The 134,150-nt window shown below is 32.3% G+C and overlaps 6 protein-coding genes and 1 long non-coding RNA gene across 12 annotated transcripts; 5 read left to right on the top strand and 2 right to left on the bottom strand.

Moving 5' to 3' along the window:
- The first annotated feature begins 2,471 nt into the window (after nucleotides 1-2,471).
- Nucleotides 2,472-11,865, top strand: LOC132729344 (voltage-gated hydrogen channel 1-like). The gene is made up of 3 exons (XM_060715107.1): nucleotides 2,472-2,590; nucleotides 3,231-3,732; nucleotides 4,322-11,865. Exons 1-3 carry the CDS (start codon nucleotides 2,585-2,587, stop codon nucleotides 4,609-4,611), a joined length of 798 nt encoding a protein of 265 aa, XP_060571090.1. The 5' UTR covers nucleotides 2,472-2,584; the 3' UTR covers nucleotides 4,612-11,865.
- Nucleotides 11,866-32,306: 20,441 nt separating this feature from the next.
- On the bottom strand, nucleotides 32,307-37,969 carry LOC132729350 (fatty acid-binding protein, adipocyte-like). Its single transcript, XM_060715116.1, has 4 exons — nucleotides 37,806-37,969; nucleotides 36,671-36,843; nucleotides 34,564-34,689; nucleotides 32,307-33,729 (listed from the first exon to the last, which is right to left on the bottom strand). Exons 1-4 carry the CDS (start codon nucleotides 37,885-37,887, stop codon nucleotides 33,664-33,666), a joined length of 447 nt encoding a protein of 148 aa, XP_060571099.1. The 5' UTR covers nucleotides 37,888-37,969; the 3' UTR covers nucleotides 32,307-33,663.
- A 7,601-nt stretch (nucleotides 37,970-45,570) lies between these two features.
- LOC132729349 (uncharacterized) lies at nucleotides 45,571-46,921 on the top strand. Its single transcript, XR_009625602.1, has 2 exons — nucleotides 45,571-45,703; nucleotides 46,683-46,921. It is a non-coding gene; the product is annotated as an uncharacterized LOC132729349 (long non-coding RNA).
- A 4,179-nt stretch (nucleotides 46,922-51,100) lies between these two features.
- LOC132729347 (fibropellin-1-like) lies at nucleotides 51,101-68,828 on the top strand. Of its 2 annotated transcripts, none has more exons than XM_060715114.1 (12): nucleotides 51,101-51,193; nucleotides 51,977-52,035; nucleotides 52,988-53,200; nucleotides 53,515-53,625; nucleotides 54,205-54,315; nucleotides 54,598-54,708; nucleotides 54,989-55,102; nucleotides 55,817-55,911; nucleotides 65,918-66,008; nucleotides 66,835-66,928; nucleotides 67,447-67,569; nucleotides 68,612-68,828. In XM_060715114.1, exons 2-12 carry the CDS (start codon nucleotides 51,987-51,989, stop codon nucleotides 68,652-68,654), a joined length of 1,155 nt encoding a protein of 384 aa, XP_060571097.1. In that variant the 5' UTR covers nucleotides 51,101-51,193; nucleotides 51,977-51,986; the 3' UTR covers nucleotides 68,655-68,828. The 2 variants fall into 2 exon arrangements, with proteins under 2 accessions (XP_060571097.1, XP_060571098.1); XM_060715115.1 differs by lacking the exons at nucleotides 65,918-66,008; nucleotides 66,835-66,928 and adding exons at nucleotides 56,234-56,324; nucleotides 56,977-57,070.
- Nucleotides 62,679-97,584, bottom strand: LOC132729346 (uncharacterized). Of its 3 annotated transcripts, none has more exons than XM_060715112.1 (17): nucleotides 97,505-97,584; nucleotides 92,243-92,311; nucleotides 90,233-91,068; nucleotides 86,983-87,762; nucleotides 86,237-86,340; nucleotides 83,838-83,943; nucleotides 82,992-83,093; nucleotides 77,455-77,553; nucleotides 76,836-76,913; nucleotides 76,248-76,279; nucleotides 75,594-75,648; nucleotides 75,128-75,186; nucleotides 74,755-74,815; nucleotides 73,239-73,363; nucleotides 72,430-72,598; nucleotides 71,704-71,790; nucleotides 62,679-65,023 (listed from the first exon to the last, which is right to left on the bottom strand). In XM_060715112.1, the coding sequence occupies exons 2-17, from the start codon at nucleotides 92,259-92,261 to the stop codon at nucleotides 64,862-64,864; spliced, it is 2,874 nt and encodes a 957-aa protein (XP_060571095.1). In that variant the 5' UTR covers nucleotides 92,262-92,311; nucleotides 97,505-97,584; the 3' UTR covers nucleotides 62,679-64,861. The 3 variants fall into 3 exon arrangements, with proteins under 3 accessions (XP_060571095.1, XP_060571094.1, XP_060571096.1); XM_060715111.1 differs by lacking the exon at nucleotides 62,679-65,023 and adding an exon at nucleotides 68,820-70,643; XM_060715113.1 differs by lacking the exon at nucleotides 62,679-65,023 and having other exon boundaries at nucleotides 71,710-71,790; nucleotides 72,426-72,598.
- A 15-nt stretch (nucleotides 97,585-97,599) lies between these two features.
- On the top strand, nucleotides 97,600-101,773 carry LOC132729345 (uncharacterized). Of its 3 annotated transcripts, none has more exons than XM_060715108.1 (4): nucleotides 97,600-97,668; nucleotides 98,825-98,961; nucleotides 99,371-100,296; nucleotides 101,323-101,773. In XM_060715108.1, the coding sequence occupies exons 3-4, from the start codon at nucleotides 99,400-99,402 to the stop codon at nucleotides 101,392-101,394; spliced, it is 969 nt and encodes a 322-aa protein (XP_060571091.1). In that variant the 5' UTR covers nucleotides 97,600-97,668; nucleotides 98,825-98,961; nucleotides 99,371-99,399; the 3' UTR covers nucleotides 101,395-101,773. The 3 variants fall into 3 exon arrangements, with proteins under 3 accessions (XP_060571091.1, XP_060571092.1, XP_060571093.1); XM_060715109.1 differs by lacking the exon at nucleotides 97,600-97,668 and adding an exon at nucleotides 98,180-98,263; XM_060715110.1 differs by lacking the exon at nucleotides 97,600-97,668 and having other exon boundaries at nucleotides 98,732-98,961; nucleotides 99,346-100,296.
- A 19,662-nt stretch (nucleotides 101,774-121,435) lies between these two features.
- LOC132729351 (ras-like protein family member 10B) lies at nucleotides 121,436-123,196 on the top strand. The gene has a single exon (XM_060715117.1). The coding sequence runs from the start codon at nucleotides 121,768-121,770 to the stop codon at nucleotides 122,419-122,421; it is 654 nt and encodes a 217-aa protein (XP_060571100.1). The 5' UTR covers nucleotides 121,436-121,767; the 3' UTR covers nucleotides 122,422-123,196.
- Nucleotides 123,197-134,150: the final 10,954 nt, after the last annotated feature.

Raw genomic sequence — 134,150 nt, 5'->3', positions numbered from 1 at the left:
CTTGTTTCAAAATCCGAAAGTTTGAGTTATAAAATTTGAGTTTTATCAGAGACATTAGTAGACGAAGTGTCGTATGTCCAAGGTATTTGTTTGTTTTTCTTATTCTGAACATTTTCCCTTATTTCCAATGGATTAGACCTTTGCTTCTGAGAAATATCAGAAAGGATATTTTTATTTATTTATTTATTTATTTATTTATTTATTTATTTATTTATTTATTTATTTATTTATTTATTTATTTATTTATTTATTTTTTTTTTTTTTTTTTTTTTTTTTTTTTTTTTTTTTTTCCTTCCTTCCTTCCTTCCTTCCTTCCTTCCTTCCTTCCTTCCTTCCTTCATTCATTCATTCATTCATTCATTCATTCATTGTAAGAAGGCGAATATTGATGATGACAAAGTTGAGGAGCTGCTGGAAGAAGCAGAGAACGAGCTTGGAAAAGAATTGGCGAAGAAGACGCGTACGGACGGGCGTCTTTAGGAGATAGACGTAAGAGGTTGTTCCAGGCGGAAGGACGGAAGTTTCAATCGATCTAGCTCAATGCTATCCTACCCAGTTTAGAATACCCATGAACATTTTTTGTATATATTTGTGATATACACCATGTAGTATACAACACGTATATATGTACGCTTTTATTTGCGCACATGGACACGTATTTCTTTAATAATTAACACTATTTCAATTGTTTTCTCTTAATTTATTACAACACACCTCTGTCAGTGGCGTCCTTAATTTGTCACAGAAGTTCAACGAGGGAAAATTGACACATATAACAAGAAACAAGGAAATTTAAGTCACTTGAAAGTCAGGCGTATAATTGCCGGATAGATGGATACCATCTGATCAGAAAAAGGAGCGAGGAAATGCGCTCGAAAATTACTGAAACTGTTTCCGAAATATGATACGCGCCGTTTTTTCTAACATTGCGACTGGTAATGAAAGCTGGATTGACTACTTTACGACAGTTCGCAAGTGTAACAGTACATCTGTACGATGTGAGTCTCCAGAAATATTCGTCGACCATGCATTGCCGAGCGATTGCCAAACTTGTCAAGAAAGCAAATTGTAAATATTTGCTCTTTCGGTAAATTTATTGACCTTAAATATAAAATAATTAACCACCATGTTGCGATTTATCTCCAGAAAATTTAAAACTACTTATAATCAGAGAACAAGACAACGCTGTCTGCAAATTTATAATACACTATTAACCACAGACACTTGGGGTGTGGAGCTCAAAACGCCTTTAAAATCCAAATAAAATGCATATTTGTCAATCCCAGCACATGTACTGATCATATACTGTATATATAAAAAAACTTAATATTTTTATAAGTTGTTTTGAAAAAAAATCATATTTCAACGTATATAATAATAGATTTTTTTCAGAACGGCTTATATCAAGTTTTTTTATATATATGATCATTACATGTGCTGGGATTGACAAATATGCATTAATTGGATTTTAAAGGCGCATTGAGCTCCACATCCCAAGTGTCTGTGCTATTAACTAGAACAGTTAGTCAATGCCTCATATTACCACCTAATTAATGCGCATTTAAGTCTAAACATTCAAATAAATTTTCACTGTGCCTCCACGGGTCAATAAATTAATCAACAATCGTTTGATATACACATTTTTAATTGTTCATTCTGGCATACATCTTAATTAATAAATTAAGTTCTACAAATTTCTTAATCGAAGGATGAGTTATGGAAGAAAAAGTTAGTGTATGACTATCTGTATGTTTTGTTTTCATAAATTAAAAAAAAAAAATATTTGGTAATGTCATTTTAATTGTAACACGTGCATGGAGATTTTTTTTTAACGAAATTCGCGGGAAAATGTTTGCGTTTTATATACGGTACGGTACGTCAAGGACTGAAATTTTCATTGCGTACTTGCGAATTCTCGTTTTACGCGAGATTTCATAAAAATAAAAACAAAGCTTTTCAAACTCCTCGCAGCGGTTACTTCCCCTGATCTGTACAGTAACCACTGCCACCACAAGTAAATTCGGTCGAATATAGCCGGATATATTTTTTCACTTTTAATTTTAAAATAGAATACTTCATATCATTTTAGTTTTCTTTCGTTAAATAGTTATGCTTAATGTACAAGAAAGTAAAAAATTATACGTATAAAAATTATTTTGTAAACATAACGAAAGATATTTTCACTGTGACACCGTATGCATAGTAAACAATGGCAAAATATAAACAGTTATTGAACGATTGCACAAAAAGATTTGATCCGGCACTTGTTTTAAAGTGATAACAAATTGTGTGCCTTGAACTTATTTTGTCTAGTAAGATGTAATTATAAATCTGCCAGTTTGATATGGGATCCTTGGCGTTCTGAAACTGGCCGCCATGTTTTTGTCACATGATACAACTATCATCACGTGATTTCAGTGGTGGCAGTGGTTAAAGTAGCAAAGCGTGACGTAACCGCTGTGAGGAGTTTGAAAGCTTTTGTGTTGATATCTTTACACGTTTATTTGATAAATTTTACATTTCCTGACATTCCTGACAGTTTAGGCTTTTGCAGTTCCATGCGAATTAGCAAAGAAACAAGAAAATGAAGGTAATAACATTTTATTGGTTTTGAATCGTGTTTGTAAAAACTTTAAAAAGGGGGTGTTGTTTAGTAGAGGGGTGTTTAACACCAGTGCAACTGGCATTGGCACTGCAATTATAATTACTGCATGGGATTCTTACTTACAGAATTGTGCAATAGATAACTGATGGGCTATTCCAGAAATTATACGCTCCCATGGAAGGCACTTTCTTTTGACCTTTTATACAGTGGTGTAAATGTGTAAATTGAACAATTTTGTATGTCCACTCTGACAAGATAACATATAAGAAAATTAAGTTTAACCCAACATGTCTGCTTCCAAATGCGAATGGTGATATGCAATTATCATGATATAAGTTTCTAATATTAGATCTAAATACATTTGGCAGCGGTAAAGGGTCAACTCAGCCCTATACTTACTGGGCACAGGTCTAATCGGCATGGATCAACTCGGCCCATAATAATTTTAAAGACCTATAAATTAGGATATAAATTGTTTAGTTAATAAGCTTTGTTAAGGAGTAAATTACATACATACACTATCTTGAGTAGGTCTGGGACCGTTAATATATAATTATATTTCTTGTTTATATAATTTGGTTGTAGTACTTTACTGTAAACTGAATCAGTTTAACAATTATTTCAGATTCAGATGGAAGGGTTTCACAAACTCCAGGATGACTTTGAAAAGGTCATAGAGAAGGATGACTCTGCCAGTTCAATCACAACTGATTCTGAGGAAACGAAATTGGAATTTCGGAATTTGAACGAAAGACTTAAACATATTTTTCATACAAACAAATTCCAGATTTTGATAGTGTGCCTCGTTATTTTAGACTGTCTACTGGTAATTACTGAGCTTCTCATAGATCTTGAAGTGTTTCCACACTCGACAAGTGAATCCCCTGCCCCACACATTCTTCATTATGCAAGTATTTCTATTCTTGGACTGTTCTTGATTGAAACACTTGTAAGACTGGCTGTTTTCAGACTGGAATTTTTCAAGCACAAGCTGGAAGTTTTTGATGCTGTTATTGTGATTGTGTCTTTTGTTCTGGATATCATCTTTAGAAATCAAGAAGGTCCTGAAAGTGGTATTGGTCTTCTGATTGTTCTTAGACTATGGAGAGTTACCAGGATTTTAAATGGTTTGTATTTCTAGAAAGGGGGACAGTACCCTTATGGATAAGGTGTCTGCAATTAAAACCAGGGATTGTTGATAAATTTAATAATTTAACTTTTAAGCCCTATTTGGGTGACATCCGCTTTTTCTCATATTATTCTAGTATGGGTAAGGCCATGGCAGCGCACTGAAAAATCAAATGAAGTAATTAATAATGATTATTAATGTACATGTTACATGTTGCAAGAATTTATTACTGAATCATTTAAATAAATTTTTGATAAATGATGAAAAATTAAGTTTATGAGAGGTAAAGCTATAATTGATAAAAAAATTTACTTTTGAATGTTAAACACATTGTACTAGATAAATTGTATATTTTAATACCCATTTAATAAAATTTGTCTGACAGTGTTTAGAATTAAAATTTGGAATTCTAAAGCTACATGTTTGGGTAATATTTGCTTTAAGCTGTTGGTTAAAGATCTTGCTATTTTAGCAGCATTATATATTTTCATAGATATTTCTGCCCTTTCTCAGCTGTAGAAGCTATTTTTTTGTGCAGTTTTATTTCAATATTAACCATATTATAGTTTTTTATCCCTACTTTCCAGGTATCGTATTGTCGGTAAAGTTACAAGCAGAGAAAAGAGTTCAGCGCGAGCGTAGATTACGAGATGCTTGTGAGCAGGAGCTTATGAAATATCGTGAATACTGTGCGGCTCAAGAAAGCGAGATTGAAACCTTGCGTGGCCTTCTTAGAAAACATGGAATAAGTGACATGATTCAGACAGAAATTCCGAAACCAGCGAGTCGAATTGACGTTGTTGCAGAAGTTAATCAAGTCGATGATAACGGGATTGAAGTCAAAGAAAGAAGTCCCGACATGCCGCCTTCTGTGTAATTGGGTGATCTCCATTTGAAACTATGCTTCTCATATTCATTGAGACATACAAAAAGTCGCCAATTATATTGTTGGTAACAATACTAACATGTTTCTACAGACATGGCTAATTTGAGATATGATTTAGCATGCTTGAGATATGATTTAGCTGATTTGAGATATGATTTAGCTGATTTGAGATTTGATTTAGCATATTTTGATGATAATGTATGTTAGAATTACTTAAATACATCAGGGTTGTCATTAAAAGTTTGGTGTTTTGGATTTATAGCAAAATCACTTTGGGTTTTTATGTCTCATAAAGTGTTTTCAAAGTTTTCTACACTGTATGATTAATCTTTTTCTAACAGCTTATTGTTGGTAATTTATATTACTTCAGGTACATCACCATACTTACTATTACTGTTTCAAAGGAAAAAGTCGAGCTATTATGATTGCTGCAAAATCTTGGAATACTTTCTTATCATGACAAAAGGTAGAACTTTGTAAAACAAGAGACATAATTCTTAAAGCTATATTTTTAGAGTTATGCCCCTTTTTTAACTTAGAATTTTGGTGAAAAGTTGTTATTTCAACAGATGGGCATTAACACCTCATGCAGTTCTCTTATTTGTTATTTTAAACAATCTGTTGAATGTAAAAAATGTTAATATATTTCGATAAAGTACATGTACTAATGCCAGTTTGTAGCTCAAATTAGCCAAATCTTTAGAAACATGCATTTATATTATTATGCATTTAACATGAATGTGCTATTAGAATTCTATAAAGGGAAATAGTCGACCTTTAATGATAATCAGTAATACTAATGAAGATGCAGCATTCTAGGGTGTTTTATTTATATCTAGAGGCCTTTGTGTTACTTAAAGAATGCAGTATTTAGTATTGCTGATTATCATAATATGCTCATTTCAAGATGGCCGACCCAAATGATTATCTTGGTGAAAATTCTACATGTTCAAGGCCTCAAGCAACTTTTTGCCAAAATTTTCCACCTTAACCAACTTGCCAGTTATCTAATTGGTAATATAGAAGTTTATGAAAGGCATAATGTATAATTATTGTGTTCCTCACCTCACTCTTCATTTAACTTTGACAAAATGTTTGATTTCAATTTAGTTCTGGCTTCCAAAACTTTATATGCCGCTTTTAAAATGTCATGTCACAGTTTTATAAACGGGTACGCTGAAGACCTTTAGCTAATTTCAATTCAGCTAGCATACATATAGCATCCATATTTAACCTGAGAATAAAAAAAAATGGTTTAAGTTTGTGCTTTTTACCATTGACCCTCTCAAATAATGAAGAAAAAAAATGCAATTGTTATGTTGCCTTAAATTGAGTGAATTAGTGTGTTTGCACGATATCAAATTTGGTAAAATCACATAGGTCGGCCATCTTGATATTATTTATGAAATGAACAAGTGCATTTATTGTAATATTATAGAATCTTTAGTCAGAAGGAGAAATTGTCTGTAGCTTTTTTTAAAAGAAGTGTAAATTTTTACTTTATGATTGATATATGTTCATATTGAATCTTGCCGCAAGTGAAATTTCATTCATTTTAAATTTTTTCATCCTCATTTTTTTGCATTATGTATATTTCACTTTGTCATTCATTTTTTCTTCATTGATCATGCATTACACATACACGATATCAAAACATTATTTGCATTCACAAGAACTTAAAATTGCCTTAATATACCATTGTTTTTGCTGAAAGTTTTTTCAGTAGCATTTTTTGATGATCAATCATTTAAAGTCACATAGAAATTTGATTGTTATTTCAATGTTTGTTAAGAATGCCTAAAGAGGTTTTTGGCATAATGAGTACATGTATATCATCACCTTAGTGCAATAACTGATTAACTGCTATTAAATTTAGAAAGACTTATTCCGTTATTGCACTAAGGGGATAATATACCCTTTTGGCACAAATACATATTTGCTATTCACAAAATTTATAGGGCTTTTTGGTGCATTTGGTAAATGCACCTTTGACATTAATTGGCAAATGCCAGTTTTGCACTGTATGTTTAATGTGTCTTTTTGTTGCAAAAGAAGGTTAAAAATGTGTACATTTTACTGTATGAAAGTTTATGCCTAAGACCTTTTTGACACAATACGTATTTCCCCTCTATTACAAATATTTATATGCAAATCTGGCATATACACATGGGCTGATACCTTATAATAGGCTTATAACATTTTGGTGCAAGTAGATTTATGCCTAAATTAGCCCTAATTGACACAGATAGTGATACATATATGTTATTTTGGCAAAAATATACATAAATGCCGTGTTGGCACAAAAAGGTATAAATTATTTATAAGCACAAATAGCCTATATACATGTAGGTATGCCTTTTATCCCTTCAGGATGACAAATTTAAGCTTTTTGGGGCTATCCATTGTTAATCTGAAATATTTTGATATCAGGATGGTAGAAATATGTGAAACACAAAAATGGGGTCTAGGTAGACTGTAAATATATGCAGTCTGACCTTTCTGTACTAATGGAATGCTGGTGACATAGACCTGAATTTTTTTCTAGTATTCAAAGAGTTCAGTAGTACTTATATTACCATCTTTTGCTGTTATAATAAATGTTTTGAATGGGACCATGTTCTGATGTATATTGATTTTATTGATATGTTTACATTTTTTAATCATTTTTCTATTTAAAAAAGAAAACATAATTGATGTAGTTTGATGTTATGGCTTTTCTATACTTAAGTAAGTATATACTTGTTAAATTAGTTTGAATCTCAGCATTTTCCCAGTACAGTTTTCTGCTTTACATTTCATATGATTGAATTCATTTCTAATACAGAATGATGAGTTAAAGATACAGGGGAGATAATTAAAATTTAAAAAAAGTCCTAAAAAAAGACCAGATTTTTTTTAAGTAAACCCTACCTTGCAGAAATGGAAAATGATTAGCCTGGAGCCAGGCCAGCCTGCTTTTCCATGCAGTTTGACAAGGCTCTTTACTGTTGGCTGACTTATTTTAAATTTTATTTTTGAAATCTTCTAAATTGATATTGTTCATAATGTGTGAAGATTTAGCACTTTGTGTACAGTTTTTGGTATTTTCTGACTCTTTGAAACTTCATGTTCAGATGCAGTGTAAACACTTACTAAAATTTGGTCCTATTTATAATATAAGAATTGATAAAGTTACATAGTTGAATGGAATAATAGAAAATAATACATGTAGTTTTATCAATTGGCTTGAAATAATTTACTAACAGAATGGTAGAAAGTATTCTGATCTTTTTTTTCTCTCTGATAATTCAAAATCTCATAATATATTCGTAAATCTGTTTATCCTTCATTTTTACATGATCATTGTTTAATGTTGTATTTCTCCCTCATTTATCCTTATCCTGTTGGAACCGAAATTGATGTTCAGTTTGAACTGCAAAGTCATTATTATTTGTCCACAAAGTTAAGACTGAACAAAATTTCATTTCATCTGCTGTAAGATTATTTTGCATCACATTATTTACAATGACCTTTTGGAAAAAAAAGACTGTCCACAAATTTAAGAACCCACAAAAGTGTTCTTTGTGACAAAACACAAAATTTCATGCCCACAAAATTAAGTGAATTAGTAGCCTTTTGCCCCCAGTATACGAGTATACCAGGTCTGTCTGAACTTCCAGGCAGTTTGCCCAGGGTGTTTACTGTTACTTTCCTAAATTCTGTATTTAATTCTGAAATCCCTAAAACCTTTTAATGGACTATTCCCATTTCAAAGCTGGGTAAATTCATTACTTATATTCAGCAAGGGCAGGTTTAAAGCTGGAAAATGCTATGACACCTTGTTTAAAATCCTTCTAGAAAAAAAGAGAAAAAATTTGGCCTGTATGTTACTTGTCTATCGTTAAGTTAAATTTTTACTTTTGTGGAGTCAGAATGTACAATGTACATAGATTTCTTACAGCTTTTAAAAATGTTTTGCCGCTGTTACATTTGATAAAAGTTTATTCTTTGTTGTTGTTTAGTATTGTTCTTCTCTAGTTCTGACTTATAAACAGCTGATTTTGGGTGTTTCTTTAAGATTTCCATGTTAAAGGGTGAATACTTGGACTTGCCAGTATGACTTCTTTTCATAATATTGTTTTTTAACTTTAAATTATTGTTGTAAAGGGGTTTGTCACTAGTGTTGTAGATGTGAACTGGATTTGTGTTTTATTGAAGTGCTATATTTTCTGTCTAAATTGGTTTCACGTGTTGATCTAATCTGATGATTTAGTGCATTAACAAGTTTAGTGTTTATTTTTTTCAGTGCTAGCTATTTTTTATACAAATGTCGACTTGTTTTACTCTTTATCTTTTTATCAGAAAATGATTCTGCATGTTCAAAGTCCCACCTTAACACTCCTAAAAATATGCAATGGACTATCTGTGAATTGAATTTTGTACTATCCACTGTTACTTTAAGGAGTTTTAGCATCAATGTATGTATCCCTGGCTCTAGTATTGATGATATAGTCAAGTCATCTTCATGACTAGTGCTGAGAGGGTTTGTTGTCTTGAAACGAGTTGTAAAACATTCTAAGAATACTGATATTTGTGCTGAAAGTCCCAGGGTATGTTTTTTGAGCCTAGTTGTAACAATATTCTCACAATACTGATACACTGTATGATGAATATGTTTAGTCATATCTGATGCCTAACTTTATCATTATCATACATATATATTATAAAACAATTTCAACTAGATGTATTCTTTGACCTAATTTAATGATTAAAACAACAAAAAAACGGAAATTAACTCATTGGTAGGTGGGTCTGAAAGATACATGTATAACAGTATGTACTTATTTCTTATGTCTTTTAAGTGGGATTTTTTTCTATTTACTTATCTGATTACAGCAAACAAATTGATTTCATGTTTATTTTTATCATTTCAGTTTAGATATTACTTTCTAGAGCTATATGACTTACTGTTTAACTAAACAATGCAAATTTATGTTTTCACTTGTTAGCCAGCATGTTTGAGCACCTTTAGTAGTCAAGATTTGTGTCAACATTGTGAACAATGCAATTATATGTATTTTTTAAAATTTGTAAATTCTACTAAAGGATTGTTCTTTGAGTTGTGTGTGTTTGAAAAAAAATAATTTGAGAATTTTTTTTGTGAAATTTGTCATTTTAAGTTATTTCTTTAAATTTGAGTATTTTTTTTCTTGTTATTTGTTTGAATTTTATTGTGGAACTGAAAACTTTGTGAGAGGTCAAACATTCATATTACACTGGAAAAAAACTTGTCATAAATACAGATTATTTTTTTCTTAAATCGTAACAAATTAGATGATTTGTTTTCATTTACATTATCATACAATATATGAGCCGCATCACGAAAAAACCAACATAATGGGTTTGCGACCAGCATGGATCCAGACCAGCCTATGCATCTGCGCAGTCTGATCAGGATCCATGCTGTTCGCTTACCAATTCTATTACAAGTAGAGAAACTGATAGCGAACATCATGGATCCTAATCAGACTGCACGGATGCGCAGACTGGTCTGGATCCATGCTGGTCGCAAACCCATTATGTTGGTTTTGTCGTGACGCAGCTCATATAGAATCTACAAGCATTATACCATGGTATATAATACATGATACACTATAGTATACCATGATGTTACTTGTTCAATTACTATTTGGAAGGTTGAAACACATAATAAAATCAATATCAAAAGTAAGTTTTTTGAGAACTCGATCACTGTAATATTATCAGCACATGCATTGCATAGCTGCCTGAAGTAAATATTAATAAATATTGTGGGAATTCAAGAAGCCAAAGCAATTTGTTAATGATTTTACATGACAACAATGTGAGTCAACATCTTAAAAGCATTAGTATAAAATATTAGTGAGTAAGATATATATGTGTCTCTTGAAAGTAAAAAAAAAGTCTTTTGCAATAAAATTTTGTTATACAAAAAGTTATTTATCACAATCTTCAGCAATGATTTTATTTCACTTTTGCACTGCATATATTCGAGCAATCTCTGAAAATCTTTTTAAAATTAGAAACTATTTACACCACTTTTCACATTTATAGATACACATTTTGATCATTCTTTAAAAAAAAAAACCCACAAAATTTTGTTCTGTCCCAGAAAATTCACTTAAAAAAGCATTGTCATTTTCACATTTTGGCATTAAATATTTACATATTTTGTACTCATAATACTCTAATAGACTGTGATATATGATTATAATTAGCTCTTAGAGGATATTATCAAGTTTGTAGACAAGTCTATGAAAGAAGTGCTTCCATTGGTCAATTTTAAACCTTTGTTTAAATAAACCAATCAGATGCAAGAGATACTAGACTGGTTTACAAACTTGACAATCATCATCCAGTGAGCTTTATCAGAGATTTGAATACATATGTGTTTTTTGTCTGTATGTTATATGGTATCTTTGTGAATGTTTAAAGGCATGCAGGCATGTTAAAAAGAAATCAATTGTACAAATTTTCCTTTTGTTGTAACAATATATATATATATATGTTTAACTACTATATTGCTTTCTGCAAGTTCTTTGTGAAAAATATTAATGTGAAATTTTATCTCAATTAAAAAGATCTTTATTATGTATTAATAGCAATTATCACATAAACCGCGGCGCAGGAGTGTAATAAAGCCATTTAATAAAAACGATATTACACTAGTGTCATAACACTTTGACGTGACGTCATTTGCGCTATAGAGAAACATAGCGTTAAAGCGCGCTAATGTTATGGTTACACTATAAACGCGTCATTGAAAAATTACTCATTTTAATAGTTTACTGTTCTTATTTTATATATGTCATAAAAAGAATATTATATTCGTGTAGATTCAATACTAAATTTATTGAACTCGTTGAATAAAACAATATTATGCTCGCCAGAGGCTCGCATAATATGATTTTATTCAACTCGTTCAATAAATTTAGTATTTAACTACACTCATTCAATATCCTCTATTTACCTTTATACAGTGAATATGTCAACTATAGATTTTTGTAAACTGGTAACATATAAAGATGTTTGGTGTTAAGGTTGTTTTGTATTTTCAAAATGTTACTTATTTTCAAACAGTACCTTTCCTGAACAGACATGAAACAGACCGTTTTAGTAAATGAACAATATTTAAATGTTAACGAAAATACTATTTTAGAATAAGTCAATTTTCACACACCATGGTACAGTGGTATTAAATTTTTCCAGCATATTGTAACATTGTACATTGTTATTATAAAAAAGAAATTAATTTATTATACTGAAATTTAAATCGTGCATCTTGCCTTTACATGACCATCAATTTTTAAGTCAATTATATATGAAATTAACTGGCTCAAACTGCAAAGTTTTCAAGATGGCACAACATATGCATTTTAAAAAAGTCATTCTAGCACATGTTCATATTACAGTGGAATCATTGACACACACTTTGAGGAGGGACAAGTTTGTATATGAAAAAAATAGTAAAATAATAATCTTGAATGAAAAGTTAACTCAATATTGATTTTTTTCCCTCAATATGCATGGATTTATGCAAATATTTTTGTTTATTTTTTTTTATAATAAGCCTGATATAGGCAGATCTAAATGATTCCATATGGTGTTTAAACATTTTATTTTGAAGGGAGGTTTTGTTAAATTGTATATGTATATATACACTAAATGACTTTTTTATACATGTAGTTTGAGCACATTTTTGATGTAAATATTGTTTAATTGAACTCTTATAATCTCTTTAAGTCTATTTCGTTGGAAAATATACATTTGTTTATGTTATATGATTTACTTAAAATGTAGTTTACACTGATTAAGAAATCAGAAGTTGTAATATTAAAGGGGCTTCACTGCGGGATTTTTGACGTGACGGAACTGGAAATAAATTTTCGAGATTAATGTTCCATTTAATGTAGAACTATAGAATAATATCTTGCGTGCAGAATTTTAGATCATTCACTAGCTCGGGTTTTCCAGAAGAATTATTCTGAGAACTATTCTTATTGTGAAAACTGACCCAAGATTGAAAAGCGTTGCAACGTTTTTCACTGAAATCTGGCAAGAATAGCTTAGAAAAACAATTTCAGATTGATATCCAAGTATATTTCTTAATTAACTGTTGCATATTTTTCTTTTTCAATGCCCATGCTGATCAAGTAAGTAATTTAAATTTTATGTTTTCAGGCTTTTGGACCTCAGTGGAGTCCTTTTAAGTTTGCAGTCCATGAATTCGATCTGGATTCATTTGAAACTTAATTTGATTTGGAAACATGAATGTCAGAGATAATCTGTAACTCCTTGATATTCAAGTTCAATTTTCATACATAGTTACAGCCCCTTAATTTCAAATGTTTTTTATTTACTTCTTATTTCCCTTTCACTCTGCATATTCAAATGTAATTAAGATTCATTTTTTGCCAAGAGTTACATCACCTTAATTTTTTTATTATCACATCTACTTTGATTTAAATTCTCCACACAGTTTTGCCCCTTAATGTTTGAGTTATCAAACCTAATTTGATCTGTTTTTATTCAGAGTTACAGCCCCTTTGGTGTATTTTAAAGGATTTACATAAGTATGTATTCTCTATCTTTTTTAGTTATTTTGAGAATTGGTTTACAAGGAATTTAATATGGTTTGGAAGTGCAAGCACTATATTGCATTTAATAATCATTTGTTATATTTATGTATAAGTAGGTATTATGCTATATATAATGTATTTGAATGACAATTTATAATGATTCATTTTGATGACATGTACAAATTATGATGATCAATATCAAATAAAATATTTGAAATGATAATTAAGTCTTAAGTATTTTATTAACCTGTACCATCCCAGCAACTGAATCTAGGCACGTGTCGACTGATAATGGTCTGCACTGGTCACTATTCGGCTTGTACATATTCTGTAAATTTTCCTGTCTAAATATGACGTATGATTTTGTCCAGAATAAGTGATGGAGAAGTCCGTTCTAGATATGAAGCATGTTAAGTTGGTAAAGGTTTAAGTGGAAAGATCTAAAAATGGGCACATTTTCCGTAAGTCTTTCAAATATTGATAAAAAAAACATGTGTAGAAATATATGTATTGATATTATTATGAAATATTGACTGAAAAAAATGTTTACGTTCTAAATGATTCAGTATGAACATTAAAATATGATGAATGATAATATTCTGTTTTAGAAAAATTTATCTGCTATATGAATATATGTAATATCGGACCAAGTATCTCACACTTGCCAATAACATCCATCTATAATTCTTACGTGGTGAGTTGTAAAGTCTGATACATAATGCTATCAGCATAGTTATTTATTTGATTACAGACCTTCCATTATAGACAAATTCACTAAAATATTTTGTAATGCACATGTAAATTTTGGAAATATCTTTTCCAACACTTCAGAGGGACTTACCGACTTGCCTATTGCTCGTTGACAACTTGCAGGCAATTCATTTTCACCTGCAGAGTTAGAAATAAATATTCCTTATATGGGTAAAAGGGGGATAAAGAATTGTTTATTCATCTAGTACTTTTATGGGTGTTAGACATAAATATATGGAGATATTGAGTACCAAATAGATCTATATACTATACTCATATTTACTCGAATTTCTCCAATTGTTTACGGTACAGATGTTCATAATGATTACTGGAACAATTGGAATTGTTGACGGATGAGGCACTACAACTATGGGAATCGTACGCCGTCAATAACATAACAACACTGTCAATCAGAACAGAACACATTGTTGGTATCATAATTGCTTGATAGCAACAATGGAAATCATAGTAACATCATATGCTGTATGGGAAAAAGGAGAACCGGAAAACTCATTGTTTCCCTCTTGATCTTGCTTTCATTGTTGCTATGCGAATCTATTACCTTAATCATTCGATCTAGCTTGCTTTCATTGTTGCAACGCAGTCATCTATGGCCTTTAACACTCTATCATCTTGCTTTCATTGATGCTATGGGGAATTATGATCTTAACCACTCGATGTAGCTGTCTTTCATTATTTCTATGCAGCATCTCTGAACTTGACCACTCGATCTAGCTTGCTTCCTTTTTGTTGCTACGCAGCGTCTATGAACTTTACCACTCGATCTTCCTTTCATTGATGCTATGCAGCATCAATGACCCTTACCATTTTATTATCTTGCCTTTATTGTTACTATGGATCATCTATGACCTTAACAATTCGATCTTGCTTTCATTGTTGCTATGCAGCATCCATTACTTAACCACACGGTCTAGCTTACTTTCAGTGTTGCTATGCAACATCCATAACCTCAACTACACGATCTAGCTTGCTTTCATTGTTGCTATGCAACATCCATGACCTCAACTACACGATCTAGCTTTCTTTCATTGTTGCTATGCAACATCCATTACTTCAACTACACGATCTAGCTTGCTTTCATTGTTGCTATGCAACATCTATGACCTTTACTTCACGGTATAGCTTGCTTTCATTGTTGCTATGCAGCATCTATGACCTTTACTTCACGGTATAGCTTGCTTTCATTGTTGCTATGCAGCATCCATTACCTTAACCACACGGTCTAGCTTGCTTTCATTGTTGCTATGCAACATCCATGACCTCAACTACACGATCTAGCTTGCTTTCATTGTTGCTATGCAACATCCATGACTTCAACTACACGGTCTAGCTTACTTTCAGTGTTGCTATGCAACATCCATAACCTCAACTACACGATCTAGCTTGCTTTCATTGTTGCTATGCAACATCCATGACCTCAACTACACGGTCTAGCTTGCTTTCATTGTTGCTATGCAGCATCTATGACCTTTACTTCAAAATATAGCTTGCTTTCATTGTTGCTATGCAGCATCCATTACCTTAACCACACGGTCTAGCTTGCTTTCATTGTTGCTATGCAACATCCATGACCTCAACTACACGATCTAGCTTGCTTTCATTGTTGCTATGCAACATCCATGACCTCAACCACACGGTCTAGCTTGCTTTCATTGTTGCTATGCAAACATCCATGACTTCAACTACACGATCTAGCTTGCTTTCATTGTTGCTATGCAACATCCATGACCTCAACTACACGGTCTAGCTTCCTTTCATTGTTGCTATGCAACATCCATGACTTCAACTACACGGTCTAGCTTACTTTCATTGTTGCTATGCAGAAAATATGACCTTTACCTCACGATCTAGCTTGCTTTCATTGTTGCTATGCAGAAAATATGACCTTTACTTCACGATATAGCTTGCTTTCATTGTTGCTATGCAGCATCCATTACCTTAACCACACGGTCAAGCTTACTTTTATTGTTGCTATGCAACATCCATGACCTCAACTACACGGTCTAGCTTGCTTTTTATTGTTGCTATGCAACATCCATGACTTCAACTACACGATCTAGCTTGCTTTCATTGTTGCTATGCAACATCCATGACTTCAACTACACGGTCTAGCTTGCTTTCATTTGTTGCTATGCAACATCCATGACTTCAACTACACGGTCTAGCTTGCTTTCATTGTTGCTATGCAACATCCATGACCTCAACTACACGGTCTAGCTTGCTTTCATTGTTGCTATGCAACATCCATGACTTCAACTACACGGTCTAGCTTGCTTTCATTGTTGCTATGCAGAAAATATGACCTTTACCTCACGATCTAGCTTGCTTTCATTGTTGCTATGCAGCATCCATTACCTTAACCACACGGTCAAGCTTACTTTTATTGTTGCTATGCAACATCCATGACCTCAACTACACGGTCTAGCTTACTTTCATTGTTGCTATGCAGCAACTATGACCTTTACCTTACGATCTGCTTGCTTTCATTGTTGCTATGCAGCAGCCATTACCTTAACCACACGGTCTAGCTTGCTTTCATTAATGCTATGCAACATTCATGACCTCAACTACACGGTCTAGCTTACTTTCATTGTTGCTATGCAGAATCTATGACCTTTATCTCACGATCTGGCTTGCTTTTATTGTGGCTATGCAGCATCCATTTCCTTAACCAAACGGTCTAGCTTGCTTTCATTGTTGCTATGCAACATCCATGAGCTCAACTACACGGTCTAGCTTGCTTTCATTGTTGCTATGCAACATCCATGACATCAACTACACGGTCTAGCTTGCTTTCATTGTTGCTATGCAACATCCATGACCTCAACTACACGATCTAGCTTTCTTTCATTGTTGCAGCATCTATGAACTTTACCACTCGATCTTTTTTTCTTTTTTAATTTTCAGCGTCTATGGATCAGGGGCCACTTTGTTTATGAAGGATTTTTTTAAGGGGTTTAAAGGGCCCACAATTTTTCAAAACAAATTCCCAACTTTGAAAGTAAGCCCAAAACACAATTAGTTAACCTTTTTGAATCCCCATAGGCCCACAATCATTAACGTCATAGACGCTTTGTAGCAACAATGACGTCACGTCACAACCAGTTCACGTCATAGACGATGTGTAGCAATAAAGATAATACGTCAAAGACGTTAATTAGGAACAATGGCAATACGCCACAATTGTAACGTTTGGGACGGTAAAAAACATTTAAAATTAGTTTAATTTTATCAATAATGGCAAACACACACAATCAGTTGACTTAACACACGTCATACGACAGATACTGCCGGTTGGTGCCGATTTTTTAAATTTTTATTTTATTTTTTCGAGGATTAAAAAGGGTGACGAAATACATGTATTGATGAATATCTTCATTGCATTAACAGTGAAGATATTGAAGAGCTGTTGTATTAGCTATAAGTCATAGACATAAATATTTAAAGCAATGACTTACTGACAAAAAATCTTTGGAAATATATGAGCAGCAAAAACTTTATAAAATGTACATCTAAATTTGTTTTATTCTCATCATATAATACTATTGTATACAGAGCGATTTTTTTGCTGAAATATGAAAAGTTGTCGTAAAAGATTTTGAATCACATATTCATAATATTATGTTTTATTTAAAGATTTGCATTTTTATCGTATCGTTTTCCACATTGTTACAGAAGTTTCATTACGTTACAATATTGCACAATTTCACTTTTAAAAACATTGTTCTTTTCAGCGTGAGTCGCACAGTCGTCTCCCCTGAATAGAATGTCTGCATTTCAGGACTCGTCTTTCTTGAAGTAGCGTTTACATGTGATATTTTCATTTGGAAGAGTCACTTCCTGAAACAGAAATAAAAAATATCCTCATGAAAAACCATGTTATAAGAATGGACATCGACAGACTCTTTGACAGCGACAATTAAATATTAAAATTCGCACAATTTACTTTTTGTGCTCTGTTAAAGTTTAAAAAAAAACAAACATTGGGTCAAACTGTTGTTTTTTGGCAAAAGAAACGGGAAATGATTTTAAAAAGTACTAAAAATACAAACTTTTTTAATTTCTACTTTATCAAAAGAAAATTTCAATTTTTCCCCGCGCTTTTTTTGTTCGGGGGGGATAAATTCTAGTAAGTTTAAAAACCATTACAGGGTTTTTTAATCACAATTAAACCTACTCTTTTTTTTCTCAAGAAAAGGAAAAATTTTCTTTTGGGGGCGGCATAAGGGCCTTAAAGTAAATTTGTGGACACTTTTCCCAGAAACGTTTTCATTAAACTGCAAAAATTTATTCATAAAAGTTGTGGTCTTTCGCTTTTTTGGAATAATTAATCAATTTAATTTGACCCATTTTTTATAAAAACCCAAAACAAAAACTAATAACTAAACACAAAACGAAACAAACTGACAAACTGCTGCAACTGGACTGATTAAACTAAACTAAAAACTAAACTAAACTAAAACTAAACTAAACCTAAACTAAACTAATTTCACTTAACTTAATAAACTGAGTTAGATAAATAAAGTAGCGCCTAAAACTAAGTTAAGAGTTAAAAGTAAGTGTAGTGAGTGAGTGAGTTGAGTGTTGAGTGCATGGGTGCGTGCGTGCGTGAGTTGGTGAGTGGTGGCAGTGGAGGAAGTTGAATGTGAGTGACGAAAGAACGAACGAACTAATTAAATGAATAACTTAATGAACAAGCAATTATCATAGTTATTGGGCAAGCAATCCATAAGTTCCCCTTACCGGTTGAGCAAACCCCAATCCAACTTCTGGAAGGGGCCATTGGTCATTCCATAATGTTTCAATTTTTCTCCTATTTTAAGTAAATTTTGTTGGAAAAGTTCTTTAAAAGTGATCACAGGAAACAGTTTTATGAAAGGGACAGACAGGCGGACTGAAGGGACACTTCTAAAGTTAATATTTGAAACATCCCTGTTACCAAAATAAAACATTTTTAAAAAGCCAAAATTCTTAATAGGGAGATAAACTCTTGAACTTAAAAATGCAATTTTCATAAACCATTTTTCAAGCCTCTTATTGACCTCCTATCACAAATATGTTATATTTGCCTGTAAGCCTATTTGCTCTCGGCAACAGATATCTTTTTTCAAAATAGAAGAATAGAGATAAGACATGCATAATCTCAAGACTTGCTATTAACCCATTATGTCAAGTATTCATTAAAAAATATTTTCCAGTACTTTTTTGATGTTATCACTGGATCTTCCCAGTTTATGTGTAAAAATTGCCCATATTTTCAGTCTATGTGTTTGCCATAGCAACCCAGAATTTGGTCAAACATAGGAGAAAAAGAAAAGACATGCCCTCATCTTCCAGTCACTACCATCTACCCATATGTGCAAGTTTTTCATAAAAAATCATTTCCAAAATACTTTTTTGTGTTATCAGCGTGGGTCCAGTTTTATCGCGCGCTCGTAAAATTTTGTCCATAATTTTTTAGCCATATTTGTTGCCCATAGCAACCCGGGAAATTTTCAAACCCCATGGGAAAAAAAAAAAAAGACTCAAATTTTCAAAACTGCCATCTCCCCATAGTAAATTTTTCAAAAAAAAATTTTTCCCAAGTATTTTTTTCCCGTTATCACGGGACCCTTTTTATTTTTAAAAATTTGGGCCCTTTTTCACCTTTTTGTTGCCATACCCACCAGAATTTTCAACATAGGAAGGAAAAAAAAAAGGGCCCTGCAAATTCTCCATCCCTCCCACTTTTCCATATACCAATTTTTCCAAAAAAAAATTTTTTTCAGTATTTTTTAAAAGTTTATCGGGGGAATCCATTTTTGGGGGAGGAGGGACTAAACGGACGGATTGGACAAAAACGCGGGGGAAAAACCTAAAGTCCCCCCCGGTAAACCGTAGGGGCCCAAAAAAAATTTTAAAACTTTAACGGAGTAGATAAATAAAATAAATTTAACAAAGTAACTAACTAAGTAACCAAACCTTTAAACCCAGAGCAAGTGAATTTTAGATCTTTTGGTTAAAGGGGTTTTAAAACCCTTGACACATTTTTCTCTTAATTTTTAAAAAAGGGCATAATTATAGAAGGTTTTAAATCAATGTTTTATTTTAATTTTAAAATTTAATCTCACCATTAACTTTTTCCCCCTTTGTCAATATTTTTTTTTCCAAATTTGACTTCTTTGGGCAACAGACCCTTTCCCACCCGGGGTTTGATTCTGTTCTCATTTAGGTGGTGGGTCCTTTGGGAATTTTAAAAACCCTAAAAACGAATAAAAAAATTGTATTTTTTTAAAAGAAACAAAAAAAAAATAACCCCCAAACCCAAAAAAGTTTCAGCCCCACCCGCGACACAATTAACTTTATTTATAAAAAACCCCATTTTTCCCCGTGGGAAAACCCTTTAAATCATTTTTTTTAATTTATGTAAAAAACCCAAAAAACAAATTTTCAACTTTTTATTTTTTTCCCAAACCCCAATGAATCTACCGCATCAACTTTCCAAAAATTGAAATTATCAAAGGGATATTAAAAGGGAAAAGTGATCATTTGGTAATTTTTAAAGGCCCCAAATTTCTTTGGGATTTTTATTTACAAAAAAAGGTTTCAAGTGTTTTTCCCCCGGGGTTTAAGAAATTTGAAAACGTTTTTTTCCCAACCCCTTCGGGCCAATTTAAAAAAATTTTTTAAAAGTTTGGAAACCATAAAAAAAGGAACCTTTACCCCAGCTATATATACATGTATAGATTTTTTAAATTAACCCAAAGGGTAAAGCCCTTTTTTGATCCGATTTTACCCCCTACCCTACCACCCCCCTTTCCAGTCCTGTAAAACCCCCCATAAATATAAAAAAAAAAGGGTCTTTTTTCCAAAACATAGTAAAAACACTATTTCATAATACCATGTCCCTTCTTAAATGAAGCTTTTATTTTATTTTTTGGGGGTTTGTAGCAGCGGACAGTGAGGGCTGGACGTATGGTATGCGCAACACAAAATATACTAGACCTTTTGATTTTATTGCGAAATGGGTCAACCCTCGTCAACGTTCTTTCGTGTCGACATTTTATCTGAGTATCCATGTCTTTTGGCCCCGTTGGTAACAATACGAAACTCTGTTATCAATTGACCTTTTTATCATCTCCATCCGGTCGTCACGGCGCTTGCTATCTTTTCTCTTGATGTGTATCAATTGCCTTTACAGGTACAAATCATATGCGAAATTCATTAATCATTACAAATTAAATTTATTCAAATTTTGGGGTGTTATCCCAGTGAAGGCATAATGGTCAATAATTATTGTTGGCATTTTCATTTTGTGTTTTGTTGTTATCAACATTGATTGTTTGAGCATTAGGAATTTTCGCTAGACTAATAAAAAAGAAGAAAAGACACATAGGACAGCTAGTACGTACAGTTGTAATTTGCCCGTATCCTTGATATATTCAGCACATGTCTTTGTTATAACGTGCTTCTTGTTTCCCCAACATAAATATGTAAAGGATATTGTTTATTATGCATGTGATTTGATCTTGCATACATTTTTTTTTCTTTTTACAAGTAGAATCTATTTCACGGATTTTTAGTGGTTTTGATTAATTGTAATGATTTTTTGCCAGTAAATGTGATCTCATTCATATGAATGACGTGATCAAAATCATTTTCTTTTTTGCCAAAAAAACCCTTTTTTTTTTTTACTTTTTTAAAAAAATTGGAAAGGGGATTAAAGTGTTTCCCTTTAAAAAGAAATTTTTTACTCATAAAATTATAAAACAGGGTTTCACTGTCCCCCAAAAAGGGAAACTAGAAGAGGGAAAACTTTAGAACAAACAGCTCTGTTGCCTTTAGCCTTTTAATGTTAAAAAAAAAACCCAAACCCCCCACATGTCTCCGTGGGGGGGGGGGGCTAGGAAAAAAATAGCAAAAAAGGGACACACATATGGGCTATTTTTTTGTTTGGTTTTGGGTTTGATTTTTTTACTAAAAAGCCCGAGAAAATTGTCTTTTTAAAAATTTGCTGAAATTGGATGAGGGGGTTAAATTTTTCTTTTGCTTTACTGTGTGAGGAAGTAACGCTGGTATTTGTCCTATATTTGGAATTGCTCGAGAAAACGTCAGTACCAATGGGTGTGTGTTCCTTCTGTTTGTCTAAATTTTCTTCCATTAAATCTTCAACACAACAGAACGTCGTTTGGGTATAGGGTTGGTTTAATTCACGTTCAGCTGCATCTCCTAGCTGTTCTCATAACGTTCTTCTGTTTGTTTAGTTTAGTAGTAAGAAATATATAAAAGGGACGTTAACTAAAGCCATGTATGAGTAATTTCTTAACAGCGTCTTGATTTATTAACTTGACTTTTCGTAGAATAGGGAGAGCTTTTGTACTCACCCTGGCGTCGGCTTCGGCGTCGCCGTCACACTTAGGTTATTTTTTTTATTTATTTTTTTTTTTCGTGAAAGTTGGATTTCAGAAACTACTGATGGGAATGATTTAGTACATTACACACTTGATATCCGTGGGCACAGATACCATATATCTTAGTTACCTTTTTTTACAGTGGTATGCCTCTTTTTTAAATGTGAAGCACTGAAACGCACGGTCTTGGATATCTTATTATATGTATATAGAATGCATAAGGAGGAATTATTAAACGTCAACATATAAACGTTTTCCCCTAGTCTTTTTCAATCAAGTACCTCTACACCTTTAAATAATGAACTTCAAAATGATAAAGTGGGTTTTAAAAGACAATTTTGTAATTTTTGCGTTGTTCAAATAAAGGTTAAAATTTAGAGTACGGATATGTACGCATACTGTGCGGGGTCCTACATTTTAACAATCGCAACTCGGTCCTTTCCGTCAGTTTTCGGATAATATTATTACGAATAATAGACGAGATGATTTCTGTCCAGACGGACACTAGTCCTATCTTATAACCAAGCTCATGTACATGTATAAAGTATGCATATGGACTTTTATAATGTTAAGATTTAACATAGACATGTTATCTAAATCTTCGTTCAAACTAGGATAATGTACTCATATAAATATAACTGCATAGGGCAATTGTTTTCCTATCTACTTATGTACTGTTCATTGACTGAATTCATAATTACATGTACATATACTAGTAGTATATCGAACTCTTCATTCGTATTACAGAGAAAAACTTGCTTTATTCATTTATAATTTATAATTACAAATCTGTGGTAAATAATTGCGGACAAAACTCCAATTATGCATTGATTAAATACAACTCCTTAATAGTGTGTCAATACAAATTTAGAAAAATATGAATACAAATTCAGAATGCTATGAATACTAATTTACTTTGGTATGGATAGAAATTTGTAAAAATTTCATGTTGCAAACACTTTTGTACGTTTTTTTTTACGTTTTTAAAATAGTATTGGTAGAGATTAATGTGCTTTCCGTAATAAAGCATATTTTACTCATGAAATTATCAAAACACGGTTTCACTGTCCACTGAAAGACATGCAGTAAGATGGCAACTTTTAGAACAAACAGCATCTGTTTGCGTAGCCTGTAAATCAGTATAAAAATAATCAAAACCCCACCAATAACGAGTCTGCTTAAATGACATACGGACAAAAATGCCTACAAGGAGCGCAACATTTCGACTGTTTAATTGGTTGTTTTTTTTTGGTGATTTTTATGTACTAGAAAGTCCTGTGGATTATTGTCTGTTCTAAATAATTAGAAATTGTAATTTGATGGTTTGGAAACATTTCTTGCATAGGAAGAAGGAGGAATTTTTACGCTGGTATTTATCCTATATTTAGAATTGCTCGAGAAAACGTCAGTATCAAGGGCTTGTGTTCCTTTTGTTTGTCTAAATTTTCTTCCATCAAATAAAACAGTGTTTTTTTCAACACAAGAGTCCATCATAGTAAGAATGCCATATATCGGTATTCTAGGGTTGGTACGCTGATTTAATTCACACGCACCCGCATCTCATTTCTGTTCACATAACGTTCTTCTGGTTGTTTAATTAGTTTGGTACATTTAATTAAAAACGTATAAAAGGGACGTTAACTAAAGTCGTTTATTAGTAATTTCTTAACAGCATCTTAATTCATTAACTTGACTATTCGTAGAATATGGAGAGCTTCTGTACTCACCCTGGCGTCGGCGTCGCCGTCACACTTAGGTTAAGTTTTATTGCGTGAAAGTTGGTGTTTCAGAAACTACTGAAGAGAATGGATCAGACCATCACACACTAAAGTCTTGATAACATGATGGGCATAGGTACCATACATCTGAGTTACCCATTTTTTACAGAGTGATGCCTCTTTCTTTTTACTTTCACGGGCTGGATATCTTATTATATGTATTAAGAATGTATAACACAAACGTTTTCCCCTTGTCATTTTCAATCAGTACCTCTACACCTTTAAACAATGAACTTCAAAATGATAAAGTGGGTTTTTAAAAGATAAATTTGTAATGTGTGCGTTCTTCAAATAAAGGTTAAAATTTAGAATACGGATATGTACGCATACTGTTCAAACATTTATGGTGGGGTCCTACATTTTAACAATCACAACTCGGTCCTTTCCGTCAGTTTTCGGATAATATTATTACGAATAATAACCGAGATGATTTCTGTCCAGACGAACACTAGTCCTATCTTATAACCAAGCTCATGTACATGTATATAAAGTATGCATATGGCCATTTCAAATGTTAAGATTTAACATTGACATGTTATCTAAAACTTCGTTTAAACTAGGGTAATGTACTCGTATATAAATATCTTTATATAACTGCAAAGGGCAATTGTTTTCTATCTACTAATATGTACTCTTCGCTGACTGAATTCATAATTACATGTACATATAGTATATCGAACTCTTCATTCGTATTACAGAGAAAAACTGGCTTTATTCATTTATAATTTATAATTACAAATATGTGGTAAATAATTTCGGACAAATCTCCAATTATACATTGATTAAATACAACTCCTTAATAGTGTGTCAATACAAATTTAGAAGGATATGAATACAAATTCAGAATGCTATGAATACTAATTTAGTTTGGTATGGATAGAAATTTGTAAAAATTTCATGTTGCGAACACTTTTGTACGTTTTATTTTACATTTTTAAAATAGTATTGGTAGAGATTAATGTGCTTCCCGTAATAAAGCATATTTTACTCATGAAATGTTTTCATATTTATGAAATGTTTTAATTTTAACAGCTTCAGCTTTTCAGTTTTTGGTGTTGAATCTAAATCATTTCCATCAGTAGTTTCTGAAATCCAACTTTCACGAAAAAAAAAATAACCTAAGTGTGACGGCGACGCCGAAGCCGACGCCAGGATGAGTACGTCAGCTCTCCCTATTCCACGAAAAGTCAAGTTAATAAATCAAGAAGACGCTGTTAAGAAATTACACTTACATGACTTTAGTTAACGTCTCTTTTATATGTTTCTAACTACTAAACTAAACAAACAGAATAACGTTATGAGAACAGTTTCAGTTATGAAAACATTTATGAAATGTTTTCAGTTATGAGAACACCATCAAAAACGGTTTCACTGTCCACTGAAAGGCATGTAATAAGAGGGCAACTTTAAGAACAAACAGCATCTGTAAATAAGTATAAAATATTAATCAAAGCCCCACAAAAACGTGTCTGCTTAAATGACATAGGGGGCCTACGGACAAAAATGCCTACGAGGAGCGCAACATTTCGGCTGTTTAATTGGTTGCTTTTGGTGATTTTTATGTACTAGAAAGTCCTGTGGATTATTGTCTGTTCTAAATAATTAGAATTTGTAATTTGATGATTTGGAAACATTTCTTGCATATGAAGAAGGAGGTCTTTACGCTGGTATTTATATTATATTTAGAATTGCTCGAGAAAACGTCAGTATCAAGGGCTTGTGTTCCTTTTGTTTGTCTAAATTTTCTTCCATCAAATGAAACAGTGTTTTTTCAACACAAGAATCCATCATAGTAAGAATGCCATATATCGGTATTCTAGGGTTAGTACACTGATTCATTCACACGCAGCCGCATCTCATTTCTGTTCACATAACGTTCTTCTGTTTGTTTAGTTTAGTACATTTAGTTAAAAACGTATAAAAGGGACGTTAACTAAAGTCATTTATTAGTAATTACAGCATCTTGATTCATTAACTTGACTATTCGTAGAATATGGAGAGCTTCTGTACTCAGCCTGGCGTCGGCGTCGCCGTCACACTTGGGTTAAGTTTTATTGCGTGAAAGTTGGTATTTCAGAAACTACTGAAGAGAATGGATCAGACCATCACACACTTAAGTCTTGATCTCCGTTAAATTATCTAACATGATGGGCAGAGAAACCAAAAATCTGAGTTACATTTTTACAGAGTTATGCCTCCTTTTCATACTGTCAAGCACTGAAACGCACGGACTTGGATATCCTTTTATATGTATAAAGAATGTATAAGGAGAAATTATTAAACATCAACATAACCGTTTCCTCCTTGTCATTTTTCAATCAAGTGCCTCTACACCTTTTAATAATGAACTTCAAAATGATAAAATAGGTTTTAAAAGATAAATTTGTAATGTGTGCGTTCTTCAAATAAAGGTTAAAATTTAGAATACGGATATGTTCGAATACTGTTCAAACATTTATGGTGGGGTCCTACATTTTAACATTCGCAACCCGGTCCTTTCCGTCAGTTTTCGGATGATAATATTATTATGAATAATAGCCGAGATGATTTCTGTCTAGACGAACACCAGTCCTATCTTATAACCAAGCTCATGTACATGTATATAAAGTATGCATATGGACATTTCAAATGTGACATGTTATCTCAAACTTCGTTCAAACTAGGGTAATGTACTCATATATAAATATAAATGCATAGGGTAATTGTTTTCGTACTCTTCACTGACTTATTTTATGAACGATATACATAGTATATCGAACTCTTGATTCGTATTACAGAGAAAAACTTGCTTTATTCATTTATAATTTATAATTACTAATCTGTGGTAAATAATTGCGGACAAATCTCCAATTATATACATTGATTGAATACAACTCATTAAAAGCGTGTGAATACAAATTTACAAGGATATGAATGCTATGAATACTAATTTACCTTGGTATGGATAGAAAGTTGTAAAAATTTCATGCTGCGAACACTTCCATACGTATGATTTGTGCTAGCTGTTAAATGAATATTAAAACAAAAACAATTTTGGTAGCGTACTTTCGACCAAAACTTATTCAATACACATTTGTATATCCATTTATGAAAATTTGACGTAAAGTAAGGTCAATTCTTTTCAAAAACAACTGATCATTAAGTGTTTTCCTTAACCATTCAATTTGTTACCTCGATCTACATACATGTATTTGGTCCGGCTAAAGTTCAGCAGGTCCGGATAGATAAAAAAAAAACTTTACTGGCCCGAATGTCCAGTGCTTTTTTAAAGTTTTTCGTGAAACAGCCTGACATACAAGTTTTATGTTTTAAAATCGAAATAAAACCTTACAGTAGATATTTTGTAAATTTTATCTCTTGATTTTAGATAAAACAATCACATTGTTCAGATGTCCCTACCAGAGTAATTACCAATTGTTGCTGTCTAATTAATATTCAACCCCTTGGGTATATACATTTATTTTAAGTTATTACAATGTACGATTATTCAAATAGAATTTTGTCCAGGGTATTGTTGTGTAAATATCTAACGATAAACCATGGTATAATATGTACATTTAATTAAACATTTTTTGGTCAATATCTCAAAAATGTTAAGTGGCAATATGATATATTTTATGTTACTTTGTTGTCCGGTAACTGTCATTGTGGCTTATATAGTTCATGACTGTAAATATATGTAGTGCGTGCAGTGGTGAAACATGAAACCACACAATTAAAACACGGTTGCCTCCCTCAAAATTTTAATATTAGTGCGTAACAATATGGCCCTGTGCATGTATTCATTAATATTTCAAGTACATTTTGTATTCATTTCAGAATGCCAGATACACGAATTCATTTTTTTAAATACATTTGAATAAAATTTTCAGTAATTTGTCAACAAATCATTACAAAATTTCTAAGCTTCATCTTCATTTTTTAAAATACATTCCAGGAATAGTTGCTGGAAGTAACTGCTAATCTAACAAATCGCGAACCAAATAGACAAGCATTTTAAGACGTTTTTAGAAATGCTCATAATAAGCCAGTTAACACGGGTACATGTCTATTTTAGAAAAATGACCCAATCCTGTACGTACCGTAACACGTTACAAAAATGTATCAGAAAATGCCATTTTAACCAAATGACCATTAAAACTACGTAACAAATAACAAAGATAATAAAATATATCTCACCCATTGCGGTAAGATATTCATCGAATCCTTCATTCCTCACCAGAATCCATTTTCCACCCAAGCTTTCTTCAAATCCTTCAAGAGACATGACTAAATTTTCCCCGGTGTATTCTATCGATTATCCACTCTTGAAGCACACTGAGCAAATGTTTTACTTTTCAACACTGCACACCTTTATAAGTAACATACTATTATCTTCATCCTATCTTCTCTAACGTTCAAAAGTAAATAACCATTCCCTTTATCTATTTATACAAAGTGAAGAGATAATATTATCACTTGTTCGGTACAAGAAGGTTTTATATGGACAAATATAGCCACCAACAATCGATAAAACAGAATCCGATGATTCTCTTATCATACTCTCTTCGTTGCATATAGAGCTGAATATAAATCCAATACTAGGGTGTACCAAATGACCCGTCATAGTTACAAAACTGTTCAATAATTTGATACATGTGATATGATTTTTTTTTCATTCTAATCTTCAAAATGACATATATACCTAAATACAAGTAGTCAGATCTGCGAATATCAAATGGGACTGTCAATTATTGGTCTTCTTCCACTCATGCGAACACAAAAGACAAATATCAACCGGCACGAAGCAGCAAGTACATATTTTTTCTCTTAAAAATGGTTTAGTCCATATTCAAAGATAGATTAAACCATTTTAGATATTTAGCATGTTGGCGGTTAATGTTGTCGAGTAGTCTTGGACTTTATTTTGGAATTCAAATCAATAGGCCAGTTCCACTTATACTAAATACAAATGAACGCATATGTTAATATAACAATAAACATACCAGGTCTTTACCACAAGTATTTCTTGGACATTTGAATATGTAAATCTTGATAACATGAACAAAAGGAATGAAACTCATCATCAAGTTTTTTACACATTGTACACTTCTTCTAACGGAATACATGTACTCGATGGAATCTACGAGACTCCTAATAATGCAAAGACACAATTAACCTAGTAAAAGCTATTCTAAATTTCTGAGTCTGACTTTCTAAGTGTATAAACGTGAATGAAAAAAAACCCCTGAAAATCCTTTTTAAGTGTATAAACGTAAATGAAAAAAAACCCTTGAAAATCAAAACCAATCGTTTCCCTGAACATGGGAAAATGTTTTTTTAAATGATTTTTCGACGATCTGCCATGACTGAAGATTGTTTTCACCCATACATTGTTTGAAAATACAATGCAAGCAAAATGACTATAGTTTTGGCTTTCAAAATTTTTCAAAATTTTTTCTTTCATTTGTTGCGGCATTATCAAAACGGGTACGCTGATGACCCCATGCTACAAAATGACCAGCCCTTTAAAAGCTACACTTCATGAAAACTAACTTAAAATAACTTGAAACTTGACAGGTATGCTCACATGAGCCAAATATGGAAGCTATATATCTTAGAGGGTATCTGAGGTAATGCTACAGTGATGTAGTATTGCTACTTACAGCTACGGTGTATCAAAAGAACCATCTTGATTGTAATGAAGACATACGGTATTATTTTATCGAAACATTGTTGAGACCATGATGCACTGGTTTAGTCAAGTAAACTATTATTCTAACACTATCGGAATGGTATTTTTTCTGGCCCGAAGCGTGCATTATTCTACAACAATGCACGCGCCGTTCTTTTTATCTCCCTGTGTGTTTTCACATTGAGGGCGCCATTTTGTTTGAAAAATCTGATAAATAAAAACAATATTTTGTCGAATTTTGTTGTGAAAACTATCTAGAATGAAAGAAAATGGTCTAACTAAGAAAATGAATCCGAACACCAATATCTTTAATTCAGTCGTTAACGCTGTACAGACGTTTAAAGTGTTGTTTACGTGAGGTAATGTAGCGCCAAACATCACGTGCAAAACAACCAAATCAAACTATTTTAATGTCGCAAACGAGTTAAGTTTTACATTTATTTCACTTTTTATAAGTTGTATTTCGCTTGAGAAGTTATAGAGTGAAATAAAATAAACAAAGTTCTATCAACGTTATAAATTCGTTATTCTGAAAATGTTTCCACACACGGTAGATTTAATGACAGTTCTGTTTCAACCCACTGGAACAGCCTTTCTTTAACCACCAAAAAAAGTCCAACTTAATAATAATAATTGTATTTTTTCTTGACGTGTTAGAATGGAAATAGATATTAATTTTTCGTGCATTATTGTATAATAATGCACGTTTTTCGTTCAAATGCTTTGTAATTAATCACTCAGGCCTATCGGCTTTCGTAATTATATTACTACGCATTTGAACTCAAACCGTGCATTTTTCTACAACAATGCACTCAGAATTGATATCTATTTCCTAATTATACGGTGTACATTTATTAACATTTTTGTGTGAAGAATGGCAAAATTTAAATCATGGTATAGTAATTATTCTTTGGAGATCTTAAGCAGCATGCCGCAAGATTTATGCTAATTTTCATGAAAATTTTGAATATACATGTATATTACAAAATAAAAATATTGTGAAGTGAACAAGAAAATAATTTTCGTTTAAATTACTGCGTTAGTAACGCAGTAGAAATATGGTGAAAAATACTGTAAAACGGGACATAAATCGCACATAACATGGAAATAATTACTTTTGTTTTGAATCTTTTTACTTTTCTTAAATCTTAGAACAATTTCCTCAAGTTTGATTTTACTTGAAATAGTTGGGTTCATCTGGAGGCATGCAGCTTTAACCCTTGCCCAGCTAAGGTTTGGGACTATCCATTGTTAACTAACATTATGGATGTTAATATCAGAATGTTAAATATAGCTTGTTTGGACTATCAAATGTTATTATAAGCTATTTTGAACAAAACCACTCATATTTTTTATGGACAATTTTAAAATACAATGTATGTACGACCTGAAATAACAAACAGTGAAGACCACGAGGAGACCACACGGATACACTGGTCGCATGAGTAGAAGTTGTTGCTGCCAGTAGCGTTATGGAGGAAATATTACTGAAGTAAAGTGTATAAGGCTACTAGTAAATATTTGCTGCAAAAAATATTGTTTGAATTACTTCTCACTTCCCCTCGGAGCGTGCACGTCGATGAGAAGGCACAGGGCATCGGCAAAAGATTAACAGCTTGGCTGGTAGCAAACACAACTGAACTAAACAGAAGCCCCCCGTAGGCTGTAACAACGGGATCGCTACTTCGTCAACAACTGCGGAACAGCTGCCAATGTCCTGACTAATGCCGAGGGGAGTGGCCCTACAAAGTAGGCTGAGACGACGAGGATGGTGTGCTAGGGTGCGTGAGCCCGTAGTACAGATAGACGGTTTGTAAGGCAGGCCTTTTGCTGGCACCAACAGCCCTTTTCAGGGCTACCCTTTCATATTGTCACAGGTTACTGTACATTTAGGTTCTCATTGACCGCCGTACAGTGACCTACTTTTGGCTCAAAATTCATATCTTTGGCTAATACTCCGTGGAAATTGCATGGAGGTAAATTATCACCACTTTGTGCTTCAAAATTAACTCTTTAAGGGCATGACTGGTGACATGTCCGGGGTCCGTACTCGACAGCGAAAGCTGCATTTTGTGCCCGAAAGGGCGGATGGACCCTCATTAAGCATTAACTACATACATACATCGTTTGAATTAAAAAAAGAATAATTCCAAAATGCTTGTATAGTAAATTGGCATGAAAGCGAATGGGAAATGCACGAAATCATTGTAAATAACAGAGATATTTTATGTTATTAATCTTAAAGTTTGAAGAATCGATCATAAAATTATGGAAACAATGAGTGTCTTTTCATTGTTATACCTTTATTTTTTGTATGTAATTAATATAACGGGCACTTTGGGATGAAGCTCAAAAACGCCATAAAATCAAACAGATAAAAATAAAAATGTGTATTTGTAAATCCCAGCACATACACTTTACCATGTTTATCAATAAAACCCAATGTAAGCTGTTTTGAAAAGGAAAACAAATCATATTTTAATGTATATCACTTTATTTAAAATTGCATATGATTAAGTCTACACGTTTTCTATATGGTTTATTTTCTTCACAACATTGAATGAAGAGACATAACTCAAATTGTTACAAGGTTAATCCATTCGAGTTACGTCCCATTCTGTAACGTCAAAAGTGCAAATATGTTAAAACCAGTAAGTAATGAAACACTTTTATATCAGATATAGATTTCTTATTCATTGAATAGACTTATACTACTTCCTGGGGAACTGTGATACAAGCTAGATCACTAAGACTACATGGTGTTCAGATGTATTCATTGGACAACAAACAAAGGTCGTTTATTAAGATTTAAACAACTGCTATCGAAGTCAATCTTTCTTTAAACTCTTAAAAGTAATAATTTTTCGGCTCTTTCCGTCAGACTTCGGTAATGAAATAACTCGATAATACCTAGATAAAATATAAAACCTTGGCAGGTAATATATCCATAAATATCACTCCAAAACCCAAATAACATATAATATGGTCATTTCTAAACGATTATCCTTATGCTACAAGTATTAAAGTATGCGTTTTTCTCTATTTAATTGATATACATGACTGAAAAATATCAAATTTAAGAAATGGTAAAATTCGTTTGATCTAATTGTACTACAATAGTCAATATTGCCAAGTATTGCAAAAAAAGTATTGAAGAATGTGACAATGTTTGGCTTTAAATTACCATATATGTATATTGCATTATAATTTTATAGTAAGATATAATCTACACTACAAAATAAATGTAAAACAATTATGTATGCAATCACAAAACAATGACTATTTGTTTAATTAATTTCAAATATGATCGTGCAACCTTGTTTATAGATTCAAAATAAATCTGTCGACACAAATGCCTTAAAATTAAGTATTCTTTTAAAAGAAAATTCGATTATGAAAATACTTCCCTCATATATAGAAGAAAGAAAAATACACCCCGCCCCCTATAATTATGTAAAAAACATTAACAAAAAACTTAACAAAGAAAAATAAATCAATACTTGAATGTGAGGATTAATTTTATCAGAAAATATTGCAAAATTCAGATTTATTTCGATAAAAACATTGCAATATATATGCGGATTTTATTATCCAAAAAAACACATTGCGATATGCGGATTTATTTTATGCAAACTAAATTATATGCATCATTAACCCTGGATACGAACTCGTTGATAAAATATCACAGATGCAATTTCCTTGAGATTACATAAAAGTCAAAATATATCGTAAATATACACACATAAACTGTCAACATCTCGGACTAGATCTATTTTCTCAGTTATTTGTAGCATGACTCTCATGTACGATCTATCTTATACATGTAACCGGTGTTATTCAACTTTTTTGAAAATTCTTCTGCACACAAATCCACCTTTTTCGTCCGGTAGCGTCACTTCCTGAAGTGAACAAAATAAATAAGAATGTAAAGCTGTTTCCAGAACTACTTTAGATTAATTAAAAATAAGACGCTATAACATTACTGAAAATCCTTTATGTTATTTTACTAATTTTACAATGGCCAATTCGATTACGAGATTTCAGCTTGAATTTTAAACTGACCAATGAAATTTTTACATATATTCAGTTCATCCCTGTACATTTTACAGGACGTCCAACCGATATCAGACCTTCAGCCGATATCAGACCTTCAGTCGATATCAGACCTTCAGCCTAAACAAAGCCTCAAAAGTAAACCATTTACAAAAAAAAATCCGGAAGACGGTCTATAAAGAATTTCCAGACATCTAAATTAATGTTTCTGTGAAAATATTCTACTTTATTTAAGCAATTGAGTAAATATTTATAAGAAAACATATGTCACATATGAGCAAACCAACCGTAAAAGCTCAAAGAGGCAATGTGGATTGTATCTAATAAGGAATGAAATGGTTTTCATTATTGAAATGGTTGACAGATGTTTTATAACATTGTACAGGGCCGGACAAATCTGATTTTGAATAATTTGTCTGTTTCATGCATATGAATCATTTTTTCACTTGTCTGTCTGATATTTATTAAGTAAATTCTTCAAAAATATATTTTGTCCGTACATGCTGTGGGACAACCCCTGCAATTGATTTCTCTAGCCCTGAATTTGTATATAACAATATATCTAAGTCTGTTACACAAAAATTTCAATCGTTTGCCAAAGCTACCAATTGTTCATATTTAACAGCAAAGACTGTGCAACACCACAGCAAACAACATTTCGGCGGTAAAGTTTTAGTTACCATTATCAATTCTTTAGTTTCTTGGTCTATTTTCCTTTCTACAAACGCCTTCTTAGCTTTGGAATCGTCAATGGGATATGACTCTGTTCTGAGTACTCTAGTTTCTGGATTCCAATTCACTTTAACCTGCAAATAATAAAATACTTATTACCTATTCTTATTACTCATATAAATTTGGATATTCATAATAAATTCATAGTAGTGGTTTTATCATCTTCAAATTTAAACCCTTAAAGGCACATTATGCTTAAGAAACGAATCAATGAATGGGCAAACATGCATTTTATACCGTCTACATAATAAGTTTAGAGCATGTTGGATGCTTATTGCCTGTTAAATGTGAAATAATTTGTCACAAATGTTGCAAAATTTAAACAAAGTAGTATTTTGACTTCCATACAAAACACTCAAACACTATTACTGTACTAAATGCCAACAAGTAACCGAATTTTAGGCAACTGGCCAATCAGTAACTTTTTGAAAACAATATACACCAACAATAAAAAAGACTTTTAAAAAACTTGTCACACATCTTCGGTGCGTGTACGTCGCTGAGAAGGCACATGGCATCGGCAGAAAATTTGAAGAACTCGGTAGGCCAGAACCTGTAACTGCGGACCAGCTGCCGATGTCCTGACTAACGCTGAGGGGATGTGGCTCTACAAAGTAGGCAGGGACGACGAGGAAAGTGTGCTAGGCTAGGGTGCGTGAGCCCCTAGCACTGAGATTGACAATTTGAAAGGCAGGCTGTTGCTAGCATAACAGCTACATCCGAAATGGTCGATAATAACGTAACATATACAACCATTTCAAATTGTACGTGAATCGATGTGCTACAAATTTATTATATACTTTTAAATGAAATGTTGAAAAATATTGATGAAATAAAATGCGTATTTTCATTTTCAGTATTTTCACTGTAAAAATTTATTTTTTACTGCAGTGAAACATATTTTCCGTATTTTCACTGGTGTCTTGCCGGACTACTTTCTTTTAAATTCTGCCAGTACTCAAAATTTAAGGGAAAGTCTTTCAAATTTTAATGTCCAGAAAGAAAAATGTATATAATAAACAGAAAATTCAAGTTTTTTCTAAAAATACATGATTTATTTTCATCTTGTGGCATGAAAATTACCATATTTCACTCATGGCTACCGCCACTCATGAAATTTTTATTTTCATACCACTCGATGAATATAAATCATGTATTTATAGAAAAAACTTGAATATCCTCTCTATATTAAGCAGTTTAACTTTATTCACACTGGTCCTTGTCAATTTTATTTACATTGTAGTGTAATTCTTTCTTTTGATTTACAATTTTAAACTCGCGTTGATATTTCAATATCGATAGAACGTGTATTTAAAAATAATGTCATCTACAAATATGATCCCTCTTTAAAGTATGAATATATATATTATCGATTTTAAATACCACATAGTTGCATAATGGGATGTGTCATGTAGTATTGTGAGAGGCCCGGGAGTTTGTTCCCATGCTAGATCAAATTTTAATTGACAAAATTTAGCCTCTTTCTACATTAAATTGCCTTGTTCTTGGCAGTCTTTACTTTAGATTTAATGAGTTAAAACAGGAGCAATAACTCTAATAATCATGCAGCTAATCATCTTAGAGTTATCTGCACTACAAGCAAGCCAAGTTACAAAACAATGTTCACTATAAAAAATCAAGAATTTTGGGTTGGATACACAATTGGAATTTTACAAACTGAACAATCTAACTTAATCAGCTCGACAAATTGAAGTGTGCTAAAGACAACAGTTTTGAAGAAGAGATCAGGATAAAATCGTTTTTCATAAAGACTTGCGTGATCATCCATTTTGTTTGTTTGTTTAATTTGGTTTTACGTCACACCGAACACATTATAGGTCATATAGCGACGATCCAGCTTTACTGGTGGAGGAAGACCTCAGGTGCCCTTCCGTTCATTACTTCAGGCACGAACGGGCACCTGAGTAGAACCACGTATTTAAGTGCCTTCACGTACATAACCGGAGAAGATAGATTAATTGATAGCATTATGCAATTAATAAAGAACTTAAATGTATTGTAATATTGTATATCAATTCATAATGACCTACTGACCTTAATTTTATTATCAAAAGGATCGACCTCCTCAACTTCGTCCCCTAAAATTACCACAGAATCCGAATGTTTGGGTCCATCACTGACAATACGGACCCTCTTATCGTCCAGTTTAGTTAACTCCATGACAGTCGTGAACGCACATGCTATTTTCCTTTTCAGGAAACCGATTCCTGTGTAAGAAGGGAAAACTTTCATTTAGAAATGTTTTATATAGTATTACGAAAATAGTATCAATTATTCTAAATAGTAATAATGACAAAGATGAAGTTTTTATGGTAACTTCCTAGCTATAGTTATATTATATTATGAAAAAATGCGTATGTTCTCTTCTATTTATTCTCACTCATGATCACGATTTTGTATTTTTAATTTTATGGACATGTTTTTGTCGTGTGAAGCACTTCTGAATACACTGTTTAAATGGCTATCGGTACAGATATATATATGTTAATTATACTCAGTTGCAAAATAGGAAATTATGTACTATGTATAACGTCTTATAGAGTCGCCTGGAATATTATTCCATTCAAATATTCAAATATAATGACGCATTCATAAAAATCATAAGTTTGCAACACGTGCACAATTTCCTTTGTAACCGAGTGTATATAATAAACCCAAGAAAGGTTCAGGTGTGTCGATCTTAGACCGCATATATCTTTGCCTGCATGGGTTGTGCTTGTCCCCAGGGTAGACACACTAATCCATTTACATGTGTATTTACCCGTTTCGATTGCCAATGAGATCGCTTATAGACCTTTAACACTTACTATTTTCGGAACCTTTTTGTGGAATTAGAAAAATGTACGCTTAATAATTTTAGGAAACACACATTTAATGAATAATGCACGAGTATATATGTATACATGTACATTATTAAAATATTAGGGGACCTACACATAACTTGAACATTCAGTATATGATTAACTATTAAACTTGTATTAAGTCAGTATGGATTAATGTGGAATGTACACCACACACGCATGTAATGTCATGTACTGCATAGTGTCAAACAAGTACAGCCTGGAGGCTTTAATAGTTTAGTTGTCAATCGATGAGAACACGCGGCCGCGTGATTGAGTCAGACAGTTCTTAATACATGTACAGAAATAAAATAAATATTCTCACTCACCCATTAGACTTAGATACTCATCAAAATTCTCGTTCCTGAGCAGTTTCCATTTCCCTCCAATACTTTCATCGAAACCTTCCATTTTGTACTTAATTTGTAGAGTTTAATTTATAACATTCGTCGACTTCAGCCAGTATGTTTACATGGAGTTACGTGTGCTAAAAATAGACCAGACGGATTTACGTCTGTTTTCGTGTTACTATAATTAGCATAAAAGCCCGTCCAGGGTGTTTTTATTTAAATGATAATTATTAGATATCGCGCTAACTGCTGGTTGAATAGACGTCTGATTTATATACTTTATTTCCTACATCACTTTACACCATTCGAATAAGGACTGTATAATACAGAAGATTTGATTTCTTGTTTGTTTGTTTGTTTGTTTGTTTGTTTCATTTTACGCCTTTTTCCAACAGTATTTCAGTCATATAGGCGGGTACGTAGTTTCCTAACCATCGTTCATGGAGAGTTACACCAGTACTAGACTACCTTCCTCTGCGCTAAACTACCAAAGCATTTCCCGGGGATCAAACCCACGCCAGAGAGGAAACTGGATTAGAAGTAATCGACTCTAACCCCTCGACCGCGGAGGCGGTCCAGGAGATTTGAAACTCTGAAACTCGCACAATAATTGTCTAAACACCTAATCTGTCTGAACTAGGCTATTCGGACTTGTCAACAAATTTTGGAAAAAAGTTGTTATCTTGTTGGGCTTATGACATAATAAAAGAAGAAGATAAAAACACGTTCAGAATCACCTATTGATTCTAGCTATTAAAATGCATAAATGCATGTTATGGTGTACATATTAAAATCTGACCATTTTTTTTCTTCACTAGTTTACTTTCATGCCAACAAGGGTTCACTAAAATGAATTACCGTAAATTTTAAAGATCACTGAAAGGTGCTATTTCAAAACTATTGGTATATAGTATGGGCGGACAGACAGACGCACGACCGAAAATATTATACATGTATATATACTGATTACATTATGTCTGATTCAAACATTACACATTATGTTTTATAATCTCTCGATCTTAAAATTATAGAAAAGTGCTCTGCAACTCATAACAATTTTTTGTTACAGGTCTATAAATCCATTTACACCTCTGCGCTGGACAATAACAGTTATAGACAAAACAACGAAATTAAATCGTTGATATAAACGCGACTCAGCAAATATCAAACTTCTGAATACTTTTTTTTTAGATTATCACATAGCCTTATCAATTTTGCTAACCACCTTACCCTGGGTAAATTTTTGTGTTACTGTGTTTTAGATTAAAACAGATCAAACAAAACTGTATCACTACAAACCTTATATCTGGTTTGTTCTAAACATCAGGAAAGTAACAAGGGTTTACGTTTTTTGTAAATATTTTTTATAATTTCATTTTGAAATATTTTAGTTACTTTTTTTTGTTCTAAAGAAAATATACATTTATGTTATTTTACCATTTAGACCTATCATATGTATATAAAAGTTTTATTAGTAGCATTTTTATGAATTTTGGAATTGGGGTCAATTATCTTTAGCAAATTGAGATTTCATCTCTATCACTGAAACTCGTGACAAGGGTCAATAACTTAATTTATGACATCACCTCCTCTCCTTTTCAAAAGACCCTGACATCAACCACATCCCTTTTCCATCACCAGGAGCCACGAAAATTTACCGCTCTTACACTGCTGACATCATTAAATCTTCGATCATCAATCATCAACCATCATCCTCTCGTAGCCAATTATCACATCATCATCCATCCATCTTAATCCTTTTCACCAAATTTGTCGTCGTCGTTGTCCTGAATTTGATGCGAGGATCATCATCAAGAATCAAAAGGCACAAAGTTTTCCAGCACCATTCATCATTGTATTAATGAAACAGCCAGCAGACCAAATTATTTTTCACGGGGTTTTATTTTCAACTGTTTTCATTACAGGTGGTGAGATATATGTTTATATACAAGGTCTGCTTTCATATTTACAGCATGGACCATAGGTATCTCATTTTAAAATGTTTCTTTAATTAGCACAACATATCCATTGTGTGTAATTTTAAATTTCACCTGAAACATCTGCCTTTTTTCTTTAGAATAATAATCTTTATGTTATTGAAACTTACATTATATTAAAAATCTAATTTTAGATACACATATAGGAAGACTTGTTTATAACGACCAATGAACAATACATTATGTATTGTTTATATATAGTTCATAAAATGGTTAATGTTCATTGTTCCTAAAGATCGTTCTCATATATGTTGTAATATCCGTAATAACACTGACTGTGGGAAAAAATTTTAACAGACGACAGAAAATATACATGTATATCTAGTGAAATATTGATTAGTGATATATAAATTTGGTGTTATTCTATATCATTCGTCAACTTTAGCATGTGAAATACTTAAAACGGGTTTTTTTTTTTTCCTTTTAAAAAATGCAAAATTCATGAGCGTAAAATTTGGAAAGGTATTTTGGTTTGTTGGTTTTTTGGATATTCGTAACCAATCCAAACCCGTTGGGTAATTTAAAAAATTTCCACTGTCCCCGCAAAAAAATTTTCCGAAAAATCATCTTTTTTTTAAAAAAAAGGGGGAACTATTGGTTATTTTTTCTTAATTTCAAAAAAAATTTAATTTTAATTTTAAATTTTTTTTTGCCCGTCTGCCACATTTTTTAATTTTGGGGTCCAGATGTTATTCGGATATAGGGGGGAGTTTGGGGGGGCCCATGTTCACCACCTGGGGGGGAGGTTTCGGGGTTGGGGCCTTTGGGTTCCCAAGGATCCCCCCCTAAAGAAAAAAAAGATTTTGGCCCGTGTCCTCCCTTTATGGCAAAATTTTTTTGGCGGGAAATGTAACTGCCGCACAGGAACGGCAGGATATTGCTGCACTGGCAAGTATCTTCCATCTTTAGAAACAGCGTAAAGGGGCTTAGAAATCAAGGGAAATTGACAGCATTCTTTTTGGTTTTTTTAAAAAGGTCGCTCAAGTTCGTTTATGGTGATTTCGTATTTTTTTTAAGATTTTTTCATGCATAATATTTTAAATAGGGTTGAAATACTAAAAAAAATGAAAATCCTGGGGGGCTTTAAATTTAAAAAAAACAATGCCAAACTGGGTTTGATTGAGTCTGTAAGCTTTTAAAATTGATATTCTTGCTATTTATTCTTCAGATGTCGCCGAATGTGCCAGCAACCCATGTAAAAATGGCGGTGTTTGTATAGAAGAAATCAACAAGTACAGGTGTAACTGCCCAGCAGGCACAACAGGACCAAATTGTGACGGTGGGAGTCACTTATTTTAATTGTTAATTTAATTTGTCTGTGCATCAAAATTATTAAATGAAAGGAAGTATCAAACGGCATTAAAGAAAAGATATTTTGTTGTTTATTCTATGATTAAGTTATAATTCTGATTGCTAATTGAGTACATGTTTATAATATACATGTAATATGGTGTGTTCTCATGCATATGAACGTATTTACCTATTGTATGTTATTATATGTGTTCAAAAGTTTTCTTTCAAATTTTAAATTTTTAAAAAAAAAGGGAAGATAAGTTTAGTTAAAAATTTTATTTTAGGGAAATTTTTGAAAGTTCGGTAACCCCTGCAAGAATGGGGGCACGTTTTCACGAAGGGAAAATCAATAAAACGTTTTGTAGTTGGGGTTTCCTGGGGGCAACCGGGGCCCAAAATGTGACGGGATTTCCAAAAATATTTTTATTTAAAACGTTAAATAAAAATAATAAAAATATTTAAAATAAAAATTTAATTTAAAAATTAAAAATAATAAAAATAAAAAAAATTTAAAAATAATAATAATTTTAATTATATGTTAAAAAGAAAATCTGGAATTTTGGGCCCCTCTTGAAAAATTTTTTCCAACTTTGTTTTGGGAAAATTTTTTTTTTTTTTTTAAAACTTTTTAAAGTTTTGGGGGGGGGGGTTTTAAAAATTTTGAAATTTTCTTTTGTTTGTTAAAATTAAAAATCCGATTTTTTCTTAATTTTTCTATTTGGTTTTTAAATTTTAGAAAATTTTGGAGTGTAAAATAATCCCTTTTTTAAAAAACGGGACATGTTTGGAACAAACGGTGGTTTAAAAAACGTGCCCGTTTTTCTTTACGGGAAAACCCCGGGGTACAATTGGGGTTTGGGTTTTTGACTTTACAATTTATTTTGGGGGTTTTTTTTTAACAAAGGGGAAACAAAATGTGCTAATTGTTTATTAAAAAAGCAAGATTTTCCTCTCTTTATACGAGTGTAATTTTCGGGTTTTGGCCTTTTTAAAAAAAATTTGGGGCACCCCTTTAAAGTACACGTGTCTTTCACATGGGAAGCAAAATAAATTTTTTTTTAAAACAAAAAAATTTAAAATTTAAAAATGAGTTTTCTTTGTCATCCATTAAAAATCGTATTTTGGGGAATTTTTTTTTCAGATATTCCCCAATGTATCAGTAACCCGGGGCCAAAAAGGCGGCACGTGGGGTAATCTAAAAAAATGTAAAATTGGGCTGCCCGCCGGGAAAATTTTTGGTGTCAAAAAGTGAGAAGAGTAAGTCAGGATTTATTTTTTATCAAAATGTTGAAATTCTTGTTTTAAAAAATATGAAAAATACCAGTTTCCATTTTTATATATGTTTTTTTTTTTCCTTTAAAGGAAAAAAAGCTTTTCCTAAAAGAAACGCAAAAAAATGATTTTAAAAGATTAAAACCCTAGAATTGTCGTAGAAAAAAAATCCTAATTCAAAATAACCCAAAACTAAAAATGCCCTTATATTTTTGTCCCGGGTGCCCCCGGGGGTTCAAATTCGTTTTCTGATGGAAATTAAAATTTTAGCCCAAAAATTTATTTATAGTTAGGAAAATTTTTCATTGAAATTTTTTTTTTTGGCCAGTTTACTTTTTTAAAAAAACACTTTTGCAATTTTCTTTGCTTAATTTTCATGTTTACAGATTTTTCCCGGCTCTACATGGGTAGTGTTTTGCCGCACCGGAAATAGGGCGGAGCTGTTTAATTGTCTTCCCCGGACCAAAGGGGGGAAAAAAGGGAAAAAAAAAAAAAAACAAAAAAAAAAACTTTTCCTTTCAAGGACCGGTTTAAATAAAACAAAAAAGATTCCCCAAAAAATTTGTTGTAATTTGTATTATGAAAAAAATAATAAAAACTAACTGTGGTTTTTTAAAGGGAAACCACGTTTGAATTGTTTTAAAAAAAAATATGCACAATCATAACCACTTTAAAATACAATGCCATTTGAGAAGTAAAATTTTTTAATTTTTAACCAGACTTTCCTTTTGGGTTTTTGAAGGTTTTTAATTTTTCCCGGGTGCTTTGATACTTTGATTCCTTTTCCCTTTTTCAGGAATTTTGTGAAGCAAGAAAAGGGAAACTTTTCGTTCCAGAAATACAGAGAGGCCTTTTTGTTGAAAACTATTGGAAAACTATGAGAGGTAAAAAAAATAATTTTTTTTGTTTTGGGGCAAATTTGGGTTACAATTGGGTTGGGAAACAGTTTTTTTTAAACGGTGTTTTGATTTCAAAAATGAACATTTCCCCCTATTTTCCATGGGAAATGGGAAAAACATTTGTAAACATCAAAGGTGGAGGGAAAAAGGGCAAATAATTAATTTACCTAAACCTAAATTGGGGAAAAATGTCATTTTCACCCCGGGGGTTTTTAAATGACGAACAGATTCGACGGCTGTTTGTTTTCCGAACAATATGTAGCGTCTGTTAAAAGAAGTAAAAAGATTTGTAACAATGGCTAGTATTTGCTCTGTACTGGGATTTCTTTCTAGAATCCCTTATGGGTAAAATTATTATGACTGATAATTTTTTTAAACATGGGGTTTAAAACATTAACGCTGCTAAAATATATAATGGGCTTACCATAAATTTCAGTTTAGAGGGTTTCATTCACAAACTACAAGTTTAATCTTTGCGATTAATCTTAAACAATTGGCGAATATATATCAGCCAAAGCATAATCAATGTGTCAGTACAAAATGACTTGAACTAACCATTATCAATGTCTGGGTTAATTAAATTGTCATAAAAGAATTCAGTTAAAATAGAAATGATCAAACCCATTAGCTTGCATGCGTGCAAGAATGTAGAAATCTACCAATCTGACCGGTGTAGACTCAAAATCAACCAGCACATTCATTTGATCATCGTCTGCAATGTTCGTTATTCAGTTGGTACTTATATTAAAAAATTTCCCTAAAAAAAATGACTAGCTGGTTAAGATAGACAGGTCCATTTAATATAAGTAGTTCGATAAAAGTTAATGAGTTTCTTGTATTGTTCAGTGAGATATCCAGAAGCTTTGTTTTGGTTGGGAGCCAAGAAGTCGGGGACAAATTCACCTCAGTGGGTACATCAGTAAACACGTGAAACACTTTCAGGTAAACTATTTATAATCAACCATAAATGAGCCGCGTCACGACAAAACCAACATAATGGGTTTGCGACCAGCATGGATCCAGACCAGCCTGCGCATCGCGCAGTCTGATCAGGAATCCATGCTGTTTGCTTACAAACCCTATTACATGTACAAGTAGAGAAAGTGATAGCGAACAGCATGGATCCTGATCAGACTGCGCGGATGCGCAGGCTGGTCGGGATCCATGCTGGTCGCAAACCCATTATGTTGGTTTTGTCATATCAACAATAAATGTTTTTTTTGAAAATCAGTAAACCTTTTGCAGAGGACTAGTATTTTCTTTCTACTGTGTAGGAATTACACATCATAAATAAAACTAATCGTACCCTGTCCAGGAAACACAATAGAATTATATGAATTACAAAAGAAATTCTCTAAAGGAATTGTGATCTAAATATTGTTGTTTCGACCAATTAAAATCGAGTAATATTCATGTATATTGAATAAAGACAGAAGAAGTAAAATTTACCTCGTGACCCCGAAATTGTAGCCAGAACTTTAGTTGTATACTAGTTACGGGGAAATTTCCTCGAAACCCCCGGGATTTGTAGTCGGAAACTAAGTTATAGTAACAGGGAAATTTCCCCGAGGCCCCCGGGATTTGTAGTTGGAACCTTAGTTGTAGTAACGGGGAAATTCCCTCGAGACCCCCGGGATTTATAGTCGGAACCTTAGCTGAATTAAGTAACAGGAAAATGTCATCGAAACCACGAGATTTGTAGTCGGAACCTTAGTTATAGTAACGCGGAAATTTCCTCGAGACCCCCAGGATTTGTACTTAGAATCTTAGTTATAGTACCAGGGAATTTTCCACGAGACTCCAGGGATTTGTAGTTAGAATCTTAGTTATAGTAACGGGGAAATTTCCTCGAGACTCCAGGGATTTGTAGTTTGTATCTTAATTATAGTACCAGGGAATTTTCCTCGAGAATCTGGGATTTGTATTCAGAATCTTATTTGTAATACGGAGATTTTACCTCGAGATACTGAAATGTGTAGTCAGAATCTTAGTTGTATTAGCGGAGAATGTTCCTCGAGAGCCCGGGAATCGTATCTAAGTTGTTTTAGCGAGAACCCGAGATTTGTAATCAGAATCTTAGTTGTAGTGGCATGAATATTTTCCTCGTGACCCTCGGCATTGTCCTCGAGGAAAAAGTTTGGGTAGCGGGGAATCTACCCCGAAAACTCGAGATTTGTAGTCGAAATCTGTTGCAGTAGCGAGTTGAGTTTACCTCAAAATCCCGGGATTTGTAGTCAGAATTTTATTTCAATATAATAATAATAATAATGTAAAGTTATTTTTACACATCCAGGTGGCCATATGGTGTATCGGATGATTTACCAGGAACACAATGTCTGGCAATGGACGGCAGATACAACTTCAAGTGGCAGGGATTCTCCTGTGACAGACCTACTTACTTCTTATGTGAAGAAAAGTAACTTATTATTATTCTTAAACTGTACAAAGGAATCAAAATCAAAATTTTATTCTCTGGCAGAACTTTTTCTTTATGTGAGAGTTTATTAAAGTAACGTAGATACTGGTATGATTTTATTCTTTAAGGCAGGTTTTAAACGATACAAATACTGCTCAAGTAGGACTTGAACTTTGAGGTGACAATTTCTTAGAAATATACCATATTTAAGTGTGGGTAATGAAACAATATTAGGTGATAGGCTGTGGAAAACCGTTCTTTGGAAAGAATGGAAATTTGTAGTAGTCTGTTGGGATTAACCTATAGTTTAGCATGGGCGTGCCCGGGGTGACTTCCGTATGGGTGAAAAAATCTCACTTTTGTACAACCCGCTTTTGGTCAATGACGACGAAGATCTAGTCGGTGCCAATAAGGTGAATTTCAGGAGTGTGGATATATCAATCCTCCATCCAAAACCATTTTTATTGAAACTCGGAACAACATAACAAAGCAACATAACAATTTAGTTTGATATAACTCTTTGCTTGTCAGTATTATTTATCTACAAAAGATTCTATTCATGCAACCAGAGCAGAAAGTGACCAAAATAAATCACATATGTGCCATCAGGCATGCCTGTACTGATAGTTATTCAATCAGTATTTTTTTTAAAAAATCTCTAAAAATCGTGGCATGGTTTTGTCTTCATGTAAAGATGGGCAAGACCATTAGATATTTAGGGATTAAATAAGTAAAACATAGCAGTCTATGGTTAAACAATCCTCCTTCCAAGATAATTTATTATTTACTCTACAAAAAAGGCCATAAATATAACATTGAATTTTACATGCATGAATTTTACATATAGTCCAAAATTATCGATATCCAAAGGAAAACTTTCTATTTTACAACTTTCTATTCAACTTTTTCTCAAAGTTATTTTACTTTTTAACCATGGTGATTTAGCTAAATTATACATGTATCTCTATTACATTTTCAGGGTACCATTCCGTTTAAACCAGACTCGTCCAGCTGTTGGCTAAAAGGAGGTATATAAAAATAAAGACATCAACAACAACAAAAAAGACAATATGGTTTAACAAATGATTTATATAGAGATTTTATTCACATCAGAAATGTCAGAGTTAATTAATAGAGTATTTGACAACAGAGAAAATATTTATTTCAGAAATGTAATAAAATAATTGTTAATATACAATAAAGAAAATAGTGTAAAAATCTTTTCTTAGAAAAAAGTCAGTAACAATATATACAAATATGACTTTAATATAAACTCAGAAACAATAATAACAACAGTATGCTTCTTAAACAAAAAAATGTTGCAACAATGACAACAACAACAATAATAATCTTATTTGGATTTCTTATCATGATTATATGTGAAGTGTTTATAGTCAGATGTTATACAAGAATTGTATATTGTCTGTTCATTTACTTTAAATAATAATAAAAATTCATGACTTGCAAGGATATGATATAAAATTGCAGAATTCAAAAACTGATGAGTAAAAATGAGAAAATCTATTGAAATGCTATTGAAAAAAAGTCCGTCGAAATGGGCGGGGCTTATTTTTGATATCAAGTTACTTACCTAATATCAAAAATAAATATCAAGCAAGTGTTATCAGGCAGTTGCCATAGCAGATTAATATCCACCGCATGGTCAGGACTCGTTAACTTAAGCATTTTCACAGTGCTAGTTCGATACACTTAATCTTTTAATAATTCAAGCTTTCTATGTTGAAAAAAATTGGCAGATACATAAAAAATTTACTTTAATGTTTAGAGATATTCCATTGTTTTCTTTCTTAGGGATCATTTCATGACAAGACTTTTTGACATAAAAAGAAGTTGTGTTGACTCTAGAACAGGAACGAATTTAATTTAGGGCACCTGAAGATATATAAATCTTGAAAAATGTTTCAATCCGTCTTCAAAGAAGCATTTATTTAATCTATAGCTGATAGCAGCCACAGAATGATATTATCAAAGCCACCAGTGCAGACCAAGATCAACCAGCACATCTAAGTTTTCTAGTTCATAGTCTGTACTGTCTGCTTTTCAGCTGGTAGTTATAATAGTGAAAATTTCCCTAATGATGATGAATGGTCATGTCCAGATTATATAATGGACAAGTCTATATAACATATTGAGGGTGAAAAGATTGAAAAAAGGAGAAGATCGAACACACCCTACTCAGCTCTATGGAACATTTGTTATAACTGCTGTTAATCATTTAACAATACAGCTTCATCAATGTTAAGACAATTCATATTTTATTTTGTTTAAATTTCATTAATTTGTTGAGATATCACAATCAATACATAAGAACCTGTTGCTAAAGGGACTTGTCCATGCCCCCGTAAAGTCATTAAAGTGACATTATGCCCATTTTTATGTTGTCAAAGTGAGTTGAGTTAGTAATATATTTCAAAAGGTTGGCAACCATTATAGTAATTCATCAATAATTGATAATGAAAATAAGTAATGATACAGTATATAAACTACCAAAAATATGAAAAATACTGCCTCACACTTTTTAGGAATTGAGTGTTGCAGATATATTCTGAACGACACTGATAGAAATTTCAGTGGTCACATGGATTATTTGCTATATTTTCATAGTAAAAAATAAAACTGAACATATTTATGACGAAATGTAAAGTGATTTTTTTTTCAACATGTTTAGTAACCAGGTACACTTGAATGGGCCAAAATGTCACTTTAATAATTGAATCAACAATTAAAGCTCACATAAATCTTCCTATCTGGTAACAGGGATGTATAAAAAATATTTCTACAGACAAGAAGGAACAATATAAATCACACTTTCCTCAAAATCAGTAATGAACTACATATACTTTTGGAATGAAACAGCGGCGGATTTAGGGGCTAGCACGTTCGCATTACCTTGAAAACAGATTTAACTGGTATTGAGAAAGTTATTTTATACAGTGATGGTTGTACTTACCAAAATAGAAATGTAACTTTATCATGTGCTCTTCGCCGGTTTGAAGTTACACATAATATTGAAATTGAGCAGAAATTCCTTGAAAAAGGACATACCTACATGGAATGCGACAGCGTCCATGCAGCGGTTGGAAGAAAAATAAAAAAACAAGGATATTTACATCCCACAGCGATACGTTGAACTCATTCAGGATTCGAGAGAAAGCCAAAATAATCCATATCAAGTGAAGTATGTTGACTACGATTTCTTCAGAGACTTCTATAAATTAAAATATTTTAAGTATCAGACAAGGTAATACCGTTGGCGAACCTGTTGTCACGGACATAAGAAATCTCAAGTATACAGTAAATGGTGATATATTATACAAACTGCATTACTCTGACAAAGATTTCAAAGAAAACAGAAAGCCCAGAAACTCAAATCCTACTTTCAATGAGTCTCTACCAATGTCATACACAAAGGCTTTCTCTCTGCGAAAGTCCAAATATAATCACTTGCAACAAATAAAATCAGTTATTCCGAAAGACTACCATTCGTTCTATGACCAACGTCCATATACTGATAACTAGACATCTTGGTCAACACTGTGTCAATCACAAGAGGAAGCAGTATTAATATTATCTCTATTCTTGAAAATACGTAGACAGTTAACTGTACAAATGAATGATAACTTTCATTCAATAACACTGACGCTAATGTCCTTATTTTGAGTATGTGAGTTTGATGAAACTAATTGGCCAGCTTAACCATTCATGACGTAACCTGCGTGGCAGTCTCTAAGTAGCGCCAATTCCCGTGCCCATACACTGTTAGAAAATAATTTGATTTGGGTTATTTCTATGTTTTAAATTACTTAATATGTATTATGTCGTAGGTGTACATTGCATGATTGTAATTAAAAATCAAACCGAAACTAAAAGCAAATATATTAGTTTAAGAGATTGAAATGTTTCTCTCACTTTTCTTAACATGATATTACTGTTAAGATATTGTATTTTCATTGTTTAAGTTAAAAATCTTATCCAAGTTTTAAACTAAAAATGTTGTAATAGTTTGTTTTGAATATTGTTAAAGTTTTCATCTTAATGTGTTGATCCTGTTTATCAAACTATAAAGTTTGTAGTTGATTTATATCAGAAGTTGTATTAAATGCTTTCAAAGTTACCTATGAATTTTTTCCTGATTTAATTTGAGAAATTTCCCTTTAAGATAAATGTATGCATACTGGTCATAAATACATAATTTATCCTACACTGAAAATCGCTGATACCTTTACAGAAATTTAGTTCTAGCTTATGACAAGAAATGTTCACAAGAAACTAAATTATAAAAAGACAAAAGAAAAAAATGAATCAATATTATTGTATATTAAGCTCACAATATCTGATTTTTCTCATAAAAGATTGTATGTGGTTAATATTTATAGTTTAGCCTGAAGAAAAATGTTCGTTTACACTAGTTTCAAACAGCAAAATCGTGTAAAAATCATTTACCTAAACCACTTCAATTATAAAATAAAAACCGAAGCTGCAACTCTCTGGCTCAAAAAGCACATCCGGATGCCGAAGCTACATTTACGTATAATAAAATGCCGGACTTGATTTTTTTGCAAAAAGGACATATATTACTTTTACTATGATATCACACATTAAATACAAATTAAATATGATGTAAATTGCAGCAAAAAAGTTTCTTATGCTTTTTGTATTTTTTATGAAAACATATTTTTCTGTTTCCTGAAAACTTTACTTTTTGTAGGTTCGGCATTTTATAGTGAGGCCATCGAATTAATATACTTATTGCATGACATTAACATTATGTCTTATAATCTCTCGGACTTAAAATTAAAGACTCATAACACTTCTATGTTACAGGTCAATATATATCTCATATACACCTCTATGCCAAACACAAACAGTTATAGACAATACCATTAAGATCCTTTAACACATTTTTTCCATAGTTTTATTTCATAGGTATGATGCTCAAATTAAGATTTGTCAATATTGTATGTTCCAATAAGCATTATTTATAGAGATATTACCGAATTTAACATTTCATGTAAATAAAGGGAGGTAATAAGAAATTTATTTTCTATAAATTCTAAGTCAAATTTCCCAATAAGGAATGAATGCATATAATTTATTGATTAAATATAAATATAATGTGCACAACTATTCGCTGTACACATTTTACATATTCTTCGATGTTTGAAATGTGTTTTATTTGCATAATCATATACATATATAAATTTTTGCAAGTGTGGTATACACACAGTAACAATATCAATCACAAAATATACAGGATCTTTAAATAGCTGATATAATAAACGCGACTCAGCAAATATCAAACTTCTGAATACATTTTTTTTTAGATTATTTCATAGCCTTATCAATTTTGCTAACCACTCTACCCTGGGTAAATTTTTGTGTTACTGTGTTTTAGATTAAAACAGATCAAACAAAACTGTATCATTACAAACTTTATATCTGGTTGTTCTAACATCAGGAAGTAACAAGGTACGTTTTCGTGATATATTTTTATAATTCATTTTGAAATATTTGTATTTTTTATATTTTTAAAATTCATTTTGAAATATTTGTATTTTTTAAGGAAATATATAGTTATTTATGTTATTTAACCATTTAGATCTATTACAATGTTCATGAATTAAAAAGTTTTATCAGTAGATCAATTCATTCGACAGCAAATTTCTGACTGAGATTTGGAGCATTGTCATTATCATTATTGTTCATCTCTATCACTGATCGTGACATTGTCATAACTAATATTATCGACATCACCCTCCTCCTCCAAACTGACATCATCATCATTTTCAATATCAGGAGCACGGACGTTACGGCCTCTTCCGCCGCTGACATCATCCAAATCATGACAATGATGCTGATGATGATGATGATCATCATCATCATAACCATCATCATCATCATCATCATCATAATCATCATCGTCGAAATCATCAACATAGTAATCATCACCATCATCATCATCATCATCATCATCATGATCTATATTGTCCTTTTCCACATATTCGTCGTCGTCGTCTTGATGAAACTTTGATGACGAGAATTACCATCATTATCATCATCGTCATCATCAAGTTTGTCCTTTTCCACATGTTCGTTATCGTCGTTCTCGTCCTGATGAAACTAATAGTGATCATCATCATCAGCATCATCAAAGTTTCCAGAACCATTTCAAAAATCATTCGTAATCATCTTAATCAACAGCAGCAGTAGCAATATTTTCATGGGGTTTTATTTTCACTGTTTTCATTACAGGTGGTGAGATATGATGTTTATATACAGGTCTGCTTTCATATTTACAGCATGGACCATAGGTATCTCATTTTAAAATGTTTCTTTAATTAGCAAAACATATCCGTTGTGTGTAATTTTAAATGATTATAATAATTCCTGAAGTATCTGCCTTTTCTTTAGTATAATATTATCTTTATATTATTGAAAATTGCACTATATTAAAAATCTAATTTAAGATGCACATATAGGAAGACTTGGTTATAATATTAGTTATAAAGATCGTTGACAGGTTATATGGCCCTATATAAACGGCTTTTTGTAAATATAACCCGAGCCGTAAGGCGAGGGTAATATTGCAAACAGCCGTTTATATACGGCCATATAACCTGTCAACAATATTTATAACGAATTTATAATACAGCAAGCATCATTTTTATAGAAAAAAAGTAAGATTTCTTCATGAATCGACAGCAGCCGTATATATAAAACTATATAAACGTCACGATTATCCAATGAAAAATGACGTTACAAACGTGCAGTATTATAAACGACCAATGAATCAACTACATATGTATTGTTTAATAGTAGTTCATAAATGTTAATTTTCATGTTCTATCGTTCTCATATATTGTAATATCCGTATAACACTGACTGTGGGAAAATTTGATACAACGACAAGAAAAGATACATGTATGTCTAGTGAAATATGATATCTAAATTTGTGTCACTCTATATACACCTTAGCATGTAAAAATACTTACACTTAAGTGTTTTTCACTTCAAGATGCAATGCTTACAATTTCATAAGCGTCAATTTGGCAGGTAGTTGGTAACGTTGTTGGTAGTACCATGTACATGTACCTACTAGCTGGTAGTTCACAAGTATTAAACAGCTGAATCTATTATCACCAGCAGGAAATTTCGAACATATCATGCATTTCTAAACATGGCAAGGAGGGAACCTAGTTGGTTATATTTTCTTCAATTCTTTAAAAATTAATATAATTTTCAAATTTTTGTCGTCTGTCACAGGTTTTACTCTTGGGTCCAGATGTTATTCTGGATATAGCTGGGGAGCTTGGGGGGCATGTTCACATAGCTGTGGTGGAGGTTTCAAGGTACGCCATTGTTACCAAGATGGCACCTATGAGAATGAAAGATGTGGCACCTTCTGCTTTAATGGCGCCGAGTTTTATGGCGGGAAATGTAACTGCGGTCCCGGAACGGCAGGATATTGCTGCACTGGTAATTATCATAATTCTGGTATCTTCCATCTAAAGGGGGTTAGAAATCAAGGGAAATTGACGGCATTCTTGAGTATGGTTGTTGATTCAGCTCGCTACAAGTTGCTACTTTCTTATCATTAATCTTTTAATGATAACTCATGTATTATGTTATAAATAGTGTGTACAAATCTGGATGAAGGGTGATCTCTCGGAAGCATTAATCACACCAAAATTACATGAAAATTGCAGAGTCGGTTTGATTGAGTATGTACATGTAAGTTTAAAATCATGGGTCAGCTTTTAAAATTGATATACTTGCTAATTATTTTTCAGATGTCGCTGAATGTGCCAGCAACCCATGTAAAAATGGCGGTGTTTGTATAGAAGAAATCAACAAGTACAGGTGTAACTGTCCAGCAGGCACGACAGGACCAAATTGTGACGGTGAGAGTGACTTATTTTTCAAATTTTATCAAAATTATTGAATGTATCAGATAGTAGTAAAAAAAGATGTTTTGATATACATTTCTGATTACTAACTTGAATACCTGTTCGTATACACATACATTTAATATACCATGGTTTCTCCAACTGTGTATACCTATAGGTATTTACCTATTATAACCCCTCACCGCTGTGGGTTCGAATCCCGACAGGGACTTTGGATTCTTTCATGTGAGGAAGCTATCAAGCTAGCTTACGGAACGTCGGTGGTTCTACTCAGGTGCCCGTTCGTGTCTGAAATAATGCACTGAAGGGCACCTGAGGTCTTCCTCCACCAGTAAAGATGGAACGTCGCGATATGACCTATACTGTCTCGATGTGACGTAAAACCCAAAAACAAACAAACAAAACCTATTGTAAATAGTTTATTGTTTTGCAAGTGCAATCTACATAAATTAACAAAAATGTGTCAAAATGTGTAAATATTTTCTTCTGTGTCAAATGCAAATTTACTTCTCAAATTTCAATTTATAGTACCAAAAGCAAGATAAGTGTTTCAGTTGAAAATTTCATTTTTAGATATTTTAGAATGTTCGAGTAACCCGTGCAAGAATGGAGGCACGTGTCACGAGCATATCAATAAATACGTATGTAGTTGTGTACCTGGAACAACCGGGCCAAACTGTGACGGTATTTCAACATATTTTTATAAATCAGTTAAATAATAATAATAATAATAATAATAATAATAATAATAATAATAATAATAATGATAAATGATGATGATGATGATGATGATGATGATGATGATGATGATGATGATGGATTTAAGAACTTTTATTGATAACCGTTCAACTTTGTATGTAATATTTTAAGCTAAAGTGGCATTTTATCGTTTGAAAATTTTCTATTCTGTTTTGTATTGAAAATCAACAATTTCTTCATTGTGTACTATTTGTTTTTAAATTTTAGATATTTTGGAGTGTCAAAGTAATCCTTGTTTAAATAACGGCACATGTTTGGAACACATCGGTGGTTACACGTGCCAGTGTCTTACAGGGACCACGGGCTACAATTGTGTTGGTTTGTGACTTCTACAATTTATTTGGTATTTTTTGTGTTAACAAAGGGAAGCAACTGTGTTTAATTGTTTCTTAAATATAGTCAAGATTACCTCTCTTTATACGAGTGAAATTGCGTATCAACGCATAATTTTCCTTTTTAATAATATTTGTGCACCGCACGTGTACACGTGCTCTCTCACTATGGGAAGCAAAATAATTCATTTTACTAACAATATGTGAAAAAAGAGAGTTTTCTTCTGTCATCCATTAAAAATCGTATTTTGTGATTTTTTTTGCAGATATTCCCGAATGTATCAGTAACCCGTGCCAAAATGGCGGCACGTGTGTAGATCTAATAAACATGTACAAATGTGACTGCCCGCCGGGATTTATTGGTGTCAACTGTGAGAAGAGTAAGTCAGTCATTATTCATTTTTATTATTGTATTGAACATTTTTGTTTGTTAAATATGACAGTACCAGTATATTTCCACTTTGACATTTGTTTACATTACATGTATACGAAAAGAGCCTTATTTGTTTGTTTAAATTTAGTTTTAACGTTACACCAACACAGTATAGGTCAAATGACGACGTTCCGGTTTTACTGGTGCAGGAAGACCTCAGGTGCCCTTCCGGTCATTATTTCAGACACCTGAGTAGAACCACCGACGTTCCGTAAGCTAGCTGGATAGCTTCCTCACATGAAAGAATCCAAAATCCATGTCAGAATTCGAACCCACGGCTGTGAGGGACAAGTGGTTTGAAGTCAACGACCTTAACCAATCGGGCCTCGAAAAAAGCTTCACCTCATTAGAAACGAAAATAGCGGTTTCCACAGATTATCCATTGCATTGTCGTAGGAAAATGCCCTACATTGAGCGAACCGAAAGCAAAACAACAACCTTATATCAAATTGTTTGTCCAAGTAGCGATTGTAGAATGAGTGTCTCGGGAGATTCGTTTCCGTTTTCTCATGGAACTTGTTATTGCGCTTTTTATGATTAACATTAAATTTTAAATTGACTGAGTATATGGCATATAGATTGCAAAGGTTCCAGACGCAACTTCTCGGTCCTTTGTTGTACACTCTAAAATTGAATATCTCGTAATTTTCACTTGCTGCAGATTTACTGGCTCTGCATGATAGTGTATGCCGCACCGGAAGTAGACCGAGCTGTTATATTGTCTTCCGGACGAAGGACTCCTGGCAAGGAGCCGAGGTAAGTATACAGTAAAGAATTTCAAACTACTTGTAGTATTATAGGAAAATAATAACTAATTGTGGTTTATACAAGATTTAATTTTAAGTATAAGCCAGCGTTTAAATTGTTAGACATAATATCCGCACATACCGTTACTTTACGCCACTTTGGCATTTGGGAATTAAAGATTTTTATTTTTAAGCATTTGACTATAAATCTTACTTAAATCAGACTCCGGTTGGTTTTGAGGCTTAATGAGGATCCATTAGGCACTTTCAGGCACTTTGAGTACGGGTGCTTTGAGAACTTTGATTCCGTCCATTTTGCGGTTTTGTTTCAGGAATTTTGTGAAGCAAGAAACGGGCATCTTGTCGTCCCAGAAGATACAGACGAGGCTCTTTATGTTGAAAACTATCTGGAGTCTATGAGAGGTAATAAAATAATGTGTTTGTTTTAGTTTCAAGTGGTTTGGTTACAGTCCTTCCCTAATGTATACATAGACAGACAGTTCTTGTTGAACGGTGTTCGATTCTGCACAAATGTAACATCCCCATTATGTCCATAAATTATTATTACTGATAACGTTCTAAACATAGATTTAAAACCCTAACACAGCAAAATGTGTATAATGGGCCTACTATAGCTTCAGTTTTAGAAGTGGAATTTGTAGGGGTATTATTAACAAACTACACTTTATTCTGGTGATTATTATCAGCCAAACAGAATAATGTGTTTGTAATTCAGTATCCGCACAAGGACTTGCATGACAGCACTACTAGTTTTGAATGTTAAGTCACTTTTGTCACAGAATAATTCAGTTAAAAAGACAATTGATGATTGAAATGACCAACTATCTGCCTGCATAATCTACCAATGCCACCAGTGCAGACCCAATATCACCGGGCACGTGACATGTGCAGACAATCTGGATCATCGTCTTGCAATGTTTTCCTAATTCATTATTAGGTACTTATTTTGCAATTTTTCTTAAAATGATGAATGGTTCTGTCAAGATTGAAAGATAGACAGGTCCATTTAGTATATGTAGTTGATAAAAGTTAATGAATTTCTTGTATTGTTCAGTGAGATACCCAGAAGCTTTGTTTTGGTTGGGAGCCAAGAAGTCGGGGACAAATTCACCTCAATGGGTACACAGTAAACACGTGAACACTTTCAGGTAAACTATTTCATTATCAACCATAAATGAGCTGCGTCACGACAAAACCAACATAATGGGTTTGCGACCAGCATGGATCCAGACCAGCCTGCGCATCCGCGCAGTCTGATCAGGATCCATGCTGTTCGCTTACAAACCCTATTACAAGTAGAGAAACTGATAGCGAACAGCATGGCCCTGATCACAATACTGCGCCAGTGATCAGGCCGCGAACGCGCTCGACGCATATCGTGCACCAGATCCACATAGAACCACCTAGCGAGTACACAAAACACCAAACAACACCACATTTGTTGAAGTTATCCTGTCACTTCTACAAACACACATAAAATCGTTCATCTTAGGAAGAACCCTCAAAGTAAAAGCCATATCTGCGCAGGCACGGAGTACTAGATAATTTTACATCTACTGTGTAGGAATAAAACCATTTAATAATAAACTATGAGAAAAAGACAATTAATCGTACCCTGTCAGAAAACAGTAAAAATATGATGAATATAGCACAACCAAATAATCTATCAAAGTATTGTGATCTAAAGTGTTTGTGGTTGTATCGACCAATTAAATCGTTGTTATATTTATGTAATCTTTAAAATAAAAAGAACGTAGTGGCGAGGAATTTGTACTCGGCAGACCCCCGGTTGTGTTAGAAAACGAGTCAATTAACAGGGAATTTACCGAGACATAAGCGATTGCTAATCGTTTTAGCTATATAATATCGGAGACTTTTACCTCGAGACCCTGAAACTGTGTGTCAGAATTAGTAGTCAGTAGCTAAGAGAATGTTCCTCGGAGAGCCCGGATTGTATTCCGATCTTGAGATTGGGAGTAGCAAGACTCCAGGATCATATCCGAGTTGTAATAGCGGGAAAACATCCCGAAGAACCTGGTATTTGTAATCAGAATACTTAGTTGTAGTGGCGTGAATATTTTCTCGAGACCCACTCGGCATTGTCCTCGAGTCTTAGTTAAGGTTGCGGGGAATCTACCAGAAAACTCGAGATTTGTATAGTCGAAATCACAGTTGCAGTAGCTGGGTATTTTACCTGAAAACCCCGGGATTTGTACCCAGCAAAACAAAGACGTTGTACCAACGTTGTACTGACGTTAGACCCTGACGTTGGGTAAACGTTGGCAGAAAGGTTGGATTTGAAAGTTTTTTAGACGTCAGAAACCGACGTCTATACAACGTCATAAAATGACCTTTATCCAACCTTTTCTGACCATAATCCAACCTTTTGCTGACTATTATCTGACCATAATCCAACCTTTTCTGACCATTATTTGGACATAATCAACCTTTTTCTGACCATAATCTAACCATTTCTGACCATTATCTGACCATATGCCAACCTATATCTGACCAAATTTTCTGACCATGATTTAACCTCATTCAAAACTTTTGGAATATGATTTTTTTCATTTTGAAGCTCTTTAATAGGGTTAATAAATAAACATTCTTATGATTTTAGCATTTATTTTATACTACGGAATCACAAGTACAAAAACAAGAAATGTGGTACTTTAACAAATGCAAGATTTACATAATATTTTTTTGAAACTATTAAATTTCGACAGTATGTACTTTAATAACGCTTCATGTATTAATTAAGCATGTTTTAGAAATAAGATTAAACAAATCCTTCTTGAATATTAACACTGACATTTTATTATAGCAAACATCTATGCATGTGTTTTTTCTTATATCACCACTGAACTGATCACTCTGAGTTTGGGATTTTTCATCACTGATTGTAGTATTTGTCTTTGTATTTTTATAACTGAATCTAGATCTGAATGTTAAATGGAACAATATTCTGAATATTTTGTTATAACTATAAAATAGCAATGTTCATGTATCTTCATTAGTATTCTAGCTTCTTTCGTCCTCCTACATTATGTCGATCTGGGGCATACTATAAGCGTATCATTACCGTCTCCAACCTGAGATTTCATCACACTTTCTGAAATTAAAAAAATAAAATAATCAGTTTACAGTGCAAGAAATAAATCACTTATACATATTATAATTAAACCGAAATTCTAACAAAACTCTCCAACTACTTAAAAAAATACTTATTATTTTTAATTTAGTTTAAAGCCATGTAGTTTCGTGTACCTACTGTATATATCTATTAATTTTGATAAAAATGGCTTCGTGAATTTCATTATAAAATCAAGGGTAATAAGATCACTGTATTTTCTATAAATATTTTGAAATATACCTGTCACAAAATCTTGTAGGTTTTCATTTTTTTTTCCTCTAAATATTTTCATCTTCCTCCTGAACTTTTGACACATGTTGAATTATCATAATTTTCACAATCTGAAAGACGAAATATAATCGTTTTAGAATTTAACCATGTGGTGGAAGGATGTTTGTCTAATACAATAGGCAAAATCCAATTACTATTAATCTTAGTTAACTCATAAGCGCATGAAAAACTGATATAACAAATACCAAAAATGAAATTAATTCTACTCCCGCAAAAATTGATATTGTTATTTTTTATATTCAATGTACTTTGTACAAATGCTCATACAACATCAAAGAAATTCACATGTTACTGTCATTGTTATAGATATTATCTCTGCCCAGCATGCTCTGGTCTGCTAAGTGTATATAGGACAGACTGGGCTTAGTGTAAAAACGTTTTATGATACGAGCATACAACTTGTTGATAAGCAGGCTAATTAACAAACTATTACTTTTATTGATTTATAACTATGATAATGTGTTTTCTGATTGATAATATGTTGTTTGATTACATTAATAAAAAGATAGCTAGTCAAATACAATGTGCTTTCAGATATATCTTACCAACGTCGTATCATTTACATGTATCAAATGCCATGAATCATTATCATAATATAAGAAACACATGGTATGCTAACAGTATGGGTAAAGTACTTTCAATTAACAACGAGTAGTTTACACAACTACAACACCGATATCAAAAATCAAACTGCATCTGATACATGTGTAAATGAACTGGCCCCTCATATAAGGGAAATTCATGTTGATAAGAAATAAGAGGAAATTTTATTTACCAGCATTTGAATTAATAAGAGTCTTACGTACTGCATTTAACTTTTTTATTGATTTCAATTGCTAGGATATTTCCTACCATTGATTGTGCATTTATTTGGCATGGCGATATAGTGTGGGAAAAAATGATCCGATTATACAGACTGTTCTATAGCAAATGAATAAAGTGTTCTTACGTGGAAACAAAAATATTTATCTCGCGAAATCACGGTTACATTAAGTTTTACCAGTCAAAAATTTCATGATCAAACCTAACCATCGAATCCATGCAAACATGCGGTAAATTAGCATTGAAAAACAATATATAAATGTATTGTCGAGCCGGTTTTCTTTTGTTTGAAGATATTACTTTGGTACTGTCAACCCTCGATTTTCTTGTTCGTCTTCATGACACATGAAGTACTATTTAGAATGCGATAACGTCGCAAATTACTATTTACTATATTATTAGCACTTGTAACATGAGCCGCTCAAGTAACATTATGAGGTAAGGCTACATGTTCATTGTAACATATATATAGACACATATCCATTAGAATCAGAGGGATAGATATAATATTGATCAGAAAAAATATACGGACAGATATACTTTCTTACTGCTCTGGACTAGTACTAGTACCGTTTATACGGAAGCGCTCATCCATAATACCGTCTATCGTTGATGATTAGGCCAACCACGTGTCATTACTGTTGTTTGATGGTAAGAAATCTATTTCCATATCTTTTTGCCGCGTTCTATAATGTAGAACTTAAAATATTAACTTCACGCTAGTTATATGCTTCATTTTATATAATAGGTGAGATGTTCGTAAATTAAGAGTGGTCAACTTTTTGTCAGCCAATTAAGACTGGATCTTACAGACGCAACAATCCGAGTCTAGATAGTACTGTGTTCTCAACATTTATTATACCGCTCCTGTTTTAGACGTCGGGATCTCAACGTCTGATTTAGGTACGTCTGTTATGCGTCAATCCGAGGCGTCCGCCAAATCAACAGTTGATCCAACGTTGGAGTTCAACGTCGCATTCATTTTAGGGGTGTTTGCTGAATTTGTTAAGTAAATAATTATATTAATTAGTGAATAATAATGTAAATAGCGAGACTATCTTTGACTCCATCCAGAGCTACGACATGAGGGCCACTGATCTCCGGAGTGTTACGTTTATCTCAGATGAACTCGGTACATGACTTCGTTGCACCATTGGCGCACGGCCATGGACTGGCATCTTCAAGTGGATGGCAGGGTATATCATATCTCTCGTGTCTAGTGATGCCTACATTACTTCTTATGTTAACTCTAAGTATCTCGTACTTGATATTATTAGTCTAATAATCCAAAGAAGTGAATTCAAAATAAAAATATCTGAACTTTGCTAGCACTACGTAATTTGTAGCTTTATTTGAGTGGAATTCAGTAACATAGATTATGATAGTTATTGTTAATGTGTACTTCAAGACTGTCTCCAGGGAATTATGGTATACGATTATCCATCATGCATAATGTAGTTTATGGAGAGCCTTTTAGAGGCGACATACAATTTCCTATCACGTCAGCTCTCTATTCAGATGTCATGGAGATAATGCTTAACAATAGACGGGGTGATATGCGACCGCTCTCGCTGGACGAAGAATGCGTTGAATTTGCTCTAGTCTTGACGGCCTCTCGCGCGCGCGCAGTGGACTGCAGATAGTTGTATCATTACATATAGCTTTACTGCATGGAGCGCTCATATCTTATATGGACAGTGCTAGATGTACTTCATCCCTGCATATTATAGCGTTATCTATTCTCCGAACCCATAAAGAAGGAGTGGAATATGCATGTATTGTTGGTCGACAGTTCTTCCCATTGCTCTATATGTTACAATCTTTAGTTAGCATCACCGAGCGAGACCCTACTGGTCATTTCGACGAACTTGATCGCAGATCCGTTGACCTTAACTTTAAGTCAAGAATTCTTTAGAACGTAGTGTTCGATCCTCGATTAATCCTCCCATCCAAAACATAATATTCCTATCCGCCGCAAACTGAAGCAACATACTAACAATTTAGTATTGATACAACTCTTAGGCTTTGATCAGTAAATATTTATCTTTAGCCTGATAGTAACAAAGATTTTACCCATGCAACCAGTGCAGACAAAGTGACCCAAGATAAAGCACGAGACGTGCCCTCATGTCAAGTCTGATACAGTTCGCTATTCAATCAGTATATATTTCAAAATTACCCCTAAAATGACGAATGGTTTTGTCCTCATTGATAGATAGACAAGTCCATTAAAGATATTTAGGGATTAAACAAGTAAAACATAGCAGTCTATGGTTAAACCATCCTCCTTCCTTAATAATTTATTATTTATTCTACAAAAAGACCATGAATATAATATGGACTTTTACACGTGTATTAATATAGTCCAAAATTCTCAATAGTCAAAGGAAAGCTTTCTATTTCACAACTTTCTATTCAACTTTGTATTAAGAGCTAGCTCCAAGTTATTTCACTTTTTATCTAATAATATAGTTATGTAACCATGGTGATTTAGTCATATTATACAAGTATCTCTATTACATTTTCAGGGTACCATTCCGTTTAAACTACACTGTTCCAATTCTTGGTTAGGAGGTATATGAATATAAAGACATCAAAAACAAAACAGACACTATGATTTAACAAATGATTTATATAGAGATTTTATTCACATCAGAAATGTCAGAGTAGTTCAATAGAGTATTTCACAAAAGAGAAAATATTTATTTCAGAAATGTGATGAAATAGTGTTTATACACAATAAAGAAAATAGTATAAAAATCTTTTCTAGAAAATAATCAGTAACAATATATACAAATATGACTTATATATAAACTCGAAAACAAAATAACAACAGTATGCGACTAAATGAACAAAAAATGTGGCAACAAGGACATCAACAACAACAGCAACAATAATATACATTGTGTAATTTGGATTTCTTATCATAATCAGAAGTGAAGCTTGTATACATATAATTAGTTATAATAAGATAAATATATGTTCTTTTTTATTAACTTTAAATAATAATAACAATTCGTCACTTGCAAGGATATGATAAAAATGTACAATTCAAAGGCGAGAAAATATAAGCTACTGAAATAAAGTCTGTCGAAATGGGCAGGTCTTATATTTGATATCAGGTTACTAACGAATAATTATCAGGCAAGTGTTATCAGGCGGCCGGCAGTTGCCATAGCAGTTGCATTATAAATATCCACAGGTTGTCATGATTCGTTACCCATAGCATTTTCACAGTGCTATTTTTATACATTATATTTTTTAAAAGTTCAAGCATTCTATGTTGAAGAAATCTGGCAGATACATAAAAAAATTACTTTGTTGTTTAGAGATATCCCATTTTATTATATACTTATAAATGAAATATTGACAAATTTTGATGAAATAAAATGCTTATTTTCATTTTTCGTATTTTCACTGTAAAAATTTATTTTTCATTGCAATGAAATATATTTTCCGTAATTTCACTGGTGTCTTGCCGGACTACTTTCTTTTAAATTCTGCCATTATACAAAAATAAGGGAAAGTCTTTTAAATTGTAATGTCAAAAAGAGACATGTGCATATGTATATAATAAACAGAAAATTGAAGTTTTTTCTATAAATACAAGATTTATTTTCATCTTGTGGCATGAAAATTATCATATTTCATTCGTTGCTACCGCCACTCATGAAATATTTATTTACATACCACTCGATGAAAATAAATCATGTATTTATAGAAAAAACTTGAATATCCCATTGTTTTCTTTCTTAAGTATCATTTCATGACAAGACTTCATGACATAAAAAGAAGTGGTGTTGACTCTGGGACAGGGACAAGTTCACATAAATCTCCCTATCTGATAACTGGGATGTATAAAAAATATTTCTACAGACAAGAAGGAACATTATACAAATCACAATAGAATACACATTACATAACAACAAGACAAGTTGAACATTTTATTTTGAGATCTGCAGTACCTATGGGGCTTCTTAACATAAAAAGTCTCACAATTTTCTGCATATTGTCATTGATTAAGAACAATTGAAATTTTCACTTTATTTTAAAGGGACTACACTGTGGTTTTTGATGTGATTTGACTAGAAATAATTTTTCAAGATTAATGTTTGATTTGATGAAGATCTAGACTAATAATTTGTTTTCCAACTAATCTATGTAAGAAAATTCAAATGTAATGTTTTATGCTTTTGAACTTCAGTGAAGTTCCACTAACATGACAAAAATGGCATAATACACGATTAACATGACAAAAATGGCATAATACCATTTCGTACAGTTACACTAGAATGTAACACACATAGATCAGTCTAATCACTTAGATCACAATTTACTCATTATCTGATAAAAAAGTCCTAGTATATATACATGTACATATAATCTCCATAAAAATATTCAAGTCAATCATTTGCAAATTTCAAGCCCCGTCTGTTATATGTAAAAGCAAGGTCAAAATATTTCATTTGCAAAATCCAGTGCCAGTCATTATTTGTACAAACTAGGTCCTAGTCTATCATTTGCAAAACAAGGCCCAACTGAAACTGCAAAAAACTAGGTCCCAGTCTATCATTCGCAAAATCTAGTTCCAGTCTAATGTTTGCAAAAATTAGGTTCCATTCCAGTTCCAGTCTAATATTTGCAAAAACTAGGTTCCAGTCTAGCATTATCAAAATACTAGGTCCCAGTCCAATCATTTAACAAGTGAGAATGAGTCATCATCTAGTGTGTCGAGATCAGATTGTGAGGCTGTATCATCAAATCCTCCTGTCATATTGAAAGGTGACATCTGTGATGGTGTGTTACTGTTTCCTGTGTTACTGAGAAATTCCAGATCCTTATCAGTGGCAGATGCCTAATATATTAGAAAATAAAATAATATTATAACAAACATAAAATCAATAAGGTTTAAACAATACCAGTAATATTTGAGCCGCATCATGACAAAACCAACATAATGGGTTTGCGAACAGCATGGATCCAGACCAGCCTGCGCATCTGCGCAGTCTGATCAGGATCCATGCTGTTCGCTTACAAACCCTATAACAAGTAGAGGAACATATAGCAAACAGCATGGATCCTGGTCTGGATCCATGCTGGTCGCAAACCCATTATGTTGGTTTTGTCATCACATGGCTCATTTACAATAAAAGCTCTTCAGAGAATTATACTTTGAGAAACAAGTTGTTGTTTCTAAGAGTGGTTGCTCTTGACAAGTTAAATTTATTGTGAAGTTTTACCTTGGGAAGAATTGATACAGTTGTTGTAAGAGGTTGTTGTTATACAGAGGGCCTCTCAGCATTGATTGTGCTATACTTGTTAAGATCCACAAACTTCATGTGTTCAACAAGAAAGTCTTTTATTACCAAAGAAATCAAGAAACAGATACAAAAGTATCACAATGGAAATCACAGAATTTATGTTTATTAACCCTTAAAAGGTACTTTATGCCACAGAAATAGTTCTTATTTTGTTTCTCAAAAGCTTCATCAATAATTCGGAATTCAGAATAATATTTGTAGTACATTTGTATTATGAAAATAAATAATGAAAACTAACTGTGGTTTTTTAAAGTAAGCCAGCGTTTGAATTGTTAAAAAAATATATGCACAGTGCATACACTTTACATCACAATGCCATTTGAGAAGTAAAGATTTTTTTAAAACTGTTTAACTCAGACTCCGGTTGGTTTTTGAGGCTTTCACATTTTCTGGGTGCTTTGAGTACTTTGATTCCGTCTATTTTTCAGGAATTTTGTGAAGCAAGAAACGGACATCTTGTCGTTCCAGAAGATACAGACGAGGCTCTTTATGTTGAAAACTATCTCGAATCTATGAGAGGTAACAGAAATAATGTCCTTGTTTGGGTAACAGTTGTTCACTAATGTATAAGGCAGACAGTTTTTGTTAAACGGTGTTCGATTCTACAAAAATGTTACATCCCCACTATTTCTATGCCAACTGGAAATCATTGTAAAAATAAATTGCTTGGATCAAAGGTGGAGGAAAAAGGACAAATATATACTTCACCTGAAGCCTCATTAGGAAATGAATGTCATGTTTCACCTGGGATTTTGACTGACGAACAGATCGACGGGCTGTTTGTTTTCCAACAATATGTAGCGTCTGTTAATAGAACTGAAAAGATTTGTAATCAATGCTAGTACTTGCTCTGTAGCTGGATTTCTAGAATCCTTATGGTTAAAATTATTATGACTGATAATGTTTTAAACATGGGTTTAAAACATTAACGCTGCTAAAATATACAATGGGCTCACCATAGTTTCAGTTTTACAGGGTTTCATTCACAAACTACAGTTTAATATTTGCGATTAATCTTAACAATTGGCAAATTATTATCAGCCAAGCAGAGCTATGTGTCAGTACAAGGACTTGCACATTGACTGCAATACCAGTTATGCATGTCTGTTCATTATTGTCATAAAAGAATTCAGTTAAATAGAAATGATCAACCCTTACCTTGCAGGCAATCTACCAATGTGACCGATGCCGGCACATTCACCTGATCATCGTCTGCACTGTTCGTTATTCAGTTAGTACTTATTTTAAAAATTTCCCTAAAAATAATGACTAGCTGGTTAAGATAGACAGGTCCATTTAATATAAGTAGTTCGATAAAAGTTAATGAGTTTCTTGTATTGTTCAGTGAGATATCCAGAAGCTTTGTTTTGGTTGGGAGCCAAGAAGTCGGGGACAAATTCACCTCAGTGGGTACACAGTAAACACGTGAACACTTTCAGGTAAACTATTTATATCAACCATAAATGAGCCGCGTCACGACAAAACCAACATAATGGGTTTGCGATCTAAATGTTGTTGTTTCGACCAATTAAAATTGTGTAATATTTTTATCTTAAATAAAGACTTTAAAGATTTTACCTCGAGATCCTGAAATGTGTTGTTAGAATATTAGTTGTAGTAGCGGAGAATGATCCTCGAGAGCCCGGAATTTGTATTCCGAATCTTTGGTTGGGAGTAGCGAGACTCCAGGAATCATATCCGAGTTGTAATAGCGGGAAAACATCCCGGAGAACCTGGGATTTGTAATCAGAATCTTAGTTGTAGTGGCGTGAATATTTTCCTCGAGACCCTCGGCATTGTCCTCGAGTCTTAGTTAAGGTTGCGGGGAATCTACCCAGAAAACTCGAGATTTGTATAGTCGAAATCACAGTTGCAGTAGCTGGGTATTTACCTGAAAACCCCGGGATTTGTAATAATATTATAATAATAATAATGTAAAGTTATCTTACAAATCCAGGTGGCCATATGGTGTATCGGATGATTTACCAGGAACACAATGTCTGGCAATGGACGGCAGATACAACTTCAAGTGGCAGGGATTCTCTTGTGACAGACCGACATACTTCTTATGTGAAGAAAAGTATCTTATTATTATTAAATAATCAAAGGAATTCAAAATAAAAATCTAATTTTCTAGCTAAGTTTTTTGCTTTAGTTAGGTTGGGAAGTAACATAGATTCTGTTAGTTATTTTATGCAATACAGATCAAACTGTTAAGGCAGGAATTAAGTTATACAAATACTGCTAATGTAGTTTTTGAACTTTGAGGCGACAGACAATTTCTTAGGAACAGGCCATCTTCAGGTATGGGTAATGAAACAATATACGGGGTTAGGCCGCGGAAAGAATGTGAATTTGTAGTAGTCTGCCTGGGCAGGGATTAACCAATAGTTTAACATATAGGCATGCTGGGAGGCTCTTCTTTATGGGGTGAGATAACCTTATATGGGGATGGAATATGCATGTATTGTTGGTGAGTTTGTACATCACCGAGAGCCTATGGTCATTTCGACGAAGATCGAATCCGTGCTATTAAAGTGGATTTAAGAAGTGTGGATATATTAATCCTCCATCCAAAAACATTTTTATGGAAATTGGAAGCAACAAAACAATTTAGTTTGATATAACTCTTGGCTTGTCAGTAATATGTATCTTTAGCCCGATAGTAACAAAAGATTTTACCCATGCAACCAGTGCAGACAAAGTGACCAAGATAAAGCACGGACGTGCCGTCAGGTCAAGTCTGTACAGTTCGCTATTCAATCAGTATATATTTCAAAATTACCCCTAAAATGACGAATGGTTTTGTCCTCATTGATAGACAGACAAGTCCATTAAAGATATTTAGGGATTAAACAAGTAAAACATAGCAGTCTCTCCTTCCTTAATAATTTATCATTTATTCTACAAAAAAGACCATGAATATAATATGGAATTTTACACGTGTATTAATATAGTCCAAAATTCTCAATATTCAAAGGAAAACTTTCTATTTCACAACTTTCTATCCAACTTTGTATTAAAGAGCTAGCTCCAAGTTATTTCACTTTTTATCTAATAATATAGTTATGTAACCATGGTGATTTAGTCATATTATACAAGTATCTCTATTACATTTTCAGGGTACCATTCCGTTTAAACTACACTGTTCCAATTCTTGGTTAGGAGGTATATGAAAATAAAGACATCAAAAACAAAACAGACAATATAATTTAACAAATGGTTTATATAGAGATTTTATTCACATCAGAAATGTCAGAGTAGTTCAATAGAGTAGAGTATTTCACATTAAAGAAAATATTTATTTCAGAGATGTAATGAAATAGTGTCTATACATAATAAAGAAAATAGTATAAAAATCTTTTCTAGAAAATAATCAGTAACAATATATACAAATATGACTTTAATATAAACTCAGAAACAATAATAACAACAGTATGCGACTTAATGAACAAAAAATGTGGCAACAAGGACATCAACAACAACAACAGCAACAATAATATACATTGTGTAATTTGGATTTCTTATCATAATCAGAAGTAAAGCTTCTATACATATAATTAGTTATAATAAAATAATTATATGTTCTTTTTATTAACTTTAAATAATAATAACAATTCGTCACTTGCAAGGATATGATAAAAAATGTACAATTCAAAGGCGAGAAAATATAAGCTACTGAAATAAAGTCTGTCGAAATTGGCAGGTCTTATTTTTGATATCAGGTTACTAGCTAATAATTATCAGGCAAGTGTTATCAGGCAGTTGCCATAGCAGTTGCATTATACATATCCACGGGTTGTCATGATTCGTTACCCTTAGCATTTTCACAGTGCTAGTCCGATACACCTTACATTTTAATAATTCAAGCTTTCTATGTTGAAGAAATTTGGCAGATACATTAAATTTACTTTAATGTTTAGAGATATCCCATTGTTTTCTTTCTTAAGTATTATTTCACGACAGACTTCATGACATAAAAAGAAGTGGTGTGGACTCTGGGACAGGGACAAGTTTACATAAATTTCCCTATCTGATAATTGGGATGTATAAAAAATATTTCTACAGACAAGAAGAAACATTATACAAATCACAATAGAATACACATTATATAACAATAATACAAGTTGAACATTTTATTTTGAATCTGCAGTACCTATGGGGCTTCTTAACATAAAAAGTCTCATAATTTTCTGCATATTGTCATTGATTAAGAATAATTGAAATTCTTACTTTATTTTAAAGGGACTCCACTGTGTTTTTTTATGTGATTTGACTAGAAATAATTTTTAAAGATTATATAATGTTTGATTTGATGAAGATCTAGACTAATAACTTGTGTTCCAGCTGATCTATGTAAGAAAATTCGAATGTTATGTTTTATGCTTTTGAGCTTCAGTGGAGTTCCATTAACATGACAAAAATGGCATAATATCCCATTAACATGACAAAAATGGCATAATACCCCATTAACATGACAAAAATGGCATAATACCCCATTAACATGACAAAAATGGCATAATACCCCATTAACATGACAAAACGGCTTAATACCATTTCGTACAGTTACACTAGACTGCAACACACATAGATCAGCCTAATCACTTAGATCACAATTTACTCGCTATCTGATTAAAATTTCCTAGTATATATACATATAATCTGCATAAAAATATTCAAGTCAATCATTAGCAAAATTCAAGCCCCGTCTGTTATTTGTAAAAGCAAGGTCCAAATATTTCATTTGCAAAATCTAGTTCCAGTCAATTATTTCTATAAACTAGGTCCCAGTCTATAATTTGAAAAACAAGGCCCAAGTGAAATATTTGCAAAAAAACTAGGTCTCAGTCTACCATTCACAAAATGTTCCAGTCTAATGTTTGCAAAAACAAGGTTCCAGTCTATCACTATAAAAAAACTAGGTTCCAGTCTAGCATTATCAAAATACTAGGTTCCAGTCTAGCATTATCAAAATACTAGGTCCCAGTCTAATCATTTAACAAGTGAGAATGAGTCATCATCTAGTGTGTCGAGATCAGATTGTGAGGCAGTATCGTCAAATCCTCCTGTCATGTTGAAAGGTGACATCTGTGATGGTGTATTACTGTTTCCTGTGTTACTGAGAAATTCCAGATCTTCATCAGTGGCAGAAGCCTTGTTAATTAGAAATTAAAATAATCTTATAACAAACAAAAAATCAATAAGGTTTTAACAATACCAGTAGTATTTGAGCCACGTCATGACAAAACCAACATAATGGGTTTGCGACCAGCATGGATCCAGACCAGCCTGCGCATACGCGCAGTCTGATCAGGATCCATGCTGTTCGCTTACAAACCCTGTAACAAGTAGAGAAACTGATAGCGAACAGCATGGATCCTGATCAGACTGCGCGGATGCGCAGGCTGGTCTGGATCCATGCTGGTCGCAAACCCATTATGTTGGTTTTGTCATGACAAAGCTCATTTACAATAAAAGCTCTTCAGAGAATTACACTTTGCAAAACAATTTGTTGTTCCTGGGAGAAGTCGCTTTTGACAGGTTAAATTTATTGTGAAGTTTTACCTCGGGAAAAATTGATACAGTTGTTGTAAGGAGGTTGTTGTTATACAGAGGGCCTCTCAGCATTGATTGTGCTATACTTGTTGATATCCACAAACTTCATGTGTTCAACAAAAAAAGACCTTTTATCATCACAATGGAAAGATGATTGGAATCAACAGCTTTGATGTTTATTAACCCTTAAAGGCTCAGTATGCCACAAAAATGTTACTAATTTTGTTTCTAAAAAGCTTTTTACTTTCCATATTATATGTTTTAGTTTCCAAATTTTTTTCATCGGCCAATTTTTTCTTATGTAGATTTTTGGCAAGTGATTTAGTATTTTGTATGGAAGTCAAAATACTACTATGTTTACACTTTTGCTACTTTTCTGACAAATTATTTCAAATTCTAAGCTACTATCTTAGAGTGGTAAGCTTCTTACATGCTCTAAAACCATGAATAAAACCATTATAAAACGCATGTTTTGAAAGGAGAAAAAATATTCTTTCTGACGCATAATGTGACTTTAACCTGCTTACCTGATGTTACAGACTTTTCTTGCTTAAAATAAGGCACACTCCAGCACAACTTAGTTTGAGTGGTCATTTGATTACTTGAATATATTATAACAACTGACCATATAACTGAGATAAATGTATAAAGAAATTACCTCCATGAAACTAGAGCTTTGTTTGGGGCTACTGAAGCTTGAAAAAGGTAAATCTTTAATCTCTTTAGGAGTTTCCTCATCATTCACCTACAATAAATCACAGAAATATCATCACTTTAAAATACATATATAGTTATAAATGAAAAAGAAACTTTTTTCCAGTTAAACACATGATTTATACCATAGGAACCACTTTCAAATCTAATTCTAGACATGACTTGTACAATAAAGAAACACTTTTCAATTCATACCATGATTTATACCATAACGAACGTTTTTTCAATCTAATTCAAGACCTTTCCAATTTAATTTTTGACTTATACCATTAAGAGACACTTTTGGTTTAATTAATGACTTACACCATTTTTCATGTTTTGTACTTGTAATAACAGAAAGATTTTGTGGTTAAATTTTCATTGAAATCGTGTTATGAACTTGTAAGTTGACAGCTTGAACAAAATTATTCTGCTCAAAATAAATTATCAGTTTTTCAATTTCTACAAGACAAAATAGGAAACAGAAAGACAAGGATTTCAATGTTACAAAAGTGTTTCATCCAAAACTTTGACAGCATAAACAGATCAGTTTAATATAAAAATATATATTTTGCAATCATAACTTGGATACACAAGTATAAATTAAATTTCTTTCACTATTTAGTTTTTTAGTTACTGTAATATTGTTCATAAACATGAAAATTAATAGGTCAAAATTCAATATACCCACTTCTACAGGCACAAAGCTAGCCTCATTAGGTGTGGCTGAACGACTTCTATATTTAGCCTGTTTTGGTAAATCTGTTCTCATGGCAACCATTTGTATTCTCATTTTCTCAATCATCCACATGGGTACAGTAAACCCTGACAGTTGCTCCACAGTAATACCTGTTGCATCCCTTAAAATAAAGAAACAAAACAGAATGTACACTTAGTTCTGTGATGTAAAAATGAAATAAATAGGATTTTCCTAACATCTTTGATTTTAGTGTTGTTCGTGTTTGCAAGACTATCTGTGTAAGATATGCAAAACAACGTCAACAAAATTCCTGGTTTGGAAATTTGTTGTTCATTTTCAGATTTATCTCTATAATGTAATCAGTATAACCAAACCAAATGCAATAAATACAGGTCTGAGCATGTTGACCATCTTTTGCTTTTATTAAACATGGGTTTATTTGGTCAAACCCCAACCCCGCCAAGAATGTGCAAGCTTTTGTTTGTTTGTTTGATTGGGTTTTACATCACACAGACACAGAATAGGTCATATGACAACGTTCCAGCTTTACTGGTGGAGAAAGACCTCAGATGCCCTTCCGTGCATTTTTTCAGGCACGGACAGGCACTTGAGTAGAACCAACATTCCATTAACTAGCTTTCACATGAAAGAATCCAAATTACCTGTAGGGATTAGAATCCACAGCAGTGAGGGGCAAAATGTGCAAGCCTACCAGGGTCTTTACTGGTGACATGAAAGCATCATTATCATCATTTAAATGTAACATTTATAAATCATTCCAAAAACATCAAGAATCTAACCTGTATTCATCGTTCAAAGCGAGCTCTCTGACATCATCCAGTACAATGAGATAAGATTTACCACCGGTTGCTGGCATGTGCTGATGTTCATACAGCCAAGTTTTATCATCCTGGTCCCCACCATACTGTAACACACAAACATAATTATGTACCGGTAATGATGTAAAAATACTTCAAAAACATGAAAATTTCAATTAGTAATATACACCTTCTTTCACATTTTTTCAAATCTTCATACAAAAAAATAGTTGACACTATCTACTAATATTTAGCTTTTTTTAAAGTAAAGATTATAAAGAGACTGTCATTTTATAACATGGGAGATTCCAGCTTTACTGATGAAGGAAAATGTCAAATAACTTCATGCATTTATATCAGAATTGAACACCTCAAAAGGACCACTGACCTTCTGTTAACAAGCCGGACAGCTTACAGATCATAGGAACTCGAAAACGGGACCGCAGATTGCGGCGCATATTTTCGATCGTGTAACGGTTTTTAAAAACGTTTCTGCTACATCTAAATATCTTTTAGTATAATCCGATTATATGGCCTCTAAAAATATATTATCAATTGAACCCAATCTGTCTCTTATAAAACTGGTCAAGTTTTACGGTATTATAAAAAAAGACAAGGAGTGACATCCCCCATTTGCCGCAACGTTTTCGGCATGAGTTTTTCCCCTTTGGCTACAATTGATTACTATTTTTCAGAATTTTGTTCCCGTTATTTTTGTCAACTATCAGGTATCGTCCGGATATAACGTTAACGGTTTATTGTTTACACGTGTTGACATGTATAGGCGGCATTATAACTGGCAAATTCGTGTATTGATTTGTTAAAATGGAGAAAACAGACACTTTAGTAATATGGTCCAACTGATTTTGCCTTACTGAAAAAAGGAATATTAAAACATGATCCATAGATAAATATTTTAGGCACTCATCTGGTATTCATTACTAGAAAAATTAAAACAAAAATCAAGCATATCAAGGGGGATAACTTACGCCGAACGTTGCGGCAAATGGAGGATGTCACTCCTTTTCTTTTTTCAATATACCGTAAATTTGACTGATTTTTAAATTAGCAGATTATATTAAATTGAGATTAGATAATTAAAGACCACCCGCTCGCATAATATGAAAAAATATTCAAAGGTCGGACAAACAATATGTAAAGCTGGTACGGATTCGGATTTATGCGCCGCAATATGCGGTCCTGTTCCAGAGTTCCTATGTTACAGATATGAAAGAATTTCTTAAAACATATTTAATCTTTGTTATAAATCAAGTTCTTGCAACTTGTATCAATCACTTTCTGAGTAGTTTCTTGGAACCAAGAAGCACTGGTGCCATATGAGGAAACACGGTCATGACCCATGTATGGTTTGAACCAACAACCCCTGGGTTGAGAGGTAAACTACTAGACCATCACAGCTCAATTTCATAATGGAAGTATTCAATGTCACTGACAAGATTCAAACCCTCAAAGGTGAAGGGCAAGTTACACAAATTACCTTGAAGAGCTCTGGATGTTTCATATATAGTCTTCCCCTAGTGGCACCAAATCCCATTGCCCTGAAAATAGTTTAACTTACATACTTTACTTGCAAATATACATCATAGAATAACTGTATTTCAAAATAACTAAAACATTTGAGTCTGAGTTGTGACGTTTTTGAATTTTAGATTACATGTTTTTCTTATCAAATTTTTTAGTTGGGTCACAACAACACACAAGTGGGGGAAGGCCTCTGGTGCCATCCTTGCATTATTTACTGTATCTAATTTTGTGACGAAATTCATACATATTTGGCAATTATGACATTTTTTTGAAGAGTTTAAAAATTGCTGAACATTTTACTATTAAGTCACAACATTAATACTCACTTGTTAGCTTTTGAGCCCATGACAAACATTGTTTCCTCTGTCAGCCTTTCTGGTTCAAACTGAATAAAAATTATGTTAAAATTTGTTTACAAATTAAAGTTAATTTAGTATTTTGTTAAATATTATATATACAATATAGTACCTTAACTTATTCAAAGATGTCAGAAAAATATAAACATTGGCTGCAAGTCTTTTTGTTTTACTGCAAAATTTAAGCTTAATATTATTTATGTTGGTAACACATTTCCTATAAAGTAGAACTGTATTTTTAATATTTTTGCAAGAAAGCAATGAAAATCATACCAGCATATATCAACATATTGAGATATGTCTAGATCTAAAATAATGGCACATGTAAGTCAGTATAACTGCTAGATCTGCTAAATAAAAATAACATATTATCTTAGAGTTTACAATATTTTCTTTTTTCCTGTTTCAATATTTTATCCTTTTTGACATATGTTACCTTAGGTCCTTCCCTCTTGGATTGTTGAAGTGCTAGTTTTGAGGGTGTTGATCTCCTGAAGATGAGAGAAACAAATAATATTAAATTAGTGTTGATTTGAGACATACCTTTCAAACTGTCACATTATAATTTATAAATTTAACATTGAAAAAAGATTTGTTTGATTTAAATAACAAAGCAACCTATTTAATTTTCTATTTTGATATTTTCATTAAAATAACCTCATTGTTTAATCTATATAAACCAGCAAAAAGTTCATTTGCTATACTTTATATACATTTTTTAAAATAATAAAATAATAAAGGTGAGGAACACACTTACAACACCAGGTCAAGTTTCAAGATTTTATTGGCTACTAGTTTCAAGTAATCATATTTATACATTTGTATAAACAACAAGTTACTTTCTTTTTTTTTCACATGACCAAACCCAATTGATTACATGTATTTGCTTTTTACAATATCTAGGTCTATTTTGCTCTATTTACCTAACATTTGGTGAGTGTAAAATAAAGCCTACACATAATTTTTGTATTTCATAATATTTTAAAGCAATTTCTCAGTGACATTGTAGACTGTGATCAAATTTTAAAACATTCCTTAATGTCAAAAAAAGTTATGATATTAATGATAAAAAAGAAAATTTAACACTTACCCTGTAAGATTCACAATATACCTTCCTTTTTTCTGAAATAAAAAATTAAGAATATACAACTTATTTGAAAAAGATACTATCTATGAACTTACATGTTCACTAATATAAAGACCAATTAAAGAAACAGTTTCAGGTCTGTTTGAAAGTGAACCAAGACAGTTTTGTTTATGCTTCATTTGCAGAGTCTTATTTAATTCAAAAAAAAATTCTTCCTTTTAATAATACATTATGAAACAGCAATATTATTTATATATGACTGTACACTATTGAAATGTGTCTGAAGTTTTCATTTTATATATTTTGCCTATACATTTATTGCCAAAAAAAAAGCACTTTGTCAACAGTCCTCAGGGTAGCAAATTCAAGCCCTGGACCGAGGCATGACATAAGTTTTAACATGAAAATAAGGTCTCCTGCCTTTAACCCTAAATTATAGATTCACTGGAGTATTATGTGAGAAGTTGGCAGTTACTTTTGGAAACACCATGTTAGTACCGGTACACTCATTAGGTAATTCTAACTGAAAAACTTTCAAACCTGGCAAATAAAACCACTTCGCTCACATCTAAACAAACAAAACACACAAACCTTTTTAGTGTTTCCAGTTGGTCTGAGGCTGGCCTCCGAGTCTGTGTCTGACGGATGTCTTCTTCTACCTAACGCTGACTGATGAACAGTGAAAAATAAATTCAGTGGTTTACAAACATATAACATATATTTAACCCTTAAATTATCCTGCTGAATTTATATTTGTAAGATGAACTGGCCCTCTTTTGAATTAAGAAAGCAGTATTTAGAAGATTCTAGATCATACTTATAAATTGAGTAAGAATGTGTTTAGAGCCTATTAGTTTTCAATTTTCATTCTTTAAATTCTAATCGCTTGCACAAACAAATTTATCAAGCTAGTACCATGTTCAATCTCAAGTCCTGTTTTGTATCTGAACTGCCAACTGTTTAAATATGAGGGATTTACTTAGTTATTATGTTTCTATGAAAATTGTTGTATGTAAATTATGAATTTTGAACAGGAGGCCTTAGAACACAAATAAAGTTATCTAAGAATTGAAAAATTTTGAATTGAATGAGCATAAAATATGGTAAGACAGCACAGATCCCTAGGCCGGACTAGTTCATGTTTTGTTGAAAAGAAAAGAGTAATTATTACTGCTATTACTACAAGGGTTCAAACATATATCAAACTTACCCTCCTGCCACTACTACCAGCCTCGGATACATTGTCTGACAGCTCTCTAGCAGGGGAGACACTCTGACGTCCTGTATCACTGAGGTACATCTTCTTTGCCTGAAAACGAAAAAAAAAAATTCCTTTATACTATATATATATTTTTTTTTTTTACCTTTTTTCATTTTATTTGTAGAGGTAAAGTAGAGGTCAAATGTCAAGGAAGAACTCATGTACTCCTCTGTGCATTATTTCATATATGGGCACCTGACAGAACCACAGCTGGCTGGATAGCTTCCCCACATGAAAGGATCTTAAGCCCCTGGAGGTGAGGGGTTTTAACTTGTGCCAAATTTGAAGAAAATCCTTCAATTGGTATAGGATCTATAGAGCGGACACGAAAATGGAGACGGACCAACCGACACCACAAAGCGAATCCATTATAGCCCCCCCCCACTTTTGTGGTGGGGGTATAATAACTTGCCTTAAAGATATACTATGCTCAAATTCGATAACAGAAAATTTGATAACTGCTACCCAGCCTCTTTGTAAATAAAAATGCTTTGACCTCACACAAAGGAGATAATTATGTTATGTTTAAAACTCTTGGTCACAATATGAATATATAGTGTCAGGGCTCTAGCAACTGGGCGATTTAGGCGATTAAGTCGCCCGATTCATCTGAACTTCGCCGACTGTGAACATCAAAGCGAAAAAAATTTCGCTGAGTATTTTGGTCTGCCGACGCTTGTAAACATGTCTACGTGACACAAGTCGCCTGTCAATAAAATTTAAGCCACGCCTCCGAGCGTTGATTGGTACCTCGCAGTAACTGTAGATCCGAAAACGTACATGATAGCGGATTAAAATATCGCTAATTGACCACAATTAACACATGTAGGTGACATAAACAGCTCCAATTGGGACATGTGTCCTTTGTTATTCGCCGATGTAAATATTGAGTAGACGGGGTAGGTATGTTTAATTGTTTTTGATTGTGTTTGATTGCATAGATTTGTTTACAATCTGGGAAATGTTTGTCACGCGGTGCGTTATGAAATAAAGGTAAGTCGGTAATGAACCAACATAATTAAAATTTTGTGATAATTGCAATTAGTTTTAAATACTTTAAAACATCCGAATCAATTTTCAAATGAAACGATATCATTTTCAAGTGAAAATTTGAACTGTAAACATGTCGCTAAAATCCTGGTTACCGGGCGACTCGCAAAAGCCGAGTTCGTTCAAACGTAAATCTCCAGAAACAGAAATTTCTGATTCAGACTCTCCTGCAAAGAAAAAGATATTTACCAAGGAATTACGGCAGTCATCTTTCGATTGGTATGTTCACGATACGAACGGTCTGTGGCATTGTAAATTATGCAGGGACAATAAGCACGATAATGCTTATGCAAAGGGACACGAAGTACCCGCTAAAGCAACAAATCACAGTCGTCATGCTAGTTGTAAGTACACATAAGTGAATTAAATTCAAAAGCAAGATGCTTATAAATTTATAATAAAAAAAAAATTGTGTACTTCTTGATCATTAATCAAACTTGTGGCGATTTTTTTATAGGTGAAACTGACTAATGGTAATAAATGTTAAATCTATTTGAATTATTTTCTTGTGTGTCTTTGAAAATTAAAGGCACAGTATACTTTGACTTCTTTCTTGTGTATAGAAAAATGGGGTCTACTTGAAACTTGTGCATTTTTGTATATCAGAAACTGATTGATAAAAAATTTATGTAATGATAGACTGTTTCACAACTTAATAATTTCTTGTGAGTCTTAGAACTATTTTTTTTATTTTCAGCACAAAGCCACTTGAATGCTGTCCAACGGTCAACAATGAAAACTCAAAAACCAATGCAAAAGCTGTTAGAAGCAAAACTTCACAAAGATGATGAAATTGCGCTAAATCTCCTGAAAACAGCCTATCATATAGCAAAACGAGAATTACCGAAAGATGAAATGAGACACATGGTAGACTATGCTTCCCTTCTTGGTGTAGAGTTGTCAAAAAGTAATTGTAATGTGCAATACACTAGTTCCCAGAGTGTGTCAGAGTTCCAGGCAGCCCTGGCTGAGGTAATATTGGATGATAAAATCAAGGCTATACAGCAGTCCGAGGAGTATTCTGTGACATTAGATGAAAGCACTGACAATAGAAACTTGAAGAGAGTAATAATGTACGCACAGTGTGTAACAGAACATGGGTTAGAATATTGTCTATTGTCCAATAAACAAATCAGTGAGGGTTCAGCTAGTGCTAAGAACATAGTATCTATGGTTGTAGAGGAACTCAAGTCAAAAGGGCTTGATATTACAAAACTAGTTGGCCTAGGGACAGATGGTGCTAGTGTAATGACAGGCCGAAAAGGTGGAGTAGTCAAATTACTCAAAGAACATACCCCAACATTAATAGGTGTCCATTGTGCAGCTCACAGAACAGCATTGGCCACGTCACAGGCAGCCAAATTAGTGCCACACATGGAAAGCTACTCAAGATCAATTGCCAGTGTGTTTAGATACTTCCATAACTCAGCACTTCAATCAAACCGTTTAAGAACAATTCAGACACTGCTTAATCTACCATCAATAAAGTTTGCGGAAGTACATTCAGTGAGGTGGTTAAGTTTAGATCATGCTGTTCAGGTTATGTACCGTTCTTACCCAGCACTGTGTATGGCACTAGAAAGGGAGGCAATCTATGAGCCGTCTGCTAAAGGTCTATTACAGGAAGTTTCACAATACAAATTTATTGCCTTTACTCACCTTATGATGGACATTCTCCCCTTCATGACAAGGTTATCTAAGAAGTTCCAGGCACAAACAGTTGATTTCAGTGTAGTGAAACCAATGATTACCAGCACTTGTGAAAGCTTACAAGACTTGCTAGAGGCACCTGGACTGTTTGTTGAAAAACTCTCTAAGTTTGTGGTTGAGGAAGATGGCAAGTATGTATACAAAAGACCATTATCAGAATCTGACTGTAAGTCTGTCAATAGTGCCATAATGGAAAATATTGAATTTGATGGATTCTCTAATGAAAGTGATGATGAAGGAGATGATGAAAATGTAGGCTACTCCCCAGTGCTTCACTACTATACCCAACAGGAGAACATTATTGAAACTGTGGCACCCATGTATATCCAAAAACTGACTGACAACTTAAGAGATAGATTTGATGAGACTGAAATTCTTGAAACAATGAAAGTGTTAATCCCTAAAAACATTGTCCAATCTGACTGTTTGTCCAAATATGGCCTCCAGGAAATAGAAACCCTGGCAGATCACTTCCACATCCACCTCCAAAACAAAGAAGAAGTGAGGTCTGAGTATCAGACTTACAAACGTCTGGTGAAAGGATCATATAGTGACAGTGACTTAATTGAAGTGATGTGTTTATTGATGAAAACAAATGACCTCCCAAACTTAATCATGTTGTTGAAATGTTGTTCAGTTATTCCAATGACAAGTGTTCAATGTGAACGTGGCTTTAGTACCCAAAATCGCATAAAATCAAAGGCCAGAACATCCATTAAGTGTAAGACCTTGGATGATCTAATGAGAATTTCAGAAGATGGACCAGACATAAAAGACTTTGACTTTCAACGTGCCCTTAAAAAATGGAAGTCATGTAAAGTGAGAAAGCTATACTCTTCATAAACAATGATTAGATATGTACATGTATGAAACTGCTAGTTATGTACATGCATGAAAGTTTTTCAACAAGAAACATAGACACTGAATTTGTTGACTCTAATGGAAGATGTATAAATATGTATATGTTTTTTAGTTATTATGAATAGCTCATTTGACATTGATTTTTCAGGCTGAAATAGAACATGTTGCATATACAATGTATATATGTGTATATATTTTTTTGTATCATTTGACAATATTTTTAGTTATTGTGAAAAGCTCATTTGACACTGATTTTTTAGGCTGAAATAGACATGTTGTATATGTGTATATATTTTTTGTATCATTTGACTTTTTTTAAAGTTATTATGAAAAGCTCTTTAAAAAATTTGACACTTTGATTTTTCAGACTGAAATAGAACATGTTGTATATGTGTATATATTTTTTTGTATCATTTGACACCTTGATATCAGTTAAACCTTTTTTAAATAAGATGTTGTAAAAAATAATATTTTTTTACTGTTTTTGAACATTTGGGAAATTGTCAAAACCTCATTTTAACACTTACTTCAGTATTTAATAGATAAATATGTTCTTGTTTAAAAGTAATTATGAAAATGTTATGATATATTGATAGTTTATAGATATGTATGTGTATTTCTAAAATAAAAATAGTTTATTTAATTTTATCCATGAAATATGGTGCTATATCAGTCAAATATATTTCATATTTTTTAAAAATAAATATGAAATATAAATATGAAATTGGGCGGAGTTAAAACTCATATTTATTTTAAGGGACTTCTTTCGCAATTTTGTTTGAAAAATCTGATAAATACAAAACAATTTTTTGTTGAATTTTGCTTTGAAAACTATCTAGAATGATAGAAAATGGTCTAACTAAGAAAATTAATCCGAACACCAATATCTTTAATTCAGTTATTAACGCTATACAGACGTTTAAACAGTTGTTTACGTGACGTCACAATGTAGCGCCAAATATCGCGTGCAAAACAAGACGCAATAATATATTACTGCGCGCTGTACAATTGCAGTTGCGTAGCAAGCAATAGGGTTCGTAACCATTTTTCTTTGATAATGAAATTAAATTCCCGGCTCGTGAAAATATGTGGCATTTTATCATGTTTCGTGAAAATATATTCCATATTTCACTCAAACGAAAAAATATCCTCTTATTATTCTTATTTGTTTATATTTTATGCTTTAGTTTGAAAGGACATTCCTTCCCTTCTTGTGTTAACATGTAGACTGCGGTCCATTTAATGTTGGTATACCCACTTCTCCCTAAGTCTTGAAACTTCTCCCTAATGTGGGCTGAGGGAGAAGTGACTTCTCCCTAAAATTTTGGTCTAGCTAGAGCCCTGAGTGTCATTAAAAACCTTGCCGTTTTAAGAAAGTACCAACTTTGCTTGACCCATAATAGGGAATGCCACTTCTCATATATAGTTTATTTATTCCCTTATTCAAATAAGAATAGATTTTGTTAAATTTCAGTGATTGAAATATTTTACTCAAGGATAAGCATAGTAAGTAAGTAAGTAAGTAAGTAAAGTCTTTATTTACTGAGGCTACACATTTGGTTTCCCAATCTTCCATGTGGGCCTCAAAACATAAATATACATAAAATATACATAATTTACATAATGGTTATACAGCAAAATTTACAAATAACATACATGAAGACACAAAATGCATAATATATACATGAAAACACAACAAAAACAATTTACATTCAAACAAAATACATATTCAAAACACAATGCATGTACATATATTACTTAATACTTAATCTATGCAAGACCAAGGTACTTATGTGAAATTCCAACTGATATAGGATAAGCATAGTTTATCTTTAAAATATAGATAACAGAGTTACAATACTTACCTCCTCTAAAATTTGTCTACAGACTGCTTGTATATGATCATCATTGACAGATGATTCTCCATTGTTTAACTTGATATTTTCTATTCCAATCTTGAAAAATTTCTGGAAATAAATGAAAACAGTACTTTATGTCAATTTTTGTTTTTTCTCAAGAAATGCAAATTGTCACAATAATGCATGGAAAAACACTGTGACAGAGGTTATAGAATATAGAACAATGGCCAAGTTCTGCTTAAGCCGGTGGACGGTAGTTTGCACTTGACAGTACCGTCCAAGAACAGGCTCAATCAAACCGAGCCTGCAACATTTTCAGTTTGGCCATGTTGGGCTTTCTTTAGGGATTCTTATTTTCTCTATTCTAAAGCCTAAATATTGACTTCCAGTGTTAGCATTGCATATTGCAATCAACAAATAAGCCATAATATATGACACTATATGTTATTCTCACAAAAAAATATATGGAGTTTTTATCGATATAAACAACAATAAAACAACATTGTCTCATATTTATCTTGTTTTCTCATATTTTCAAATGCAATAAGAGGGTTAAACTGAATGACATATTTTTGTTTACATTGACAACTGTCCGTTTCTTAGAAAGAGCGACAACCAAGATTAGCGGCGATGTCTAAATGCCGCATTTCGGACATAGGTATTTCGGACATAGGTATTAATGGCCCTCGAGTCCATAATGTCCTTCGGGCCTGCGGCCCTCATGCACATCTTTGGGCCATTATAGCATAATGCCGAGCAGCAACCAAGGATTAACCTCTAAATATAATGGCCATATGGCTATTATAACACTATGAACCCTAAAAAATAATACATAAAATATGTAATACTCACATCTAAGTAAGACTTTATGATAGCGTCTATTTCTTTATTCATACTCTTCTGTAAGGTTTGACGTAGGATATCTAAGGATTTTGCCGAGTTGACCACACATCCAACCCTAAATAAATACAAGAGGGCCATGATGGCCCTGAGTTGCTCACCAGAAACAACTGCTTTTCAGTGTTGGAAATTATCCATTGTCAATATTTTCTGATATTTGATTTAAGCCAATCAAATTAATATGAGCAAACTTGATAAAAGACTACCTAATAATGCTACAAAGTTTGGTGATCATCTATCAATTATTTCAGTAGCAAATGATGTTCAAAGACTACCCAAGAATGCTACAGACAAAATTTCATTTGATCATTCATCAATTAGTTCTATAGAAGAAGATATTTAAAGGTTTTTTTTTTATTTTTAGCTCTAGAGACCCCTAAAAGGGGCCAATCAAATTAATATGAGCAACCTTGATAAAAGACTACCCAAGAATGCTACAGACAAAGTTTGGTGATCATCCATCAATTAGTACTGTAGAAATAGATGTTTAAAGGTATTTCGATTTTTAGCTTTAGCTGCCCATCACATTAATATGAGCAAACTTGATATAAGACTACTCAAGAATGCTACAGACAAAGTTTGGTGATCATCCATCAATTAGTTCTGTAGAAGAAGACGTTAAAAGGTTTTTCTATTTTAAGCCCTAAGGACCCCTAAAAGGAGCCAATCAAATTAATATGAGCAAATTTGATTAAAGACCACCCAAGAATGCTACAGACAAAGTTTGGTGATCATCCATCAAATTGTTCTCTAGATATAGATGTTTAAAGATATTTATTTCTATTTTTAGCTTTAGCGGCCCCTAAAAGGGCCAATCAAATTAATATGAGCAAACTTGATAAAAGACTACCCAAAAATGATACAAAGTTTGGTGATCATCCATCCATTAGTTCTATAGAAGATGTCTAAAGGTTTTTCTATTTTTAGCCCTAGAGACCCCTAAAAGGGGCCAATCAAATTAATATGAGCAATCTTGATAAAAGACTACCCAAGAATGCTACTGACAAAGTTTGATGATCATCCATCTATTAGTTCTGTAGGAGAAGATGTTTAAAGGTTTTTCTATATTTAGCTCTGTTGACCCCTAAAAGTGGCCAATTGAAATGACATGAGCAAATTCAAGTGTGACTGTCACAAGGATGCTACAGACCAAATTTGAAGTAAATCAGCCCAGTAGTTTCAATGAAGAAGACGATTGTTGACTCATGACGACGGACATCAGAGTATCCCCCTTTGATACTTATAGCTCACCCTGAGCTTTCGGCTCTGGTGAGCTAGCAAAAATATAAATTAAACCTTTGTTTGTTGGAAGTGACTAATTTTACTAATGCATTCAATGCAGACGAAGATAAGCCAGCACGTCAGTGCTCTCTGATCATGGTCTGCACTGTTCCTTATTCAGTAAGTACTATATTTTGAAATTTTCTTTAAAAATGATGAATCGTTTTGTCCAGATTGAAAAAAATGACAAGAAAATTTAAGATATTTTACATGGTAAGGTAAGAAGAGATAAGTTTTCATTTTATTTTTCTGAAATTTAAGCTACTGTGAACCAAATTTGATATGTACTGGTCAGGAACCATCAACCGGACACTTTTTGAACATTTTTCTATACAAATTTTATAATTTTAAAGCTAGAGGTACGAAAATTTGACACAGTACAGCTAGGTTCTTCTCCTTACTAACAAACTAGTTTGTTTAGTTCTGATTATGTTGACACTTATATCCGAGGCCCGTCAAGGAGGGTATCAAAATTACCTAAATTGTACATACTACAGTACCATGTGTCCGGACAGATATGTAATAACGTTGATTTAATTCAGATAAAAGCTTTGGTGTTCTTTTTTTTATTTTTAACATGACACACAATATTTCAGCAGCAAATGCTGAAGTTTTGGATATTCTATTATTAACTTTGCAAATAATTATTGCTGTTATATGAGGTCAGGCATTGCTTTCTTGACCCCCAAATTTCAACGTCAACATTCTTGAAATAGATATTAAAATATTACCATTTACAGAGGTTGAAATAAATTTATTTACTTAATTATAGAAGAAACATGCATTTATTGTGGTTAAAAAAGTGACTGAAAACCACTGAACAAAGAAAATTCTAAATAAAGCATTTTCGGGGCCGTCCGGGTTTGGTGGTTGTCCGGTTTTGGTGGTCCCCAACCAGTATAGCTGTAAATATTTGTTATAACTTACAAATTCGAAGCCTTAACTTAGTTTGAATTTGCATTTGGTAAGTATCCCAAATATATAGCCACCAGAAAAATAATCACGCAATAAATGGCCAACATTACAGCAATCAGATTGGTTTTTCTGTTGTTGTTCATTTGTAAACTTACTTTGCTTTATGTATAGCTACTGATGTTGCCCTATATGTAGGTCTATATGTCGGGTTGTTAGGAAAGTTTGCCAGTGTCTGCATCCTCATGTTGTAAGCATTTGGCTGAAAAAACAGATAAGTTTTAATATTTTATTCATGAGTGTTTTGCTACCTTTGTCACAAGTGGATACTAAAATTTATTTTGATTTCAAAACATATTACAGAGTAAATACAGATGTACACCTCAAGTAACAAGTATAAAATACAATTTAGCATAGTAAGTACATTTGTACTACATTAAGTAAAAGCAACAATAGGAGATTTGGTTAAGTACTTTTTGGACCATTACCTATAAATTATTCATTCTAAAAATATTACAAGAAATATTCATTCTAACACAAGAATGAATATAGATATGAAGTTTACAACAGATAGCTTTTAACTACAAACATAGATATAATGTACATTTTTCAATTATGAAAATATTTCAACAAATGAAGATCTTGTTGCAACAGTTATAAGCCTTGTATAACTAAATACTGGTGATGTTAAGAAACAATTACTCTATTACATGTACTTTATTAAGCTTATAATTTTAATGTATTTTTCTTTAGGCTTGATTTTCTAAAAATGTAACATATTCTTCTCTTTTTGAGACATGCACATTTAACCAGAAATCTTAACACAGACTGAGTTTTCCACATAATTTGTATAGTCATTAAAACTTTAACTTTATGCAAAGAATGCACTTTATTTTCTACTTACAATACTGACAAGATTTTCTTCCTCCTCTTTCTTAATTTCCACTTTTTTCACAGGTGATAACTGTGGCATTTCATCACTACTGTGTCGTTGCTTTTCATTGGCTGATAAAGTTAATTTTGATTCTGTCTTCACTTTTGATTGGATGATAGGAATTCCATGCCCAACAATCGGTCTTTCATTGGTTAATGTGATTGGAGGTGTGGCAGGAAATGTGAAAGGGTTTCTGGGAAGTTTTTGATGAGGTCTGTCTGGGGTAGGAATTGTGCTGCATGATGATATGGTGATATTGGGGGGCCCAGGCTCAGTCATGGACACAGACTGTGCAGGTGTCCCCATGGTATGAATATAACTCACACCTGATTGGTGAACACTTGCTGGGTTATTGCTAATAGCACTTGACGATGACACGGGAATACCCATGAAATTACCGGGACTTCTAGACCTGTAGCTCTGAGACGGTAGAACCACTGGTGTGAACCCCACTGCCTGCGATACAGACATATGTGTCGCACCAATAGTACCGGTGTTTCTAATTGCCGGTTGTACATTGTGGGTCTGACTAAAAGCTGCACTACTGAGTGCATGGCCTAATGACAGAGCAACTGAAGGTACTGGCACCAACTGGGGAGCTGGCTGAGTTGGCCAGGATTTTGAGGCAACTGGGTCAGCAGGGGTTATAGGTGAAAGTCCCCCTTGCAGTAGATGAGACTGTATATTTGATGACTTGTTTATACTCTGCAGTAAATCTCCATATTTAAAGTCTGCGTCCAATAGTCTAGTCTGCAAAGCAAAACAATAACATACATGTACATAAACAAACATTTATATGATGTCTTTGTCACACTGATAATTATGCTTCAACTTTAGAAAATTTAAATTTCCCGCTAAAGCTACTGTCAGAATGTTGAAATATTTCAAATTTATGTTCTGAGACATGTACATTGTAGGAGTATTTAGAGACAAAATATATTTACATTAATGATGTTTAATTAACAAATTTAAATTAAGATTTCTTTTCTTAAAGTTCTTAAAATCACAATCATAAAACATTTTTCCCAACAAATTGTTACCTCATACATGTAGTCATATGCAATTTAAACATATCATCAATATGCATTAGGCCAAATAAATTATAGGTCTGAGTTAAGTCTCTAAAAGGGTTGGTAGGTAGGAATTTCTTTTCATGTATATATCTTATTTTTTCATACAATTTTATACCAATACTGTTATGAAAAGATGAAGCCATAAGGCAAACCAAAAGTCTAACATTGTTAGTTTACAAAGAAGGTAGAGACCTAAAACACAACATGCTGTTGGCCTTAAGGCCACATACTGTCGGTATGAACTCAATAAAGACCACTCCTAATGTTATCCTTAGTTTGAACTTATATTAATACCAATCTCATCACGTGTCTATAATCTCCATGAAAAAAGTACATTTAAAGTCATTGACCAATTAATTCTTCCTGAGTCTGTCATGTTTATAAAAGAGTATTAAATCATTAATAAAACCCAAAATGTAAAACAAGAACTAAACTGCTTTAGTTTCAAATGTTTTTAATTCAATCTTGATTGTAAAGAAGGCTTTCAGCTTATTTGAACTAGTCTTGATTCTGCTATATGTACCTGGAACTAACCCAGTACTGGATCCAGGAACTAACCTAGTACTGGATCCTGGAACTAACCCAGTACTGGATCCTGGAACTAACCCAGTACTGGATCCTGGAACTAGCCCAGTACTGGATCCTGGAACTAACTTAGTACTGGATCCTGGAACTAACCCAGAACTGGATCTTAGAACTAGCCCAGTACTGGATCCTGGAACTAACCCAGTACTGGATCCTGGAACTAACCCAGTACTGGATCTTGGAACTAGCCCAGTACTGGATCCTGAAACTAACCCAGTTCTGGATCCTGGAACTAACCCAGTACTGGATCATGGAACTAACCCAGTACTGGATCCTGGAACTATCCTGGAACTAACCAAGTAATGGATCCTGGAACTAACCCAGTACTGGATCCTGGAACTAACCCAGTACTGGATCCTGGAATTAACCCAGTACTGGATCCTGGAACTAACCCAGTACTGGATCCTGGAACTAACCCAGTACTGGATCCTGGAACTAACCCAGTACTAGATCCTGGAACTAACCCAGTACTGGATCCTGGAACTAACCCAGTACTGGATCCTGGAACTAACCCAGTTCTGGATCCTGGAACTAACCCAGTACTGGATCCTGGAACTAACCCAGTACTGGATCCTGGAACTAACCCAGTTCTAGATCCTGGAACTAACCCAGTACTGGATCTTGGAACTTACCCAGTACTAGATCCTTGAACTAACCCAGTACTGGATCCAGGAACTAGCCTAGTACCGGTGTCATATGAGGAAACATGGTTGTGACCTTGGTACAGCTCAAACCCCAAGATCTCTAGGTTGAACACTTGAAATACAGACACCTTTACCACTAAGCTCACACTTCACACTATACTAATTTTGTGTCTAATTTTTTTTCTTTCATATTAAACATAAACAAAAAATATTATATAAGCATTTTTTTTTCTAACTTTTTTTGTTACATTATTAAACCACGAAAATTATTGTAAAATAATAGATACATATGATGATGCATTGGAATAAATTTTTAATCCATAATGCTAAAATGCTTGCTTGAAAAGCAGACCATTCTACTTGAAACACTTGGTAGTGTTACTCTAATATACAGATAAAATATAGACAATTTGGGATAATTTATACCCAACATGCCCTATTAAGTCATTGATTAATTTAAATGTGTTGAGAGATTGCTAGCAGGCAGAAGGTATATAAATATATAATCATTCCGGTAATTAATAAATTTTTTTTTGGTTAAAAGCCTGTCAATCACCAAGAGACAAATTGCTTAACCAAATTTGAAAAAAAAAAATTATATGTATACTCCAATAAAACAAAAAGAGTAGATATATTACCATTAAAGAAACAAGAGTACCACATGAAGTTAATGCTTGTTTGTGAAAATTTTCAAGTTAAAAAGGGGCATAACTCTAAAATTATTGCTTTCAAAATTATGTCCCTCGTCTAACTACTGTACCTTGTCTTGATAAGCAAGTTTCAAGTTGATAACTTTTAAAATCTTTGAATAATAGGCTACTTTAAAGTTTTTTCATGACAACAATGAGGCCGCAGTGATCGTAACAGTTTGACTTTTTATTCGAAAGCAGAAACGCTAATAAAAATAACATTTGTTACCTCTGATACTGTTTGGTGAGCAGAAGTCTTTACTAGATTCACTGCTTGAGGCCTGGCAGATCCAGTGTGAGCCACAATGACTTTTGCTGTCGGATCGGCCCCAACAGGCATGTGGGCAGGCGATGGGGTTCTTCTTTTGGCTATTACATGCTGTGGGGATGGGATCCTTTGATGAGCTGGGAGAGGCTGTGTTTGTCTACCTGGACTTCTTTGTCCTACAACAACAGATTGCGCTGTTTCTTTTAAAAGATTTCCAGATGTGGGACCTCCTACTCCTTGTGCTAATTGTTGAGATTTGTACTGCTGAAATAAATCCTCGTGCGCTACATGTTTTCCGCACTGCAATGTCTGAGCTAAAAACGGCAGGTGTGACAGTAACTGACCTTGAGTTTGACGACCTTGAACTTGACTGTGAATGGAAGTTTGACCTCCTGACATACCAGCTATGTTTATGAGTTCTGTAGATCTGACATTTTTTGGTGAAGGAGATTGCCTTTCTGTATACACTGATCTAGACGGTGACAAACTTTTCTTTGGAGGAAGAGTTGTTGGTGTCCTGGACGGAGACAAACCTGTCCTTGGTGAGATTGATGATGACACAGATGGAGGCAGCGTTGTTATCACTCTAATGGGAGACTGACCTCTTCCTGTGACATGACCTGTTTCTGATATGACCCTTGCATGACTTGCTTGCAAGCTGGGATGTGGTGACCTAAGAATTGTTGACAAAATGTTCAGGGAACCAGGTACTTGACCAGGCTGGTTTGACATGCTTGCCATGGTGTGCCTGGGACCAGGTGGATGGTATCCTCTATGAGGCGAAACTGACCTTGACCCTGAAAATAAATACAATGAATAGTAAAAAAAGTAGAGGTCTACATTAAAGTTTCTGGATGGCAATGGCAACAAGAACCGGACTGCAGCAATAGCTTGAAATTTTTCTTTGAAAAAGTTGAGCTAAAAATGTCTTGTTGACAGACACTGTCATACTTGAACATTAACATAATATTTAGATCTAGTTTAAAACTAAGGTGGCACTTTGGGGTTCTTCTTTTGGCTATTATAAGCTGTGGGGATAGGATCCTTTTAATTTAATTAAAAAGAAACTAACTGTCATATACTTAAAGGTCTACTAACCAAAGCACAACATTTAAATTTTCATAAAAATACTTGAACTTAAATGAACCAAAGAGAATTAATAAAATACACTTAATAAAGAAATACTAGACATGTGTCCATAGGACACGGGTGCCCCCACCCTCCACCTGTCTCTAGGTCAAATATTGTTTTGGCTACATGTGCCAAAGTTGAAAACTAAAAATCTTTTACTTAATAAAGGGCAAATACTACAAATACTGAATAAATCCACAAGAAAACCCCAAGGTGCATAAGTACACATGCTGACCAGCATTCTTGTAAACTTTCAGGACTACAGGTCAAATGCTTTTTGAGTTACGTGCAACATGTTGAATATTGTAAATTTTTACTAAGTCAAGGGCAAATAACTCTAAAAATACTAAAAATAACCACACGAAAATACCCAGGTGCACAACTACAAATGCTGAGCAAAATTCCTGTACGGTTTCATGACTCTAGGTCAAATACTTCTTTAGTTATGTGCGACACAAGTTGAAAATTGGAAATTTTTACTAATTCAAGGGCAATAATTCTAAAAATACTAAACATATCCACACAAAAAATACCCAGGTGCACAACTACACATGCTGATCAACATTCCTGTACGGTTTCATGACACTAGGTCAAATATTTTTTGAGCTACGTGCGACACAAGTTGAAAATTGCAAATTTTTACTAAGTCAAGGGCAATAACTCTAAAAATACAAAAAGAGAACGGATGGACGGATGGATAAGGGTAAATCTAAATGCCCCCCCCCATAGTGGGGGCACAATAAACTGTAGCACAAAAATAGATTTTGATTTATTTTGTTTTTCAATTCAACTCCAAAAGATAATGTAACACAAAGATATTAAATCTAAATAACACATTACCATCTTTTCTTGGGTCCATGTTTACAGTTTAAACTGCTCTGTTTGGACCAGTCTTTTAAAACTGCTCCCCTGAAATTCAAAATGAAAAAAGTTTAAAATCTGATAACTTTAAAATTTTACAGCATGTAGATACAATTTGAAAAGAAATGCAATCAGGGCTGGGAATCAAAACTGCGTCGTATCCTACAAAATGTAAACAAACGCCGCCATCTTGGAACGAAAAACGTATGTTTTTGTTTATAACTTTTTTTGTTGGAAATGACTGAAAACCAGATATATGTATTAACACGCTACACTATTTTCCGCTTCGTTCGGTATATGTTGCTTGCACAACTATTTTGTAAAACAAAAGTTATAGCGAACTTGCATCTCGAAGCGGGGCAGAATTTTTATGAAAATGTGTGGATACGACGCAGTTCATATTGCTTTTATCTAATCGTTTTTTTTCAAATCAATTATATATTTGTTTCAATGTTCACCATAAACTTCGAAATATAATTTTTGCATCATTTACTAAAATTTCATTAAAAAGAGATGTTTATTTTCCAAGAAAATAATGATTTTTACGAAATGATACGACGCAGTTGCATTTTTGGCAGTCTTTTCAACAGGGATAATTTTGGCACAAAATATTTCTATTTTATGGAATAATTCACTTGCGCTAGATAAAAAACCCAGATCATTTGCGGTGTATAGCAATGTCTATTGCTTTTGATTATTTAGAATACATGCATTGTGTCATGTCCAATATTACATTTAATTTGAAAGTTTACATTGCGTAAGCTACTTTTCAGTTAAACATGTTACCTAATTGTTCATAATATCTGAAATGATTTCTTATATTTTCCTGAATGCTCAATATATTATCCCTATTTTTTTTTTTCGCAAAAAAAATATAGAAATCTATTAAACTTGAATTCATGTTGGCTAGCTACGCTCTAAGTTAAACTGTGGTTCTGCATGTTCTGGGTAATGACTGCTTTTTTGTGGTTTGGTTTTCCAAACTTTCACTCTACACATTTAGCTTTTACTAGGGCGAGGACCTCAGGTGCGCCTTTGTGCATTATTTCAGGCAAAATGGTGACCTGCGAGAGAACCATCCACATTTTGAAATAGCTTGATAGGTTTTTTCCACACGAAAGGAATAAAAAATCCCTGGTGGTTTTCGAATTCATTGGCAGTTCAGTTCAAAGTGATTTGAATTCAGTAAACATAAACAGCTGGTACGGTCGGACACACCTGTCTGATTTGTTTTTTCAACAAAATTTTGTTAACGTCAGCTGTACATAATAGCAGCTTTTTTATTAACTTCGGGCATAATTTTAATTATAAGATTATAAATATTTGAAATTAATTATAAAGATAATAAACATTTAAATTTTCTTATTTCGGTAATCCTCTGTGAAGTCAATTTCTGAAAACCTTTGTTTAAAGTTTTCAGGCAATTCATTATCAAATAATCCACACTTTAGTATGAAGGTATGTTAAGATGCTATGTCTCTAGTCTGTTGAAAATTCGATGCGATAATCTGACCTTAATTTTCTGCTTCAATCACAGGAGCTTGAAAGTCTATCAATAATTGCCCTAAAGTCAAATTCCCAAAAAAAAATCCATACCTATAAATAAAAAAAGTGTTTTTTTTTATATATAGGTATGGATTTTTTTGGGGGAATTTGACTTTAGGGCAATTATTGATAGAATTTCAAGCTCCTGTGGTTCAATATTGTGAAAACTTCTTCAATACTGTTGAAAGATCATGTCTGCCTATATCTGTATCAAATTTATCGGTGCATAGCGTAAAATACCTTTGCAAAACGGACACCTTCTTTACAAAATAATCTGTAGTTGTATGCTATGTAACTCGATTTTGAAAATATAAAGTTTTTTAATGGAGAAGAATGATACTTAAGTGCAAATATAGAAAATACATTCCGTAGACCTTTCCTCATCGGCGATAAAGAAATGCAATACGACAACATCAGAGGTAAAGTTCCGCCGCGCTGAACATAAAATGACTAAACGGAACGCATAACCTACTTGCAAAAATATATTGTAGCTTAACCATTTAAAATATAATTTTAAAGATTTAATGTTCAGTTTTAAATAATAAAGCTCATCTGTTCTCACCGATTATTAAGAAAATGAATACAATAAAATCGGCACGTAAAAGACATAAGTAATAACGGAATTGACGGAAATTATTGCTAATTACAAGTAACAAAGTTAGGCATGCAATTTGCGCATAGCTCTTTTCCGATAGCAAGAGACATTTTCAAAATTTGTAATTCTTTCTCTCTTTTTTTTTTAAAAAAAAAAGGTCATTTCTGATTAATACTAGTACAGGGTTCAGGAGAGGTTACACTGGAATAATGAATTTTGTATCAAAAATAGTAATCACTCCCATTTTGAACTCACGGGAACAATTTTTAGAAGCATGCTAAGGCAACACTGGAACACGTTGTCATATGGTTTGTTGCGATCACGTGTTTATTGCACAATGTATGTTGCATTTAATACGGTTTTTCGGAATTTGTAGAAGCTCAATATGATAGGTACTTAAATGCGACCGAAAAATGCAGCCTTAATAGAATTGTATAACATTTCCATTTTTATGGAACCAATGAGTGACCTCTGCTTTTGACTTAAGTTTTAAACAAGAAATGTTGTTGGACGTTATTAGCATACCTAGCACATAATGTAAATAGTTTAAAACCAATATGCAGGCCTGCAATGAAAATACAACTGCGTCGTATCATATTTTATTTTCAACTGCGTCGTATCATTTCGTAAAAATCATTATTTTCTTGGAAAATAAACATCTCTTTTTAATGAAAATTTAGTAAATGATGCAAAATTATGTTTTGAAGTTTATAGTGAACTCTGAAAACGAGTATATAATTGATTTGAAGGAGAAACGATAGATAAAGCAATATGAACTGCGTCGTATCCACACAATTTCATAAAAATTCTGCTCCGCTTCGAGATGCAAGTTCGCTATAACTTTTGTTTTACAAAATAGTTGTCTAAGCAACATATACCGAACGAAGCGGAAAATAGTGTAGCGTGTTAATACATATATCTGGTTTTCAGTCATTTCCAACAAAAAAAGTTATAAACAAAAACATACATTTTTCGTTCCAAGATGGCGGCGTTTGTTTACATTTTGTAGGATACGACGCAGTTTTGATTCCCAGCCCTGGCAATGTCACAATAGTGATATTTATGGACAACAAAATAAAGAAATTATTCCTATCATTTTAACTTCTGAATCCATTAATTATTCCCAAAATGTTAAATGATTCTTATTCAAAAAAAATTTGGCAGGAAATAAAGGTTAACCATATTAAAGATTTTGTCATATAACTATATTACCATAAAAAATAATTCACCACGAAATAATCAAGCATTCCTCAGTTCGAACCTCCCTCCACTTTCGGATTGGCGCTGGTACCAAAGAAATGGGAAAAAATGCAGTTTTGACTCATTTGGAAATTCATATAATACATCAGGTACTCAAGGGGAATTTTCATACCCAGGGAGAATTGACAATTATGCAAGATAAATAGTGAATAATAGGTTGGTGCTGTGGATGGAGAAAGTTTATCTGGCGAGGCGGAGCAGCAGAGCCAGATAAACTTTCTCCATCCACGGCACCAATCTATTATTCTATTTATCCTGTCACCGTTTTTTTTAAAGAATTTTATTAAAAAAGGAAAACTACCTTTGATCACACTATCGGAAACGTTTCTATATAAACAAAGAAGGCTCGAAGCGTGCATTATTCTACAACAATGCACTCGCCGTTCTTATTATCTCCCTGTGTATTTTCACATTGAGGGCGCCATTTTGTTTGAAAAATGTGATAAATAAAAACAATTTTTTGTCGAATTTTGTTGTGAAAACTATCTAGAATGAAAGAAAATGGTCTAACTAAGAAAATGAATCCGAACACCAATATCTTTAATGCAGTCGTTAACGCTGTACAGACGTTTAAAGTGTTGTTTATGTGACGTCACAATATAGCGCCAAACAGCACATGCAAAACAATCAAATCAAGTACCCTATTTTAATGTCGCAAACAAGTTAAGTTTTACATTTATTTCACTTTTAATAATTTTTATTTCGCTTGAAAAATTATAGAGTGAAATAAAATAAACAAACAAAGTTTTATCAACGTTTCCAAAATTCGTTATTCTACACACAGAAGATTTATCGACAGTTTTTATATTTTTTCTTGAAAAGTAGTCCGGCAAACATTCATACCACGTGATCAAGTGCCGTAGATCAGTAAAAATATACGGCACCTTGTTATCGGGTCGAAACTGATACAAGTGACAGGATAATAATTATCATACACATTAAAACCATGTTTTATTTATGATAAGATACATATAAACTTTAATGTTTTTTCTTCTGATATGAGTTCTAAAATTGAGTACTGTACATAAATAGTATTTAATAGGTGTGAAATGATGAATGTACAAAATGAGCTGGGTACTGTATGTGGTTTTTCTTGGTTTTTACTGCATTATACTTATCTTAAATAGAAGCATCTGTTAGTCTTTTTGTTTAGTACCTTTATACCAATTTTGAAAGTCTGGGGAAAAAAATAAGCATATGGGTCTGGTTATCTGACATATGCACTGGTTATGATTAAAGATGGCAGATTGGAAAGCAGATAAGCATTGAGAAAGAAATTAGATGAGATTGTTTGTCTTAAGTTTTTTTTTACTGAAAAAAGAAACCTTAGGAATTTGTTTAAAAAAACCCAGATCTATGTGATATATGTCAGGTAAAATTGGCTGTTTCTTCATTTGCTAGTTATTACTCCCAACAACTTTTAATTGGCTACAGTCAGTGTACAAAAATGCAGTTGGTGATGAGACTTTTAAAAGACATCAAGTCATGATCGACTGTCCAAATTATCTCAATGCCTCTTTGAGTTTGATAAATCTGGTAAGTCTATAGAATATTAGTCACACTCAGGATTGATAATGTACTGATTGCCTTTACAACAACTCAAAAAAATGACAATTTATTGAACCATTACATTGTCATTCATTAAGAAATTTTGAAAGGTCCTGACCATGATAATAAAAATACATAAATAAGGCCTAAAAAGTTAAAATTCTGTTCATCCGAATACTATACTACTTAACTGGAAATGAATACTGCTCAATATTATGTTTAAATCTAAATATAGAGTTGAACAATTACACGAACTTGACTTATTTAATGTCTGTAACAAATATGATAGTTACCTGTACGCTATGACGTTTATCAATTGCTAATTAACTACAACTAATTGGATCCGTCTTAAACGGTGTCGATTGAATTTTCTACACATCGTGAATATTGATAGTGGAGAATATTCCACTAAATTTGACTGATAGCGGGCTGCTAGCCAGTGAATTAGTTAGTGATAGTAAGTTGGAATTTTTAAGTTTATATATTTATTTATCAATAAATTTATTTGTTTATCTGTATATCCAATCAGTCAGTCATTCAATCAGTCATTTATCTAGTTAGTTAGCCAGCTACAGTTGTCAGTTAATAAAGTTTTTAGTTTATTGGGCCTTGAGTATAAGGGAGCCAGCGAGCCAGTTAGTTATAGTTCTTTATTAATTTAGGCTAGTTATATTTTACTAGTTCATTGGCTGGTTGGTTGGTTAGATAGTTTAGTAATAGTTTATTAGTTAGTTTTATTTGTTTGTAAAGTTAGTTAATTATCTTTGAAAAGAACAAACCTTGCTATTTTTTAAACATGTTTATTCATTGATTTCTTTCGGAAATAGAATTACAATACAATGAAAAATATTATCTCGCAACTGGCATGCACTAGACCTACTTTTAGTGCATAACTTGAGATAAGAACAGTAAATGTGCTCATTCACGATCCAACAGCCTTATCAGATATAATCCCGTTTACATGTACATACACTTAAATTCTATTGGTTAGTAGCGGTTAAACATGCACATATAAAATGAAATAGTTATACAAAAACAGAAATGAAAAGGAGGTAAGCCGGTTGCTATAATTTAAATGTTACATTCTTAAATGTGTGTCATACTTGCATTTTTTACAGAGAATGTCTATATTAAAATGCTTTGCGCAAAAGTTGATATTGGGCTAACTTTATCATTTCTAATTCATTGACTTTATAGATATACATATTGATCTATTTGCTTAGAGATTTGCATTACTTTTGCAAGTACCATGGGATGAGAAAGTCATAAATTCGTTTTCCCCTATTTTACCTAGCTGCTTACCCCAAATAATACCAATTAAAATGTGCCTAAAACGAGACTCAAAGGTATTCTTTGAACCGTTTGACCCTTTGGAGTTTTATTTTACCGAACAGATATGTGTTAATGAGTCCACGGTGCTTAAATTATTTGTCTTGTGCATTAATTAAACGACAAGAGGTTAAAGTATCATATTACACCGTTCAAATAAACCACGTATTGATCTCAATGGTATTGATTGATTGAAGCGGCCCACATACTAGTACACTACACTGCTGGGTATATATACATTCGTGTATAGGTCTATATACTTTTTATTTTTATTTTGTTTACAGAGTAGCCTACGGAGTTGTGAAGATCGAGTTATAGTATTTGTTTTCATAAGACATTAAAGAAGTTAATAGCGACACTATACATACAGTATGTCAGAATAAAATAGTAAAGTTTACTTCATGGATTTAAAACTTTAACGGTATGTTATTTTTCTTTCATTTCGTCATACATGTATCATATGAGGTTTATTACTTATTCACCGTAAAATGCATTTTGAATAGACGTATTTAGATAAGCCAATAAGCGTGAAGAGAAATTCATGAATTCATTTCAATTTCCATATTGAACACATAGTTAATGTCAAAATGATTTTAATTTAGTTAAAATCTGATGCACAGATATTTATTACATGATCACTCCTTACCAAAAAATCAAATGTGATTATTATAGGTTATATTCTTTTAATACATTTTTTGATACAAAATTTTGCATAGCAAAGCAACGCTAATCATAAGTCAACTAGAGACCAGCCTGTACTTTTAGTATATCCAGTAACAAGAGGTACATTTTCTTTATTTTTCAGAAAAAATATAAAGGTATTATTACAGATATGTGATTTGTGTACTAGATTGCACAAATGGCGGGAGAGTATCGAGGCCATGTCCTTGCTCAACAGGCTGATCTGCCGGCAGTTTCAGTTAGGGACCAGCCGTCTCCACCTGTCCACAGAGCCCAGGATATATCCCCGAAGAATGTGTCGACATCCTCTTCCGTCCACTGGTTCAGCGCGAGTCTGCCGGACGAACACCCGTGTCTGTTAACGGGAATCACGTTCGTCTCTGGGGACATTGTCGCCTGTGACAACGAGAATAAAACGCTTAAAAGATTTGATATAAACGGGAAATTTCTAGAGGAACTATTTTTACACGACCCTTGTGGCATTTGCACTCTGCCCAATTCTAGCGAAGTTGCCGTGACTGAGCCGGATATCAAGCAAATCACAGTGTGTTCTTTAGATGCTTCTCTTGAGATTTCTTTTGAATTGAAAACAAAAAAGAAATACGAATGTGTTTCTTCGTATCAAGACAAATATGTAGCAGGCTGCTGTGAACTTGGAAGTGCATCTGTAGACTTTATTGACGGCAATGGAACGGTTTTGCGTTCTATTCTAGGCAACGTTGATGGAAAGCTTATCTTTAGAAATCCTTCCGCAATAGCATGCTTACCTTCCGGCGATTTACTTATATCAGATCCCGGAAGTTGCGCATTAGTTTGTGTGTCTCAGAACAATAACACAAAATTTAAAATCGAACCTGGAGGTCGACCAAGCGGAGTGTGTTCTGACTTAAATGGTGGAATATATATGGCGCAATACGACTCGAACCTTGTTCTGCGTCTCTCGTCAGGAGGAAACATAGAGGGGGTTGTTGTTGACGAAAAATTCAAGCTGACGTCACCTCTTGCAATGACGTATGATCTCAACCAACTAGCAATAACGGAGGAGACACCTAGTGACAGAATACTTATTCTCAAGGTGATTTATGAACAAATTAATAAAACTTGTAAAAAAAATTAATAACGTTCACATTCAATTTTATGTGGACTCTTTTCTTTCATTTAAATATTTCAGAAAAAGTACACATCGTCACCTCAGTGCAGTAACCGGTTAATTCCTATTGAATTTTAGAAGGAGTTAGCCTGGCAAGATATTTCGTAGATCAGACTTAAAGTTGTTAATTTATAGTTTTGCACTTTTTAGATTAAAAGCTATACATATGTACTTCCCATTATCAAACGCACACATTTCGAGTCATGGAAAAATCTTCAAGAGAGAGTTTATCAAAATAACACTGTACTAGAATGTGAAAACAAATTTGCACAGATAAGACGTGTTGAAGTCTGATAGTCGATAAGTACTAATCAATTATAATCTTTTCACATTTGAAGTACTCTTAATGAAAGTTGTTGAACAATTTGTCGTGATTACATTTTTACGTTTATCGTCTGCCGGGTTGTCATGACCAGCAGATAAGACAGGTATCTCGCGCGTCTTGACATTTTGAAGAGCTTTCTGATAATTAAATGGCAGTACACATGCACAGCAAACTTCAGAGTTGTTGAAAATTGTATAATTATTTTTCAGATGTTCTTAAAATAATTGATAAAATGTTGTCAAGCCTTGGAACTATAAATAAAGAAATGCAGCATAAATTCAACTTAGTACATTGCATTTTCAGCAATGTTTAAATATCTAACTTAGCACTTTTTCTCTTCAAATAATCGTATGCGTCTCATTTTAAGTTTGAATCATTCTTTTTCTTCTATCAATGTTTATTTATGAATGTACACTGTCTTCGGTGACTTAAAATACAACCTCTGTCTCTTTGGCTTATTGGTTTTAATCATTTGTTAATAAGCCGATGGTAGTAGTTCGAAACCTATTCGGAGGGGATGCATTTACGTCTCTGTGCCATAGACAATTCACTCATTTATAAACCATTAACAAACGCGGACACGTATTTGAAACATTACTAATGAATTTATACATATATTTTTGCAGTTGCCTTCCAAACCAACCAAAGATGCGGACCAAGGCATGAGTCTTACAAACTTACGTGTTAGTACATTATGATGTGATTTTGTAATATGAGAAACAACGACAAACCGGCTTGTTGTGAATTACGGTTAAAATACAGCTCAATCTTGCCTCCTCTGATGAGTTAAGGGATAGCGGAACAAAATCATGCTCATGGAACAAAATCACGACTATGGAACAAAAACCACGCCTATGGAACAAAATCACGCCAATGGATCAAAGAACAAAATAACACAATGAAACAAAAACCACGCATATGGAAACATTAATTTGTATAAGGATTTGATTTATAACATTGATACACTAGTACTCCACGAAATCCGCGTGTTTCCGTAACTCAGACCTTATTTTGTAGCTGAAGCACTTTTACAAAAATATACATTGCCTTATATAAATCTTTAAACTAAATTAAAAACCAACATGTTTGTCTCAAAATTTCCAAATCTGATTGATTAATTGATTTGTTGATTAATGTTCACCTCGAAAAAGAACCATCTTTTCCATTTGTAATTATAAGCATGATTATGACGTCAAACATGTCTTTAATATTTATTTTGGAACGAAAACAAAACAAATGATTATATTAAGAGTTCACCATTTTATTATAATATAAACTCGATAATTTTAACATAAATATAGAACAATATGTATAACGGTATGTGAACCGAAAGCTCACATGTAGCCATATTTAACTCTTTATCAGATAGTGGTCGTCTTATTGCGGTTTAACTGTAATGTTTAACACGTTAAGTTGTCTCTCTTTTAATCTGGATTGATTAGGGTAAATTTCAAACTATGTACTGACTGAATGAAGAACGCAGAAACCATGAACAAACGGCATCGATGCACCGGCTGATTTTAGTCTGCACTGGTTGCATGGGTAGATTGCAGGCTAAGCGTTAATTATTACAACGATGAATCTAATATTAAACATAGTACGCTGTCTTAAGTGCCAAATAACTACTTTATAACAGTATCGTACAATTGTCATATGTTGATGGCTTTATCTGATACAACGCGGTGTCGATAAAAATCATGTATTTTTATCATAAAAATAATGGTATAAAATTTCATATAGATTTACATTATAATTTGCAATAATTTATCACTGTTTAAATGTATTTTATTCGCTTTACATTAATTGTTGAATTTACAATGTAAATATATATTGTAGGTGATTTTAAATTGGAGATTAAATATTTTAGATTAATAGTGTGATTTTATGACGTAACAGTCCATTGAATTTTAATTGACCCCAGACTTTTATAATTCTATAAAGTGTTTGGTGAACAAAATGTGTCAGTGACCTTATTTTTTAATCATGGTTAAAAAATTTTTTCAAAATAGAAAAGTAAAAATTTGATACACTGTCAAATATAAAGAGTGTTTAACTTGTCACCTTGCCGTTAAAGGGAAAACTCTTACAATAGAAAACCTGAATATCTATAAGAACGTAGCCTGCCTTTCAGTGGTAAAGTATTAGGTATTTAATATTGTCGAGTACAATACCGAATTTTATTGCACGAATACAAAGCTGTACTCGGCTAGCGCTTTGTCCATTATAAGTTTTACTACTATAAATGGCACAGTTAGTTCGAGTAAAATACAGATTTGATATTGAACTTTTTAACCCCCAAAAATTAAAACTAAGCTTGGTTAAGTACACTAGTACAGACTTGATATTAATTTCTTTGAACTTCGAAAATATGGAGGGCGTTCGTTGCAAAAATTGCAGAGATGTAAATTGTTCCATCTGAAAACTATTTGTAAATGCGATTAACGTTTTGACTGTATCCTTGCAAAGCAAATAATATGCCTCTTAATTCATTTTTAAATTGAAGACAAGACTCCCGTTTCTAAATAATAAGTTTGCATAGAGATCTTTACAACTGACAAAAACCCAACACATTTTCAAGTTCGTATCTTCCTTGCATAGAATACATAAGCAATGCTAAAGAGAGCACACTATGCATTTGATACAGATTCGTTTGAAATGTAAACGAGGCTAGAGTGATTAATTGAGTCTTTATCACGTGGCGAGAATTCTGGGAGCTCATTGGTTACATTCAATAGAATGGTGACTTTTTTTCAAACAGACATTTTTAAGGCATTTGGTGTGTACTTGCGAAATGCAAATTCCTTAATTACTACGATTAAGTACTTGATTATCTATTAGCGATATTGTTATATATTTTTAAACAAATGGGGTTCTAAACATAATAACGAAACTTGAATTATCCCTCAAAGAAACGAATAAAGAGGTTTTGTTTTCTATCCATAAAGACAACTATGTGTCTGACGCAGTCAATTGTTGTTCCTTTTTAATACATGATCATAGAATGCATATCGAGACCGTGTCTTGTTATATGATTAGAATAATTATAACTTGTATAAAATCTGATGCATATATATAATACCGTAAGTGCGTGATTTAATAATTCTATCTTCTTTATGCAGATTCCTATGCAATATCGTTTATTCAAAAGCATTTAATACGGAATATTTTGTGCCGCCCTAATTGATGCAGAAGTTTGGAAATACATTGTTTACGCAATAAGCCCAGTAAAGAGGCACATAAAATTCTGTTGTCAAAACCGGTATGTCTTATACATGTATGTTTATGTTTTTTTATAACAAGTGTGAAACGAAATCGAAGCTTCTATTTTCTTTTCACATCCACCTTGTCTCTCAATTTTCAACATCTAGTACTTGAAAGCAGTCCTAGCACTTATAAAACATAGCAAAGCGATTAATCGTTGTATTCTAAAATCTCGGACATTTATGGAACGTCAATAAAGTGAAACGTAGCGAACTTCTGTATTGAATAGTGACGGAAATTGACGGGAATTTGCGAACAAGACTGTCAAAGTTTACTAGTGAAAGAAGGACCAAAACATCCATTCGTGCATTATATCTGACATAAGCAACCAAGTGGGTAAATTAGTTTAGTATTTGATAAATTTATTAATGGATTAGGTTAAAATGTGGTATTTACGTTCAATCTTGAAATCAAGGAATTCAAAGAAAATGTAACAGTACAGCATAGATCTACTTCTGCAAGAATAATCTGTGATATAAAGCACGATAAAACCAACATTAGACAATTGATCATTTGTTATTTTGTGACAGTTAATATTCCTCTTCATCGTGAAACAATACAAGTACAGTCTATTGCTCGTAATCCTACGTAATGATTAATAGAATGTCAAACTGATTTGACATGAACATATAAATTCTAGATGTATTTCAGGAGATACTATCTGATTTGTGATAAACATCACTATTAAACGGAAACTGCAGACATTGATTTCTGAGAAGATGATGAACAACAACATGAGCAACAAACCAATAAAATAGAAATAGTAGTAAAATAAAATGAATAACAAATGATAAAAACATTGACAAAAGAATGAAATGAAGACGGATTCTCGTTATTTAGAATTCACAAGATTCCTACACAAGACCTATCTAAAAAAATTTTAAATCACAAAGTCCTTTTTCTAAATGATTCCAATTTAGATTTACCCTAAGGGCCACACCCCATTTTAAACCCCCCCCGACACTTTCCCCGAAACAACACATATACAAAAAAAAATTTCCAAAAACACATAAAAAAACCCAAAACCAACTAAAAATACATGTACAAAAATATCCGAAATACTAAAAATGGATTTAAAAGACTGATCATACCCACGATTACCGACGATGTAAATTGAAAAAATACCCTTTGTAAACCAGAATTTTTGACAAAACGTGCAGAAACGTATTTATAAATGGCAGGAAAATTGAACTGTGTTAGTATAAAGAGCTGAAAGATTTAAATATCAAGTAAAGTGCTGTTGCCAATGACACCGAAAGATGAACTGGAATCCATATATGTCCACCTCTTCTGTCTGCAAATATATTACGATCATGTACTTGATTTTCAATTTCCTACAAAAATGTCTTGAAATTCCAAATACAGTTTTTTGACAAATCAATCAAATAATTGGCTGTAACATTCAATTATTTCCGAGTTCTCATTTGTTTCCCTTTGAGAATAAGTAATACATTCGAGCTAATCCTGATTATTGTTTTCAATGTTTTACTGAATTACTCTTCTAACTAAATTAGGCTTAGGAGTTTTTGGAGAAACTCGCTGAGTGTTGTTTTTTTGATCCTGTAGCGTATTTTCCCAAGGGAGCTTCCATAGAATCTAATCTAGAGACTTTGCATACCAGTAACTTTTCCTTTAATTGGATAAAACAACCACAACAAAAATCCAGTCGCCAAATATTGAATCATTTGTTGGATATTTATAGAAATATGATGTATTAGTCTACAGCACTCCTTAAAATCTAAAATTAGACTAGCTTTCCTTTACATTTGGATAAAACAGGGGTACTTGTAATCCAGGTCGCCAAAATTTATCACAAAAAGTACTTTTGAACAAATTTCAGTTACGTCTTTAACGTTTCCAAAGCATTAAATGAGCTCCACTGTGACCAAAAAGCCAAACAACATCAAATCTGATTTTTTTACATATATCAAGTGACATACATATAATGAAAAAATCTACAAAGGATACTTAAGAAATTTAATTGAATGTCGATTTCTTTTTGTTGTGACCGTTTTTGTAAGATTATTAGCCCAATTTTCAATTATATGTAAGAATGGTAAGTTGGTAACAATAACTGGCCAATAATAATCCCAATTTTCAATTATATGTAAGAATGGTAAGATGGTAACAATAACTGGCCAATAATTATTACAATAGTTATTCCTGTATAAAACATACATCTGACATATTCGATAATGTTTAGAGGTGATAATATTTAGATTATGAATAACTGTATGTCCACGTTGTTAAAAACTTTAAATTCATTGTACAGTAACCATGTAGCATAATAATGATTATTGTACTTTGCATTTTCACACATTTACAATTTTTCGATGCCTTAAATTCTACCGATGCTCAACAGTTTGTTGATGACTTACATTTTGCCACTTGAAATCAAACACACAGGAGTGGCGGCATGGTCAGGTGGTTAACGCGTCGGACTAGTAATGCCGCTAGCCGCATGGGTTGAAACACCGTCAGGGGCAAGTCATTGTTTCCTTGAACAAGAAACTTTACACTCATTGCTCAGAACTGGTTGGTTCCTGGAACTGAGTCGAATAGCTAATAGCTTCCTACAAAGTCGAACTAAAATAAATTCTGTATAAATCAAGTACACAAAAAAGAACTTTGTGTTACTTATTATGTTCTCAATGCATAATGAAAGAGAAAGGGTTTTTCTGTCTAAAAATATTTTCCATAATGAAAGTTTTAGAATTAAAGCATTTATATCATTATTTAGGACTGGATAGAAATTAAAAGATTTGCACACATATTCTGGTTTTCTGTTTCCAACAATATAGATTTGTTTACACTTTTTGACTTTGTACTTTTATTTTATAAATTGTTCTGAGACCATAAATTTGTTTTTCAATTTCCTACAAAACTGTCTTGCAATTGTAAAAACTGTCACTTTTGACAAATCAATGAAAATATTGGCTCTTACATTCAATTATTTCCAAGTTGTTATTTATTTCTCCATGAAGATAAAGTAAATTTGAGCTAATTCTAATCATTGTTTTCCATGCTTTACTGCTTTTCTCTTCAACGTAACTGAATTAGGCTTAGCGTTTTGATGAAACCCACCGAGCGTTGCTCTTAATATTGTAGCGTATTATTTTGTCTCATGGGAATTTCTAGAGAATCTAATCTAGATTTTTATACACCAGTAAAGTTTCCTTTATCTGGTTAAGAAAACCACAAGACAATACCATTCGCCAATAATTGAATAAATTTTCATTTTTTGTTATGGAAATATAATGTATTAGTCTTCCTTTAATTGAACAATTCAATGTATGCTTTAGTTATGAGAGTACATGTAATTTGTCATCAAAATATATATTTATGACAAAAATTAAATGAGTCTTAAACGATTCCATATTACTAAGGTAGTACAATAATACTTATACTAGTAGTTGCACTTTTGCTATTCTAATAAAATTTCTTCATTCAAAACGTAGGATATGTTCCCTTATTTTGTAATAGATTTATGGGATTTGACAAATATTTTAAATATTTTAATAATATGTGTATCCAGATCGCACTTATGTGTAAATGAAAATTGAAACTCTACAGAAGAACGCCCGTCATCGATTTGCTCATAATATTAAAGAATAGTCATCAGCGTCGGGAAAGACGCTAAATGGAATCAAAATCTGAACAAACCAATCGACCATCCAAACCAAACATTCAGTCAAGACTAGCCTAGCTTAGCCTAGCACAATAAGGTATTGTTTGATTTATAGATGTGTTACATGTATATTAAATTTTTTATCGATTATCTTCTTTTTATGAACATTGTCTAATAGACATCTATTTTATTCTTGTACCAGCTTTATTTATGACTTATATTTTTGTGTCTACGTGTTATCTTATTTTTGCCGAAAACGCCATGAAGTGTTTCGCACGTTTAACGTGTGTTCCGTTTTGACATCGCTTCCCGTAATTTTATTATGTTTTGCAATGATTATGGCATCTAGCCGAAAAGTCTGCAATAGAGAATAACCGAATGTTTGTGATTGTGCGGCTTGTTTGTTAATGTTCCTAACTGAAAATTACTCATTTGAAGAAATAATCGGAAAATCGTATTTTTGTCCTGATTGTGCTGATTTGAAATTTTGGGTTATTTTTCACTTTTAGAATAATTATTCTGGGGAATGATCTGTAAATGTTGCAAACAAGTTACTGGTCTAAACCTTCATCAAATGGAATATAAAAATCAAACAAATTATGTCCAATCCCTTTGCGAAATATTCACAATTATTTTCATTTCTGTGCATTTTGGCTTTGTATTTAATTAATTGTACTGAGCTCATAAAAGTGTCATACAAAACTTTCTTGGAATTTTAAATACTGAAACATTTTTAAAATCAATGAACCTAACCCAGTCAACACTCATCCAAGCTGGACACCAAGTTAGCGGAACAAATAATCTGAAGATAGAGATTATGTAATAAAACACATTAATTTGTTGCAAATACTGCAAAACAGTTTTTTTTAAATTTTCATTTCAGATAACAGGCTAAGTAAAGCTTCTAAGATCCATGTAAGTTTGTAACGAATTTAGTTGGTAGCGTCTGATAAGTAATTAATAGATTATAAATAATAGTATTAATAATGCAATAGTATAAAAATAGCTGTTTATCTTTGATAATTGAGTCTTTGTAGTTCTAATTGCACATGCAATATGCGCTTATCAATTATAATAACTATTTAATTAAATTAACTAAAATGATATTTTGGCGATAATGTTATTTTTTGGGGAAGATTTTTTATCTTTGCTATATGTCTATGTTGACAAATACGTGTATTATAATTTCCCTAAATCATTTTAAGTAATAATGATCAACTATAATTTGCTTAACATATGTTAAACATTAAAATTTAGTATTAAATATTTCACATTTTTTCGATGTCTTACATTTTGTTGATGTTTAACATTTTGTCGATGCGTATCATGTTTTGATGTTTCTTTTTATTATTTTATTGATGTCTTACATTTTGGTAATGTTTTGTAGTTCGCCGATGTCCTGGTAATGTTGTCGATGTCTTGCATATAGTTGATGCCTAACATTTTGCTGATGCTTTATATTTTGTCGATGTCTTACATTTTGGCGGTGGTTTTTTTATTCATGTCTTACATTTTGGTGATGTCTTGTATTTTGTCGATGTCTTGCATATAGTCGATGCCTAACAATTTGTCAATGTTGCACATTTGTAGATGTCTTATCTCTTTAATCAATGACTAATATCAGGCAGATGTCTTGCATTTTGTCTATGTCTTATATTAAGCAACATGACATTAAACTACACAACACAATCTGTCCGCCTTACTTGTTATGTTCTCAATGCACAGGGAAGAGGATTGACACTTTTCGTTAAATGTTTCTCATATCAAAAATTATATTTTTTTATCAGACACGAAACAAGACTTGGTCATTGCCGTAGAAAGAATCCCGTTTCAATGAATTTAATTAATAATCACACACCGGTTTTTAATGTATTGAGATCATGTATTTGTTTTATTTTTTCGACAAAACTATCTTGGAATTCCAAATAATGTCACGTTTATGACAAATCAATGAAAAAATTGGCTCTAACATTCAATTAGTTCCGGGATGTCATTTATTTCCCCATGAGGATAAGAATTAAATTCGAGCCAATCCTTATTATTGTTTTCAATTCTTTACTCTTCTACTTGAATTAAGAGAAACTTGCCGAGTGTTGTGTTTTAATCTTGTAGCGTTTTTTCCCACTGGAGCTTCCATAGAATCTAATCTAGAGCTTATGTATACCAGTATCCTTTCCTTTATATGGATAAGACAACCACAAGTGTAAACTAGTCACCAAATAATTGAATCAATTTGTTTTTTGAAGGAAAACATGATGTTTTAGTCTATCTTTCACTGCAAAAATTCAATTTCTGCTTTGATTATGAAGGTACATGTTATCTATGATTAATATCATATGTATATATATTTGAAAACAGTGGATTGTGGATTATTGATTATTAGTCAAGAATAGTTACAAAAACCGATCCATAATTGCAAAAGGTTTTCCTGTTTAAACAAGCATCTAACATAATTGTACGATGATACAGACAGTTGATAATATATCAATTTTGACTGACTGTGGATAGATGATTTATATACATGTATATTATATGTCTTGTTGTTAGATACATTATTTTCTCTAAATGTTTAATGTTACAGAAAATGTCTAATTGTAATTTTAGAATGATAAATCGTTATTTTTTTCACCTATTTGTACAAATGGAATTTGATGTTTTACATTTGTCGTTATCATTTAATTCGCACCTTCGAATAAAAATACACAAACGAGTATTTGTTGCCTTACATGTTATGCTCTCGATGCATAGGGAAGTCTATGAGCTCTTATTTCTTAAAAAGTTATCCATATCAAAAGTTTTATTTTTTATCAGACGCAATAGACATTGACCTAGAACAAATGACATTCCTATAAAATTTATTGCATTGCATTCTTTAATACTTACGGGCTTAAACAACATATAAACTCTAGCAGTAATTTTAATAGGATTTAGAATTCGTAAGAACAACAAACATTAGCTTCCTGTTATCATTTAATATACGTTTGTGTACACTTTTTTGATTTTCGTTTAACTAGTTGTATTGCGATTCGAAATTTTCATTTTCCTACATACCTTTCTTGAGAGTCCAAATACTGACAGCTTTTTGACAAATCAATGAAATAGTTGGCTCTAACATTCAATTATTTCGGAGTTGTCATTTATTTCCCTATGAGGATAAAAATAAATTCGAGCCAATCTTAATTATTGTTTTCCGTGCTTTGTTCCTTTTATTGAATAAGGCTTGGCGTGTTGAAAAAACTTGTCGAGCGTTGTTTTAATCTTGTAGCGCTTTTTCCCATAGGAGCTTCCACAGAACTTAATCTAAAACGTTTGCATACTGGTGACTTTTTTATCTTATTTAGAAGAGGAAAATCGGATGGACTCTTCTTTTTTAAATGTTATATGGAAAAGGTAGACATCAGATATTACCCTGTTGTGAGTGTTGTTCGAATATATGTTAATCTAAACGATTAAGGAAACAAATGATAAATAATAAAACACCACCACCACCAACATCAACACAATCCCCCAAAAAAGAAACAAAACAAACAAAAATCTGATACAACAACTAACCCCCCTAACAAATCCAGCGTATTCTATTAACTGACAAAAGCAGTTCTTCCTGAAATATTGTGCCAAGAACGCCTCTGTATTCCCATATATATAAAGTTTGGTGTTTCTTCATCTGAAACATTTCCGCCATCACTCGATAAACATGTAGACATACCAATGTGTAAACATGACACATTTGCACATGCTGGACTTGACTGCAACCAAGTTATAAAACTCTGTCTGATACCTTAAATGGCTTACTTAATTATGTGAGTAATTGTCTGAGAATATCAATATCAAAATTTAGAATTAATATTGAATTGAGGAGTGATTGCAAATCGAAAAGAAGGTATATTGCATCTTGAATATTTGTATTTTGGCTCATTTTCATGAGCATACTTAAAAAAACATATTGTCAGTTTAGATTATACTTACATTAACAAAATAGAATAATGAAGGTTAAAAGGTTAGAAGTTGTAGGCAAAAGCGTCTAAAACAATGCAGAAGCTCTCTCTGTGTCTCTCTCGCTTCAAGCAATATCAAAGAAGTAAGCACCGAAACATATTGGCGCTAACGGTTGATTGACAGCGTCAAGATAACCAAACGGATGGCCGGCCAGCCATCTATTCCTTCGTTTATCGGGCGACATACACTTCGACGAATTGGTACGTTGGCCACATACTTGTTATATCATATTAATTGTTGGAGAAATATATAAATAACCAAGGTTGCGTCTTATTTCGTAGATTGCTCATATGTACAACAAACCTTCGTTTCAATTTATCAACATCAACGGGAACAGACATTCACAGAGCGAGTTAACATGGTCACCTTTAAAACAAAAGCTGCACAATGAAACTACTCACATATGGTTATCTTTTCTCAATACTTTGTATCTCATCTCGATGTGGCATGTACAGCAAGGCATCTTGGCTATATTGTTACACGTAGTATGTAGCTATGAATATGTTTCCGAAAATACTGTTGTTGAATCGGAAACCACATAATAATTATGATAAATAACACGCCGAAGGTTCCTGAAATTCGGTAGAAGCGGCTGGGCGTGCACTTTACGCTTAACGGGTCCGAGTCCGATATTAGAAGGCATCGTATCGTTGCTATTATTTACAAGCCCTTTCCCTTAAATAATCAATAGGTAACAAATACGTGATTTTGTCCATTTATAGCACTTTTTATATTTTTCACATATAATGCAACTAATATATAACTAACCATGACGCCGGCACGAATAGTTTTGACAATAGCTCATTTTTTAATGTTTAATGCTTTTCATAAAAGACAACAAAGAACGCATTAGTACCAAATAGGACGGCTATCATATCATGCACGAGGAACGCAAGCGTATAATCTATTTACGCACGTACCGTTCTGCAATGAAAATTTTTAACGGAAATAACATATTATTTTTTTCATTTAATCGATAGGTCAGTGTGTACATTACTAAAATACTCATACTGATATTTAACCATAGATACATGTATATTGATCCATCAATCATTCGATCCAGTCAAACGCATCATAACTTAAATGCATGTATAAATACTATCATGTACGATGTATATGATTAAACTTCCAATACAGGTTATGCAACTGTATAACTGTCTGTGGTTTTTATTTCAGATAATTAACTAGGTACTGCTCTAAGGATCAATAATGCTGATGAAATGCCATGTAAGTTAATTACGTATTTTTTGTTCGAAGCCTTAGATACAGTAACTAACAAATTAGTGAGTGACTGATCGTTAAGTATTTTAAGTATTGTAGTTGCTATAGTATTAAGGTAATTCTGTTGGTCGATGACTATCATATTGCATTTGCAAACTATATATAAAAAATCTAAAAAATAGTAAAAAAAAAACACACACAAAAACAAAACAACAAAAAGCCCATAAAAACAACAAAATAACACAAAGAAACAAAAAAAATCCCTAAACATAAAATATGTGAAAATCAGTAACTAATTATGTGATAATATATTATTTTTTGCATACGTTTTGTCAAATTATTTCTGTTTTTCTTGTTCTATTTTAATTGTCCAAAACCTCATCTTTCTGATTTATTCTTTTCAGATATGTTACTATAAGTATAAACGGCAAAGGAACACTATTTCAGAGTTATCTGCAGAGTGTCGAATAATTCCATTCTTTTTTCTACCACAGTAGTTAAAGTTGATCTTACATGTCTTGCTGTATATCATTAACAGTTTGTGGAATGACCATGCGTGAAGTTTAATGCAGTGTAGAGTAATATAATAGTGTATGACTGTCTAGTGATTTTTAGTGAAGTACTGTAAACTGTAGTGTAGTAAAGTGTTGTGTGGATCAGTGTAGTGTTGTGAAGGTCAGTGCTTTGTAGTTAAGCGTTTAGTAATTTCATGTTGTGTAGTATAGTGTAGTGTTGTCTAGTGCACTACAGTGCTGTATAGTCTTGATGAAGCGTAGTGTTGCATAATGTAATGTAGTTCTATATAGTATTGTTGTGTAGGGTAGATGTAGTTTAATGCTATGTAGTGTTATCTAGGTGAATAACTGTAGTGTTGTGTAGTGTAGTGTAATGAAAGTGTATTGTAGTGTTATGTAGTAATGAAAATTTAAAATGTAGTGAAATGCTGTGTAATTAAGCGTTGGCGTAATGTATTTCTGTACTGTTGTATATTGTCGGAGTAGTTTAGTGCTGTGTAATGTTTGTGTAGTGTAGTATATTGTTCGTGAATAGAAGACAGTGGACTATCAGATAACATTCAAAAATGTTAACAAGAAATGGCCGATATTTACAACAGTTAATCTTGTCAAAAACTTTAACTACATTGAGAAGTGATACTATTTACATTATGACGACTGAAAGATGGTTTATATATGTTTATCTGTGTTGATAACTCTGATGATACTTCATTTAATATTTCATTTTCAAAATGGCATCATGATACTTAATTGTGACATGCTTTACGGAGAGTTATAGGTCTACTGGGTGAGGTATGTATGTGTTGTAAAGATTATGCTATAACTTATATATAATCATATTTGTATGTTCGCACGGGAGACGAGAGACTGTAACTGTCCATAAATGTATTTTGCTTAATCTTTATTACAATAAATATATAATATTATGTCTATAAAATGTACAACTAAATCAAAATTGGAAATATTTAACAAAGATGTTACATGAAGAAGAGCTCTATTATTTAAAAAAAATCACACAAGATCAGTGGACATTTCGTCAATAAAATATGTGACCAATTTAACATTCATGACAAGATAGAAAGTATATTGAATATACAAGCATACTTTCTTTATATTAAATGTCATGTATATATTTTTAATAGTAATATCATTTAAAGAATCACAAAATAGAGGCACCCATACTATGTAGTTACAAATTATATAAGTTTTTAAAGCTGACAAAGAATTATTTTTAATTCTTTATGACAAACATCCTATTAAGACCATTATAATTTAAACATACATCTGAACATAAAATAAACAGTTTTTTCTTTATATTTGTAAAAGAATTGAGTCCATTTTATGAATACTGTGATTAAAGAAACTAACGAACATTCTCTAAAGTTCTTGATTTGTGTCAATGAGCTCTTATTTGTCAGACGTGACATTTTGTTAAAATTTAAATTTGACATTCCTGTGTCATCTTGTTAGCATCTTTATCTTCTAGAAGAAGTCTTATAATGGCTTCATTAGGTGTTCTTGCCTCACCATTAAGATGAGCACGTACTAATTCTTCCCTTTGGCATTGGCAAATGATAACCTATGGAGATCTGAACGGGGATTTCCTCTTCGCCGTGCCAATCCTCTTCTATATTAGTCCAATATCCGCTGCTAAGCCCATCATCTACGAAAGGCTTATCCGACTTAATTAAAGATAAAAACCATACTTTGAAAAGCTTCCTTGAGGGAAGATCACTATGGTTACGTATGATTATTAAGATCGGTATATTTTTTTTCATTCAAATATTTGTCCCTTTTAAGACTATTTGTCTTTGTTTCGTGAATCTATTCAACAAATTAGCTACTAATTTTCACCGTATTGACGAATAATTACTTTCCTTCAGGCAGCGATGGTTCAATTAAACCGTAGAACTTCACTCATAGATGGCAACAGCCGTGAATTTTCCCAGTGTATTGATCCATGTGTTACTCTGTCTAGATTCTATAGCTGTTTTGCTGGATTTTTAACAGAAGAATCGAATAGCAAACGATCTGAGGTGATCAATACTAGCAGTACATCTCTATGTTTGAGAAAAACTACAACGGTCACTTTGATGTATGCTAACTATTTGGACCGGTCACATGTAGAGTGTTTTGAGTACTCTCCGATAATGAAGTCAAGAAACGCCGTGACCGGAAATACAAATCAGAGCGTTTATTTCAAATGGACATAAAATGTTTGCTCGGGAACGGATTTTGAGACAATCAACATTGACTTAGCAGAATTTGGGAATAATTTGTGGTAAGTTCTTTTCTCTTTCCATGTTTTATAGTTTTCTCTGTACTAATGATTGCTCTGATAACGTTGCCGTGTGCTGACAAAAATCAGAATTTCTTATGTCACGCAACTTCACAAACACTTAGAAAGCGTACATGGTCTTCTAATATAATGTTTATCGGAATATATACAGTGTATAAGGTTTCTGTTGCCTAGATTTACATAATTTTATTTCTTACAACAAACAGCATTACATGAGGACAAATCTAATAACTTCCACATAAAGGCAAACTTAAATTATTGCCAAGTTAACTAATTACGCCTTTGAACATGTTTGTCCAACAAATAGTGATAATTGTAACAGAAATATTAGATCATAATTCAGTTCCCTGTATAGTACAAAGAGTTAAGACTCCCAGACTACAAAGCTGGAAGTTTTATGCTGCATATGAAGAATAGTTTTAGGTAAAAATAATTGCTGTACACGGGTTTCCTTTAGATCAATATTGCTGACCATCTTTTTGAATAACGAAAGTTTTAACCACAAACATTCCCCTGTGCTATTTGGTTAACAAATATGTTGTGGTGACATTCTTATTGTATGTACTAATCTGGCAATTAGAATTAGATAGGTAAGGGATCCATGCATTGCTCAACAATCTTAAAAGATAATTAAAACAGAACATTTGCTTTTTAATGATAGAAACGAAACTTAAGATATCCATAGCAACCATATATATTTGTTTATTGTAATCACCACCAAAGTAACATTTTGATTGTCATAACAAGACAAATGACCTGGAATGGAAATTTAAACTAAAGGTTTACATTTATTTTAATATAATTTACTGCATTTTTTTAAACTTGAAAATATGCTATTAACATGGAAACTATAAATCAAGTTGTACTTTTTGACACAATTTAGGAAAAAAGAAGACTTGCTTACGACTTCGAGTTGTCTCAATTGGACAAATAGCTTTGTTAAGTCATCAGAAGCCATATACAATAATTACAATTCTTTCTCAGCTTCCTTTCTATGAAATGTCATAACGATATATTCAGGCCAAGGTTTTTCACATTCCCTTGAATAATAAGATGATAGCATATTTCATACTTATGTAAGTTTTATGCACGAGAATATTTCTACTGCCATAGTAACGTGAGCTATATATTTCTCAATTATTTTTTGTAGGATCATTTAACAAGACCATGGTTTTAAAGCAATAAAACTTCTTTATAAATAAGGATAATATTTAATAAAAATAATACTACCCTTTTGTTATTTAATTTAGCAGTAGTACCTAATATACGCTTTCTTAATAATTCAAAAGTAGCCAATATTTCCCAAACTCTTGCATAAGGTATAATATATTTGTCAACAGTAGTGTAACACTACAACTTTTACGTGCAATAAACTACACTAACATAATAAAAAAAATCACTTTAAGCTTGATATGATTTAGAACGAAATATTTTAAATAGCTTGTAATAAACAAACCATTACATCTTATACTAGTAACAAGGCCGCTAACCAACTTTTTATAAGTAAGCCTTTAGCATTTTCAGTTAGCTGAGTCTGTCGATTACTTTAATGTTTCCATTTTCTATTTTTAACGGTTTATAATAGAACAAATTATGGGTAGGAATTTTATGTAATTTGTAAAATTACCAAGTCCAACTATTGCTCTGCTGATGGCAACTGATTTTCGCCTGTTCATAATTAGAAAACTTTCCCCTAAAATTATGTATGATTTTGTCCAGACTGATAGATTGACGATTCCATTTAGGATATTAAACTCAAATAGGATTACGTTGCTCATAAAAATTGTAGTTTTCAATTCACTCAGTGATTAAGTAAGAACAGTTTTCGGAAGTACATTATTGTCTTCGGCAAATTCATACTCAATTATTGCGCTGTCATTTTCTAAATTTCAAGGTAATGACATACATATATCTATTACTTGCATTTACATATTAATTTAAACATTTATGTCAGAAAATTAATGTTTTAATATTTTGATTTATAGTTTTCGATTAGTTCTCATTTTAAATGCTAAGAATAAAAAAAAATCCCGATTAAAACCATTCCTGTGTTTTACACTTCATGCAAAAGATTAATTTGATTTCTCTTAAAGGAGTTTAAAACAAAACAATAGGAGATCATGTCACCATTAGCAGATAATGCATTTTATATGTTTATGAATTGTTACTGAAATATTCAGTTTTTCACCCTCAGAAATACCAACAGTACAATTGCCATACTTCTATAGTAAATGGATGATTTGCATTCTCACATCACCACTATCATCGCCACTGTATTAAAATATTTTTCATTTACAAACTTGAAAATAATTCAATTTTTCATGTTTAGATTTTTGCAATTTTGAATACGCCTTTATAGGTGGTGTGGACGGTAACTTATAATGTATATTTAATTTGATATTTTGATATCAATACCAGCTTCTAAGATTGTTTTTGGACAAACGGGCAAATTAAATTCAAAAACTGTACTTTAAAACATACTTTTCAATAACATTGAATAGACAAGCAAGTAGCTTTTAATGTCGAAACTAGATAATAAACAAATTCAATTGCCCAAGCTTATGTTTCTATCAATGTTAATCCTTTGTCAACAAGATAGACACATTATCAGGGTACAATTTTGCTCTTATAATATGACGTAGTTCCAATGAAAAAAATACCGTCTCCTCTTATCAGTATATATGTTTACAGTACAGCTTTGTACGGTCATATGCAAATAGTCTCGTGTTATGCAGCTGTTACTTTGAAGACCAGACAGTTATGACAGCCAATAATAATCAGTTCAATTAGGAATTCCTGGTCTGTCAACCAGTGCTAATTCAAAAGAGTAAATACGATATTTTCCTATCTGCGCTACAATTTCTCTTATTCACAGTAATGACCAAAGCAGGTATATTGTCATTTCATAAATTGTTATGTGCAGGCGAGAAGCTCATTAAAGGTAGGAGATGCTTTGGTGGTGTGTTGTTTTTCTTAATGTGATCCATAAATTGATGGAAATCTAGAACGTAAAAACAAAACTTGATAATACATAGCTCATAAAAACAGATGTTACTTTACAGAAACCTCAAATGTGCAAAATCACGTTTGCCATCAAGATGTGAAGAAAAAAGAGCTATATTGACTTATTGACTTAAAAAGAATAAAATTAAAAACAAATAATTCTCAGAAATTTATTTTGATGAAAAATTATTAACTTACTTCCGCGATAAAAATTGTTTGCACGTATGTACTCCCGCACGGATGCCGCTATGATGTTTAAAAAATGATATTGGCAGCGTAAGAGTCAACGACGTGTTTGTTAAAAAAAATTGCGAGTGGATTTTTACAAAACTTTTAAATTGTGACATCTAAAAAATATCTTTACTCTCTTATCCGCTGTTTATATTGCTTTTACATTAGAAAAACGCACACAATGGCTACAGATATGATAACGTATGCATTCTTTTGATATTCTCTTGATTCATTATGACTTGGAGGGAAGTGAAAGCAACACAAGGTTGTAAATAATAAACATCTTTGTTTGGAGAATTACCATGAGAGGATTATGTATGTGTAAATGCTTTATGGCACTAAAAACCGTTTATATATTGGGACTTATCACGGCAGGTACCTCGCTAGGAATTTCATTGATTCCCATATTTAAAGTACTGACGGTTGAATACTGCTTAAACCGGTGCTAGTGGGGATATGACAGATGGTGCACTTTTCATTGCCTTTCAATTTCATACTCTATCAAGCTAAGTCTGTCATTTGCACATATGAAAGTTTAACTTCTCTATAGGGATCAATCATTATCAGGTTTATCCTGGAACAATGTAAACATTACAAAGCGAAGTCCTGTAAAATTACATATCCGATTCATTTATTTTCAAAACATGACGCAAATGTTATATAAAAATTGAAATTGAAATTGTTTTAACTTCTAGTGGTGTTTAAATCGTGTTTTCTTTTCAAAATGTGACATATTTAATTCACCCATTATATTTTTATATAACAGTGAAAATGGAATCAGTATAGTTATTGCGCACATATGGCACAAAGAGCACCATTACTGTATTATATCAACATAAAATAAATGTGATACTTACTATATTTTTCTGTATTACTGCGTAAATATATAATTAATTACCATTTGTACGTGTGATATTGAATAACATATTAGATGTTACAATAGTTTTGATACTAGATATTTTATCTATGTTCAAATTGATTCATATATCTCGCATATCTGTTTTCAGAACGGAACCAATGACAACTGCCAATGTGACTGTGTTTGTGTCCATCAGCTTGTGGTCGTTCATATGAATATCAGATACAGAACACTTTTTCTGTTTAATGGATAATGGACAAGGAATATTATCTATAACTACGTTAGTTAAACATATGCTTGACTTAGTATCTTGTATTTGTATATTTAGAATTGCAATTTACAATGCAAGCCGGACATCGGGTATGTTTTCAAAGACAATTTGAACGCTATCAAAGAAACTTTAAATCAGGATTAGTTTTAAGTTACCGGGCACTACACATACAAGCGTATTGCTTATGTTAAGCGCTTTTATAATCGCCAAAGACAATTCTTAATTCTTGAGAAACACGACTTTTTTACGTGAGGAAATTTCATTACCACTGTTTATATGAATAATAAGCGGCATAACACGCCGTATAAAACTGAATAAGTCGGGAATAAGAACAGCGATATTTTGGGTAGTAAATGGAAAAATCGGATATTCAATTAACGAAATGAAACTTTGATTGAATTCAATAGTAATATGTTATATATTTGAATTTAAACAAATAAAAAAACAACAACTAGATTCAATTAATATGGCCAAATATCTGGAATAACCTCTGACTGCTTTAATCTTTAACTGTCAACGACATTCAATCAAAAGCGATTAAATTGGCAGCAGGCAAGTGTGCAAGACATAGCAAATTTTCCGTCTTAATCTATATAAAGCAATCTTAGACATATCCGTCAACAGACAGATGTATTGAAGCTATTTAGGCTGTTTCGGTCTTTATTGAAACAGGCCGATATGAGCCAATAAAGGAGATTAAACAACATGCAAAGCGTCTAGCAATAACTGGGAATTGGAAGGACGACGATATCAGAACCAGACAAGACTGCTTGCTTCGATAAACGTTCTTTGCGCCGATTGGATAGTTGTTTAGTTTGAGGATGGCTTATTTTTCAATTTGGAATTGCACCACGAAGGAGTGTTTAAAAATTATGATGAATCATTTGGAAAATTTAAGATTGTAACAATTAATTTGATAAATTGCCATGACAATGTTAATACGATGAATATGCATTGTTCTGGGTTTCGATTATGTGAAATTACGAAACAAACAGTTGCTTGAGATTGAAAAATTACGAAAGAGATATAATGAAAAAGTAGCACAAGAATGCATGTTTAAAGATACGACAGTTTAGATAGATAACAATTTGTGCCTACATTGGTTAAACGCTAGATATATTTTCTGTGATTATAGGTCTTAAAAGTATGATACAGGAAGGAATATTGGAATGAAAAGTGGATTTGTTGCTCATGCTAGGATGCAATATATCTTTTAAAGAAAGAATTTACAGAAGCTGACAAATTAAATATAAAATTGATGGGATAAAATGTCAAGGTGAATGAATGTTTATTTTGCTTAAAGTGAGTCTTATATGAATGAAACAGAACATCATACTTCAATTTATACATTATTAATTTTGTGAATGCAAGTACTCATATAATTTATAAAACTTGCAAATGAGTCGAACATTCAAGCATTAAATCATAATAAAGGAAGAGTAAGCTTCTATGCAAAATATTGAAACATTTGAGGTTATAAGAAAATGATACGAGTCAAATATGTTAATGCAAGGTATTTAAGTATATATTCTTAATTTGATTTGATGTTATGATATTATTGTCATTTTTATGATGTACATGAAAAGGAAGTAAACTATAAATAGTTAGACATTGAAACGTTAAGTGTATGTCAACAGAGATATTTGATAAATGTTTGCACACATATTTTATAACACCCTGTGCAAATATCCATGGAATATTGCATCCTGATTAAAAACTCATTTACCTAGAAAACGTGAAGTAATGTGTACCCAAATAAGTCAATGTGTTTGTGCATATAGTAAAAAATGAATGCGTACGTAAAAATGACCACAAGTCATTTAACTATAGATTCTGACCAACAACGAGTAAAACTTGCCGTTCTGGGTGCCCCGGGGGTCGGAAAAACATCCATTGTTCGACAGTTTGTGTCTAATATGTTTGTAGAGGAGTATACACCGACCGACATTAAACAAGTATTTTACCCGTCAGTGATAATCAACGAACATTTATACGAGCTAAAAATAATTGACTGCCCGTATATTCCTTATTTTCCGGTAAGTTCCCTTTACGAGTGGACGGATTATAGAGGATATGGTCTTCGGAACGCTTCTGCTTATATCTTGGTTTATGACATTACAGCGGAAGAGAGTTTTCATTATATCAAAAACTTACGGGAACAAATTCTAGAAAGTCGCGATATGCACGACATTCCACTGTTTGTCGTCGGCAACAAATATGACCTGTCGGAAGAGCGTGGAATATCTCGTCGGGAGGTCGCCAGTTTAGTAAAGAAACATTGGAAATGTGGTTATATTGAATGCTCAGCTAAATACAACTGGCATGTGATATTATTATTCAAAGAGCTTATGAAAACGATTGATTACATAGACTATGGGCATAAACCGACGTCGTTACGAGTGCAAGATGCTCTTAGAAATAACCGATGCGTCATTTTGTGATATTGATTGTTTTATTATAGCCCATTTTCAAAGATCTTCCAGTTTTATTGAGTAAATAACGATACAAATTATGTCAAAATGATGATCAAGCGTAACATTTATGACGTAATTAATATTGCAAATTGTGTCCAGAGATGATCAAGTATAATAGATATGACGTTATTAATATTGCAAAGATTGACTGAGTACCAGTATTTAAGTATATATTTGTGTGCAATAAATGTTTACTATAACGTTCTTGATTTTACTATTGATGACAATTGTCTTTGATGAAATGATCAGCAATTGGCCACTTATCAAACGCACTTGTTCGTCATGCAACGCTCAGTATTTTGATTGTTTCATTTCTATTTTTGTACATTGTTTAATTGTGTAGAAAGATCCGTATAATATATAAATAACATAGAATGATTGTTTAGATAATTATAAAACGTGTCCATAGTGAATGTCAATAGTGAATGTAGAAATATCTTTTTAATTACATGTAGAAAATATAATTATAAAATTGTATCATAACAATGCCATCACCAATAAGCGTGCAGTGGTGTCTGTTATAAGGTGTGGTCATCACTAAAATAATTGACCATATATGGTTAATGGTGAAGTGTAGAACTGTGAACTCCTGTACAAAAAGAGGTGTGTAAATTATGGGCGTATAAATAATGGACATATAAATAATGAATGTAGAAATATGTTTATAAGATAATCATACCGTTTCAAATAAATGTGTTAATTATTGGGTAAATTGTCTTTTTGTTACAATAAAACGATATGAAATAATGGGGCCTTACTTCATTTAACTTGTGTTTTATATTTCTAACCAGTGTGCGATATACAATTTCATATTCTTCATATTTAAAAACAAAACAATATCTTACTCGAGTTTAATAACGACTCGGTACAATAAAGGTTTCTATGTTTCTGGTTAAGGAAGACACAACCCCATGCGTTATTCCCTGCTAACACTTACACAGGTAGCAGGAGAATTTACTCACAAGAAATATGACTTCATAGTCTCTGGAATAGATTCGAATTGTTAGGAGCCGCCAAAGAAATATTAATATAAAAGTGCGTAGAGCCGAAGAAAATATTTATTCGATGCAAGTTGCTTGTAGCTTTCTTTCAGAACAAACTAAACATTACAGAAATACGCTCTTACATGTTATGGCGTCTTAAGATCTATATGCATAAGAATCATATTGTGTAATCTTTTGATATATTCGAGCAAATGTTTTGTAAAGAATACATTAATACGGCAACAAATCACCTCACTGCATCCTTTTTCAATTAAGTACAGCGTAATTTACCCTAAAGGACATTCATTTTGATTCCAAATTTATTTATTTATTTATCAATAAATTAATGTTGAATTAAAGTTCCCTTGGTTCTCAATATCGAATAATTCTTTTTGTAACATTTCTATCATTTTGTACAAAAAACAACAACAATAAAACAAACAAACACCCCCACTTCCCCCCAAAAAAACTTTAAAAAACACCAAAAACAACAACAACAACAAAACATAACATTTCAAAAAAAGTTGAGTATATATTCGTGTTACATTTTATTGTAATCGTGTCATTGAAATTTAATGTTGACAACTGATTTTCTTGATACTGTAATTTCAAAAAATATCTGAAATATCTGCCATTGGTTTGAATAAAATTGGGCTCTGAATTTTCAGAAGCGGATTTGCTTTAACTTTTAACAATTACATGTTCATCTGGGGAATTTAAAAAATGAATTAGACCAACTCACTCATTACTTCAATTGTTCATATTCTCTACAATTTTTCACATTGTCTAACTTAATAAAACGTCAATATCAAACATACATAACCTTAATTCAATATGACAAATATAAATAAAGCAATACGTTTTCTCTTTCTATCTAACCACCATATTAAGAAGTTTGTTTAATTCTGTTTTATATCTGCAGCTTTTATTCTGCCTCAATGCTATATTTCATTTGCACCACAGCTGTGTTTTGATAGAGAGCTAATATTAATGTTTAATTTGTTTCTCTCGTATTCACTTAGATTCTATATAAGGGACTGATACTGTGGAGAGGGAGAGGTATAAATGCACTAAGAAGATATGTTTCAAAGCCAAAGTTTAAAATCCTATAGTGTTTGTTTCGTTTGTTGTTAAGGGAGTAGCTAGCTGAAAGTAAGACATTCTGCGGCCATATTTTAATTCAATAACAATATAAAAATGTACCATCAATTTCCATGTCAGTTTTGATATAAAAATTGTTTTTTTTTGCATTCCGTTCAACATGTACAGTATATTATCGTTCAAATGTTTCCATATTCAATTACTAAATATTATGCATCCACTTTCCACAGATGCATTTAAAAAATGAAGCGAAATGTATTATGAAATGGCTTACATAGAATAGGGAGAATTCATAGCTTTGTTTGTGGGTTTTATACGTTATCTTTACTTCAGACTATGATGACCTTTGATTTATAATTAATTACTACATATCTCTTTTATGATATATTTTATTTAACATAATGGGTTATATTATTAGTTATAAAGATTGTTGACAGGTTATATGGCCCTATATAAACGGCTATTTGTAAATATAACCCGAGCCGCTAGGCGAGGGTTATATTGCAAACAGCCGTTTATATACGGCCATATAACCTGTCAACAATCTTTATACCGAATTTATAATACAGCAAGCATCATTTTTTAAAACAAAAAGTAAGATTTCTTCATGAGTCGACAGCAGCCGTATATATAAATCTATATAAACGTCACTAATATCCAATGAAAAGCGACGTTTCAAACGTGCAGTATTATAAAAGCGCTATAATTTATATAATTCAAGGATATTAACATTTCCATCTTATGAAATGTATGAGATGATAGTCAATAGGAACATAAACACAACAAAGTCAAACTTCTTAAAACTTAACCCTATTCATATGTTCGACTAAAATTGATTTATCGAGCACATGAATCAGTGTATTGTTATGTCACAATTTTCTTAATTACTCACATTGTTTCTGGTATTTTGTAGAAATCTAACATTACTCGTATCAAAATTGTTTTCATGGAATTGTAATTTCAATTAATTTGCTCTTGCACGATACCAGTATCGTCTTCTTTTTTCTAATTATTTAGATACCATATATAACTTAGAAAAATATCTGAAAAACTGGGCGTGTGCAACTAAAATTGATTTTTCGGCGGTATCCATCAAAGTGTTGCTTTGCCTTTATTTTTCTTAACGTATAATTTGGTAACTGTGAAAAATACTTCGATATACGATGAAATAAGTTTGCATCATTTTTCGACAAAGGAAAACACCTGATTACACGAATATATGAGAACATTAAATGCAAATAATATGTTTGATGAAATGAAATTGTATTTTAGCCAACCGATATACAGCGTCTTTGCATTTATTAATAAATAGAAAAACACTGCTAATAATATACCAATGCATTATCGTAATAATATGTGTGCAAAAATGTTCTATAATAGTTGTATAAATTTTGAAAGCGAATATTTATATACATTTCTCTTATGCATACGTGTAATATACAATTCGTTATTCTTAATGTATTACAATATTATCAAAATTAACTTTTGTCAATTCTTTTATAATGTAAGTTTCAAAGAACTAGGTAACTATCTTATTGTAAAACATGTAAGTGTTGACTTAAAAGAAGCCCGTCAACACTTTTTTAAGATATTAATTTCTTACGTAATGATCTGAATTAAAGATATTATGTGATACTATTGGTATACAATTAATTTTATTCCCAAAACAACATGAATTATATTCTAAACGAGTTTGTATTAAAACATAAAATAATGTAAAAAACACTTTTTCTTCATTAAATTGACATTAAATTTTTAATAGGTAATTGTTTGAAATATAATTGTATCTGATAATTGTCAATCTACATGTTGCAATAAAAGACAAACATTGCTTTTTATTATGGCGGCATTTCATTTTGAAATTAATTAGAACAATGAAAAACCTTATTGCTGCTTCTTTTAATTATTTGCTTCCGTATTCCGCTATAATGATACAGCAATTAGATTTAAGAGATAAAAAGAAAGGAAATAAAAACAGCAATTATATATTTTCAAAATATTTTTTTTGTCCGTATGTTTGGTTTTACAGATATACTTTAAACCTTTGGAGGCGTATCTCACTAGATTGATATAAAAGTGTCATAGGTTTCTTTCCAAAATTCGTATCAGAAGATGCCTTGTATGGTTTCCATACGTAAGCACGGAGTAACAAGCATGGTGAAGGAATTTATGTAATTACATAAATTTTTCACATTAAAGTTCTCTACAAAATAGATTATAACTGGAAATTTCTGTATTGCAACTTAGTTTAAATATCACCGTTACCTTCTTTATGCTGACCAATTTAAGTTAAAGCTTAAATATTAGAACATCGCTAAGTTGTATTTACAGAGTTAGTCAAAAATCAGACCAAAAAAGCATTTATTGTAATTACGGTTTTTCTTCATTGTTTTTATGCAAAATACAATCGCAGTAAGTATGAAAAGCAATATAAATCTGAAATCAATGTTACAGATTAGAGTTTTATATACAACCGTTTTTATCATAATTCTGCGTAATCAAAATTATCGTTGAGATAAAGTAACAAGTTGAAATAACTGGTCTTTGGAAGTAAAGCAAACTGTTTATTTATGGGTTTGAAAAAGTGTTGTTCCCGATGTCATACCATGTTTCTGCGACTGTTATATCCCTTCGATTAATTAAATATATTGTTTTCCCCATTAAGCTTCTTATTTTTTTAACTTGTCCAACGCAATATATTTTAATAAAATATATATACAAAGCAGGATGCTTAAATACCTGTAATCTAGTTTTCAAATATTTAGTTTTCGCTTTTTATGCTCTTTGTAAAATTTGACTTTTGTTTCACGTGCTAAAGAACGCTCATAAATTCGATATTACATGACAAATAATTATCGTCATTTCTATTTTATTGCTTTAATGTTAAGATGTTGATGCATGTTAAAGATAAAAGATTACCACAGATGAAATTTCTTTTAAATCTTGATCAATACAAATGTGCAAACAGAAAAGATTTATCTGACGCATTCATCAGCACGTTATTATTTAATTTTCCCCAAACACATCACTTTTGTTACTATTCAACCCTTAACCTGCTGAGTCTGTGTAATGGACTGACTTTGCTTTAAGTTCGTATGTATTTGTTTCAATAGAGGGATCTGAAAAATTATAAACAAAAATTAAACAAACGAGCATATAAAGCGTGGCAGACATGAAGGTTGACCGGGAAATTTACTAGTGACAAAGACTTATAATTTTCTGTTCCAGCATGGTACGGTTTAACTACGTTTTCAAATTAATATGCAATAGTAGGATATTCTGATTTGCCATATTTAGACTTTCTGATTTGACTTATTTGGACATTCTGATTTGATATTTAGAAATTCTGATTTGAAATATTTAGACATTCTGATTTGAGCTTTGATAACTTTAGACATTTTGATTTGACATCATTATTTAGACATTCTGATTGCATATTTAGAAATTATGATTTGACATATTTAGACATTCTGACAAAAAAGTTTCCTAAACAGCTCTGGTTCATATGAAATGAAGAGATGATAATGTTTTATGTATCAGTGTCAACTTATGTAAATGAGTAAATAGAGAAAATAAAGAATACATAAAGAAAGTTCAAAACGACAAATTTGTAAATTTTGCAGGCTCGGTTTGATTGAGCCTGTTCATGGACGGAAATGGAAAGTGCAATTTACCGTCCACGTCGTACGCAGAATTCAACATTCACATAAACTGGTAAAATTCTGTTCATTCGTTTCTGAGGCATAATGTAAAATACAATGCATAACACTCATACAAGTTAGTACTTGCATTATTCCATGTTAACTAGCGACATTCGATTATGTATAAGGATGTTTATATTATGACAGCTAGCTACAATATATATAAGCACAGGAGCAAAGCTCAAGAAATATTCATAGAAACAAAAGTTACTTTACCTAAGTACATTTAGACTTCATCTGATTGAATAAAAAGAATAGAAAAATTATATTAAATACACATATGACGTAAATGATTGAAATAAATAAAAATAATTCAACATTCTGAAATTGTAGTGTAAGTTTGTTTACTGTGTCTCCAATATGAATTAAACATGTATAAACAGAAGCAAAATAAAAAAAATTCCCAAATGTCTTCAATGTTTTACACAGACACCTAGAAATTTAAGATAATAATAATAATAATAATAATAATAATAATAATAATAAAGAAAACTGAAAAAAATATTATCAATGTTCGAAATACTTAAATCATGTAAATTTTATTACTTTGTTTTATGCAAAATAATGTCACATATAGAAAAATAAATTGACTCCGTCAAATATTTACAAAACTTTAGACTAACAACTAAAAACCATACTTCGGCCTGGTACCATCCTTAAATAATTTGTCTTTATTTAATTTCCTTAATTTTACCTTCTTAATATTTTTCAATAGGGAATTTTCAAAACCATACAAGTGATTTACTTGAAAGGTAAACTATAGGCAGATGGTTTCTAGGTCGTCAGTGGCCAAGAACAATTATTTCTCTTGTTCCTTTTTTGCATTATCTCAGTTAGTTTAATTCGTTCTTTTTTGTCCAAAATATATCTCGTAAACTGTGTGTGGGACTGACTTGAATCTAAAAATATAAATACATGTCAACTTGGAAACATAGACTAATCAAAAACTACAATTCTGTCCAGTAGTTATGTGTGTTTTTATATCTTTCTTTATCTAAAATTTTAAATCATTGTCCTGTTTATACACAATTCTAGGACTATACCAGGAATTGAGTTGGAACTTAAACAAAGATAAGCAAACAGCAAGAAGGTATGGTGAAATGCAGAAATAATTTTTGAATTAACTCCCTTAATCTAATTTCCAAACATGTTTTGTTCAAAGCATGAATCAAAAACAAAAACTATCCAAGAGATGACTTAAAAAATTCAATTCAGCATAAATAGATGACAAGTGGAGGAAATAAAGTGGCTAAGAATCATAACTGTAGAGCCAGTTTGGAAAAAAAACATCTTAATTGTAGTTTTATGTGCAAAACACATCTATAAAAACTACATTCACCAGTTTTCTTTATTAAAAACATCGTAATGAATTATTTTGCTCTCTAGCGCATACATTTTTCAACAAGAAACACATTTGACGGGGAATAGTGATGTAAGCATGGCTCTTGTTATATGTTGTATGATTGACACTTCTTGTTTTTGAAAATGGAATAAAAATTACACATAAATAACAGTATGAGAAGTAACCGAATAAGTGTATGCTGCTTAAAAAAAAGAATCAAGCACGGAAAAATGCCGATCACCTCACATTTTTATACATGTAACTGTACATTTCATTTTGTTAAAAGAAAATTCTAAAGTTATTTCTTTAAACCAGTTGTTTGTCAAAGTAAACATGTGTATTTTGAAAGATTTTAACTTTTTATTATTTGAAATACATAACAAATATAAGAAAAGATGGGAACTTATTATTAAAGTTAAAAAATAATATATTTCATTTGATATTTGTGTTAAATCTCACTACCAATGTGATAAAGATAATATTTCAATACTTGAACTATCCGAATGTTTTTTAATCGTTATTAGGTTCAGTGTCCTCCGACAGTTTACACCTGCTTTTTTAACTTTTGAAAACTCTAACAATTTCATATCGAAGTTCGAAGGAGTCATTCAGTTTGAAAATCATTCTTTGATGTAACGTTTTAAGATTCGTATTTCTTATGAAATCCTTTAACTGTCACATAAGAAAAACAAATCCTTATAATCTTTAGTATAATTATCATTAAAAGATAATCCATTTTGTTTGCATCTCTGTTACTTTTTTTCTCCTTTACGACTTGTGAATGATGAATGATTAATACAAAGCATACATGAGGCAAACTAGAATATTCGGAGAAAATTCATGACAAAAACATGCAATCAGTTCAGTTTACAGCAACGGAAATTATTCTAATCTGATCAATTTATACGCTATTAAATTTAGAGTGCAATATTAATCAAGATGCTGTTTCCCCTTGCACAAGCAAAATAACTTCACAAAAACCAACAATCCTGCAACAACAATGAGAAAAACAACAAAAAACAACTACAACCATTACAACAACAGAAAAAAATGATGGAAAAAAAACAACATTATGATTAAACACAGAAGGAAATCTTTACAAGGAAAGACAATAAAGAAAGACAATAAAATGAAAAATATTGGCATCAGTCAAAGAATGAACGTACATGTTTGAATAGTAGAAGACGACATAAATAGTGTTATTGATGGTATAGAGACTCAATTTATGCCTAGGAGAAGAGTATATGTACATTGTTAACCTTACACGTCTTGTTTACCTTTTAGAACAATGAACTTTTTTTATGGATTACAAACGGTTGACTATTGTTATTCATTTAAGCTACAAGAATGATTGGCATCTTATAATGCAATTATAGTGCAACAGATTTTCATTATCCGCTTTTCGCAAATTAAATTTATGCTTATATTATTAACATATCATGTTTGCATGCTTCAGTTCATAAAACGTTTCTTTTTGCAAAATACACTGAAAGAATTACTTAATTTTTGCATTAAGTAACATCTATGATTTCCATGTTAAGCAGTAAACATAATGGAAAAAATAAAATAGAAAATCTTATAAAACTTTTATTTTTTATTTGTCATATTATTTATAATTGAATATTATTATTGTTTAATTTCTTTTTATTAAACATTTACATTTACTGAGAGTTTGCCTTGGTTAACATTTATTGTGCATGACAAACATGTATTCAATTGATTAATAACATTGTTGTGAGACCGAAGGTACAATAAATTTGAAGAATAAACGTTAAGAAAATTTTTCGTAACGATTAACTTAATGATTTTGAGGCAATCAGTTTCAGAGAACTAATAAATATTTTAGATATATGGTCTTTTCTTTGCTTGAAATAGATTTAAAGCATATAAGAAAATTGGTTATATAATTGAGAATGTTCTGAAATTTTGACAGTAAATCAATGCAAACCGGAGCTATTCCGGGGAGGTTTTCAGACTAGATTAATGTATTTATATTCATATAATAGCGAATATATGATTTATTTTTACAGGAGTGAATATATCAATAAAATTGAAGAGAAACTAACCGGTAAAATGTATGCAATTATCTTGGCGTTATATTTCACAGGAAATGCCCGCAGTGATAGCTCATGGTAAATCATTTGGATATTATAAGAGTAAAAGTTAAAAAGATAAAACATTATTTATAATGTTTTCAGATTGGTTTCCATCTTTTTAGATCTCATTTAATTGTCCGTAAAAGTAAACAATTTGAAGCAACCTCTGCTTTTGTTAAACATTATTTTTGTTGGTGATTTGTAGATATAATAATATCATGGTATTAAGGAGAAAGTTGCTTTAAATACAAATGCCTCATGTTAAGACTTGCAAACGAATTAATTTAAAGTTTTGAAGTGTATAAACCTATATTTATAAACACTGAAATATTGTTTCCATAAACGTAAGATCCATTATCAAACAAATTGCAACATATATTGTATCTATTGTTTCACACATGAAAGAGTATGTAAACCGAATAAAAGGTCGCAGAACAAAATGTTATGCTGCTGTTTTTATTAAGATTATAACCGTAAGTCAATGACTTTGTGTATGCCCCATCCACCCTTAAAAATACACTGACATATTTCTTTTATATGTGTTTTCGAATTGTTTTCTCATTCAAAATTTAAATAAAAGCTGTAAACTACAGGAAGCAGATACATTGCTATCTACACTTAAATATTTCATCTAGTAAGACAAAAACAACAAACACAAAAATGAAAAAATAACATATATAAACAAGTTGACAAAAACGCATCATCAATAAATTGCCCCTTTAAAATGTCCAGACAGAAAAATATTAGCATTTTGATGGAATCAAATGCCACATTGCAAATAATTTGCATTTCGTTAAAATTGAAAAATGACAAAATGTAAAGTTAAATAAATAAATAAATAAATAAATAAATAAATAAATAAATAAATAAAAGTATAGTATAAAGAATATTTGCTAGTGATACATAAGAAGTATATTCAAACATAAGATTGCATTCTGAAGTAAAAACATAGGACAGTTATTTGGAAGTCGTCATGTCATATCAGTTGGTCGAAGATGAAGTCACATGGTAGAGTGTCCGCGTCGAATGTTGGCAATTTCTTATATCATTTCGAAGTCGTTATACTTGTTCATACATTATTTATACATTCTGATTTATAATAAAAGTTTTAAATTTCCATGTTACTAAGTATTGCTCTAGAGGAGATGTAATGAATTTTCATCGAAACGTAAAATGTATCATTGTTTATAATCCAATTAAAACGGATAATGAAACTATTATAATAATGAAAAGTAATAGTATAATAGAAGTCATAGGAGAGAACCTTTTCAAAGCAATAAGTGAAAAAATGTGGCCCATTGATAAATACATTTGCCATATTACTATTTGTTCAATGTATTTGAAACGTTTTTTCTAACAATCTGTTATTATTTCGTTTTGAAACATTCATATTTTAGTATTATATATTTTAACTAAAGGTTGTAGTTTGATACGATATTCGTGACTTTGATGTATGACATATTTAACAGTAGTATGAGAGAGAAAAAATGTTTGAAAAAAAATCAATGTTACACTTTTACAATTGCTTTTTTTTAATTTGGTTAATTGATATATTTTTGGGTCTGTGGTGAGTATTCATGTCCACTAGAAGATCGCATGTACAGAAGAATTTAAGTGGTCATTATTTAAGGGCATTCTTAACGCATTATGCCAAGTGTTACATTTCATTGTGTATTTTTCACACGTGTGTAGAATATTAGAGGAAACAACATAAGCAAAAGCCAGACTATATACTTATGTTCTCAGTAGAACAAGAAAATGATTAAACATAATTATACATTTTATAAATAAAATGTGATCTATTAGGAAAAGATTGACAACCATGTTACTTTAAACACATACATTTGTGACAGCAAACATACTTTTCAATATCAAATTAAATAAACTAAAACAACTAGTAACTTACATGTGACATTATTGAAGTTTAAATTTACATTTCTCTATTATCTATCATTTGAGAACATATAATTCTTACTCAATAACAATATTTGTAATTAACAATAAATTCTTATTTTCCTATTACGTAAAATATTAAAGGATGTGAACAATTTAGAAAAAAAAGAAATGGCGTTAGATCATGTATTTTGGCTGCTTAAGAGTTTTGACTTCACGCCCGTTTTGGAACGAAACAAAAGTATACATAGGTTAAATGCAAGGTACTACAAATTCTTTTTTTCTTTTTTACTTAGGTAGAATATTAAAAGAAGGTGATAAGTATGACGTTAGATAATTCATTTGGGCTTATTAAAAATCTGAAGAAAAGGTGGTCACTCATAAGCATTAATCTGGCAACAAATTACATAAACATTGCAGACTCGGATTGATTGAGACTGAACATGAGGGATAATGAAAAAGTGCAGCATCCCTCACGCCCTTAGCACTGACTTTAGCAGTACTCTCAAACCTGCTGTAATCTTGTAATCTATTTTGGGCGTCACGACTGTTATGGAAAGAACATTAATTTTGCAAAGTA

The sequence above is a fragment of the Ruditapes philippinarum genome, unplaced genomic scaffold (assembly GCF_026571515.1).
Source record: "Ruditapes philippinarum isolate M1 unplaced genomic scaffold, ASM2657151v2 ctg5676_1_1_1_1, whole genome shotgun sequence".
Classification (NCBI taxonomy): Eukaryota; Metazoa; Mollusca; class Bivalvia; order Venerida; family Veneridae; genus Ruditapes; species Ruditapes philippinarum.
The sequence above is the reverse complement of the archived record's forward strand: the minus strand, read 5'-3'. Positions and strand labels throughout refer to the sequence as shown.

Excerpts from the sequence above, each read along its gene's own strand:
- LOC132729345 (XM_060715108.1), top strand. The coding sequence starts at position 99,400 with ATGGCGGGAGAGTATCGAGGCCATGTCCTTGCTCAACAGGCTGATCTG. Across the intron at positions 100,297-101,322 it reads ACAGAATACTTATTCTCAAG|TTGCCTTCCAAACCAACCAA; the intron begins GTGATTTATGAA and ends ATATTTTTGCAG.
- LOC132729351 (XM_060715117.1), top strand. The coding sequence starts at position 121,768 with ATGAATGCGTACGTAAAAATGACCACAAGTCATTTAACTATAGATTCT.
- LOC132729346 (XM_060715112.1), bottom strand. Across the intron at positions 77,554-82,991 it reads GTAGACAAATTTTAGAGGAG|GCAAAGAAGATGTACCTCAG; the intron begins GTAAGTATTGTA and ends TTTCGTTTTCAG. Across the intron at positions 65,024-71,703 it reads AAAGCTCTAGTTTCATGGAG|GCATCTGCCACTGATAAGGA; the intron begins GTAATTTCTTTA and ends CTAATATATTAG.
- LOC132729344 (XM_060715107.1), top strand. Across the intron at positions 3,733-4,321 it reads AGTTACCAGGATTTTAAATG|GTATCGTATTGTCGGTAAAG; the intron begins GTTTGTATTTCT and ends CCTACTTTCCAG.
- LOC132729350 (XM_060715116.1), bottom strand. The coding sequence starts at position 37,887 with ATGGAAGGTTTCGATGAAAGTATTGGAGGGAAATGGAAACTGCTCAGG. Across the intron at positions 36,844-37,805 it reads TGAGTATCTAAGTCTAATGG|GAATCGGTTTCCTGAAAAGG; the intron begins GTGAGTGAGAAT and ends CTTCTTACACAG. Across the intron at positions 34,690-36,670 it reads CTTTTGATAATAAAATTAAG|GTTAAAGTGAATTGGAATCC; the intron begins GTCAGTAGGTCA and ends TATTATTTGCAG.
- LOC132729347 (XM_060715114.1), top strand. The coding sequence starts at position 51,987 with ATGATGTTTATATACAGGTCTGCTTTCATATTTACAGCATGGACCATA. Across the intron at positions 54,709-54,988 it reads CACGGGCTACAATTGTGTTG|ATATTCCCGAATGTATCAGT; the intron begins GTTTGTGACTTC and ends TTTTTTTTGCAG. Across the intron at positions 55,103-55,816 it reads TGGTGTCAACTGTGAGAAGA|ATTTACTGGCTCTGCATGAT; the intron begins GTAAGTCAGTCA and ends CACTTGCTGCAG.